A 144,179-nucleotide genomic window follows, 5' to 3' on the forward strand; every position below is an offset into this window, starting at 1 on the left:
AGCTAGTTACGAAAACAAAATCACCACTGATTCTAAAGACAACCACAAAGCATTCTATAGCTATGTCAAGAATCTCAACAGCAACACTCAGATATGCTCTGAGTTACAGCACAATGGCACTAAATATACAGACCCAACTGGTATTGCCAACATCCTGGCAGATAGGATCAGTGCTAACTTTACCCCCCTCTCACACATGAAAGAGCCCATATCTATACCGGAAGAATGCAAAGTTGCTGTCATCACTGCTGCACAGGTACACAGCATCCATGGAACCAGATAACATCCCAGGCTGCATTCTACATGAACTACAGAATGAACTGCCACTACACCTACGTCCCATGTTCAATCATAGCCTCACCTCAGGATTTGTGCCTGCTAAATGGCGCACAATGATGGTTATCCCACCACACAAGGGGGAAAGCCACCATGGACCTCAGGAACTAGCGTCCCATTAGCCTGATGAGCCTGGTCTGCAAGGCCATGGAATGTATCATCATGGAATTTATAAACAAAATTACATTGGTAATCTCCAAACTCTGGACCACAACCATTTGGGGTTTGTAAAAGGCAGATCATGTCTCTTAAACCTGATAGACTTCTTTGAAGCAGTCACCAAAGCTGTAGACAAGGGTAAGGTGGTTCACACAGCCTATCTAGATCTTGCCAAGGCTTTCAACACCATCCCCCACTCTGGAATAATAGATAAACTCACTAAACTAGGTATAAATCCCTATGTCACAAGATGGGTTGCCAATTGGCTCCCTGTCAGAACCCACACTGTGAAAGTAGTAGACTCCAAGTCCGACTTCAGACCAGTGACAAGTGGAGTACCACAGGGTTCAGTCCTGTGTCCTGTCCTGTTTGGTATCTACTTCCCTGAAGTACAGACTAACACAGAAGGTCTTTGGCTAATGAAGTTCCCAGATGACTGCAAACTGGGAGCCATAATCGAAACTACTAACGATGTGGACATCCTACAAAAGGGCCTCACTGAGACAGATGCCTGGTGTCAAACCCATGGCTTCAAGCTCAATGCCAAGAAGTGCATTGTCATCCCCTTTGGTAAAAACTCTGTACCCATTAACTACAACATAGGTGGTAGTATACTTAACACTGAAAGTGTGATAAGAGACCTTGGGACACAGGTGGACAGTAGACTCTCCTTTGATAATCACATTGCCAAAGTGTTTAGAAATCCCTTCTATGTAGTCCACTTAATCATGAAAGGAATCACCTCTAGATCAAGAGAGGTCATTGTGCCCCTCTACTCATCACGCATTAGGCCCATAATAGAGTACAATGCCCCATTTGGTATGTACCTTAATCGGCACATGCAAAAGCTGGTAAGACCACAGAAGTACCTCACCAAGAGGATCATGGGCCTCAAAGAGATGCCCTATGCAGCTCGACTAAAGAAACTACAGCTCTACTCGGTTGCTTACTGCCTGCTCAGAGGTGATCTATGCCTGATGTATAAGGCCATGTCCAACCTGGAATTAATGGACATGCTCCACCTCAAGAAAAACAAATCTCTTAGAGTCACATGCTCCAGTGAATTAAATCTCAGCACAGCAATAAACAGGATGTACTGGAGGGATAGATTCCTGTCCCAGAGACTTCCCTCACTCTGGAATAGAATCCCAGTTGATGTTAGGCAGAGCCCCTCGCTGACTCTCTTCAAGAGGAATCTTGATGAGTGGATGGGAAATTGTAAATTTACCCCTGGGATCACTTCAGTGGCCCTGCTAGACAGAGGCCCAGGAAACTAATTTAAGGGAAACAAAAGCCAACACATTATGGCTAGGCTTATAAATGCCCTTGGGCAGATAGCCTAGTACCTACCTATGAACCTTTGAGCCTTGCCTAAAAAAGGTAATATGGGGACAGCAAGAGCCTTGGCCAGTATTCAGAAGCATAAGGGTGACAGGTGCAAACCATCTGTAGCGAAGCAACAAGGCTTGTCTATCATGTCATCACAGGCAGACAGAGACTAGATCCCCTTTGAATGACACCAGAAGCTCAGCCAATTGTTGAAGTTTATCGTCTATCTGTTATATTGTAGTATCATGTAGGTGAAGGTAAGATGCTACTCAAGGTCAGGGTCATACCAGCCTGGGCTACATGATCATAGAGCTAATATATATCTCTTGTCATGTTGTCCTGGAAGGTATGTCTCATATCATTCACACTGACATGTAAAAAGAACAAGTCATATATGTACCTGTTCTGGAGTGATGTCAGTGCTTGTGTTTTGTGGCAGATCATAGCACCTGACAGACAACTGACAGTAACCTTCCCCTTGTCCAGCTGAGTGAGTGGAACATCTGTGTGCCTGACTATGAAGTCACCTATTACTAGTGTGTTGGGTATGTTGTTTTGCCTTGGGGCCTGTTGTGAAGCACACTGCTTTGGTGTATTATGTGTTTTCTGGCGTGTGCTTGGAGATGAATGTTGCTTGCTTGTCTGCTTAGGAGAACACTCTCTCTTTTTCAGATTAATATTTGTATTCCCCGAGTATGGTAATGTGTATTTATGTGTGTGATTTGCTGGTGTTTATATTGTAGGTCTATGTGAGACAGTTGGTGTTGTGGTTGTATGATCCTACTCCTCCTGACGGTATTGATCAGTATTGAGTTGACAGAGCTTAGCCACCGGTTTTACCCTGTGTGTGCCAGCATGTGGTGCATCAACCCATATATGATGTGGTCATGGCCTATGCATACAATGCACTCACAATACACCTAGCATAATAAACCTGCTGAGGTTAGCAAATGTGAAAAAAATCTTTGGGCAAACTGTCAGCAAGCAATGTCTGTATTACACCATGTAACTCCATATTGCTTGCTGAAGTGTAAAGACGTACTTAGTTTGGATTAAGAACACCGCACTTGCCAACTGTGTGTGTGTGCCTGTCTCTCCCTGGGGAGAGAGAGCAACATTTTTGGAGATTACTCACATCCCTTAAAAGTGGTATACTCATCTTTGTCGTCTCATGATGTCACCATCCTACAAATATACCTGTGGAAAAGAAAAATCCCAATAATGTGTATAGCGCGTTGTGTAAATGCGTACTGCTGTAGTATCATAATGTAGTAATGTAGGAGTTTGAATCCTGCATGTGACAGTGTGTGTGTCTCCCTGGGGTGGAGCAATCTTTCTGGGGACTACTCACACCCCTTAAAAGTGGTATACTCACCTTTATCAAGTCTCATGATGTCACCATCCTACAAATATTCCTGTGGAAAGGAGAAATCCCAATAATGTGTACAGTGCGTTGTATAAATGCATAGTGCTATAGTATCATAGTGTTGTTAGGTAGGGGTTTGAATCCTGCACTTGTCAACTGTGTGTGTGTCTCCCTCCCTGGGGAGGAGCAACCTTTCTGGAGACTATTTACACCCCTTAAAAGTGGTATACTCATCTTTATCAAGTCTCATGATATCACCATCCTACAAATATACCTGTGGAAAGGAGAAATCCCAGTAATGTGTATCACGCGTTGTGTAAATGCGTGCTGCTTTAGTATCATAATGTAGTTAGGAAGGGGTTTAAATCCTGCATGTGCCAGCTGTGTGTGTGTCTCCCTGGAAAGAAGCAACCTTTTTGGAGACTACTCACACCCCTTAAAAGTGGTATACTCATCTTTGTCAAGTCTCATGATGTCACCATCCTACAAATATACCTGTGGAAAGGTGAAATCCCAGTCATGTGTATAGCATGTCGTGTAAATGCATACTGCTGTAGTATCATAATGTAATTAGGTAGGGGTTTGAATCCTGCATTTGCCAGCTGTGTGTGTGTGTCTCCCTGGAAGAAACAACCGTTTTGGAGACTACTAACACCCATTAAAAGTGGCATACTCATCTTTGTCAAGTCTCATGATGTCACCATCCTACAAATATACTTGTGGAAAAGTGAAATCTTTGTAATGTATATAGCGTGTCATGTAAATGCATACTGCTGTAGTATCATAATGTAGTTAGGAAAGAGTTTGAATCTTGCACTTGCTGACTGAGTGTGTGCTCTAGGTATGTGAATCTGTTGGCCAATGTGGAGTGGGTTTTGATTTTTCTAGTGTATGCCATATCACAATGACAACTGTATGTGCATTACACATGTAAGGTAGCTGTGGGGCAAATCCATATACATACATGTGACCTCAAGTATTTCATAGGTGGGTACTCTGCTTTCTCCATTAACGCATGTGTTATCTTTGCCAGAGCATGCTGGCACTTTCCAGATCTTAGCTCACTTCTGTATGCTTGTGACAAGCTTAGCCACTGCAGTGATCCCTGCACTATGTCTTCCGTTTCACATCCACTCATCATGGTTTCTATTGAAGAGTGTGAGTGAGGGTTTATGCTTAAGGTATATTTGAAACCTGTTCCAAAGCCAGCAAAGTCTGGAAAAGATGGCTAATCATTATAGGTGTGCAGCAACCTCTGTGGATCTGCATGCAAACCCTTTATTGCTTATGTGCTCCACAGATGGATTTACAAAACCATTTGGTAATGTGATTATCAAAGGAGAGATGACTTAACACATGGCTCTATGTATACATTAGTACCTGTTATACATTTTGGGGGCTACTAACTATGTGGTACTCTGGGGATACTTTGTTTTCTAAAAGTGGATAACTATGCTTTCTTTGGCTTATAGCTTTATAGCATGTTTGACACCAGGTATCTATATGATACCCTTTTGGAGGATGTGTGTGTCATCTGGAGAATAAAGTATAGCCCACAATATGCATTGTCATCAAACATGGGCAGACATATCCCTACCGTGTTCGTACCCAAGAAAGCTATATGCCGAACAGGAGTGGCCCTAGGACTAAGTGCAGGTGAATACCATTTGTTACTGGCATGGAATAGTACATGGAGGCTGCAAATGTTACTGTGTGTCCTACATCTGTGCGTCAGTTGTCAAGCCATCATCTAACAATCGTTTATGGTCAGTCTGTTGAGGTTATGTATAATACCAGTATGTGGGATGGGTATGGATTGCTGGTGAGGTATAGCTTGGCTGTGTTGACCTCCCCTCCCTCACCTATAGCCTTGTTGACTGGCTTGAAGTCTACTAGGTGTAGGAGCCATGATCTGGCCTTTACAGAATCTAAGTGGGTATGGTGCAGTGTTTGCAGGTTCATAATGTCTCTGTTAATGAGTTCCATAATGCTGTGCTCCATAGCCTTCCAGATAACATTTGTCTGACTTATACGGTGAGAGTTTCCAGGACCTGTTGTAGTTCTACCCTTAATTTATGTTAACATTTGCACTGGGTGTGATGAGGGTGGACAGGTTTAAGAATAAGTATATTAGAGGGTCAGGCCAGGGTTGAAGGTTAGTAGACCAAGTCAGATAGGCAGGATTAAATTGGTTTGTACATGTGCTGAGGAGGGATGCAGAGTATATTGTGAAATAGATGCTAAGGATGAAGCCACCAGGTAACAGGAAAAGAGGAATGCCTAAGATGAGGTTAATGGCTGTGGTGAGAGAGGACATGCAGGTGGATGGTGTGACAGTGCAAGATGCAGAGGGCAGGAAGAAATGATGTACTGCTGTGACCCCTAATGGGAGCATCTGAAAGGAGAAGAAGAAGAAGATGTAGCTCAACCCTTGTGGACTGTGAACACCATTGCCGTGTGTCATTCCACAAGTATGTAACCTGTATAGAGGCTGCATCTGGACAGAGCATTTAGGTGAGTGGTGTGCATGACACAGCCAGGGACACTGTCCAGTACCATTGCCACTGTGGTGTGTACTTTGTTAAAGAGATATTTTAACTAGAGTGTCTGTGAATCATCAGGTTTTACATTCTTCAGGTCTGGAAATGTGGCCCTTGTGTAATGACAGGGTGATGAAATCCACATTCAAACTGTCTGACAAGGAATTGGTAATGTCAGTCAGATAAGTGTACTCTGTGACCATTTACATTAACTGTGACCCAATCTGAGATTTCCCCTCTAGATTATAAACAATACTGAAGAAAGCTTTAGTGTTGTCTTTGGAATCCTTGCCATTTTGTATTTTGAAGCTTGCCTTGTATGTTTATTGAGGGATTGTATTTTCCCAATGATACTGACCAGAGAGATTATCCCTTCTTGGTATGTAACTCTTTTTGGAACAACTTCACATCTTCTATTATATATTTAGTTTATGGCAGGGGTCCATGAGACTAATGCACTTTTACTGTATAAGTGAGAATTTCTTGTGTTTGTGATAGCACGGTCCATGCAACCCTGTAGGTGAACAGTGTGCATTAATAAAGGATTATGCAGCTGGGACAGTGTTAATCTTAGTAATGCAAACCAATGACAGATAGCAATAACAGCATCACCCACAGCACAGTGTCAACCCATGTCATATACACATGCGTACTCAAGTTCCAAAATGTGTGTAGTACAATGCATACTGGCCACCAATAGAGAGTATGGAGTGTTAACACTGGACAATATAAGGCATGTCACCCTGCCCATGTGTCCAATATGCACGTACATGCAGACAGTGCACCTCCACCATGTTCACAAATGTACACCTGCAAACCTGTGCTGGACACACCCCACACTTACTGTCCACTGTATAACACATGCTGACACAACTACACACACATCAGCCAAGTGGCACATGGGCAAACATAACATACTTTGAATAAACACTGGTGGAAACAATACAGCATTGCTAATTACAGCTTTAATGCATCATGCCTGATCAGCTACACCTTCAGGGATATCATTACACTTTACTGCTGACAACGTGCTATGCATTCAACCATTGCTATACTTTATTAAAGTCACCCTGTGCATCAGCACCATGCTAGCCTGTTCCTGCATCAATGTTACAGATGACAGGAGGTGACACAGGTTTCATCATATGAACAGGGTGCACTGTTGGTTTGCCAGAGGCCTACACTGAGCCATACAATCGACATATGTGTGTGAGTGTGTGAGGGCCATGAGTACTGTTATAGGCCAATGGTGATGCAATGGGTGCGGGTATGTGTTTGCCCTAGGTTTCTGGTTTATGTGTCTGTGTCTGCATGCACACAGTTCCACCATGTGGTTGCCATATACGAGGATTTGTGAGACAGCTACAGACTGTACTGGCACTACGGGAGCAGCTGTGACTTGCTGGACATCCACGGCAACCTCCAGCTGCTGATGTTGCTAGCATACATCCACATCGACGTCTCAACCATCCCGCACTGTCCTGGACACATGGACATGACATTGTGGAGGACATCCAACGTCTCACCCCAATGTCTATCAATGACCTCAGTGTAATTACGTATGGCACCTGCTAGGTCATGGATACTGTCATTTACAGAGGTGTTATGAGCCCTCTGTGCCCTTAGTCCCTGTCTGGTGTACCGCTCCATTCATGTCTGTGCCTTCATGACAGCCTGGAAGATGCGTGTGGTAGAAAGAGGTGTGGCACATCTGCCAGGGGCATGATGACCAGCAGTGCTCTGATGTGAACCCCTGGGCATCTGCCTATTTGGTACCATTCCAGACATCTGGCTATGGCTGCTGTGTCCTGATACATGTGCCATAGATACCACACTGTCTTGGCCAGTGCCTACCGTACACTGTCCCTTAGCTAAGGGCAATGGTGATGGTGGATGTACAGGCAGTATGACTGTGTGCATGGATGGGGTGGAGACGTGTGTGCTGTCAATTGGTGGCCCAACAACAGACCCTGACAAACCTGCCTGTGCCTCAACACACCTATCCTTATGATCACTGTCTGTCTCAGTGACATCAGGTTCCCTGCTGTGCTGAACCAGCCCTACCTCGGCACCTGTGAGAGGAAAACAGCAAACACACTTTAAGACCTGAACATGTCAGACCACATGAGAACATGCACACATGCGCACATGCACACATGCACACATGCATGCATGCATGCATGCACGCATGCACACACACAAAAATACACTCCTCCCTAAAGCAGACACACACAACACCAACAATCTCAGAGCATACACAACAGCAGGTGATGGTGGGGTGCAGTATCACAAGCAAAACAGTCATATCACACATGTCAGCATGCAGGACATGTGTTGCTCAACAGCATGCAGTGCAAGTGTAGACAGTCCTTATTACTAACAGTATACATGGCTTTGATGCATGTGTTTTGTTATTAGGTGATGGGCCTCCCCCTGGAACACAATGCAAACATGGACACAACATTGCTGTGCAGGTATTCAAAACTCTGTAATGTACTGTGCACCATAACTCACAGGTGTATATCCCATGTCTGGATGTGTATCTGTGTGTCAGATAGGTATCCAGTGCTGATTACAGCCTCTGTGTCTGTAGCAAATAATTGTAGACACATTTTTAGCACATGCATGATGATTATTCACACAACATCATCAGTGGTGCATGGATAATTGATGGAATACCATTCAGCCACATACCCAATGTATGGTACTTATGGTGAGTGTAGATCATATTGTGGACATGCCAGTGTCATCCATGACATGGCATGCTAAAACACAACTGCATATTTAAACACTATACATACCCAATGCGTGTCATATGACCTAGCCACTCAATAGCATCACAAGACATATATGTGTCAGTTGTGCAAATGGTGATTGGTATGCATATTGTTGAGAGGTGCATATGTGTGCACACATGCAACATTAAGGTGTATAGCAATGGAAGCTATGTGTAGTACTATGGTTACAATAACTGGATGGGGTATAGTGCCATAGGCCATCATCATGAAGCATCATGTGGTCACTCAAGGCTACAAATGTTTCTTAAACCAGCACTACTCATGTTGTACCGGAACTGTTCTACCTTGGCTACATTCACCATTTCACAACCAGTTGTTACATGAGTTTGTAAGGAGGCCAATAAGCAGCATTCCCTGACATTAATGTGTAATGTGTTGCAGAGTGTTTAAATGCCACATGATAGGCCTCTACTCCTCAAGTATATTATGTGTAATGTGTGAATGAGATTTTGGATACTAGAGTGTGTCTTTACAGAGGGTTTAGGAATCCTTTATGTGTAGCATGTTAAAATGCTCTGTGTATGACAGATGTATATGTTATGTGCATGCTGAGTATCAACTGTGCCTGTCCAATGGTCACTACAGTCTAGTCACATTTGTTTTAGATGGTCTGGGTATTGCATGTGTTTGAGGCAGCTAGTCACATTAGTGAGATGTGCATGGTCTTACACCAAACATGCACATCATGCATTATGAATAGGTGTGTTACATGTGTACATGGCCTACACCTTAACTATGACATGCACTTTTTATTTACAATAATAAATGTAGAACATACTCACCAGCATCTGTCCACTGCCTTGATGTCACCTCAGAGGGACCTACATAGAGATGAGACAGTTTGTCAGTGGCCACAACTGTGGCATTGCTACTGTGTGTTTGCAATCTTACAGTACAACAGTTTACATTCACAGGGCTACAGATTATGTTCCAAATGATCAGTGTTGCACAACATCAGGCTCCACATCTTTTAACAATATACTCCACATCTCACATATGCATGATCTACCAATACAGATAACAGTAGTGTACAGATATGCCATGTTATCTTCATGCTCCATGTGTGCTTGCTGGGTGCCTCCAACCTCCATCATGGTGTATGTCTGCTGCTGTTGTTGTTGTTGTTGGGCATGTGCCACCAGGCTCAGGAGCAGCTCCTCCACTCTGGTGAGGGGGGGGTGGATATTAACACCACTTCCTGTTGCAAGCTGTTGTCTCCACACATCAGCAGCACGCTGATGGACATATCTGAGAAGATCACTGCAGTTGTGGTGTACCTGCTCATATGTCCGGTTATGCAGACCTACCTCATTTACCCTGTGGACAGCATCTTGCCACATTGCAGTTCGCTCCTGCTGGTCCTGGCTGGTCCATGAGAACATGAGACTGTAGTGCTATATCATACTGGTAGTAATTATATCATCTTCAAAACTACTGCAACTGGGGTTCCTGCAATGCACCATGATCCCTGGAAGGCATAAATACGAAAATATGTCTGAGCAAATCATATGGCACATTTAACATTATACAGTACAGATATCACTGAACTGCCATATATACCAACCTATTAGCTATCTGAGAGTGCAACACTTTAACTGCCACTTATCACTGCTCACCCTACAACTGCTTGGAAGTGCCTGGCTCACTCTCTGTCTAATGAACCATGTTCTGCACAGCAACAAAATAAAATCACTATATAAGACTATACAAGAGTACCTGGCACACTGTATGCAACACGATGCACCACCTAGCCATAGCAGATATACATCAAGCTGATGTGTAAAGAAATATATCATCCATCACAATGAGAGTAAGGTTCAGTAAATGTATTACTATTATATCACACAACTTGTTAATGGCAAACCCGTGACCAAAATATGTGCACAATTGGGGATATAGGTTGCATACTGCTGTAGTACACTATGAATGTTGCTAGATACAGTTATATGTTTTACCACACATATGTCAAAGGACATGTTACAGACATACCCACACACACATCAGACATAATTATAGGACACAAATGTATGACAACCCAGATAAGCTTTCAGTGTGTACTATACAGTACTGTGTGTCAATACTTACACAACCTTAATCTTGAGAAATGTAATCTGTGATGAATACAGGGACCACATAAAACAGTGGATGCAAGCAATGTGGACATACACCATACTTTGCTGTACAGGCACAGAGCTTCAAGTAGTACTACAGTATACAAAGGGTTTGGATTCAACATCAGTACCAATCAATAAACATAGATGTACTGCTTTAGCCTCCAATGTCACACCCTAGTTAAAACCAAGGGACTTAATCATACTGTATGCAATAGCACTTTTTCTGCTTAGCAACAGAATACACAGATTTTGCTAGGATCAAAGCAAGGGCCCATAATACCATGACATAAACAATTTCCCACTAAGCTATCCCACATATACATATCTTTGATGTATTCACAAACACATTGCCCATCACAGTCAGTCAACAGTACAGAGAATCTATTGCAACAAGTAGATGTAGGTGTGTATGAGTATATATATCTATATATATATATATATATATATATATATATATATATATATATATATATATATATATATATATAACTATATATATAACTATAGATAAACACATCCATTGGTGTATATATACATATATATGTAGGCACATATACATTTCACCTTTCATAGTGAGAATTTCAATTATACAAAGGATGTGAGGTGTATAGTAATGTAATAAAATTGCACAGTCTTGGGATAAATGCATTGAAGGTGTTCACAGCCAAGGTAGCTTTAGCAGGCCTCACTGGCTTCAACATTGCAAACTGAACAAACCACCCACAGTGTTTAACCACCACATGTCATATACCAGCACTGTATGCTGTCTTGTTTGTCACACACTAAAACCTACATACAAATATGCACATATTGACCTTCACCAACATATATATCTCCACCCTTCACAAACAGTTGCAATATGTCCCCTGCACTATGCACATATACAGATGTGAATATATATGACACATATATATTTCTCCGTATGTGTGTGGCATACACACACAAGGTCCACACTGTTGTAAGTCCCTGGACCTCACAGCTGAACTGTTGGGCCTTGCTGCAACATAAACAGGTGTCACATATGAACACACACTAACATTAGGGGGGTATATATGACTACAAATGCTAGATAAGCATACTAGACTGCTACAGCAGTTGCCAATGCTAAGCTGCACTTTAATATGACTATCATGCATGTGTTGTTCTGTCACACCCATGTTTATATAATGTCAGCGCTAATCCCCCCAACAGCCATTGGCCACACTACTGTACAGAGCACAGATAACATGGATCAGACCATTGACATTTAATGCTGAGCTACACATTTCACAGGTATGTCCCACTGCCCACAGTGCACACTGTATTGTCCATTGCAGCAGTTAAACAGAACATCTATGCATAAATAAGTACTGCTGCTACATATGAATGGTTCACATTATGTAGACTATTCTTCATTAACATCTACTACATGCCAGTAAATACATATGTGTCACGTACCTTTCCTTTGTATGATTTGGTAATATTTCTTTTTCTTTTTCCTTTTCTCTGTCTCTCTCTCTCTGTCTCGCTCTCTCTATGTCAGTCTCTGCAATAGAGTGATTGAGTTTGTTGGCAGAGATTGCAGCCTGCCTTTGTAGGCATTTGCACATGAGCATGTGATGGCCTCTGCACCAATTAGTGGCCACCATTTGCTAATTGCATGCAGCCTGCTGTGTAGTAATTGCAGTAATCACTGTCATAGCAACCCAGTATATAAATTGCTAACTCAGGTAGGTGTGGCCCTTTCAGCTTTCCAAGATGGAGATCATCCTTGTTTGCTGTGGACATCATTGTTTAAGACAGAAGGATGACATAGTTCTTATATCAGAAGCCAGGGGTGTAGCCAGAGATTTACATTGTGTACTCAGACCTAATGTTGCTGCTTCCAGTACCCAATTGTCAGTGCAAAAATGTACTCATCCCTCAAAATGCTACCCCAAGATACATGGAAATATGTACTTTCTTTTAAACTTTTACAATTAACTGCCATACAAAGCTAGTTATTGAGATGTATTCTTTTGGCACAAGAATTGTTTGTGAACTGCTATACTGTGAATATTCATTTACTCAGTTCTAAACAGTTTGTGCTTTTTTAGTATTGACATTAGCACAAGCTGCTCAGAAAAAACTGGACACATTTCAGTACTGTGAGTATGCTTACCTACATCCTTGGTAGACCCTGCACACACAGGTATATCCTACATTTGGTTAGGGGTGCAGAAGTACATAGAGTGTAAGTATTATTGTGTGGATTTTATCTTGCTGGACTTACAGGGTTGCTGTGTACATGTTAGTTTATCAAGGCAAGTAGTCTGTCTGCGTAACTCCCAACTGTGGACATATCCACATGGTAGCCAGAGAATAGCCTGTTATTTTTTGTCTGTGCACCACACAGGTCTTTTCAGCAATAGAGCAATGGCATTGTTACAGTTGGTTGCTACCAGTACATGGCTAAATCCATTTATATTTCAGTGTTGTATATTTACATAAGGGTATGCTTCTGAAACTCCTTCCAAGCTATTTGCACAGTGTGTAACAGCAGAAAGGCTGATATGCCTCTGTGTTTCTGCCACTGCCAGACCTCTCAAACACTCAGGTACATATTTGAACAGACTCAGGGAAAAGTAAAGAAAAAGTCAGGGACACCTTTAAAATATTACTGCAATTAAGTTGAAATATTGAGAGAATCAGAGCATATGAATTAATACACATTTTCTGAAGTAAAAGAAGTGTCTAACTCTTAATTATTGTCATTGTTCATTAAGTGTAATTAACCTCTTTTCTGCCCAAAGTCAGTAGTTTTAAGAGGGATTCAGAGGGACAGAGCTAAAATTTGTGTCAAAATAAGGGACATCCCTGAAAATTAGGGACAGTTGGGAGGTATGGCCTCTGTCCTAAACAGATATGCCAGTTTTTGTACTGCTGTGATACTGTGGGGGGTTGTAAAGTGATGGTGTAACATTATTTCCTGCTAGAATGGCTGCTTCTCTTATCACAGTCATGTAATGTAATCCCACAACAACTGTTGGTAAAGATCCACAGAACAAGTTGTGTAGTATTGCATTCCTATTTTTCCTTTACATTCACTCATTCTGATGCATGATATATTTATTTCAGCACCAACTTGTTGTATATCTACCGTGGCTTAGTGGTACTTCATGTTGTGTAGTGTGTACAAGGTCCGGGTTCTAGGCTGAGAGGGGTGTTTTATTTTGCTCCTGAGCAGAACAAGGGCCCTCACATACAGAGTGACTAAGGCACTTTTAAGCAGTTGTAAGTGGGTTTGCATGGGTTTGTGCGATGCTTTGCAATGCTTAGCTCAGCACAAACAAGCGCACACTCGCGCAAACCCACTAACTACTGTTTAATAGTGCTTACTCCCGCTAACCCCCGCGCTTATTTCTTTGAAAGAAAAGAAAAATGGGGAGATAGGAAAGTGTTGAATAGGGGGCACAAAGAGGGAAAGACAGTATGGAAAGTAGCTTGGGATGTGCAGGACCGATGTAGGGAAGGTCCATAGCTGCCCATTTCTTTAACAGCAACAGGTGTGCATATGGAATAAATTTGGAGGTAGATATGAAACCTTCAACCCCAGAGAGAGGGGTGAAGACAACAAAGTATGTTGTAATGCCAATTAAATTACATTTTATGTGCCCAGTGGACATGTGTGCAAAATGGGCAGCTAAGTATGGAGCGCAATTTTTTTTTGGGGAGCAGATTGCCCTTTTTTTTTCAGGTGAGAGTGGAATGTGGGGTAGGGGAAGTAAGTATATTTGGGGAGGTATGTTGGGGGGGTAAACAGACAAGACAAACAAGATGCATACAGGGGTTGTATATGACACATGTGGTGGATGAACACCTTTGACAGAGAGGGATGTTTGGAAATTGAAAGCCCATGAGCCCACAGATGGAAACAGTGGTACTGAGGTCCCCACCCATGGGCAGTCACCACTGCACCTTCACAGCCCAGAGGGTGGCTGTGCTGGGGGCTGTATAGGAGGGGCAGGCTGACTTGGGAGTGCTTCAAGCTGGCATAGAGGTTCTGCAACAGAACTTTCAATCTCTCTAAGCACCACAGCCCGGACCGTTAGAAGGGTGATAGGTGGCCCTCTTCCACCCATGCTTGCATGGGGGGGAAGCCCCATCCCCTGCAGTGCTTCTACCTGAAGGTGGCACAGGGCCAATGGAGGAGGACGTCTCAGGCTGGGCACCGGACCTGCTGGTGCCAGGTGCCATGGCCAGCTGAGGTGGGTCCGCTGGGACCGGCCTTCCCATATGAACTATGTTTTGGAGGGTTTAATAAAGATATGGGTTAGTAACAGTCAACAGCATTCCCAATTAGTTATAACAGCATGCAGTAGTATACCCATTAACCCAACACACCAGATTTTCAACAGTTGAAAAGCAAGCATAACACATGCATATATAGAACAATAGTGGACATTACAACAGCATGCAGGTTGAATTGATGGCAACAGGCCACCAATATTGTGGTATTTTAACATGGCACATGCATAGAAATAAATGCAAACATTTATAAACCAATTTTGCATATGTCCCAACAAATGTTTTGAGATTAAACACACCGATTGAGGTGTGGAATTGCATTTTTTATGCACATACAGTAGGGTGGAAAAGGATAGCTCAATTAACAACTTATATATCCGTCTAATTTTTACTACATTCCTATTAACTGCAGTTATATGTCCCTTACATGTATTATTACACTACCCAATGTCCTTATATTGTGCAATTGGATTTTGCTAGATCATTATATACATGAGTTGTATCTAACATACAAACTGTCCAAGATGCAGATGTTACTGCTACATATTTTGAGAGTTGCTCACACACAGTACTGCTGAGATGGTACACTGACAGCTCTATTTCATATAATTATCTAGATATGTTCAGGTGAAAGTATCAGTTATAAGTTAACAGCTCCCTACATTTCTGGCAGCACACTGACATTTCTGGGGAACACAATACCAAGTTACTCATGTGTCAGATTAACCTGTACATGCTGGGCATGAGCCAACAGTTGAGGGCTGTAAATATGCATAAAAGCTGCTGGCACTCCCTTCATCCATGTTATATGGGCCCACGAAGTGTGGGTTGACACTGCTTAATACAACAGTACTATTTGTAAAATGTGACAATACAACATATCAAAGAAAATGACACAGACGCACTCTATGAATTATACATTTATTAAAGGATTATTACACCTTTATTTATTGGGTTAAAACACTTTTTGAAGGCTCTCTCATTTATTTTATATAACAGTACATGCAGAATAATTACTAACCTGCCTGATGACGCAGCCTTTGCAACCTATCTTCATAGGCTTCATGATTCATAGCCAGGACACCTGCAGCTGTGAAGTAAATGCAGTGATATTGAGACATACCTATCCATAGTATAGACAAGCATAGCAATTCTTAACTACTTAATACAATGGCTACTCACTCAGTACTGGGGCATTAGGCATCGCACAGGATTCCTGGATCCACTGGTCCAGTTGATCCTCCTTACCTCTCTTCAGTTCAGAATAATGGTTCACAACGAAAGAAAGCAGGAACCACAAGGTGTACGTAAACACTTTAATAGACCACACGAAAGATGTCACAATATATCCAGTATATCAAGCGCTTTCACTCAGTCAATACCAAGCTTTGTCAAGATAAAAACCTACTAGCCTTGTTCTCATTAAATAGAAATGATATTAAGTCAAGTGACTTGTTAATTAAATTGTGTTAAAATAAAAAAAAAAACTTCCTGTATTTACAGATCTAATGTATTTTTGTATGTATTTATTTAGTTGTTCTTATTATAGGATTAAAATTGTCAAGTAAGTTATTGGTAATATATACTAAAGCCTTATATTAAGCATTCACAACAATTGTTTAAATATTTAAATATTTAAACATTATCACTATGCAATGTTAAACCATTAAATTATGAAGCAGCAAAGAAATGATAAGTTTCTTGGTTAAAGTTGTAGCCTTTAGTCTTTTAACATTATTTTAAAAATATTTTAAAAATATATTATACATACTATAATGTATTGAATAACTAGCATTGAAGCTAGACATACTGTAGTGCGATTGTTCATTGTTTTAGTTTTAGTTTTGGTTACAAACAGGTTACAGCTTAATTAATCGATTTTAACACAATTTAATTAAAGTCACACGACTTAATATCATTTCTATTTAATGAGAACAAGGCTAGTAGGTTTTTTATCTTGGCAAAGCTCTGTATTGACCGAGTGAAAGCGCTTGATATACTGGATATATTGTGACATCTGTCGTGTGGTCTATTAAAGTGTTTACGTATACCTTGTGGTTCCTGCTTTCTTTCGTTGTGAACACTTTGAAGTTATAGTTTTTGTTGCTCCTTTTTTGTGTTCAGAATAATGGTGCCAGACCTGCTCACCAGTCTGAGGAATGTCAGTGGCACTGGTGAGATCACGAGCAAGACTGTTCCAAGCCTCCATTTTATATTGGGTGCCCTGGTACTGGCCCCACAGGAGTCTTTCCTCATGATTGTGGACAAGGAGCCAAACCATTACTTTGGACTCCTTAATGCCCCAGAGTTGCGCTCAAAATTTAGTGCATTCTCCAACACCAGCCATGCTGACTGCAGAAGGGAGCTACAACCAGTTATGGCAAGTATTCCCACCTGTGGAGCTTAAATATGCCTCATTTCCCACACTTATTTGTGATTGGCCAGTTTTGAAAAAACTCAGCTGTAGGCACACCTGCTTAGCTGATGTTGGCAATGTTTAATATTCCTTTGATAGATATGTGTCTGTTGAAAGTGCATGGTTATGAAATGCTGTCATGGCTTAGTGGTTATGTACTGTGACTATAGTGCACAGTATCCTGAGTTTGAGCCCTGTCACTGCTTTTTATTTTCCTACAGGCCAGGCCTGAATGGTTAAGGTACAGTAAAGGAGGTGTGGCCGTGTTTAGCCGACTTTGCTCAGCTTTGCCCGACTTTGTTCAATGTTGCTCGACATTGCCCGACTTTGCCCAATGTTGCTCGACATTGCCCGGCGTTGCCCAATGTTGCGCTGGTTAGCACGGTGTGCAGCTAAGCACAAATACATTGTAGTTGTACTAGTTGGTGCGGTGCGCAGCTGCGTGCAAAGACATTGCGCTTGTTAACGCGCTGCTCAGCTACGAGTAATTGGATTTAAATATGTTCAATACTGGTAAAATGTGCTTAGCAGTTCTTTATATTGCTTAAAATAAATTACTCATGCCTCAGAATGCACAACCATTTCACCTTCATATATATATATATATATAATTCGTTCACTACTTCATATAACATTTGAATGCTTTTTACAAAACGTATACATGATAAATGTCAGGAAATATATTTTTATACAGATTTCCAACAGAAAATGGAGCGTGCAGTAGTGGGACTCGAACCGGGAATGTCTCTTCTTTGTGCGAAGGCTCTAACCACTACACTATCACTATTTTGCTTAATTTGCATATATATTTCGTATTATCCTCTTCGGTGTCTAAGATGCTAACTGTAGCTAAGCAATGGGCAATCCCGTGCAAGCACGCGCAAATACAGGCAGCTATATCAGAAATAAAACAAAAAAAGAAATTTTCTTTTAATTTTTAAATTTGTACGAGGTTTAACATATGGGGGAGTGTAGTGTTACAATGTACACATGTGAGCGTACTCGCTCATGTAACTCGACATTTCTCGAGTTTCGTCATTGCAGGGGCATAGATTTTTGGACTGCTCAGCAGTCCGACATGCCCCCTACACTCGTCCATGCTCCGTACAAGCTTTAGAGTTGAGGCAGCACGCCCTCATTAATATGCATGGCACGCTGCCATCATACTCTTAGACTGGCGTTTCTGTGTAAAACTAATCTAGTCTTACACGGAAGATTAGTAAATCCTGGGGACTATTTAAGGGATATGCTATATCTTTGTTGTATGCTTCCATGTCCCTTGCAAGCTTTTTTTCCTTTTTGTTAATAATTGTTGCCACGTGTCTCTCAACTTTGGCAAAATACCATCATATAACTGTTGGCTTACTGTAAAACAAGTGTCATTTCTGTATTTTAAGTTCTGTATATCTATTGGCATTAAATTTAAAAAGTTCTTGCATAATCAACAAGCCAGTGTCATTTAAAAGTTTTGTCAAAGTTTCTATAGAGTATCAGCAGTGTTTATTCCATTTGGATATTTAAACACTCTGTGGCCCATTAGTATTTGTTTAATTGTAATGCAATACTAAAGGTAAAATGTTCATACTCAATGGATTTGTGTTTCAATACTTTTTTTCCAGTTCATTAATATTTGCTTGCAAAAGATTTGAAAATAGTACCATTAGTTTTTTCTCTTTCATTCACCTTCATTGTCTGATTTCTTTAAAGGTTTAATGGTAGAAATTTTTGAATCCAATACATTTGTTGTGTTCAGTACCATGAATAGAAGTTGTTCACTTGTTTTGGAAGAATTACTATGATGTTTATCACAGGAATTGGTGAAATCAGCGGTTTCAAAACTATCTGAGCACATGTTATCAAGGTAGTAAAAGACTGCATGAGTTCAGGAAGGTCATCTGGAATAGAATAAGTCAAAACATTTAAATTACAATCTTCACTAGAAGAGTTATGAGTATTTCCTTTATTCAGTGTTACTGATTCCAGTAGTTTGATGTCAACTGATGACTGGAAAAAGACTAAAAATACAGAAGACGGAAATGCAGGATAAGTGTGAAGCCAAACTTAAAGTCAATATATGCACACGATACTGAAACCAAGAAACCAGAATGCAAAATAATGTAAAATAATTCCAGTTTAAAAGTTAAGCACTTTTGTTCTTTTAATTCAGAAGTTAGGAAATGTAGTTTTCCAGAATTACAAGCAGTGCACACTTTTCTTATGGAAGATCAAAGCAACAAAAAGGGAAAACTGGTTGTATAGGAACAGTTGCTCTTGATATTGGCATATGAATTCCTAAAATAGACCATTGTCAAAACCTCTTATGGAAGATCCATGTCAAAAATCACCTTGCATTCTTAATAAAAATAAGAAAATAGGATTCAAGCTGGTAATGCTTGTTTCAACCACAGTTTATTGAGTTAAAACAAGAGATGAGCACTTTCACCATTGTCAAAACTTCATCCATATATCAAAAGGGCAAAATATCAAATGATGACTGATTGAACATAATTGGTCAATTAACAGCCAACCAAAAGCATAAAAAAATTGAGATAGCCTCTCTTTACCCTCTATACCCCCCTGCTAATTATATATACCAACTCCAATACTGCACTACAGTACGGAAAAGCAATTTTCCTTGATTCTCGCTATATCACAGTCCCACGCAGAAAAACAACTAGTATGTGCAATAAGCTGATTTTCAATCAGTTCTACTAGCTTTTTTGTGATGTGACAAGTTATTCAACTTGTATGTCTTCCATATATGCAAGCATAGATATATCCATTTGTGTGTGTGTTTGTGTATATATCTATATCTATGTATATATATATATATATATATATATATATATATATATATATATATATACATACATACACATATCAAGGGGTAGGGTGATAGAAATACCAAGAGCTATATCAATACATATAAAAAAATTGATCATCGAGTGAGCCAGTTAAATGCTAATGATAAGGAAGTGTAGTGGTAAAGCAGAGTGGTGTAAATAAGCCATTTTATGTATATGCAAAATAATGTATATGATCTTAAAGAAGAAATCATACTATATCAGCATTTATTTCATCAGTAAAGAATTGCTGCATTTAACATTTTATAGATCAGATTTTTCATGTGTTTCCATTAAGTCGCAGTTTATGGAAATTAGAGACTAAGTGACATACCACAGAAATAAGACCTTATTTTGCAAGGTAATACATGCATGTTTTCATATCAATGTGATTACAGAAACACCTGGATAATTCTATTGCTTTCTTGATATCAAGATACTGTAATCAGAATGGAGTATTTTCTGAGCAGACCCATAGTATGATGGTTCATTAACTAAATTAAGAAAGAGACAACAGTCATGAATACTGAATAGCATAGAATTTGCCTTTAAAATTTTGAAACAGAAAACGTAAAATATGAAAAATTACAGTACATATGCATTTCTCACTCATAAGCTGCATTTTCAGCATTTGATTTTTTTTCAATGCTTATGGACTGAGGAAAGAAAGTGGCACATGGAAATATCACCTCATCAGTTTAGAGTTGTGTTTTTGTTTAGAATAATCTGAGCTGCAAAATATATCTCAGTTCCCATTTAATGCTGTGCAAAACAATACCGTAGACTTGACAGAGTTCAGATTTCAACCTCAAAGTTGTATTAAAATGTTTTATAATAATGACAACACCTGGAATTCTACCACAGTGGAACATTACTGGATTTTAAATGGTGTCTCCTTCCGAACACTACAGGCTGGTCTGATTCTTTTAAGATGAAATTTGGTTCTTGTTTTAGTAATCATAAAAAAAACCATACTGCAGACTTTTGTTCACTGTAATCCCTAGCAAATATATATACACACATGCGCACAACCATGTCTGCATCCTAAAAAAACTGGTATCCCTATCTGCAAATTACAAAACTAGCCAAAGTACTCCTTTTGTTTTTATAAGCTTATTACTTACCAATTGTCACACCAATAAAATAAAATTCCTCCATTTTTAAACACACATTACAGGCAAAAAACATTTTTCTTAGTTTGTTTAGTTTATAAAAAGAACCAGTATGCCTGTGATGAGTATTGCAAACTACTCTTCCAGCAACTTGCTTAGCACTCGACTTCCTGTCAATACAATATTTGTTTCAATGTGATTTGGCATCTAAGGATTACAGTGCACATTATTTTTTTAAAAAAAATAGTATCCTGTTCAGCTCTGAAAGGCAACGTGCATGTTTGCAAATCAAATACTTACATTGACATAAAGTAAAATTATTTTTGAAACATGAAGGAATGAATAACGCTTCAGTTGTCACACAGTGCATATGCTGTTTATAAATTATGACAATTTTATAACAAACATAATAAATGGTATTACTGATGTTTAATGAAAGAAAAAAAAAATACTTTCATAAAAAAATTGCCCAGTGTATTATATTATAGCTCACTGCAGAATACGGAGATGCTCTGTCAGATTCTGACTTTAATGCCATTTTAGGAAGATAATGTCAGATACCGTTTGTGTTTCATATAGATGGTGCATTGCACTATCTATTGCCCACGGCTGCTTATTGCAGCTCTGTGTCTTAAGATATGCTATTGATTAGTAGGAGCATTTCTGCAGAGCTGAAAATGTCCAGAAACTAACAGCTTCAGGCAGCTGGAATTTATCAAATAAATGTTCCTTGTGTTATTACTTTATGTGGTTTGATCACTTGAGAGCAGGATTCCAATGTAATCAACAGTTCTTTCCCCTGCAGTCAATATTAAAAACCCATTCCTTAATCTAGCTTAAATGTGTTGATAGAAAACAGCAGGCTAAAAATGCATCTCTTTTTTCAACAAACTTCACAAGGAAAGATAAATTAGAAATATATATTTTATTCTGATGGTATCTAGCATATTTCAAACAGTTTTAAACAATGTCATGCCAAGCATGACGTTCATATGCAGTGATAAAGTCAAAAGTCAAAGCTATAGAATTAAAAGAAACTATATTAGAGAAGATTTCATAAAAATATAAATAAAAAAGCTTAATGATGTGTTTTAAAAATGTACAGCAGATGTTTTAACAGGAGTAATATTCATTTTGCCTGTTAATGACTATACCAAAATCCCTAAGCTCATCTAGCTTAGCATAAAATTGCAAACAAATGAAAATGAATAATTAATCCTAGAAATTGGTTATAATATACTTTTAAGGATGTGTACATTTCTCTAAGATCAGCTGTTAATATGTTTTCCTCATTTTCATTAAGTTTAAAATATTGCTTCAAAGGCAAGTTTTAACTAGAAGACAAACAGATCATTTTAAATGGTGGTTCCACACCAAAATATATTCTATGATCAATATTTCATGGTCAAATGTTACCTGCTATTTTCATTTTCCCATGCAAATTCACCTGAATTGAAAATATTTTGAGAAGACTGCTTCTTAAAAGCCAAATAAGCCCTCTAACAGTTTAATAAGAATCTGTAGTTCTCTCTTTTCTCTCTCTCATTCTGTATACCTACTACCTACTACACATCTGAATGACATCACATTTAAAAATAAACAGCAAATTTTACAGAGTACTATATATTCTGGGTGATAATGCATGTTTTTTTATTATTGAAAGTGTATAATTTCTTCCTTTGAAATCTCTGATTCGTACTTGTCTAAGTTATTGAACAATAATGAAGTATGTTGGATTATTCAGATTGGGGTTTTCTACACACTAGGATTAAACTAGCAGCTATAAATGTATGTTCATAGGTTCATAAGCTATTAACTACAAGGAATTTTATCAGACTAGCCATGCATCCCAAATCCCTGACAAGTTCTTGTAGCCTCGATAAGTGTAAATAGAGGCTTGGGAGATTAAACATTTACATGCAGAGGCCTGGGAGATAAACCACTTACAGGCTGCCTGCGTCCATTAGTGACATAGATGCCAAACCAGGGATACATTTCTTGTTCTTCATCCAATAGACAAGTTAAACTTGAATTGGGTTAGGGAGGAACTCTGCTACACATGGACGGGAAGCCTCTTCCAGAGAAGGAGTAGTCTCTGGGATACATACCTGTCTGTCTCCAGCAGGTCCTAGCTGGTAATTCTGGTACTGTTTGATTTGCAGATATGCAGGAGGTCCATCAGGGTGGGGTCTGACAATGTCTTGTATTTTAGGCATATATCTCTTCTAAACAGCCTGTAGGAGAAAGAATGCAGGGATAGCGCTTTGAGACAGTCTGCATAAGAAATGTTACTTGCACCCTGTATTTTTTGAGGAAACTCTGTGGATATTCCAATTGCTGGATATGCCTGGTTAGGTACATACCGAAGTGGACTTTTTTCTCAATGATAGGCTTGATGAATGCTGAATATAGTGGAACAATGAAATCATTGTACCTAAATTACATACTTTTCTTTATAAGTTGCACAACATAGAAAGATTCCCTCACTACTGCAAGCACACAATGGTAAAAATCTAGGTTACTGACTATGTGTGTTTCAAATCCCTGACTACTGAGCCATTGTGTGTTGTTAATATGATAGCTAGCAGGGGTGGATGACTTACTAAAGGATACTATTATACATTTATTCCATGGTTCTGACACAAGTTATTTGTCTGTGTCAGCACTTTCTGGAGAACATTACTGTCAGTGTTGGATTCTGTCACTGCTCCTAATTTGCAATCATTTGCAAATGTGGTCAGCCAGAGGCCCTTGACATTGGCCTTGACTTCAGACAAGTAAATGCACAAAAGTAGCAGTCCCAGGACCAATCCTTGAGGGACTCCACTTGTGACTGGTCTCTTTGTAGAGGTGGACTCCCCATTTCTGTCTTCCTGGGTCCTGTCTGTGAGCCTGCTGGCTATCCACTGGGTGACAACAGGAATTATACCTAACCTCTTCAGTTTGTCAGCAATGCCTGAGTGGGGTAGTATGTCAAATGCTGCGGCCAGCTCAAGGTAGGCTGTGTGAACCTTTTGCCTTCATACTTTACTTTGGTGATCTTCTCAAAGAAGTTCAATGGGCATGACCTGCCCTTGACAAAACCACACTGGGTTGGGTCCAGTGTCTGTAGGTTTCCTATGTCATTGTTGATCATTTCCATGGTAATTCTTTCCATGTGTTTGCACATCAGACTAGAGAGACTTATGGGTCTGTAGCTTCCAGGGTCTGTAGTTGGCCCACATTTGAGCAGAGGGATTAATACTGCTGTTCCCCATTAATTAGGTACTAAGCCTGTTTGGAGGTTATGGTTAAATAGTGATCCCAGAGGACCTAATAGGTCATGTTTCATGCTATTTAGCAAGCATCTTGGGGTATTATCTTGCCCCACTGATGCAGTGTACTTGGCCTTAGAGGCAGAAATGAGGCCTGTTTCCTTGTGATAGTAGGGGGTGTTATATTTGATGGCATTGCCTGAGGGGAGGTTGAGGGGGGTGAGAGGGGTAAAGTTAGAGCTGAATTTGTTTACCAGTATGTTTGCTATATCTTCTGACTCAGTACAGGTGGCTTCATTAACAATGAGCTCTGCATGCAATAGTGTATTGCCTTTGAGGTTGTGAACATAGTGTAAAAATTCCTTGTGGTTGTCCTTGGCCTGGGAGATCAACTTTACCTCAGACTTGTCTTGGTAGACTTTAATTTTCCTCTGAGCTGTTTGTTTAGTTTAATGATAGTGCTTTTATCCTGCTGGGTACTAATTATCTTAATGTTTGCCATGACTTTTTTCCTTCTGTTATATAACTTACTGATGTGATTCCACCAGGGTGACTTTTTTATTGAGTTAGTTCTGTACGTATTCCTAGTAGTTACAGCTGCCTCTATGCAGTTACTGACATACTTATATATGGTTTAGGCGAATGGTTTCGCATAGTCAGCAGTATTTTTAGAGTTTGTGAGGGCTTGAAATTTTAGCAGATAATCACTTAACAGTAGGAAGTTAGCATTAGAGTAATTTCTGAAAATTCCAGGATTAGTGGGAGTTCTGGATTAAATTTTTATTTCAAAGGAGACCATTTTGTGTTCTGACCTTACCACAGAGGACATTACACTAGGTGGTGTGCAGCACTCTGTCATGCTAGTGAGGACCAGATGCAGTATGTTTGTACCCATGGTCAGTGTATTGACAATATGGTCCAGGAAGCTTGTGTTTACAAAATCCAGGAATGTCTGTGCTTACATGCTGGGTGTCATATATGATTCCCAGTTAATAGTGGGGTAATTAAAGTTCCCTGTGAATATGGCATTGGGTTGGATGGTGAGTGTATCCAGCAAGCATAAATAAATGTTATGGGTTTCCTGGGTCATAGGAGAGGCCTATAATCTGCAATGAAGTTGTATTCAATTTTGCCTATGGTGATTTTTAATGTGGAGAATCTCAGGTGCATCATCTTTTTTGACCAGCCTCGGTATACTTATTTTTAATGTAAATCAGGACACCTCTACCTTTAATTCCTGCCTGTGTAATAGCTGGTCTGCATGTGTGGAAGGCATTATATCCTTTCTCTGATGGTGCTTCCCTGTGGTTTTAAACTATGTCAAAGTGATTGCACAGATGTTAGCATTCTCTTAGATAAGGACAGCTTGTATGGAATAGAGTTTTTTGTTTAAATTCCTAGCATTGAGTAGTAACACCTTCGGATTTTTTTGGTTTTGACTTGCTATGTAGAAGTGTTTAAGTTTGGCATTGCCTGAAAAAGGCACCATGAGGGAGGATAATCTTTAGCTAATATTAAAAATCCTAGAGGCTAGAGGTGCAGACCATCCAATGCCAAAGCAGCACAATCTGTTGAACATCTCCTTCCATGCTGAAAAATATTGCATTCCCTTTAGAATGACACCAGAAACTAAACCAATTACTAAAGTCAGTCATCTTCTGTTTGTATTGTGGCACCATCCTTGTAGAAAGTAAAATGCTGCTCAGTGCTAGGCTCATACCCTAGGGCATATAGTCCATGAGCTCAATAGTGTCTCTTTATACAGTCAATGGAGGTACATCTCAGGTCATTTACACCTACTTGGACTATGACTGAGTCATACCGGTACTTGTGGTCCAATGATCTGAGTGTATGTGCATAATATGGTAGATCTTCACCACTGATAAGCCAATATCCATGAGAAGGACATCAGTGTGTCTCATAAGGGAATCTCCAATGACCAGAATGTTGGATTGTATGGTGGCTTGCCTTATGGGTGTAGAAGCAGAGGCTCCATGAGATGCAACTGTATGTGCTGATGCAAGTGTTGTTTTGAAAGAGTGCATTCAGGGCTGCTGAGGATATTTGTTATGTGCACTTCATGTAGAAGATCTTTGGGGTTAAAGAAGGTTACATTTAAATACCTCAGCATATATGGGTCTATATGTCTGCTTTGTACTATGTGTGATGGTTGCAGTGTGTGTACTACTGACAACCCGATTGACATTAGGAATGCTTTTATGTATGAGCTTTGCTTTCAGTGACATTGTGTAAATACATCTCTCATGTACTTTATCAGTTTGTTTAAGAATTAGCTGGTTGTCAATAAACGTGAGGCAATTTCTGCATTACCTCAGGATGCCCATATCCACCAAGTTCATAACAGAGATAGTGGGAAAGTTCATATCCATGGCAACAGGCCAATTTTTATTAATTAGATGATAGCAGTGGGAGTATAAAGTAATGTCAAGAGTATCTGGTTTTCAAATCTGGGGGCAGTGCTTGTCAGTGTAAAGTAATTACCATGCGTGCAACAAGGTATTTGTGAAATTTCAAGGCTGCTTTTACAGGAAAAATGTCAAGTCAAGATGCTTGCATTTATACAGGACACTGCCAAACACATGAGGGGAATGTACTAAAGTAAACCTTTAGGCCTGTAGGCTTGTTGTAGCCTTTTCCTGGTAGATGCCTTGAATAGCAACCAGACCAATTAGTAACATACCACATAGACACTCAAAGATCAATCAGAGTCAGCCAGGAATCAATGTCCTCTGATCTTTCTCTAACCAGAAGCAACATATAAGCACAAATTCCAAGGTGGCATGTAAGATGCAGTTATTATACTTTCTTTTTTAGGCTTACTTTAGAAATGATACATGTATTACACTTAAATGTAAGTGCCATATTGTCTAATAAGCTATGCATATATTTTACTAGTAAGTATTGGCTGGCTGCAGTTGTGGGCCATTTTAAGCCTAGCCAATTTCCCTCAAAGGTTAGAATTAAACCGTGTAACTTGTGTTTGTGAAGTGATCACCTTAGCCATTATGCCAACCCTATTGTAAATTAATGCTTATTTCTTATACCATTAAAGTAATCTCTTCATTATAAACCCAGTCAAACCCATTACTTTTCAGGTCAGATTAAGTTAATTTTTAAATAATTTTGTCGTTGCACCTTAGGCTTATGTAACTGCATGGTGCTTTCTTCTAGCCTTTCAATATTTCCTTCATTAGTGTACAGACAATGCAGTCACTGTTGTTTTGCACTGTGGAAAATTTCATGCTGAAAAGTTCATCTTCATCTCTTTTGTTACTCCTCTTCAGCATCACGTACTACTTCAGTCCTCAGTCCTTATCCTCTACTTATTACACGCCCAAAATATATATATTAATCATTAGTGTGCGTGTGTGTGTGTGTGTGTGTGTGTGTGTGTGTGTGTGTGTGTGTGTGTGTGTGTGTGTGTGTGTGTGTGAGAGAGAGTGGGTGTGTGATTCCTCTTGCATTTCATATAGCATTCAGTATTAACCACATAGCAAGGCAGATTCCCTTCAGTTCAGTATATAATGGCAGCCATCACCACAGATATAGCCTTGAACATGCTATACTCCTTGCACATCACATTTTGTTTGTGCTGCTTACATCTATTAAAATCAACATAACATCATATACCTAACCATCCCATGTCAAGCCTTTGCTTTCTTCTAAGAGAGAAAATATTTTTTGCGTAGAAAGGCCACAAAAAAAAAAAAAAAAAAAAACCAGCACAAAACTAAACATGTGTGGCACCTGGAGGATTAATTACCTCCATTTCCATTTGGAAAAATCATGTGACCTTCCATAAGTTTTTTTTAACCATAAAACAATATAGTGCGACTTGTAATCAGATTTCATTTTTCACATATTTTCTTCTCTATCATTTCTTCAACTATGCATATTACATCTGCATAACCTGATATCATTCATACAAATAATACACACCTTTTCCAGGAAGGCTAATGGACAACTGTGGTGTGAAAAAAGCACAAAAAGTTTTTTTTTCTGCTTGGCCCTGTCTTAAGTATTTGTCACTAACCTTCAACATTATCCAGTTCTCACAAGTGTTATAAACATAAGCAGACCATATCATTTTAATCATCAAACTATTCTCTAAGGTGAAATGATTTAGTTGTACCCTCGGTCTTACATATTTCATGTTTTTAACATATATAAAACCTTTCCTCTTAGGTTATAAACTTTGTGTTCTTCATAATCTACTCATTATAAAATCCATTAATAAGTAGAGAAAACTCCGCAGTTAGCAGTACAAGTCTTGCTAGGAGAATATTTTGTTTCTCACCAATCTACCTTTAAGCCTTAGTCACTACTTTGATCAACTCATTTGACTCTTTACATGAAGTTTGAGATAACTGCTGGCAGTTAGCATGTTCAAACCCAATAAAAAACTGAAACATTACCTACAAACAATAATTATATATCCTTGCTCATTCAGATCCCAAGACTGAGACAAAAACTTACTGGTACTCTAATCATAACTGCAAACGTTACAGCAATACTAGTTTATAAAAACAAAATATATCATAATAGTGTAATAATATTATTTAACATATACATTCTCATGGGTCTACTTCAAATCATCAAAGATGCAGAACATCGAACCCAGCATGATTGAAGAACAGCTCATTAAACTTCTGCAACATCAAACAATCTGAATGGAGATCGCCGTACAGTGTGGAACAAAAGCTCAAGCTCTTAGCCTGCTGCTAACAGCCCCTCATACATCACATCTCTTCACTCTGTCCCTGCATGATCTCTACCACTGTTCCCTCAATTAGATTACACCTACTTGTAGCTGCTTTATTAGAAATCTGTGGTTAGATTCCCCACCAGCAAGTTTCGATAACCTGTACATTATACATATATATCATTTTAGTTTCCTCCTCACCTAACCACCACTCATTCCATAAGTAGCATCTCACTAACCAGTGAAACCTACCTGCTGATTGTTTTTGTAACTCTGCCATAAACGCGACCAGGGTAAAGCCTCTCCATTCACCCTCACATTGCTCAGACTTCACTTCACTCCCCTGCCTTAACCCCATTCCCACCCACCCCTGGATTCATTACATTTATAGTTCTATAGCTATACCCTCTCATTACAACCTCCTATCATATCCACATACCCATATACACTCACCTATACTTTTTCTCCTCTAAACCCCACCCACTTACCCTCATCCTCCACTCAGTTTACTCTCATCTCCCCACTGAATCCCTCCCTCATCGGCCTCCCACTACAGTTGTATAACCTCTAGCTTCACTGTCATACCTAACATGGCTGCCAATATCAAACCTCTTAATACAAACAGAGCCGAGCCAAGTCTTACCTGCTTTCTACTATAGTAACTTACCAGCTAATTCTACTCAGATCCAGTCTTATCCTATTAACAATTGCTCTTGAATACCCTCCTATCATTCTGTCCTCAACAACCCTTCCCCTTTCCACACATCCTGAAACTCCTATCAACCTTCATCAAGATTCCTGTCCCAGAGACTTCCCATACTCTGAAACAGGCTACCCATCTAGGTCAAGCAAAGTTCTTCATTAGCACTCTTCAAGAAAAATCTTGATGAGTGGATGGGAAATAGGAAATACACCCTGGGGATCACTTCTGTGTCTCTGCTTGACAGTGGCACAGGAAAATAACTTTCTTGGGTGGCGTAAGCCACGGAACCTTGTTAGCTAAGCTTACGTAGGCTCTCAGGCCAATAGCCTAGTACCTACCTATGAACCTATGAAGCACCACCCAAACTTGTAAATATCCCCATATGCAGTTCCATTTTTAATAACTCCACATTAAGCCAGGCAAAGGTTTCATGATGTTCTCATCCTAACTTACAAAGCTTATTCTAGAGATATGATAAGAACATAAATAAGATCCTAAAAATTGTGATATATATATATATATATATATATATATATATATATATATATATATATATATATAACATTAAAGCTAACCCTTAGTGGAAACATACATCCAAACCCTGGCCCAGCAAGTAAACCTGCCAACTCAGTCTGTCAAAATAGTACACTATCTAAAAATGGACAGGATCCAATCATTTCTATAGAGACAAAACAGATATTCTAATAATGAATATTAATAGTAGGAGTGTGAACAAGAAAATCCATGACCTACATGCCAAACTCTCCCTTTACTCCCCTGACATTGTACTTCTCATGGAAACCTTGTTAAACCAAGCTACCTCCAGCAATTAAATGATTCCTCCAGATTATAACATCATACATACAGACAGATTAAATAAAAGAAAAGGAGGCTTAGCCTTATTCTTCAAAAATCACCTCTCAATAGAAACAGCAGATGAAAAATTTATAAACCTAACAAATGCTGAAGCAATATTTGCCAAACTGAATGTCAATTACAAAAAACATATATACATAATAGGCACCTAGATCCCATCAGGGGACAATATCCAAATACTAGGAAACCTATTAGAATGGTGTAACAAAACGCTACCCCAAGAAACACTCATTATGGGCGACTTCAACATAGACTGGTTAGACTGCAACTCTCCTAATCCCAAAAATTGTATTAATCTGCATGGATTCTCTCAATTAATTCAAGGACCCACTAGAATTAACAAGCCATCTAACAAACACTCTACTCTAGAATGGAAACTAAGAAATAGGCCAGCCCTCTATCCCCATGCCGACTGTCTCCCAGATGCTCTCAGTGATCATTTTCCTACATACTTAGGCATGAATCATACAAACCCAACAAAACTATCCACACTCTTTCAAATATGAAACAAGAAACACCTAAACCCCAATACATTTATAGATACACTTAGAGCAATTGGGCATCTTTGAAACAGCTACCATTACAGGAAGCTGTTGACTATTTCAACTCCACCTTCCTCTCCATACTAAATTCTCATCCCCCAGTAGATTGATACATGTCAAATCTAACTATGCCCCATGGCTAAAAAAGGAAACATTAACACTCCTTAAAGCCAGAGACAAGGCTTGGGTAAATTGGACTAAAACAAGGTTCCAACTTGCTCTCCAATCCTACCGTGAACTTAGAAATAAAGAAAAGAGACAGATTAAACAAGACATGACAAATTATTGCCCAGAAATCCAAACCAAGTATCATAAAAACCCACAAAAATTCTGGTCTACAATAAATAATATCTTTCAGCCAGGCAAAATCAATACACACCCTCCCACCTCCACAACTCAGAAAACATTGCTACTCAATTTAATAAATACTTTACTGAAATCATCTTAGCACTGTCTAACAACCAAACTCCCTCTCCTTTAAAACTATGACTACCACTCCCATCATAATAAACTTCACCCCAGAACCTGTAGCAACAAAGACTATCAAAAATTACTGAAGAGGCTAAAACCTACAACAATAGCAGCAGACAACTTACCTGATGAATACCTAAAGCTAGCAGCAGATGGTATAGCTTATCCTATATCAATATTAATCAATCGGTCCAAAACAGAACAGAAAGTTCCTCCCATTTGGAAAACCTCCTACATAATACCCTTACTTAAAGGTGGCTCATCAAATGATTTTGGTAACTATCGACCAATAGCAATATTGTCACAACTGTCTAAAGTTCTAGAGAGGGTCAATCATATGCAAGTTATTAACTATCTGACTACCAGTTACCGCCTAACTAACACCCGGCATGGCTTTTGATCATTCCACAGTAGAACAACTGCATTAATGTCATTTACTAACACTGTTAACTGCCATAGGAATAATAATAACTGTATATCTTCTATCTTTCTTGACCTATCAAAAGCCTTTGATATGGTTTCACATACAAAACTCCTACATGTCCTCTCTGAACTAAACTTCTGTAAAGCTACTCTTGCCTGGTTCCAAGATTACCTCACTGGATGCCAGCAAGCAGTATCTTGGCAACAGTCCTTATACCCCCATTTTTTCCTGTAACCCTTGGAGTCTCCCAAGGCTCTGTCTTAGGACCACTATTGACAATATTTACCAATAACCTCCAATTGTCAACCCTCCAGGCCTCCCTCATACAATATGCAAATGACCCAACAGTCATATGTGCTGTACCCTTGGGTTCCTATCAGCAGACCGAAGACGCATGTTTTCAAATGCATCTTGGTCGAACTGACAAAACCAAAACTGCAAAATATTGAAGCGGCATGTAAGCAAATTCTTTCCCTGGGAAAGAATTTGCTTGTCCACTTTGGTACTTTGACTGTAGTGTGGTCTTGAAGTTGGTATATTAAAGTAGGAGGGGTGGGGGGGCAAAGCCCCCCCCCCACTTAAACTCATGTTTTAATGTGCTTTCTTTTTTTTTTTTTTTTTTGTTGGAACAGCGATTTATTTCCCTTGGAAAAAAATCACTGCTCTGCCAGTTCGGTTTTATAAGCTTTTACTTATATGGGGTCGATTAATCACCGTTCGCTTACCTAAGCATTGGATGATCTAATATAGACCCTGTACCCTCACTACCTGAACTTCAGACACTAACACAAAAAGCCTTTCACTCAGTAGAATCCTGGCTCACTAACAATCAACTAACCATAAATCCCAATAAAAGCAAACATATGGTATTCAAACATAATAACTCTGTCTCCCCCAGCTGCACATTTCAGATCTCCTCACTAAATAACACTAGCATATCTCCATCTACTCACACCAAACATCTAGAAGTAGAAACTGACTGTAAACTCAAATTTGCTATACGCATTTCTCAGACTATAAAATATAGCCAACAACTTCTGTCCACCTAGTAACCAAACTAACTCCTCCTTTAAATTTTCACTACAACCTATCCCTACATCATACATTCACAAACTTCTTCTAAAACTAAAACCGTGTACCCTCTCTGCCGATAAGCTCCCATCTCTTTTTCTTCAAAAGGCTGCCAAGGTTATTGCTTATCCTATCTCTATTCTCATAAATAGGACAATCAAAGAAGGAATCATCCCTGAAATCTGGAAGGTCTCTCATATTATCCCACTACACAAAGGTGGACACTCAACTGACTATGCTAACTATAGGCCCATTGCTCTCCTCTCACCTTTGGCTAAGATCATGGAAAAATGTATCCACCTTCAACTTGTACAATATCTCTCTCATCACAACATAATAGCAAACTGTCAACATGGCTTTAGACCACATCACAGTACCACCACTGCCCTGCTTTCTTTTGTAGATACTATTAATCAGAACCGCAAAAACAACTTACTCTCTTCTGCCCTCTTCATTGACCTGTCCAAAGCATTCGATATGGTTAACTACCCCTTGTTACTTAATACTCTTGAATCCCTCTCATTCGATATCCCAGCCATTAAATGGTTTAAGTCTTACCTCACAAATAGAAAACAAGCGGTTCTCTGGGAAAACCACACCTCCTCTCTCTTGCTTGTTACCATTGGTGTTCCACAAGGCTCTATCCTTGGTCTACTTCTCTTCTCCCTCTTCATTAATGATCTTCAAACAATAATCCCTCAAGCAACCTGCATTCAATACGCTGACGACTCTACGCTTATCTGCTCAGCATCTTCTACCCCAGAACTTATCTCACTTACCCAAACTGTGTTCAATACCGTAGAAACATGGTTCTCTAGTCGTTTCCTCTTACTAAATGCGAAAAAAACCAAACTTCTTCTTTTTACCCCCACATGCAGGACCTCCCCCTTACATTTCTTTATCTCTTCCAACAGCGCCACTATCATCTCCCCTGACACATCAACTAAATTGTTAGGTATTACAATTGACAATAATCTCTCATTTGACCTACACATTAACAACTCCATAAAACTAGTTAACAGAAAGATAGGATCCCTATATCGAATTAGACCTTTTCTTACACCCGACTAGAACAAGGATCGCTCACTCCCATCTTATTTCCACTCTTCTTTATGCTTCACCTATCTTTACCAATCTCAAAAAAACAAGCCTTCACAAACTGGCAACCTGCTATAATAACATTGCCCGCTTTGCTACCGGTAACCCATATAAAACACATCATTGCCTAAACTTAAAACTTTTAGGCTGGCCTGAGTTTCAGAACTATCTAATAATCCATCAACTCTGCATTGCCCATAAAATCTGGTACCAACCTAATAATACCCCAATACTCTCACAACTCATAATCCCCTATAAAAATCTCAACTCTCTCCGCTCCTCCAGTAAACTTCTAATAAGTTCTATAAAATCAAATAATTATGCTGGTGACTCTCTATTTACCAATGCTGTAGGGACAAAATGGAATTTGTTACCTTCTAACATAACAAAGATTACATCATTGCCTCTCTTCAAACAAAGTATTAAACTGCATTTCCAAAATCACTGGCTTTGTTCATGTAGTAAACCTGATTAGCTTTTCACTATGACTAACTAAATAAAACTATCTCTCTTACTCCTTGATACACTTCTCACTATTTGTCTTCTCTTCTCTCCCACTACTTCTCTACCTGTTATCTGTATTGTTTGCTATTTTCTACATTTAATCCCTAACTTTTCCCATACTCTCTTTTCACTCTACTTTTTTTACATACTTTCCTTTATTTACAATCTATTGAGCTTTTTCTTTTTTCTTCCTTCTCTTTCTCAATTTGTACAATGTCATGTAGATAGTATTGTGTGTCATAGGAATTAACTCCTGTAGTAGTACTTTACATTGAAGGGTTTACTAGTTTTTGTTTTTTATTGCAAACCCTACTACTAACTCTAATATTATTATTATTACTGTTATTATTATCATTAGTCTATTTTGTTTTGAGAGTTTTGCTGTATGTATCTCACTCTGTGGAGCTTTTCTCCCCGGGCCGCTACTGAAAATGGAAATTTCTCCAGCTAGACTAGCCCGGTCAACAAATGTAAAATAAATAAAATAAAATAAAATAAATAAAAGTACATAAAAAACTTGGCACACTATATAGGAACAAGCACTACTTAATAAAGAATGCCAGGACTGCCATTGCCCAAACCCATCTAATATCCACCCTGCTCTATGCAGCTTCCATACTAACAAACCTAAAGAAATCAGAGATACAAAAACTCCAATCCTTTTATAATAAAATTGTCAGATATGCAACAAACTATCCAGCGAGATCCCAGCATTGCATAGCTCTCGAACAACATAAATGGTTAGAGTTCCCTCACATCCTACATTACGTTCAGTTTACAATGGCCCACAAAATTTTCTTGAAACCTGAAGAAATACCTGCCCTACAATCTTTACTACAGCCTTATGCCACTAACACATCATTACCCTCCACCAACAAGCACCATATCCAGATGAAAATCTCCAAGAATCAGGCAGGTGATTCCCTCTTCTCAGACTACATATGGAAAATCTGGAATTCACTTCCAAAAAATATTACTACTTCTATGTCCCTATCTCAATTCAAAACTACTCTAAAAACCCACCTCCTATCCAGATGGCTGTGTCCCTGTTCTACCCCTGATTAACTCTGCCCTCACTATCTCTAGCCATGACACTATCTCAACATAACGTAAATGTCTCTGTTCTCACTCTGTCTTCAGCTACTATTCCTGCTAGCTATATGATCCATACATTCACCAATATCATTATTCCTATAATCAAACACTGACTTCTCCATGATTTTTACTCATATTGTATTATATGTAACCGTTGATGTCTATTGTACTATCATATAATATCCATTGAATTATTATTTGTTTGAATAATATTTGTGAGAGAATACCTTAAGTTGTGTTTAAACAGAACTGCCTACATTTGTTTAATGTTTCCCTAACATTCTATTGTTTTTTTATTATTACTTGTGTATTGTACCACTGTTTATTTCTTCTGTATTTTTTCTATGTAGAGCTTTTTTTCCCGGGCCTCCGCTGAAAAAGGACATGTGTCCAGTTGGACTATCCTGGTAAACAAATGTCAAATAAAATAAATAAATAAATGCATTTTTCTCATTCTAGTGTGATCACAAAGTTGATATATTTAAGGAGCAGAGGGTGTGGGGTTGCAGGTGGGCTTGCACCTGCAAAAACGTAAAAAAAGACTTGTTTGTTAGTTAAATTTTTTTTATTTTATTTTTGATGTTGCAGAACTTCAAAGATCTGGTTTTCAAACAATGTTAGGTTCGATGTACTGTAACTTCAATGATTTGAAGTAGACCCATTCTCATATATTATGTACCATAAACTCTCTCTTGTTTTGAATCAGTACTAATCAGTCTTGATGAAAGAAACACATCTGAATAAATAAATCTCTGAATGTGAACAGTATCTATGGCAAATACTATGTCTAACAGTGTAAGATGCAGCATATTATTGTATAAATGCAATACCATATATTCTGCATTGCCTCTTTTTACATCAAACACTACTATTCAGAAGTAGTTAGTACTCAAACTATAGCCTTTAATGTTAAAAAGGTAGTGACACATTTAAGGTAGAATTCACATTAAAGAAAGGCAGCAATCATTTCTTAAGAAATGTAAAATTACCACTTATGGGCATGAGCAGAGGGTCTTTACTGTTAATAAAATATAGAATAATATATTTCAGCATTAATTTTTACAATTAACATCAACATTTTTTACACAGTTTTTACAAATTTACAAACTAACCTCACAAATATATATGTTAAAAATCAACAGCTTATAATATTCACAGACGTAAAGGCCTTAAATGTCAGAATTACTTAGTATATCATCAACCACATACTAGCCACTGATACAACATTTTAGCAGATTGGCACATTAACAAAGGTTTATTTTGTTCATTTGTTTCTATTGCATTATATATACTCGGCATAAGCCTAAACATATTCATAGACCACAAATGACACATTTCTAATAAAAATTAAATTAATGATAAATAAGTTAATGTTTAAAGCATTTTATGTAGTCTTTCCATATCCTCATGCATTTGTGAAGATACAAATAATACATATTGAACACTATTAACTGAAAATTTTTATTAGGCTAGAGCCCTGCCTGCCATGCAAATAACAGTATGTCTTAAATTGAATCCCATTCAGAAGATCGACTCATCAGAAAGTCGAAATTCACATGATGAAGACCATATAATCGACTTTCTGAAATGTCAAAGCTTTTGAATGGAGATCACAGTAGAGTGTGGATCAGAGAATGTACTCTTTGCCCCACTGTAGTGCCCTCTTTGAGTTGGTATATATAATATGCAGGGGGTATGTGGGGTGTAGGGAGAGGCTTGCCCCCCTGAAAAAATGTAGATTTTGTTGGTTACTGTAATTTGACATTTTGGAAAGTAGATCATATGGTCCTGACCATATAAAATTTGACTTTTCATTGAGTGAATCTTCTGAATGAGGTCCCTTAAATCATGTCACCTATGGGGAAAAATGCTTTGCAGACAAATAAATAAGTGGTAGAACAGAGCAAAATTTTCTTTTCTGTATACATGCAATGTCATTGCATCACACTTATTCTGGAAAATCTGAAACTTAAAAACATGCAATAATTCAATCAAGTGGTTAGATAAATCCCAGGATTCATGAAGCTCAGTGCAAGGCCGGCGGTAGGCTTGTGCCGACAGTGTGGCGTGAAGATGGTGCAGTAGCGCCAAATGCATATTAATGAAGGCGTGCCGCCACCACAGCCACGTGCATAGGAAAGGAGCGCAAGTGCATAGGGCGTGTCGAAGTGCCGCATGGAGGAGTGGAAATGCCAGCTGTCAAAATACAAGCTAAAATGCTTGCATATAACAACTTGCAAGATAGTAATCACATCTGTCAGTGTCCGTGGATACTGAAACGTATGCAAAGCATGCAAGATAGTTCCTGCGAGCACAAAATGAAGAAACAAACACAAATGCATGGTAGGGAATAACGGGTCCCTATCCTGCGAACAAATGACATGGAAAACCGTGTGCCCGTAGTCCAACACAGTGTAGATAGCTATACCAAGTGGAAGTGAAACGCATCATATGTTAGCGTGCCGCCAATAGGTACGTCCATTCCAATGGTTAGGGTCACCAGCTGACCCATAGTGTGAGGGAGGGTGCACAGCTGGGCAGATATGTCCATAACAAAATACACGATAAAAGTACATATCTAGCGACTGTATGACCGAATCATATCCCACAAGGCATGTAATAGTCACATACAAAAGGTATGTCCGTATTTCACATACCAAATGTTACAGGAAATAGAATAAGCATGTAAACGAAACAGAAGGAGCATATAAACTGCTACAACAATAAGGCAACATGTCGGCTGAAAGGAACAGTATTATCCGTACCATTGACTGTGGGTACGTGTTGTCCAGTACATTTGGATATGTGTCTGGAATATATCCCATCCTGGACATAGGAAAAGGTGGAATCCTACCAATGATTAGAACAGTCTGCCAAAATCTGCACATCAGCGGTACAAGCCAAACTTGTCAGGATGTGTCACAGTTGAACGGGTATTACCTGGGTAAACCAACCATGTAATGAAAGTTAAGTATGGGTGTGTACCTATGTGCGTGAGGTATAGAAGGTGGAAAGCAAACATGGCAGGGTAGTCCACACAACCATACAGGTACCTGACATATGTAGGGTATGCAATGTGTTACTCTGGCAGTGTCATGGGCCAACAACCAAAGCACTGATGTATGGAGTGCCAGGAATATGTGTGTGTGTGTGGGGGGGGGGTAATGGTACAATCCTCCAAGGCGATACTGTGTCGTATGCAGAATAGGTGAATCGGAGGTGTATGCGGGAGCAGCAGGTGAAGCAGAAAGAAACACAAAAACATGTATAAACATCTGCAATACAACCAGACAGGCCATACTGTAGAACACAATCCTACAAACATATGAATATTAAAATGTGCGATACAAATGTATAGACTTGTCACCGGCACATACCCACAGATTGGTCCTGATGGAACTGGCCATATCAAATGCAACACACCTGGATGCATAATGGACTACCCAGCATCCACTCCACAGCACACAACCCGCTCCCATACCTGAACGTCCACCAAATCCAGCCATACTTGGCCTACTGGTTTGGTGCAGCCACATCTACACATAGTGACCACTACGCATATGTAGTAGGTAGTGTCACCCTAGGCAGTTTCAGGATTGCAAACTATGTATCCCTTCCATGTAAAACCCCCAGCACATTTTCATCACGCCAGAAGAATGTTTGATATTTGTCTTGTTTCGGTCTTATTCAATTTTTGGGATATCCCTCATGGGATAAGTAACCTGTGTAAACATTAGAATAGAAGACACGAAGTCCAGTCCTGTAGATATCTGGATACAAGTCTGAATGTGCAGTAGTGGTGCACGAGACTGTCCAGCCCTAAATGGTCATGCATAACGTACTACCCAGGATCAAACACCTGCCAGTGACGCATGTGTCCCGACACGAATAAGCGAGAGAATATATTGCATGCATTTGCATAGTGGCACATGGTATAAGGGTGATGAAGGCACTGACGTAAACAGGATACCCCCTGATCCACTGTGTGAGGGACAATTAATGTGTGTGTAGGTGTGACCTGACCAACAATGATACAATGCCAAATGTCCTGTGATCATAGGAAATAACTATGTACCATACTGCATGTAACAGTTGCCTAAAGCGGTCACGTCAGGATAGAATAAACGTAATTTGTACTAGAAGCAGGCAAACAACAGAAGTGCCAAAGGTATAAGGCTCACAGCTAGGAAACAAATGAATGTTCTAAACCTGCACTGATCGTGGCTATGTGTTGGCCCAAGCAATCTGGTGTCCGCAGTAGGGTTACCATCTGTCCTGCTTTGTGAGGGACAGTCCCTCTTTGGACAGTTGTGTCCTGACAAAATACATTACAAATGGCAAATGTCCTGTGATTGTAGGACATAATTATGTCCCATATATTATGTAATAGTTGCAGAAAATAATTATTGCAGTATCTACAATACCTAAATGTTACAAGAAACAGAATAAGCAACTAAACCGCTACAACAATAGGCTTTTATGTAGGCAAATAAGTAAAGTTCTATCCGTTGTACTGACTATGGGTATGTGTCGGCTTGTAAAATCTGATGTGTGTTCCGAAAATGTCCCATCTTGGCCATTTGAAAAGGTGGCAACCATAGTCCTCAGAATACATCCCAACCTGTACATATGACAATGTCAACAATACCAATGTTCAGAGCATTCGCACAATAACTGGCCAGCCCCTTAACCACTCACAAAGCAGTGACCTTTGGGGCAAAGGTGCTGAATGAGAATGACTACTTACAACAATGAAGAGTAATAGACGCATTTAACTGTAGAAAATTAGTAGTATTACGAATCTGTCAACACGTTCCAAGTTAATAGTACTAATATGATAGAAGTGTCCGTGATTGTCCCTGAGTTGTCATAGCCTAGTCCCTGTCACTGTAGAAATGAGTCCCCGAGTATCAGACAGGTCTGTACACAGAAGTATACCAACCAACTGTCACATCTGTTGACAGGACTATTGCATACCTGTAGTGAATTTATAACAGATGTCCAGAATAATATTTATTGTATCTATAAATTAATGAAATAGTCAAATGGGAAGGGAAACACGTGGAAACCACCCCCTAACCTGCATTATGTAGTGGAACCAGTCCCCACCCTAAATTATGTAGCGCCAACCCAATAATGTGGTCAGAGGTGCCCAAACACCTACGTCTGTAAACACAGGTAGAATGTTAAACTCTGGACTAACTCTGTCCATGTGCAACATCTGATCTTTGAACAGCACCAGGGCAGTTCTAGTCACCAGTCGACTGAGCCTAAACCCAGACCAGCACATGAAAACCCTGACAATCAAACACACTTATGTGTGAGGACTATAAGCGTAGGAGTTATGAATATCCTTGGAGTGAGTAGACTTGCAGCATGGGTCCAGAGCAGTAGGAAACAGGGAATGTCCTAATTGTAGTACTGCAGGTTTCCCAGCAGGAGAATGGATGCCTGCTGTGTAAGGGAAGCGGTGAGGCATATGTCAGAGTAGCTATGAACCACGGGTATGCATATAAATGAGCCAGAACACCAATAGTGTAGTGGTTACAGCATCCGCCCAACGTAAACGCATTCCCGGTTCAAGTACAACTATAGCACATATTAATTGTGTAATGAATGCCTCTGTGCTGTAAAGCCAACATTTATACATGTAAAGGTGACCGCGTTCGCATGGGTCCGTTAACCAGATTCCATCAAAGTGGTACTGTCATAAGGAATAAGGCACATGTAATCCCAAAGAAGTGCCTGTAAACATATTTAACTCAGAATAAGTAGATGCAAGTGGGCCTGCGCGGGTGTATGCAGCTATTAGCATAGCAAATGTATGTTGTCTTGTACAGCTGTAACTTATATATATATATAGATAGATAGATGTGTGTATAGATAAATATCCACAGACATAACAGAAATATGCAATTATATATCTATATATTTATATATATATATATATATATATATATATATATATATATATATATATATATATATATATATATATATATATATATATATATATATATATATATATATATATATATATATATATATATAAAATGGACATTATATATATATATATATATATATATATATATATATATATATATATATATATATATATATATATATATATATATATATACACATATATATATACGTATATATATATATATATATATATATATATATATATATATATATATATATATATATACATACACACATATATATATATATATATATATATAAATATTTATAGATATATATAGATATGTAAGGAACACCAAAAGACGAATGCAAACATAAGGGTTGTGAAGGGAATCCAGAGCAAGTAAGGAATTATGAGGTGCTTGCAGCGTCTGTCACATAAAGCTGCACAAGTGTGAGTAGAGCACCGCTCTTCACACCAGAGGCAGGGCTATACCAGTGACCATGACATCATTGAAGTGCTACTTCAACATTGTAAACAGACGGGATATAGTACATGTTGCGACCACCTACACTTGTAACCCTCAAATCGTTCGTAATCCATAACTCCAGGAAAGGCACATATGTGCAAATATGAATGGATGGTGAGCCTGTGAATACACGAGGCTGTACAAAATGTGTGTAGGGCCCCAATGCTCATGAGAGGGCAATGTGTAAAGGTATGTCATGGCTGCGATATCAGGTGTATAATGGCTGTTATGCATGGAAACTCAACACGGGTGTGCAGGAGAAATTATGGATATGCGATCATGGACACAGGAGTGCTAGGGTATGTTGCGCCGGTTGCAATGGAGTGGCCCGTGGAGGTCAGCTAGTATGTAGGTGCAATTCCCAGATAGAGAGTCGTTTGCGTGGAGACATGCGTGAATGGGCGTATCGTTGTCAGACATTTTGCATCAAGTCTGGCAGCCCGGCACATAAAACCTATACGCCACCCATGAGAGGAACGGAGTTCTGCTGTGACAACCCCAAACCGGGAAAAGCAGAAAGAAACAATTACATGAAGACAACAATATGCTGACGTACAGTCACAGTAACACAAACACACATCCTATCAACAGTAATAATATGAATGTGCACAGAAACAAACACTGTAGCGGGAATAATAGGTTGCAGATACGAGAAATAGGTCGAATGACACTGTATCACATCCCAGTTAGCAGCGGCACCCCAGACATGTAAAACGTGCGGCATCTGTCCGCTGCATAGCGTGCAATATACTGAGCATAAGTTCACTGGAGTGAAGTGTCGATGTCAGAATGACTAAGGCAATAGTATGCAGTTGAAGCAGAGATAAAACCAATACGCATGTGTAAGTGTCCATGTCTGGGAAATGTATAGGTTAACGGACACACAGATGTATATATAGATAAAAACGTATATATACATATATCTATATTAATTTACATACACATATATATTCATACGTATATATTATATATATATATATATATATATATATATATATATATATAGATACACACACACACACACACACACACACACACACACACACACACACACACACAAGGATATACTACGGATATATATAGATAGATATATATACACAAACAACAGGTAGTGATATATACACATACACACAAAACAAAATATATATGTCAGTGTAGATATACACATGTACATAAATAGGTTACTTCACAGCAATTTGGGTTAACATATTTACAGCCTGGGCATATGTGACTGGTAGGTCCAATAAATAAACGTTGTACCCCCCACATCACCCAGCTAAGCCGGACAGACATACAGACAGGCAATACAGATCAATACACTGCCGCTGTGGAAAACACCGGTAGGAAAGGACCAGTGGGAGAGTTCTGCAAGGTTTACACTTTAAACATGGATAACGGTGTCCCTTCCGGGACCCCAAAAATTCAGGGTACGTGTGAATCTGCTGACATTATTATGAGCAGGATGTAGGTGTACATGGAACAGTAGGTTGTGCAAGTGTGATAATACATGAGTTGACAAAACGTGCGACATGTTTGCCGAGACGGGGAGAGTGGGCAATGTGTAGGGCTGTGCTCATAGCAGTATGTATTTGTCACGACTGCTGTAGAGGGGTGCCAGGTAGGTGGACCATGGGTATGCATTAATGGGCTTAAGTGTGCAGGTACTGGTTGGCAGAGATGTATTAGGCCTACCCATTGGAAGTCATTAATATTCCTGTGTGGGCATAGCATACACCTACACCTCCCAAACCTGAAGAGCACATCTACTGGATAGTCTGTAAAACATTGGGGGAATACATAGAGACCTAAACAGTGCTGTGTACCCAATTAGCATGGACGTCCATAGTTATGTATCAGAATGTAACAAAGTCCAACTAAACACTGCCAGAACTAGTGAAATTAGGTGAACAGGTGGCGGAATACAGGTAATGACAGATGACAGCATGTATGAGTCATAAGCAGTATGTACCTCCACAAACATGAATGAATACATATGCTCTGTGACTGTGAATGTGTCTGGTTAATAGAACCAATCATCTAAATGTGTCCCACAGGGTGTTATGCATTGTTCCTGATACAGTGTCCATTAACACCCATTGGTATGTGAGTTCTGCTACTGACGGAAAGTGCATAATTTGCTGACCACCTCAAGTAGATGATAGCATAATAGAAGAGGTTCAACACCCATACGCCTGCGAGGGACACTCCCGTCTGGGCAGTTGTGTCCTGCAAAATGACAGTTATGGCACATGGCCTGTGAGTTCGGGAATGGAGGCTATATAGTGTGTGTAGTGGTGTCAGACATCAATTTGTTGTATCAGTAACAGCTAGATGTAATAGGAAACAGTATTATCAATTATAATGCTACATGAATAACCTTAACGTATGCAAACTGTGGAAATCGTCCGTTTACTACTGGCTGTGGGTATGTGTTGCCTTGACACATGTGATAGCTCTACATATAGGGTCTATAAGGCCTCCAGCAGTCTGAATGGACAAAGTGGAACCTGCTCTATAGAACTGTCAGATGTACCAGGGCAGAACATACCTACAGCCATGCATAGTACAGAAATATATATATCGGAACAAATCAAAGCGTAGTCTAGCAGCAGTATAGTTGCTTATGCTATTACATATGACATATCGACGTGTCAGGTATACAAGACCTATAACAAGCAACCAGTACAGACATCTACAACATGAGAAGGTCCCCTAATCAGGACAGTTGCAATGGCTAGAGTATTGTCCATACCACTCAACTGTCCCTGAATTTCAGGTACGTCCCTGAGTTTGACTGAAAGTCTAACTCTGTCCTTCTTAATCCCTCCTAAAATTAGTGGCTGTTGAAGGAAAGGTGGTGAATTACACTTACTGACTAATGACAATAATTAAGAGTTATAAACAACTGTTACTTCAGAATATTTGTATTAAGTCATATGCTCTGATTCCGTCAATGTGTCAAGTTAATAGCACTACTTTTGTAAAAGTGTCCCTGATTTTTCTTGACCTGTTCCTGATTCTGCAGAATTGTGTCCCTGATTGGTGGAGAGTTCTGGTATTGTCACATGAGATGTGTGATGAGGGACTGTCCCATGCAAAGTGGGAAAGGTGTCACTCCTACAGTCTCCCATCGTGCAATCTGAAAGGTGGCCAACGTGCAGTAGGTATGCAGTAACATGACTCGGCAGACAGCTGCATTAACAAACTCAAGTCACATGTCAGCATTGCAGAGCATAGGTTCCCATGTATCAGACAGATGGGAGCAGATCATATGAGGAACACGCATATAATATGATTACGTCACTGGACAGGTGGCCGAGTCCGTACAGTTGAACGCCTGCCGTCGCAAAATGGTTACACATACCCGATACTGTAGTCATGTAGTCTGATGTAATACGCATCACAAGGGATCGCACACACCCTGTGTGAGTGACAAATGTAAGCGGAAATGTCAGAGAGCAAGTGGCTGCAAGCATGTTTGTCTACCAGTATGCCAGTAGTGCACTGTCAAAGAAATGTGGAGTCTAAACGTGTATAACTACAATAGTCATATGCTCTGATTCTGTCAATGTGTCAACTATAAGTGCTGTGACCAGAGGTCAGCAGTGCTTAACACTGTGCAAACCCATGCACAACAGCTACCACCTGCTGGACTGTGCCTTACCCAGTTTGTATCCAAAGGCGTCGGCCTGTCCGCAAACAAAGAACCACCCTATACACGCGATGGTAGACGTACACTGCGCACATAGCTCATGTGAATTAACAATAGACCATGGCATATGTACAGACAATAGACCACACACACACCATACAGCACAGACATCCAACAGTATAGCAATGTACTGGCAGATATGTCTGGACCACTGAGGTATGCATGCCTGGCCGTCCTGTGTTTCAGTGTGTGAGCATGCCCAGTATGACTGTTACGCATGTTGTCAACCGACAATACCATCATACCGTCATGTGTGTGAGCATGCAAAGTATGGTCAACTGTATTGCATGTGTCACATGTCCAGATAGTTAGTACTGTGTTGCTGACCCCTGCATTCTACAAAGACAGGTGTCATGCTGTGTCTTCAGGGTAGCTAATGGTCATGTGGCATTGACAGTTGCTACATGTCTGCATAGTGTGGGGGGACATGCAACCACAACCACAGTCCTACACAACACCATGGGTGGTGCACATGACTCTCACATGTGTAGGTGTGACAGGGGGCACAGCCAACTGTTGTACTCATCTGCCACTGCTGTACTGGTATGCCGGGTACTCCATGTCACTGTGTGGACCTACCTAAATTGCTGGTTGGAGGGATACCAGGGTACGTCAGTTCCCAGCTTGAATTACCAGCACAGTGGTGTTGGACGTCCTAGCTTACATAACCTACATCAAACTGCCTGGCCTGCTGTCATCTGTGTGTGTCTTAGGGGGTTGGGGTCATTCATTGGGCATATCCATACCATCGTATATCATTCGTCTGTATTGGTCCACATATGTCCAGCTACATGGAACGTGTGTGGGCTGTACAGACACACATGATGGTCAGCCCATAACCTGCAGTGGGTTAGGACACCCTGTGTACTACAGGCTACCATTGTGACCCCTGTATGTGCTACAGAGGTCATGGTGCCACTATGGATGTGTACTGTCTGCTGCCCTAACATTTGGCCACCACAATCACTTGTATGCTCACATACATACCATAGCAATGGGTTACTATACATTCTAATACAACTGCAACTTGTTAGGTCAATAGACATACCCTGGGTGTGTTCCAGACTTGAGGACGGTGCTGGAATGCTGCCTATGTCAGATGCACACAGTGCACCTCCTATACATGGCCAAGCACAGGTACTGTCATGTTTGGCATCCATTGTACTGTGTGCAGGTCAGAGAGGGGAAATCCGTGGGTACCTACTGTGTCAGTGCATATGCCTTGTGTTGCCTCTTTGCCAAGGGCAGGTCATACTGTGCACAGGCTTTCACCGACTGTGCCTTACTCAGGTAGATCCTTCACCAAGTCACACTTTGCCTGTACAGGCCTTGGCTGTTTTGTTGGGCTGTGTGGCCCTGCCCCATGCTGTTCCTGCTGCAACTGTTATTGCAGGATAACATTGTGTAGCAAAGCAAATACCATAACAACTTGTATGCATGTAGCTTGTGAATACTGCAGAGCTCCAACGGATGTGTCTGGATACCAGAATTGTGAACCGAGCATCCCAAACACATGCACAAGTATATGTCTTGCCTGTGCTTCCACCTCAGTATGGTGTGAGTGTTCAGGTGTGTGTGCATTGCTGATGGGTGTCATCAGCCACTACACCAGTGTTTATCCAGCATCCCCCACTAAGAGACTGTACTGGATGTCCATATAGGCACTGGTGTGCTACAGCTGTGTCAGAAGCCATATATTGGACACATCATAGCTTCCAGGGCAGACAGTACACACATTCAATCTCATGCCCTGGCCATCGCATATGGCCTAGCTGTTGGAGGGTATGCCCCTGCAGTGACTGTAGGCCCTACCCCAGTCCCCAGGTGGTGCTACGTGTGCAGGCTATAGCACCCAGTACCCCAGGGTAGTCATCCATGTGGATGAACAGATGCATTTTGCTGGTCCACTAATCACATGTGTTGATGACATGTACGTGCTCACTGGCATGTGTTGACATGGCATCTGTGAACTGGCGCAATACTCTGGATGCAGATGCCTGTGAGATACCCATGATATCCCCAGTTGTGCTGTGTGAGGTACCTGTGGCTAGTACACCTAGGCCACCACATCCCATGGTATCCACTGTGATGCATTTCCCTCGGCCTGTTTGATGTGTCAGGTGTGGCAGGCACAGGTCAACAAGCTGCTGTAGGAGGTCTCTGTCCACCCCATGGTGCTCCAACATCCCCAGCCCATGTAGCCCCTGGTAAGTCACCCTCGGTCTATAAAGTCTTATGTCACCCCAGTAAGGGTTGTTCGGCTGCATACACATCCTCACTGCCCCAGCCTCCTGCATATGTTTGTATATGTTGCCTGCTGCAGCCCGTGTCATTTGGTTGGACTGTGTCATGAAATGTCCCTGCAGGTATACACCAGCGGTGTACAGTGTGGACAAAACCTGTGTATATGCTGCTTGCTCGCATTAACGTACTGTTCATGTGTGGGCTGGCCATGTCATCTGCTGATTGTGCTGATCAACACCTGTTTGTGCAGCCTGTACACCCTGACTACCCCACCACTGCTGTCATCCCTCCCAATGTCACCAGGCAGGTATAGACACACCCCTAGCTTAGGTGTGCTAAGGCAGGAGCACTCCTGAGGCACAGTTCTGCAATGTACGTACAGTATGCCTGACCCCCCCTCCCATGCTGTCAACTATATTCGAGACCTGCACCCGGCTGACAACACACATACACTCCAGGGACCAGCAGCACACACTGGTGATAAATGTGATACACCATAGTCAACCTCATCTGCATAGTATAGTCTTCTAATGAATAGTTATATGACCCATGCTGAACCTCCAAATTATTAACCACAGTGTCGCTCAGATCCATACACAACTGGCAACAGGTGCCTTACCATCACAATATTCAATGTCCCATGGTTTTCCCAGCAACAAAATAACCGGTGTCTACACGACTACAACCCGTGGCCCTGCACACTACAGATGATGTGCATTACCACCACTCCATGGCAGATATACATAGATCCCAGGTTATCACATACAGATCATCCGGCACAAACATTCAATAGTGCTGATGTCCCCAGACATATGTTCACATCTATGTCCACCTCTACATCTACATATATCACATATATTATTTGTATACATATATACATGGACATATATATATATATATATATATATATATATATATATATATACATACATACACACATATACATGTACACACATATGTAGATATGGCATTTATATCACAACAGCGGACCACATGACAGCAAAGCATTAAACAGGAATGAAAAGGAAACTACATGTACCACCTGCATCATGTAGTGTTGTTACTATCAAGGCACATGTTGTATGTTGCGCCACACAGGTCAGACCATATCAAGCGTAAGAGTAGGGCTGCTGACAGTTACTCACCAGACCTATTGGCAAATGTATGTGTTGACAACCCAGTGTCTTTGCAGAATATGCAGGCTGTGGACACTATATAGGTTAGCAACAAAACAAACTGAACACATCTCGCAGCTAACCACGCACAGATACCAACACATACGGTATAACTGTCAAACACACACACCTGCCATACCTTGGAATCGAGCACCTACCTGTCTATTCTACCACACTACAGCATTATGCAGTAACAGAATGCGCTATCGAGATTACTGGTACACAGCACTCCCAGAGGCATACTTCTAGGTGGATGACATCATCCACAAAGGCAAAGACGCTGATAGGGAATGTATGTGGAGTGAGCCATCTAAAAGCATTACTCTGTCCCCAGGCAGCTAGAAACACACACACACACACACACACACACACACACACACACACACACACACACACACACACACACACACACTTGGCAGGGCTGGGAGTCGAACATACACCTAACTATTTTATCACACTACAGCATTACGCAGTTACAGAATGCAGTATTGGGATTACTGGAACACAGCACTCCCAGAGTCATACTTCTAGGTGGATGACATCATCCACAAAGGCAAAGATGCCGATAGGGAATGTATGTGAAGCGAGCAATCTAAAAGCATTACTCTGTCGCCAGGCAGCTGGAAACTCACACACACACACACACACACACACACACACACACACACACACACACACACACACACACACACTTGGCAGGGCTGGGAGTCGAACAAACACCTAACTACCTTATCACACTACAGCATTACGCAGTTATAGAATGCGCTATCGAGATTACTGGAACACAGCACTCCCAGAGGCATACTTGTAGGTGGATGACATCATCCACAAAGGCAAAGATGCCGATAGGGAATGTATGTGGAGTGAGCCGTCTGAAAGCATTACTCTGTCCCCAGGCAGCTGGAAAAAAAAACCACACACACACACACACACACACACACACACACACACACACACACACACACACACACACACACACACACACTCGGCAGGTCTGGGAGTCGAACATACACCTAACTACCTTATCACACTACAGCATTGTGCAGTTATAGAACGCGCTATCGAGATTACTGGAACACAGCGCTCCCAGAGGCATACTTCTAGGTGGATGACATCATCCGCAAAGGCAAAGACGCTGATAGGGAATGTATAGAGAGTGAGCAGTCTAAAAGAATATTACTGTCCCAAGGTAGACGTAGACAAACAAACGGCAGTGGTGTGAGCGGGACAACTGCCCATCTACGGAGAACTATTACAACACTACATAGATATGAGACGCGCCACAAACAGTACACCCTTCAAGACAGTCAACCAGTGTGTTCAATCTAGGCATTCATCCTGACGTGGAAAATGGACATCTGTTGCCTGGATGACCACCATTGCTATACAGGATGGCAATGGCCATGCTCATACACAAAGGCACATCACCGACACAAGGTGTCACTGGGAATGCTCACACACTTAGTCTCACACGTCCATTTGGAATGTACTGTGTGTCCATCTACACAACGGCGTACTGGGCATGCTCACACACTTAGCAGTTGCAAAGGGCCGTCTTGCATGCACACGTATTCTAAACACGGAAGGGCACAGTTGAAAAGTCCATCTACTAATGTGTCCACAATGGCATACTGGGCATGCTAACCACAGAAAGCTGTAAAGGGCTGCTTTTGTGCTATGCGCTGATTCTAAACACGGAAGGGCACAGTATGGTGTTACTGTCCCCACTTACATGAAGGCCACTCACATGTACTGACCAGTACACACTCAAGAGCCATCACAGATTTCTCAGGTGCAGATCACAGAGGTAAACACCGCAGTCTACTATGTAGCCCTCAGACATCACCATGTCATTGGACCAGCTACACACAGCCATACCTTACCACAACAACGTGTGACTCATGACCAGTGGACTGTAAATAAGTCTACAGCAACTGTGCAGACTACATATGTACTGACAGGGTTCCATCATGTGTTATGCAATGCAATGATACCACTATTCATAACCAGGTCGGCTTTACACATAACAGGGGCCCTGGGTCTTACACAGCTGTGACAGATGACTGTCGCTGTACACCAAAGAACACACATGTTTGGATATGACATACATGTAATTGCAGTGGATATGTGCATGGACCACACACACACACACACACACACACACACACACACACACACACACACACACACACACACACACACACACACACACACACACACACACACACACACACACACACAAAACACATATGTACATAGCATAGCTTTTGCTGTCCTCCATGCAGACAAGTGGCTACAGCAATCACACGCATGCAGATGGAAGGTAGGTCCATGGCTGTTGAATGCTAACAGTACATGAGGTAGCAATGTTGACTGAGGACACATTCCCTCTGTACTAGTTACCCATAACACCCATCATATCATACAACAGTCCATGTGTTATGTATGTCATCACACATATCCACCAATTGCAATGCATACAAACATGGCTACATGACAGGCATGTAGGACCAATACACATGTACATGTAGTGGTGTGCATGCAGCTACCATGCATGTGCAGTAGCTGATGTATGTAATTCATCTGTGCCTAACTACAACATGCAGTTGCAATGCAGCCCCATCATTGACACCGGTATATGGTGAAATACTGACAGTATGGTAGGATCTACATCAGGTATGGATGGATGTGTGTACATAAAGTGGTGATCCACCTTTACAGATGGATGTTTGCCAGGGACGGCTCACAGGTGTGTCACACGCCATCCTACCATTACATGTGCAAACAGTATGCTATGTTACTGTTACTTGACGGTGAAGACATAAAACCTACACAGCAGTCAGGTGTTACTGACTGTAAGTCACTTGACACCTGTAACACTTACATCCTCCCATGTGCATATAGCAGCACAATTGCCGGAGGTAGCGTTGGTACACATAATGCGGCCAATACTGCTGCATGTCTGTCAGACGTATCATCATATAGCAGGTGTATCATTCACAGTACTGCCATGTGTGTTTGCTTGTGTGACCATATATGCCACATATAGTGGGGAATGCATCCCAGTTGTTACACACCCCTGTACACTGTTGTAGAGATCTGTACATACTGCATTGTGGAAAGCATGACGTAGGCAGGGGTGGTGTGTGTATCACACATGTCAGCTATCCGTATGTGAATGACATTTGTGGACTCCACAGTGTGTGTGTGTGTGTGTGTGTGTGTGTGTGTGTGTGTGTGTGTGTGTGTGTGTGTGTATGTATGGTTGTCTGGTGCATGGAGTGAGGGTGTATGCTACCATACAGAACAGACAGGATCCCTAACCCCTCATGGTGATGCAGTCTACTACCCTGTTGATGCCATCGGTCTCAGCCTTACTGGCTACCTGTACATGTTCATTCTCTGTGTCACGTTGTGTGGATGCACAGTGCTCTGATGGTGATTACCACATAGGCAGGGGTCCTCACCTCAACACTATGGAGTGTGTGTTATAGTGTTGTTGACCCCGTGAGTGTGGGCATGTTCCTGCAATGTGACAGGGTATTACTGCTACACAGTGAGGCCTCATGCTATCAAGTGGCCTCTAACATTATCATCGGCCGGACCGCTGTGTACACCCCCCGCACCATGTCAACATACATGTGATGTGACCTGGTATGGATGTCACGTGTATAGCCACTGTAGCCTATTAAACAGCCCACATGCTTCTGGATCAGTAGATGTGTGGACATCTGTGGTATGTTGGCCTTTCCAACAGTCAGGCTGAGGCTACGTATAGCATGCTGATATTGCCATACGTGCCTGTGAGTACTCCACATTTACACATGGGAAACTGCAAACACTGCTACTTGTTGGCACATGCAAGTAGACCATAAAGAGAGAATCAGGGCATCATTACCAACATGCTGTTACTGTTGTTACCAAGACACATACTGTGAACATATAACAATGCATGATAAACCTGTACTACATGGTATGTCTGGTGCATGTCAACAGTACACAACTAATGTAATATACACTTCTCTCACTATTCCGTTCACCCTGTGCATCAGACCATTTGAGAATGTCCCTGCACTGATGGTGTTGATGACAGGGATGCGGCACAGGCTTCATCATATGCTCAGGGTGATAATGTTTTCAAGGGGCATAGGCTGTACCAATGGTTGACATCATGTGTGTGGGTAAGGGCCGGTGATCTGACTGGACATGTGTGGTTTTTATGCATGTGGGTGTTGCGGTGCCCTACAGATGTTTTTGCTGTGTGCGTGTATGTGTGCACACAGTTCTGCCTTTTGTGAGGCCTACACAGGGGTATTATTGACAGCTCCAGATTGTACAGACCAGGATGTATAGCTCACTGTGTCTGGCCATGGCCACGTGACCTGTGCCTGCCAGGGGTTACACGGGCACTAGCAGGCAGAGGTACAGATTGGCTACTGTCCGACAACACATGTCAACTGCAACTGTGTCCCCACTGGGAATGTCCGGGGCCACGTCCACGTGGCCTGCTGTGTCCTGGTGTGGACAGCGCAGCACCAGCTGCACTGCTACTGCTATCGGCAATATGGGAGCGGGCATGTGAGGTGGCACGCTCAAGTTGACCTGCACTAGGTGGTGTAGCTGGCTTATGTCCACGTGGCCTATGCCTCATTCCTAACAGATGTTCCAGCACAGTCAGCTCACGCTCGTGGATTGCCATGCCATGGTCAAGGATTCCGACCTTGTCACCCAATCGCCTGTCCAGAACATCAGCAATCTGCTTTTGAGCATTTGCCAGTGCCTGGATGTTGTCGTTTAGAGTACGGATAGCAGCCCTCTGCAGCCTCTCCCCTTCTCTGTTCTGCCGTTCAGCACATGCCGGTGCCACCATTACAGTCTGGAACATACATCTGGTGACACCAGTTGCTGCACTCTGTCCTGCAGGTGCATGTCTGCCAGAGGTCCTCCTACGAGCAGCACTGGCCACATGCCTGTGTGGCACATCTGCAGTCATTACACTGACACCATGGTGTGGAGACACACCTTCTGTAGCCACCACATGTTCCTGTTCCATGCTAACAGATGCTGACTGTCCTAGACACACACAGACACACATACACACACACACACACAGACACACACACACACACACAGACATACACGTGCACACAGACACACACACACACAGACACACCATGCATGTGATTTGACAGATGGCATGCAGCATGCATGTGATACAGCAGACGGCATGCAGCTCAGACATTAATAGTGGGGGTTGCACACAACAGCAAGCAGGTGTCATATCAGTAGCCATGCAGTTCACACAATCATGGTAGTAAGCATGCATCCCCATGATACACCATGTGGACCAGAACAGGTTAACAGTACACATGGCTGAAGTGACCTTGACATGTAATCTGCTGACGTGTGCATTAACATGCATACATGTCTGACACAATGGTGTCCTGACACATGTAGAGCATTTTAATGGGCATCACATTGCTGTGTTGTCTGTATGCCTTACATATAGAATGCATGTTTAGCAAATGTGCATGAGCATGGAAGGGTAGTGCAAGCTGTCTACATTGCTATACAGCGTGAAGTACAGACACTGTGCCATTGCATGGCATCATGAGGTGCCTATATTGCTATACAGTGCGTAATATGCACACATTGCATAGCCATAACTGCATGCAAACCCATGACATAACTGTGGATTGTGACCCACGATGCTGAGGTGTATACACACCAAACCATGCTGTGTCATGTGGCAGGTCACTGGAAGACCTACAGATGACACCCCTGCACAACTTCTACAGAGTCTTAGCTGCCTGGCAACCATGTCCACACATGGCAGACTTGTCAATTCACCTTGTCCCACATGACATTGATGTACCACACACATGAGGTACACAGCTAATGCTGATGTCCTACAGCAGCAAGGGAAATTTACAGTATCTGTGGCCTGATGTGGTGTCAATGTCTTTGGAAGCTGTAAAGGTGACTACTGTCATGCTATGACACTCGTGATGTTCAACACATCTTATATGCTAGACTTAAGTGACACCTCCACTAGTTGTGCACAGGCTTTTAGGATGTCCAGTGTACCACATCAACTGTATAATCAGTCAACTAAGGCTATAATTGGACCATGTGTGGGCAGTGTGCAACAGGGTGTATACAAATCACATCTACTGTGTGGCTACATGTCTCTGGCCATCCCCCATGGCCATGTGTGAACATGTGTTGGCCAAATGTTTGTGATGGCCATCTATCTCACATGTCTGTATTGTTCCATATGACATACACCCATAGATGTCAGATATGTCACCATCCACAGGGCTATGCTGACAACGGGTTGTATGTTTGGTATGTGGGGTATGTGTTATGGGATAGTGTGACAATATTGCTGCTAGAACACTACATGTCTGGGACATGTCAGATGGCACATCACAATGTGTGCACCCATTGCAGGGGCATATAACACAATGGTGACTTCTGTGGGCTGCCCATATCCCAGCTCAATGTGTGGTACTGTCTGCGTACCACACATGTGTTGTTCCAATGTATAGTACATATGCCTACATTGTACAACACCTCCACCGTTGTATGCACAGCTGCCCACACATGTAGCAATGACAGATACTATGGTTTCATGTCGGTGTATCATTTTGTTTGTATATATTGCACATGGGTAGCCAGTGTGAATGATGTGAGATGCGACCTGTATATCGTGACTGGACCAAACATCAAGTGTACAAGTGTTAACTGGCCATATGGTGAATAGATCTATGCTTTAACATGCCTGATACTAATGACAGCCTCACCTGCAATGGACTGATGTCTGTGCGGCATGCCAGCGGTACCTGTATAGGGGTGACACAGCAGTTTGAACATTATTCATGACTGTATGACAGTCACAGGGTGCACTGTGCATGTTAACACATTTGCCTGTACAATAGCATATAGTATGCACACGTTTGCATACACAGGGTAGCATACTGTAGAATGCAGCATGTGTGTAAACATACCTTGCATATGATGTTACATTACATAATGTACAATGTCACATGCAACTAAATGGGATATAATAGTCATATGTGCAGTACTGACTTACCAGGCAACTCCAGGCTCATTGGTTGGGAGAAACTCACCTCCACGATGGCAGCTAGTGTTTGTGGATGCTGTTCTGAGAGTGTCCCCAGACTGGCCAGTAGCTCCTCGGTGGGTGTGAGTGGGGGCTGGGTTGGTGGCCCACCACCTGTTCCACCTTGTTCCCTGGTGATTGCAGTGGCACGCTGTTTCGCATGTCGTATCAAGTCCATGCAGTGTCTGCACACCTGCTGGTAGGTGAGGTTATGGCCACCCACATCATTAACCCTCCTGTGAAGGTCATGCCACAGGTCATCACACTGCTGGGCATGCTGTGGCACATGGCTGAACAACACCTCGTAGCTCTCATGGAGGTACGGGATGAGGACATCATCCTCCTGGTGGCTGCACCCTGGCAGGCGTGAACAAGGCATTATCTGTGAGACATAATGATGGTGACAGGTCACAGTATCACAGAGATGTACAGAGATACTGCTGCACATACATTTGTATTAAATCTAGTAAATCTGCACAGTTATCTTTGCAAATCATCATGACACTGACACGACTGGCATGTCTGTGTCACACACATGTAACACCCGTTATGCATTGGATATCATCACCATATATGTGTGTCAACTCATTACATTGTTCATACTCCATGTGAATGCTGTCTTGATGTGGACATGTCTGTTTGCCTGCACTGGTGTTCTTACCTATCAGCACATGCCTGGATGTGTCCACAGTAATGCTGTTGACCTTGATGCTGTGTATATGTCACATGTCAACACATACACTGCCTTAATGTACTTGAGCAGTGACAATGCACTCATATGCATGGAAACCTTTAAATGCATGTGTTTTGTCATATACATCTACACGGCACTGTACAGCAGTTCAACATCCTACCACGGATCGCCTGTGTTGCACATGTGGTAGACATGGGACAATGACTACCCGGATGTCATTCGCAGGGATGGTTATCAACTATAGCAGGTACGGGCAAGGTTTCCTAGCTGTATCCGACAGCCATTTTGCCACTGCGAGGTGCATCAGTGCCACATTACTGATCCAGACAGTTGATAATACATCTACCATGCGGTCATCACACCATGTCTGACAGAGATGACATGTTCAGCTTTGATGGACAGGGTTGCATGGTATGGCGGGAGTATGTCACATGTATGGCACAGGGATCTGTCCAGCATGTGGTGATCCTAGTAGTAGGATGGTGGCTGTCCATGACATATGTCTTTCAGATCAGGATATGTACGTGTAGCATGTCCATCATCATAGTGTAGCACATGTATTTATGCAAGGTAGCCAGCATGCTGCATAGTGGAGGTGAGGATTGTGAAGGCTGGTATCACCCATCCACGCATGGCCAATACCACTTAAAGGTGATATGTGATCCAATATTGATCACCCGAGTGCTGAGTATGCCTGTCCAATGATCTCCATGCTCATGGATGGCATTCTGTCATGACATGGGTGCCTCGTATGACTACCTAATAGGCCTGGAGACATCACCAACTCAGGGAGGTGAACTGCACAGTACCATCCCTTACACAGTGTTCATAATGTTGACCACAGCCTAGGTGGTAGTTAATGGGTACAGGGATATTCACCTAGTGGTGACTATGCTAATATCATCTGTCAGATTGTGAACATATGTCACACACCTCACCCACAAAGCCCATTCTGTATGTTGTCCACAACACTGTGACAGCTATTGCTCATAGGTCATGGCCATTCACATCCTTACATACACAGATGCCTCACATTTGTCTGTGTGGTATGGGCTACAATGAGGGAGGAGTACAACACATTAATGCTGTTTTACTGTAGCTGCCACTGGTGTGATATGCACATGTCACTCTGATACCTTTTGTAGTGTTGATTCTGTCAACAGGCCACTGGTAGAACACTCCTGTGACATACGAAGGTACATGTAGTCAAACATCCGTACTGTCATCTACGTCTGTACTGCTAACATCTACATTGATAAAGGTTTATGGACTTGCAGACCATACTCAGCAGGGTAATAGTGCAGTGTCTCCAATTATGACTGTTGTCGCCACTTGTGGGTTGATATTATCCAACACCCTATCTGTATCGCATTTTCATGCTCAGCACTTGTTCAGAACTTGTGAGCACTTCATGAGCTACTAATTAATATAGCACCCATTCCAAACCATTTCTCATAAGTACACTGTCTGTCCTTACATTTCCAGCTTGCTTACAGTACAACAGCTGTTGTACACATGTAACTCACATATCTTGTGAGACATGGTTGAATATACAGGCATGTCCAACTGTCACATACCAGTGCTATTGCCTGTCAATATGATGAATATGGTGTACATGTGGCAATAGAGCAATTGTCTCATGTACACAGTCAATGCTCACCTCCCAACATACGACACTACAGCCTGTGGGAGATGCACATATGTAGTCATGCTGGGGGTAATGCTCTCACCAACCCAGACCGAACCTGGCAGTCATGTGGGGATGTGTAACATTTGCAACACACCTCACTCATCACATAGTCTCACAAGATCTCCACCACCACAGGCCACACATAGTATGAGTACAACTTTTGCAGAAACTCTCCATACTCTGTGTAGGCAACAAAGGCAGCCCCCATCACCAAACACAACAACAATAACTTATAGCCCACAGACTCAAGTGTGCCCATCACATACAGCCAATAAGGTGTTATAACATACACAACACACCAGACATAGGTGACTCTGTAGGCAGTCACACTGATGTCCCACTCAGCAGGCTTCACAAGGTGATAGTCGCTTACATCTAGCTGTCAGGTAACTGGTTCTGCAACATAACCTATATACCCATGCCACACCTCACCAGGTACAATTTGACTATCATTCTCCATGTTAGTGTGACTGCCCTGAGATGCAACTTCACAGACTACATATGCAGGGGCAATCAATAGCTCACTGGTCTTGTAACCCTGAAGGTATCGGCCAAGCCCTGGGGAGCATTATGCATTCATCTGGACTTGATACCACTGTACAACGACTGACTGTTTCACTTCAACAGTTGCCTATGCTTCTGCTGTCATTCCACAGGCATCCAGTATCTGTCCGCTTTGACTGACATGGTCAACAAAACATGATGCTTTGGCACAGATGACCTGCACCTGTCAGCCCTGGGAGTACAGATAACATGTAAGGCTCTTGCTGCTCCTATACTGCTTGTCTTGCACAATTTGCAATAACATTCACCACCAGAACGGGAACAAGCAAGCAAAACATGGGGTCATGTGACTCAATGCTTGACGTCATCTCTGACACACGCAGGCAAGGCACTCCTTATAACAGACCACTTCAATATCTCTGCAGTGACTGGGACCTAACTCTAGGCTTCACAGAACACACCTGCACTGACAGGTTATACACAGACCACACCATTCAGTCATGTATACACAGACCACAACTTTCAGTCATGTAACCTGGACCGGAACACCCACAGCTGAGGTGTTCCCATATTCCACTATGTTGTACACACCTCCTGGCTAGTTACACCATGCTTTGGAACATGATTCCTATGTACATCACGCAGGGACACTCAGTAGCACTGTTCATGTGATACCTCACTTGGTGGATGGGTGACACACATGTATGCCAGGGATCACTGCAGTGGCTGTACTGTGCAGAGGTGCAGGTAACACATGGCTCTGCTGTTCACAGAGAGGACTCTACCCTAGAGACGTGCCGCAGGTGTAAACACTGTAGTTGGGCTTACACATAGACTTGCCAGACAGCATAGTACCCCACTATGAACCTGTGAAGCTATTACATGTCCTTTGTGCATGGTTAATTGAGTAGCTTACCATTTCGATTAGCTATCACGCTGTTACAGTGTCCCGTGACTACAAGCCATATGTATCCTGTTATTGTGTATTGTACATGCCAATAGACGATACCTTTTGTTTGCATGATATACCAGTTATGCTGTGTAGAATATCTGACGTATCTACCTACAATATTGAACATTACACATATTTTACATATTATCCAGTAATGCAAAGCATACTTGCACAGCAGGACCACCTTTGGCATGTCATTGTCGTTATATGCCCATACACATTTCTACTGTGACAGTATATCAACATATACTATCCCCTACTATGGCATGTACTTGTTGGACATACCCTACCACTGACGGCAGGTGGTATGGAATTGTTATGTTTAAAGCCCTCATGTTGCATACCTTGTGGTGTCTGTGATGTTTACCTTGTGGCCCACTGCAGGACACACAACTTCTACAAGCATTACTATGCTCAGCAAGACATCACTACATAACACTTTTCCCCACTTTATGCATTGTGAACACTTTTAAATAAATACAAAACAGGCTATACATACACTAACATACTGAGTGTTCTACATACCTTGTTAGCGTTCCGAACTTTCATAACTATCTCTCTTACACTGTTTAAACAGTTCTATAGTATGAGCATACGGTTTGAATGTCTGGCAAGTCATCCTTATAAACGTCGATACCTGTAACATGTGGTTTCCTGCTGCCTGTTGGTGTTCCTGAGTAAATTATTACATGCACATCAGCTGTTCAGCTACTCCATTCACCAATTACGTGGCAACAGTGGGGTATAATTGAATTCTCCACTTGGGTGTTGCCCATTTGCCCTACCTTCGGGGCGTATGTGTTTTGTTGTGTGTAATTGCAACTGCTATGTGTAGAGACACGGATATTTTGGATTCATGTCCCCAGTGGATTGTGTGTGATGGCTAGAGTATGTGGTTCTACATGTGAGTGTACCTGTCATCTCAACCGTCTGATAAGGGACTATTGCAAACAAAACCTGTAACATCACCGTCTGTTCCATTATACAACGGCTACGATTTCACATGGCGCCTTTAAAAATGTGTCTCTCATAAAGTATGTTATCGCTTCTGCAGATGTAATTGAGTGAGTGGATGTTTGTGCTGTTATTACAGTCTGTATTGCTATAGTTTTGTGTGTGGGGGATGTAGGTGGGTGTACGTAGCATATACAGGTTTGTGGGGCTTGCATTTCTACATATTCCATATATGTGTGTGAGCTCCTTCCCTAATTAAAGATCTATCAGTTAGTAGACTTTTGTTACGGGCATATACATTGGGCCATTGTTAATTGGTTTCTATATAGTATGCAGGTGAGGTTGATACTTCCATATCTCCGGAAATACAGCGATTTGTAAAGGAATGTTACTAAATGACAGCTATCCCGTGTATTTCTGTCCCAGATATTTGCACTCATTGCAGTTGTGCTGGTAACTGAACCTCATTGGCATGGGTTGCCACCTTTTCAAATGGCCATAGTGGGACATTTGCGGGACACACATCAGTGTTTACAGGCCGACACATACCACGGTCAGTACACAGGATAGCACATACTTTTATCCTGAATACATACTTATTCTTGTAGGACTTTGGCTACTTATCATATTTCATGTATCATTTACATTTCTTACATACAGGCATAACTATTTAATGCAACTATTATATAATATATGGGACATAATTATGTCCTACAATCTCGGACATTTGCCCTTTTTAATGTTTTATGTCAGGACACAACTGCCCAGGGAGGGGCTGTCCCTCCTAATGTGGGACAGGTGGTAACCGTATGCCTACGGCTAGCTATAACCACACCTACCGTAATGATCTACCTCTGAGTTAGCACTAACAGACACACGATGCAGACACACACACACACACACACACATTACAGTCACACAGAAATGCACACGGCACCCTCAACACACACATACACAGACTACGGCAATCACAAACACAGTTGAACACAGTACTTACGTGGACCGCAACACCGGCAGCGGTAACTAAATGTCCCTTCATATCGTGATAATATTACTCGCGGTTCTAGTGTTCCGGTACTGTGTTCTTTCGGTCTTTCAGCCTCATGGTTACGCGTGTCAGTATGTGACACATTCCATAGTTGGCAGTATCCTATTTATTTGTACCTCCATGGTTGTGTACATGTCGTTGACCTATCTATGTATTTGCAGATATCGGTGAAGCCATATATATCAACATATATCTCTCTATCACCCTTTCTATCTGTATTATATATATGTATATATATATATATATATATATATATATATATATATATATATATACCTCTGACAGAAAGAGTGACAGGCAGAATGCACCTTTCATTGTGTACTTGTCGGTGTATACTGTTTCCTGGACTCCGCACGTTTGTGTTTGAACCTGTCACATTACACACCTGCCGTAGGTACATCTTGGCTACCATAGTGTTAGGTGATTGTGTACATGATTGCGTGTTCTACTCCTGGCAATGGTCGTTTTACCCTTCAGAGCAGGCACTATTAGTACAGGGGTGAATAATGCTGGTTTCACCTGTTCTGGACATCATTGACCGTGATCTGCGTGATATTCAGAGAAGCTTAGCCCTGTTTCGTGCATATCCATATAGTCATATTTAAATGACGCTTACCAGCACTGGGCAACGCATATTCCCACTAACGTGTGCTAAACCTGATCTGCTGACCTGCATCCGACATGCATTATTCGTGCCTTCGGGATTACATTGCATCCCTTGCAGGACGTGGGACCGGGAATATGCACAACGGTCACTGCATTTACCACTTGGGCATCTGGGATTTGTACACGTGTTATGGCATTTTGTATGTGAACTATACTATGGCTGTTACTCCATACTGCACTCACATGGTTAACTCAGTTAGTTTACATATGGATGAGTCCTATTAATGGTATGTCCATGTGATGTGTAATGTATGTGCTCCAGCATTGGGTATGTATATCACAGTGAGCCACACATTATAATGTGCTACACCTTCAAACGACCATAGGTGGAGCATGCTGTGGTGACAGATATCTGTCATGAGCACACCCCATGCCTTGACATGACATCCATGATTACAATATGTGGAGCCCCTAATTAATGCACCAGGGAATCCATGCAGAGTGTGTGGGTAACAGTGATTACACACATGGGATCCCGCAATTGCCTCTGCTCCACTGAGCGACAGTTGATTACTCGATGGTGTGGTGACAGCAGACACTGTTTGCCTCAATTGATGTATGGCCTCTGACAATTGGGCGTGTACCTACCGATGTACCTGGGAACCTATACACACAGTACCAACATATGCTGATAGGTGCGTGTACTGTTCAGGTGTTGACATTCCTTGTTCCAATAGCTGTTGTGTGTACAATGGTTGAGGGCTGCCTATGTAGGATTCACACAGTAGCCCACCTATACATTACAATTTACAGGTGGTTGTGTGTGTGTGCCATCGATTTTACTGTGTATGCAGGTGGAGAGGTGTGTCAGTCCTTAGGGGCCTACATCATCAGAGTATGTGCTATACGTTCCCTCTTTGCCAAGGCATAGGCATATTGGGCATGCCTCCATCTGCCTACTGGGACTGGCACAGGGTGTTCATGGTCTGAATCCCTCTGTGCCTGTGATGGCCTTGGCAATTGTGGTGGGCTATGAGGGCCTTCCCCATTTTGTCCCTGCTGCAGCTGTTTCCACAGGATCATATTATGTAGCATGACACATACTATGACGATATGGACACACGTGCCTGGAGAGTACAGCAAGGCTCCACCAGATATGCCCAGGCAATGGAACCATGATTTCAGCATCCCAAACACACACTCTATGATGATTCTGGTTTGTGCGTGTGCCTCATTATGGCGTTCTTGCATGGGTGTGTGTGCATTTCTGATGGGAGTCATCATCCATGGCTCCAGTGCATAGCCAGCATCCCCCACAAGGTGGCCATGTGGGATGTCCCCCCTGACAAATACCTGATGCAGCTGTGAGGCATGCCAGATATGGAAGTCATGGTAGCTTCCAGAGCTGCCAGCACACACATCCATGATAATGCCCTGGGCATTGCACATGACCTGGCAGTTGATGGAGTGGAATCCCTTGCGGTATATGTAGCGCCTACCATGCTCATCGGGTGGTGACTTGATATGTATGTACGTGCAGTCTATCACACCCAGTACCTCTGGGTAGTGTGCCACATGGTGGAAGTGACGCATATTGCTGGCCAACTCCTCCTGAGTTCGGGGGAAGTATATATGCTCATTGGCATGTGGTAACATGGCATCCAGGAACTGGTGTAGTACCGTGGATGCTGATGCCTGTGAGATCCCCATTATATCTCCAGTTGGCCTTTGAAAGGTACCTGTGGCTAGTATTCACAAGCTTACACATACCTTTGTGTCCACTGGGATGGGTTCACGTCTGTTGTTTCTGGATCTCAGGCGTGGCCGACACAGCTCAACTATTTGCTGTAAGATGTCCCTGTCCACCCTGTAACGCTCTACTATCTCCAGATCATGTAGCCCCTGGTAGGTTACCCTTGGTCTGAACACTCTTCTCCTCCTCTGGGGCCTGTGGTGGTTGTCAGCATCATCCTCCACAACACTGTCAGTCTCTAACACATGGTGATGAATCACAGCTATGGCAGCTCCCAACATGTACATTTTAAAAGTTCCCCGTATGTTTACACCTATGGTGCAGTGTTTGGGAATACACAGGTGTGTGTGGGGTGCTTTCACACTTTATACTATTGTGCTGTGAACACCGATGATGTCATAGGGTGTGTATGTATGATCGTAGCTACAGGGTATCTTATGTGTTTTACGACAGGAACTACTATTGTGGTTTCTTTGGTGTTGAATTACATTTGGCTGCCATGGATTATCTCTTGCCCTTTCCTTTACATTTCTTCACGTTTCACCTACCATTTTCCTGGCATGCATCCAGCAGCCTGCTTTCATTTGTACTTTCCTAGATCTGGATTATCGTGTTCTATTGCCAGTCTACTGCAGGTTTGCTTTGCTCTGCTATGACAGTTCTCCTTTCTTTGCAATCCGACACCTCCCCTTTCCTCTTTTGCAGGTTTCTGCGAGCAGACTTGTCAGCTGCCGTCGACTGCCCGCTGTGAGTTAATAGGTGTTAATTGCTCAGTTGTACTCCAATTACCCTGCTGCAGCATTTCCTTATTTTCTTACCCCGACCTTCCTGTTTGTGCTATGGTGCACGGCGCGTACATCTGCTTAGCAGGTTTTGGGTATGTTTTCATCCCCATACACATGCGCTTTCAGGCACCATATGTGCTCTCAGAAAAACGATGCTATACCTACCTCCCCACCCCTGTCCTGCAGCTTTGCTTAGCAATGGCCAGGCCAGATTTGCATTGCTCCAATGTGCTTACAGCTACAGTGGCACACCCCACTGATGATGTCATGTATACCTCTGAGCCAATCCTCGGTGTTGTAGCGCTGCGCCATATGGTACATCCTTAATCCGGCGATTCAGTATTACCTGCCTCATTTGCATGGCATTGACTACTAATTCATAGTTACTGCACCGAACACTGTCACAGACCCTTAGCAACACTTGCAGCTTGGTTGTGGTGTACCATGCATACCACTGAGTATTATGGTGAAATCTTGATTTGTATTACATTGCGATTTCATGACATTTGTATATATTTTCTTTGTGTTCCCATTTGCGCACACATGCCCTGCGGTTGTACTTTGCGTTACTGTGAACATGACATTAAATATTGTTTTTTAGGGGTTCTGCATCTTTTCTTATGCCATTGGCTGTATATTTAGCCATTGGCATATGTTAACTTTGTAATACATGAGTCTGGTCCGCTTTCATAGCTCCGATGTTCTGTTTGGAAAAATGTAAACCATGTTTTTTGGTTTACATTTCTGTGGGCTTACGATACGCCTGCACCACTTCATGTATCGCTATGTACCTTCATTTGCATGGTGCGACACTGCGCCTGGGGTGATTAGCATACCTAAGCTGAGGGCTGCGCAGATCTGGTGTACGCCAGTAGTGCACGTGGAATTGGATCATACCTGAATCGCTCGGTGGCCATATTTGGCGTTATACCACCTATGCTACACCTGCGCCTGGTGCAAGCTTCATGAATCCCGGGGAAAGTCTTTTCAGACCATTTAATACAGTTATCATCTGCCAAACCAAAATAAGCACCACTTTTTCATCATAATCAATCTGTATCTCCCATCCTCCACTTCTATTTAATTTAAATGACTTTGCACCTCAAAATGACAAGGATTTTCTGTTTCTATCACAGTACCCGTCATTTGGGTTTCATCCATCATATGGCTGGCATTTAGTGTAGTGGTAAGGTGATGAGCTGTTAACAACTGATTCCAATGGTACAGGGTTTGATTTCCTCAATCTTAATTTACCTACTACGTGATCTTGAGCAAGTCACCTAACCAGCTAGTGATGTGGACAATCAGGCAACTGGGCTAGGTGTCTCAGTGGTTTCCATTTTCGTGGACTTTATCCTTAGTAAGTGCACATGAATTGTATATCATGGCCGTTAGTGATTTTGCATTGATAAACAAGTGCATGCCCAGTGTGGGGAGACTTTTTATTACTTTGAAGACTATTAGCCTATATTTAACTTTCCATTTTCTACAGTTAATGACTTCCTCATCAAGTTGCAGTCTCTGTTGTAATACAGAGTCTGGGAAATCTTGATGAATAAGGATTGGTCATCCTTCTACATTGCATTACTTTCCTGGCTGTGAAAATTGCCACAAAACCTATTCTTTTTATACCATGTCACAAACTGAATTAATATTTTTTTCTTGCTTACTGTTCATTCTCTTAGTTAAGGAATGATATAAATTATATTATATCTATATACCTAATGGCTTCTTTGTAAAACCATTCCAGAGTGCCGTTTTTTTAATAAAAAAACATTGTCAGCGCCTTACTCATATCCCAGCACTCCACTCAACCTCAGCTTCTTCTATCATTAATCTTCTAAAGAAAAATACAAGCTGTCAACCAACAAATGCTAAATGCTCGTACATAGATCTTGACTTGACTTATCTTTTACTACATGTTTTTTGCTTAACTGACAGCATAACCGCTTAAGGATCATGCATCATATCACAGGTTCAACTTCACATACATTCAGGCATCTGGTATACTCAATTGCAAGTCACAATAAGTGTTTAGATCATGCAAAATCCAACCAGTGTGGTTCCATATTCCTCTGCATTAAATCATAGCAGAATTTCTGGTTCACCACCATCAGTAATAGGTTGGACCCCTGATTCTTGATTTGTCCTACTCTCTAGTTTTTCCTTCAAAGCCACCTATTATCTAATTCTCATCACCTCTTCTGCATTCATGACATGCACAGCATCTTAATAAAAAATTATCATCAACTTTTTTTTTTATTATCAAACAAACAAATTGAACTAACAAAAACACGGTTATTTAATCAAGAAAGATGGATACACTAAAGAAGACCACATAAAGTGCATATTTCCTTTCATTTTACCAGCTTCTTGACATGCTGTTTTACCTCTGTTGACATTGTCAACACATATTCATATTTTCTCTTTTCCCTCTCTGTTTCAGTATTATCCTACATATGACTTTCACATCAGCTTTTCTGTTTCATTCTTCAAAGTTTCACATATTTATAACTTCCTTTCTTCCACCCCAGACATACATCAACCTTTTCACTAGACAAACCCTCTTTATTTTAATTTCTCTTTTCATGTTTTTTCTATATTCATGAAGGTTCCAGGCTATTAGCATATATATCTATCTCTCTCTCTCTCTCTCTATATATATATATATATATATATATATATATATATATATATATATATATATATCTGATCTATCAGTTTTTGTTTCTACTACATTGAACAAGCGTGGTCACTCAAGTTGCTATTTCTATGTCTGTCAGCATGCAACTCCTCATTTAGTGAACTTGCATTCCAGCACCAACCCTTACATATCATATCATGCTACTTCATCTCTACCGACAGATAATCAAGTCCCTTTGGTTTCACTCTAACTCCTTAACATATCTGTGCAGCCTTCACAGATCATCTTTCCAGTCAAACACCTCTTCTTTCAATGTATGACAGTCACACTTTTTTCTTCTTCTTCTCATCCAGCTGATAAACCTTTCTCTGTGCTTGGACATGCTGGACTTCTTCCATCACTTCATTTTCAAGTAATGGACAGGCTGTTGGCATATGAATTGCATCTCCCCTTCTTTTATAACAATTTATGTTACCTTTCTGCCCTACTTGGCATAGTTATTATAATGTCTTTGGTAATGAACAGCTAGGAGTGTTAATGGAAGTTCAACAGGGGCTGTTGTCTTTGAGAAGTAATTGGGTGTATAACTCTAAGTTGGACATTAAATTGTGTGTGGTAAAAAGAAGAAAAAAACAGGATATAAATAATTGAAGATCATTGACCACATTTAATGCAGATTCCAGTATTTTGACTTAAATTATTTAAACTATCAGAGGAAAAGTAATAAGAATAATACAGTACTGCTGAAGCATACATACCTCTCAACTTCTCAACTCAAGAAGTCAGGACAAAGCCTTAAATAATGTGGGGACAAAGATGCAAAAATAGGGAAAGATTTTAACTATTGCTTGTATAGACTTAGAATGCTCTTAGAAAAACAGGTATTGTGTTAGCTTGCATTTCCTGAAGGACATGAAGGCTGAAACTCAAATGGATATCATTATTTAGTTACTTCAATCTTCTGTAGTTTGCCAGAAAAACACACATTTTAAGAGTAGCAGACCAAAAATATGAGGTGAAAATCAGGACATTCTGCAGAAATCTGGACAGTTAACAGGTATGGACTGAAGAAAAGACTATGCTAGAACTGCTGGTGAATTTTATATATATGTATATATGGTTCCCTTCGGAATCTCGAAATTCTAAAACATCAAAATTCATATGGTCGAGACCATATGACTGAAGTTTTAGAACTTCAAAATTCTGAATGGAGATCTGCATATAGGGCAGAATGGGAGATTTCCCTTTTCCTTGCTGTAGTGCAATCTCGGAGTTGACATATTTAAGTAGTGGGGGTGTGGACCTGCAGAAATGGTGAAAAAGTGTTTTTTTTTTTTTTTTTGTTATGTTGGATTTATTTCGGAATCTCGATATTCTGAAACATCGATCATATAGTCTCGATCATATGAAATTAGAAGTTATGTACCTACCATAACGTTCCATGTTAGTTGTCTTCTCTCGCCTTCTTTCTTGCTGGATGGGTTCGGAGCCGATCCTGCTCTCCACACTTTCTGCTTAGCTTGGCCGAGATCCTCTGGCTTCGCTTAAGCAGCTTGAGAACTCCTTTTACCAGCTCGAGGCAACCCTATATCCCATGATGCAAGGCGAGACTACCTCAGATCTCGTTTGGTAGCTATAATACCCTGCTAAATAAAACTACTCCCAAAGGAAGACCAAAGACAAACCTAGTAGAACCAGGCAAAGAGTTCTTAAGATAGACTCTTCTACTGAAGACTCAGGAGAGAAAAGCTGAAAGAGGAACCCTTCAAGATCTGTCCAGGTCAGGGAAGGAGGAGGAGAGAAAAAGAAAGCTGAGAGAAGACAACTAACATGGAGCGTTATGGTAGGTACATAACTTCTAAATGTTAAGTTGTCAATCTCATCTTCATTCTTAACTGGATGGGACAGCGTCCCTAGCACCTGTATCGGGTGGCTCAATGGAACAGACTCTTGAGTACTGTGGAACCAAAACTGGCTCTGTCCCTGGAGGCCAAATCTAATTTGTAATGAGAGACAAAGGTATGAGGAGTGGCCCAAGTAGCTGCTGCACAAATGGTATCAATGGGTAGCCTATCCTGAAAAGCTGTAGAAGTGGATAGGCTCCTGGTTGAGTCTTGCCGGTTTAGAGGGTAGTTGCTTGCCTCTGGCCGAATACATGTAAGAAATGGTGGAAGATAACGATCTGGACAAGGTCACTTTAGATACTGGGAGACCTTTTTCTGTTTTCTGCATAGGAGACAAATAATTGGTCTGATTTCCTGAATTGTTTAGTTCTATGCAAATAATACCTGAGCTGACGATGGACATCCAAAAATGAAGCTTTTGTTCAGCTCTGTGTCAGAATAATTTGGAAAAAACTGGTAGATCGATGGATTGATTAATATTAGTTTGAGAAACAACTTTGGGGAGAAATGATGGATTTGTTCTCAAGGATACCCTGTCCTTGTGAAAAACCAAGTAAGGGAACGGATGCAGAGCTTGAATCTCGGATACCCTTCTTGCTGAAGTGACAGCCAGTAAGAATATAGTTTTCCAGGTCAATAACTTCAAGGAGCATGAAGCAGATGGTTCGAAGGGTGGTAAAATCAAGGATGCTAACATTAAATTCAGATCCCATTGTGGAGGAGGATGTTTTATTGGAGAAAAACTCCTCTCAGAAAAGCTTTGCATAGTCTATGTGACATAATGTTATGATCTTGCAAGCCAACATGATATTTGGAAATAGCCGCCAGTTGAACTTTGACTGTTGATGAAGAAGATCCTGACTGAAAAACTTCAGCTAGAAAATCTAAAACAGAATGCACAGGTGCAGTAAAGGGATCAATGCATGTTGTTTGGAGTTTTAAAAAAAAAGCGCCACTTGCTTGCATAAACCGTTCTGGTGGACGACTTCAAAAGCTATTAAGATATCTCTGACAGGATCAGAGATCATAGGAAACCTGGCTAGGGAAGGAAGTGGAGCAACCAAGCAGTGAAGTTGAGAGAAAGAATGATGGCCCGGTGCTGTTGACGATTTGGTGATCAAAAGATCCAGAACTGGGTCCAGATGCCAGGGCTGCACCAGGAGGTGATGATGCAGAACCAAAAATGTCCTTGGCGAGGCCAGGTAGGGTAGAAGGAATCAACGGCCCCCTCCCTCAAGATTCTACTTGAATGACTTGGAATTAAGGGGGGAAAGGGAAAAGCACAGAAGAAGCCCTGGGGCCCCCGGGCCAATCCTGGGTTAGAGAGTCTCTCTCTTCAGGGTTGGCCTGGTAGGAAAAAAGGTGAAAAGGGGCATTTGTTGTTTTTTTGGGTGTAGCAAAAGATGACAACAAGGGTGCCCCACTTCAGAACCTGGCCTGGTAGGGAAAGAGGGAAAGAAAATCCGGGAGATTTCGTTGTTTTTGGTGTAGCAAAAAAGATCGCAACGAGGGTGCCCCACTTGAAATATCTTGTCCACTATTGATTGATTGAGAGACCACTCATGAGGCATGAGAATGGCTCTGCTCAGTCTGTCCGCTAAGAGGTTGGACCTGCGGATGTGCGTTGCTATCAGAAACCGATGAGAGGAGATTGCCCATTGCCAAAGTCTGAGAGCTTCGACACAAAGGATAGGACCTGGTCCCGCCTGCTTGTTGATGTACCAGACCACAGACATGTTGTCCGTTTGAACTGCAATAGTCCCGTGGGAAATCCGAAAAGTCGTTGAGGATTGCAACATTAAAAGCACCGCTCTCATCTCCAGGACATTTATGTGCAGATGGTATTGATGGGTTGCCAAGTCCGTGGACCATCCTGTCCTGATAATGCCCCCACCCGATCAGAGAGGCATCCGTAGTGACTGTGGCAACTGGAGGAGGGGAACAAATGGTCGGCCCTGATGAAGTAGAGGGAAGATATCCACCAGGTTAGATGAGTCCTGCGATTGTGTAACTAAGATTTACGTGCCTCATAGGAAGGTTCTGGAATGACCACTGAGTGAATAACATCCACTGCAGAAGGCATGTAGGCGAGCTAATGGTAGAAGTACAATGGCCGCAGCCATAAGACCTAGAACTTTCAGAACCAATCTGGCTTTGACTTTGCTGCTCTGCAATAAAATCCGAACGTATTTTTGGATGTCCAGAATTCTCTGATCTGTTAGTCTGGCTAACAAATTGACGGTGTTTAATTCTGCGCCTATAAATGTGATAGATTGGCAAGGCAGCAGAGAAGATTTTTCGAAATTCACCGATATCCCCAAACTTTTGCAAAGCTGCAGAGTGTAGTCTCTGCTCTGAAGAAGCTGATGCTTGGTGGTGGTGGAGAAGAGCCAGTCGTCTAAATAAGGAAACACCTGGAATCCTTGACTTCTCAGATGAGCTGTGACCACTGCCATGCATTTGGTAAACACTCTGGGGGCTGAAGTGAGGCCAAAGGGCAGGGCTCTGAATTGATAATGACTGGTCCCTAGTCGAAAGCGGAGAAACCTCCGGAAGCACCTGTGTATCTTTATGTGATAGTACGCATCCTGAAGGTCTATCGAGAACATCCAGTTGTCCTTGCCCAGAAAGGGCAGAATGGACTGAAGCGTGACCATCCGGAATCTTGCCTTCTTGACAAATCTGTTTAGATTGCTCAGGTCTAATATAGGTCTCCAATCTCCCGTCCTTTTGGGGACCAAAAAGAATCTCAAGTAGGCGGATCCGACTTGGTCTGCTGGAACAGTCTGAGCTCTTTCTAGGAGCTTTGAAACCTCCTGTTTTGCCAAATCCCTTTGACCGGGTGAGATGTCTGGAAGGGATTGGTGAGTCTGGGATACCTTCGGGATTTTGTAACCCTCGGATATGATCGACTGTACCCACATATCTTGTGAAAGGGAATGCCACCGCGGTCGGTGCTGCTGGGTACGGCTGCCTCCAAGGGTTGACAGTCCGGGCAACACCCTCAGGGATGCTGAAAGGGGCTGAAGGGAAGGGAACTCCCTGTTGCCCTGATTCTGAGGACCCCCCCTCTGGGGTGCGTGGGGTATTATTACCCCTCTGCCTCTGGGGGTAAACTGACCACCCAGCGTGTCGGTTAGCATGCTTGTTTTGCGGAACCTTGGAGCTGCGGAACCACATCTTCTGAACCACATCTTCCTCCCTTCTGACCCTTGGGATAGGGTCTAGAAGGGGTGGAAAAATGGACTCCAACGCAGAAAGAGTTTTGCCATCTTGCTCACACCTGGTCAAGGTTTCCTTCACCTGAGGTCGAACAAAGCTGAACCGTCAAAGGGGTATTGGTGAAGGACACCTTAAAGGGGTTCCTTGAAATCCGAAATTACAAAGCCGCATCCAGGCTTGGCGTCTAAAACCACTCCTGTGCCTGCGGCTCCTGCGGCTCCATCGGCTGCATAGGATATGAGCCGCATGGAGGAGTTGGTTAAAGAATTTAGGATTGCTAGCTGTGAGGCAATCTTGTCTTGAGCCCCAGCAGCTGAAGGATCCTGAACCACTTCACCTAGTTCCTTGAGAATATCTCTTTGAAGTCTGGTGAAATGACAAAGGTAGTTCAGCATATATAGCGCATGAAGATAAGGTCGGTCGGAAGAGAAAAAAAAAAGCTTGCCATACCTGTCCATGGTCCTAGAATCTTTGTTAGGAGGATGGACAGGCACTGAAGGATCGCAAGTTCCTTCTTGGTGGCGCCGCCACCACCATAGCATCCACAGAGACGCCCTTAGAGAGAAACTGCTTATCTGAAGGGGCCGTAATAAATTTGGATGGCCTCCTGGGGACCGGTTCCATGGAATCTGGAGCTGCCCACGCCTTCAAGCCACTACTTGCATAAGTGGGTCAAAGGCGAGACACCCAGGAGGTGGAGGTCGGGATCAAAGCCTCCAGGTATACGGACTCATCCTCGGAGGGGTCAATGGAGGGCCAGTTCCCCCTCTGTTTGAGGAGTTCAAGGATGTCTGAAAAGGAGACATCCTCAGAGGGGGACCGTGGGGAACCCTGGGACTCATGCAAGTGGGTATGAGATGTTGTAGACTCATGGGAGTCTGTGTGTTTCCTCTTACATGTCCTCTTCCGAGGGGGTTCCCCTGTGGGATCAGGAGAAACCTCGGAAGAGGAAGTTATTCCCAATGGGGAAACCTGGGGTGATGGATCCCTGGGCCTGAGAGCAAGAGGCTGGCAAGAGACATCCGAGCAGGCGCCGAACAGGCACCGAAGATGGAGGAGCTAAAGGGATGGACGGTGACCTGGCTCAGGTGCCAGGACACTCCTCATCACCTCAAAGCTCCTCTCCCGGGAGGCCAGAATATTCCGTTCTGAAGAAATAGGAACTCCCGGCTCCACTGAGAGAGAAGGCTCGAGGCCGATGTCGGTGGCTACCCGAGCTACCAAGGCGAAGCCCTGAGAGGGAGAGCCGCGGGGGACAAGGGTCCCGATGCCACTAGCCTCCTCGAGCCGACCAGGAAACCCGGGCGACGGATCCCTCCAAGGAAGGTCTCATGGAGATCGGGCCGAAGGCGATGGAGCGAAGGGGATGTGGTTCGGCGCCGACACGGTCGCTGTCAGCTCCGAGAGCTCGCCCAACTCTGGGGAGTCGGAGGAGGAAGTTCAAGGGTAAGAGCAATAGTCAAGTCTGCTGGGGCGGGCTATGGAGCATTTGGGATAGTGCCTGTGACTTCAACAGCCTGCTTACCACCCTCTCTCAATCGTGGTCAGACAGCCTGGAAGATCTCGAAGATCGGCTCCGATGACTCGTTCCGACAAAAGAGGAGACCTCGGAGCCGAGTGGATCAATTCAAAGAAGGGGACGAGATCTCTTCTTGGGCGAAGCCATGAACCCAGCGTCCTCTGGGTTCCAGATGGAGCCAAAGGCTTCTTGGCTCCGATACTGGATAACCGGGCGTCGGCGGGAGCCGACACAAGGCAACTGTAGATTGAGTGTCGGGCGGCAGGAACCGACACTATCACATCAGAGGTAGAATGATCGGCTCCAGCGAGCGATCTTGACTCGCGAGTCGGGGAGCCACCGGAGAAGGCTTAACAACTGTAGCCTGAACCTTAGGTGGCTTTGAAGGTTACTCGACCCAGTCTTAGTGGGCGAACCTTCTGGCTTTAATAAGCCACGGAGGATCAATTTGTTCCTCCTCTCCTGCAGGACTCTCTGGCTAAAAGAGTGACATATGGCACAGGAGTCCTGCAGGTCTCAAAACTGAGCAGTAAACACAAGTGTGACCATCTGTCAGAGACATTTTCTGACAGCACGACGCAGTCACACTTCTTGAGCTCCTGAACCTCCTCCTTCCTTAGACATAGTCCAAGTAAAAACACTACTCACACACTACACACACACTCTAAACAGTCACACTATTAATCCCAAAAAAACACACACACAGATAGGGATTAATAAAGAGGCCCTGAGCCTAGGCCTAAATGAAAATTAAACTTAACTAATTAACTAGAAGTTTTAAACAAGGGAAATAGGGTGGGCTGTAGAAACACTACACACTATTTGGCTATGAAAAGAGAAAGGAGAAAAAAAACCCTGACTAAACTGTTTGAAACTCAGAAACTGAGCTCAAAAAAGAAACCTGACCAAAAAACTGAACAAGCTAGAGATCTGAGGTGTGTAGTCTTGAATCATCGGATATATAGTTTGGCCTCGAGCTGTAAAAAGAAAAGGTCAAAGCAAGCAAAGTGCGAAGCCCAGAGAGACCTATTGGCTCCTAACAACCCCAGCAAGAATGAAGGCGAGATTGACAACTTAACATTTCTATGTTACAGAAATTCGAGATTTCAAAGTGAATCTACACACACACACATATATATATATATATATATATATATATATATATATATATATACACACACACACACACATATACATATATATATATATATATATATATATATATATATATATATATATATATATACACATACATATATATATGTAGTGTGACCCTGAAGTTAGTATATATAGTAAGGGTGGGTGTGGGGGGCACAGACCCCCCCACATTGGGGTGTGTGGTGGCATATCCTCCCCACATAGTTTGAATATATATTATCTTCTGGAAAGAGTTATTAATTTGAATTGTAAGTATGCATGTTTATGATTTACAATGTTTCAAATAGGTGGAGGGCTATGTCTCCCACATCTCCCAATGTGGGGGGCTGTGCTCCCCACAACCCCCTTACTATATAAGAAACTAAGAGTAATGCTACTCAACGCCAGAAGTCTAAACCTCAAGATGCATGCACTCGAAACTCTCCTTAGCATGGAGAACATCGATATCTGTGCAGTAACAGAAACCTGGTTCAGGGCTCGAGAGGCACCCAGCACTACCAGGTTATACCTCATACCATGCTTTTGGCCCCACCCAAACTTGGACGAACCACAAAGGAGGGGAGTATCGATATTCATCAAAGATACCCACACCTCCAGGTTGGTGGTAAAAGCGAAGCATCAGAGACTATCCATGTGCAACTAACAGTGGGTAAAACTGCCTTCCAGTTTATAGCCTGCTACAGACCACCCTCCCAAACCAGGAACCCCACTCGGCCTTCCTGAGTACACTGGAAAATATGAAGGTCTCGCCAAACACCATTATATTGGGTGACTTCAACTACCCAAACATAGACTGGGAGCATTACTCTAGCTCCAACACCCTAGCCCAAGGTTCCTAGAATTTATAAACTCAAATGCTATGGAACAACTTGTTACCACTCCCACAAGAGGGGAAAACATACTGGACCTGATCATCACCAACATGGGGACTCTATGCTCCAGACCAGAAGTGTATCCCTCACTGGTAAGATCAGACCATAAACTAATCTCACTGGATATTCACATCCGACCCCACCCCCTGCCCAGAAAACCACAGTGAAAAACTTCTCTAAAGCAAATTTCACACTCCTCAAAACTGAGGTGGAATCCTTCAAAGCCCCTGGGTCTGTGGACAATCCAGACCCGCACGGCCCCAGACCATGGAATCCTTTATAAATGCATTCTATCAACACCTTCAGGAATGCATGGATCTTGCGATCCCAAATAAAACCAAGACCCAATCCTCCAAAGGCAGACGTCCTGTCTGGTGGACCCCAGCCATAAACAAACTATACAATAGAAGGAGGAAGCTACTAAATGATACAGCAAAATCCCAAAAAGGAGGCATCACTGATCAGTATTAGCAAAAAACCACGGGCACACATAAAATTGTCTAAGGCCAGCTTGAGAAAAAATTGCATAGGACACTAAGGATAATCACAAGGCTTTCTTTAGTTATGTTAGGAACCTGGGTGGTAATTCCCAGATATGCTCAGAATTAGTCCAAAATGACAAAAATACAAACGAACCCACAGACATTGCCAACATCCTAGCTGACAGGTTCAGCAAACTTCTCCCCTCCCCACCAAAGGGCAAATATCTATCCCAGAAGAGTGCTGCCCCCCTGACATCTCAGATGCTCAGGTAAGAGCTGCCCTCTCCAAAGCAAAAAACACAGCATCAGTGGGACCAGATGGTGTCCCGGACTCGCCCTACATGAACTCAAGAAGAGCTAAACCCAAACATAAAACTACTGTTCAATCTCAGCCTTACTACAGGATATGTGCCCAAAGAGTGGCGTACAGCAACAGTGGTCCCTCTCCATAAAGGTGGTGCCTCAACGGATCCTGGAAACTATCGCCCCATAAGCCTGACTAGCTTGGTCTGCAAATCTATGGAAAGGATCATCATGGACTTCATAAATAAAGATATTGGGGACCTACAAACACTGGATCCTACCCAGTTCGGCTTTGTTAAGGGCAGATCCTGCCTCTTAAACCTGGTTGATTTCTTTGAAACAGTCACCAAGGCCATTGTGAGGAAAGTTGGTCCACACAGCCTACCTGGATACAATACCCCACTCGGGCATTACAGATAAGCTCAAGCCTCTCATACCTACCCCACTCGGGCATTATAGATAAGCTCACCAGCTTAAATATAAACACCTATGTCACTAGCTGGATTGCAAACTGGCTCAAGGACAGAACCCACATGGTTAGAATTGCTGGAGCCATGTCAGACTCCAAACCAGTTACAAGTGGTGTCCCACAAGGCTCAGTCCTGGGACGTCTCTTGTTCGGTATATATTTCTCGGAGGTACAGGCCAATACGGAAGGACTGTGGCAGATGACTGCAAACTGGGCGCCATAATCGACTCTCCAGCCGACACAAGCATCCTCCAAAAGGGCCTCATAGAAACAGACAACTGGTGCCAGAGCCATGGCATCAAGCTAAATGCCAAAAATTGTATAGTCATCCCCTTTGGCAAAAACAAAGTGCCCACAAATTACCACATAGGTGGTAATCCATTAAATACAGAAGAAGTAATTAGGGACCTGGGGACCCAAGTTGATAGCAATCTCTCATTTGACAACCACGTGGCCAAAGTGGTTAGAAAAACATTTTATATAGCCCACCTAATCAGGAAGGGATTCACACCTAGATCAGGGGAGGTCATCGTGCCTCTTTATCGTGCTCATCCCTCATCAGGCCCATAATTGAGTACAATGCCCCTTTTGGGATGTACCTTACCAGACACCTGCAGCAACTGGAAAGACCCCAAAAGTACCTCACACCACGAGGATCAAAGGGGCTCAAACAGATGCCATATGCTGCCTGGTTAAAGAAACTCCAGCTCTACTCAGTGGCATACCGCCTGTTCAGAGGCGATCTGTGCCTGATGTATATAGCCATGTCCAACCCGGAATTAATGGACATGCTGCACCTCAGAAAATCCAAATCCCATCAAGCTACGCAGCGAGAGGCGTGAACCTCAGCACTGAAATAAATAGGGCATGCTGGAGGGACAGATTCATAACAGAGGCTAACCCTTCACTCTGGAATAAAATCCCAGTCCAGGTTAGGCAGAGTCCCTCATTGACTCTCTTCAAGAGGAATCTTGATGAGTGGATGGGAGATCATAGCAGTTTACCCCAGGTATCACTTCTGTGTCACTGTTAGACAGAGGCACAGTATACTAACTCGAAAAGGGCATAGCAAAATAAATTTAAAATGGTGGCGAAAGCCAAACACATTCTGGCTAGGCTTATAAATGCCCTAGGGCATTTTAAACTGTATGAACCTAGATAGACCCATATATATATATATATATATATATATATATATATATATATATATATATATATATACATGTACACACACACACACACACACACACACACACACACACACACACACACACACACACACACACACACACACACACACACACACACACACACACACAGGGTAGTACAAGTGGTACTAAAACAAAAGGAATGGAAATGATTGATGAGAAACATCAAAAGCCTTTGATAATATAAATCATAAAGTACTCCACAATTCCTAAGCTAAATGATTTTAGATACTTTTTATTTGTCTTTCTGAGAGAGATATGTGGTAATAGTTTCAGTATTTTATGTGCAAGTACTTTTCTGGAATAGGAAGTTGAGAGGCATGATGGGGTAAAGCAGGAATGTTTCCTAACCTGATATTATTTGTTATTATAGCAATAACCCATGCCTGGGTGTGGGTAATGCTGGATTTACGGTTGCATGGTTTGGTCATGAGGGCGAAGCTCGAGTGGCCAAACAAAGCCAACCGTGGGTAAATCCAGCATTACCCGCACCCAGAAGTGGGTTATTGCTATTATACAATGACATATTTAAGAAAAAAAATAATTACTTTTCTTAAATAACGGCATTGTATAATGCCTCCTTGCTGCCCTTCCACAGCTGTCTGGTATTCTGCGGCAGTTCTGATGTACTGCACATGCGTATGCCTATGCAGTACATCAGAGCTGTGTACAAAAGCAATGGAGAAAGCAAGATCTCCATTGCTTTTTACAAACTGTTTTCGTTATGTTAAATGGATTTAACATAGCGAGACAGCATTAAAAAAAGCAACAGAGAATCTCTGTTGCTTTTTTTAAAGCTGTCTCGGTATGTTAAATCCATTTAACATAGCGAGACAGTTTTGAAAAAAAAAAGCAACAGAGAAAGCAAGACCTTTTTCCATTACTATAACTCTGATTTACAACGTGCACACTGACCAATCAGCATGCACATTTTTGAATATTAATGGGGGGGAGTTGTATAATAGGTAATAACATGACAGTAGAAAAATTCCAGTATAATTAACAAGGTGATAATGGGGACTGGAAAAACTTAGTGTTACCTTGTTGCTTTTCTTATACGGATAACTAAGGATGCAATATAATGGAAGAAGGAAGAATATAGTATAACTAGTGACCAAACTGTAAACAGTTGTAAATACTGCAGAGCTTTATCTGAATGTTAAAAAAGTACAAAAAATTGGGGGGGGGGGGCAAAAATAATAGGCTTTCGTACCCATGCTTGAGGTGAAATTCCTCAAGTGTCAGTAACACAAAGAAAAAATTAATGCTGAAAGAAATGCTATACTATAGTGTGGTAAAGGGAAGATTTCCCTTACTACACTGTTGTGCTGTCTTGGTATTGGTATATTTAAAGAGCATGGGGTGTGGGGCAGGGGGGCTTACGCCCCTGCCTACAACCATTAGTTTTGGGTTTGTTTTTTTTTTGCATATGTTCGAAGTTTTGTAACTTCAAACATTTAAATTCGATATTTTAATGTTCGAAGTTATAAAACTTAGAACATATGATATAGACCAGTATTATACAATAGCACCATTTTAAAAAAAAGAAACGTCTTACCTTTCTGAAATAATAACATTGCATTTGGGATCTTGTTTTCTGTATTGTATCTTCTCACAGTCTTGAAAGGGCTTCGAACAACTTATAAATTTACTATGTTTACATAGGACACACATGTATTACACATGATTAGTGCATTACAATAGGTCTGTTTTTGCCACTGCAAAACTAAAATAGTGAGTCTGCAGGTGGCCGTTGTAGTGCAGTGGTTAGCACTGTGGCTCACATCAAGAGGTTTTCCGTTCAATTTTCAGTTAGGGTGCCTTCTGTGCAGAGTCTGCATGTCCTCCCTATAGTTGTGTGGGTTTCCTCTGGGTGTTCTGGTTTACTCCCGCACTCCATAAAAATGCAGTAGGTGGATTGGGCACTCTAAATTGGCTGCAGGTGAGTGGTATGGATGAACTGCAGCAACAGGGCTAGCCACCTGGCAATGCAAAACCTGGCTCAAGATGATTGTCACTGTTGAAGTGACATCCTGACCCAATGTGCAAAATGGGAAAAAGGGGCTGAGGATGGATGAATCTGCATTAAAAAGTATTAGATATTGAGTTGTTTTAACTGCATTGAGTTAATAGTTTTTTTTTTAATTTAGATTTATTTTTTTATAGTGAAATTACTGACATGGTACATCTTAGAGCAGAAGGCTCAATGAAAAAACTGAGTATTGTGATGGTAAATCATACAGTAAAGGGCTCAGTAAAATAAGTGATTTTTGTTGGGATGAGAGGCACTTACTGAACTATCCCTGTACAGCTGCCAAGTTTTTCTATGTGAGTAATGCTTGGTTTCAAGCAGGCATATTGATTGCCCTGTTTAGTCAGTGTTTCATTTTTGAATAGTAATGATTTTCTATTGTATCATTTTGATATTTGCAAAAGAAATACAGTATTAATATGGTGCAATATCACAGAAAAAATAATCTGAGAAGATTAGAATTTACGTTATGGGTAATTTACATATTGTACAGTTGAGTAATTTTTAGATTAAATTTAAAAGGAAAGATGTGGAAGTTAGGCTAGGATGAGTGAGCATTTAAAAGTTTTTAGGGTGGGGCAGTTAAGAGCTGGAGAAAAACTGGCAAATGTAGAAGTCAGTGCTGATATTTAATCAGATTATTTCATTTTCAGAAAGTTTAAAGGAAGTAGCTCTAGGGTAAAATTAGATAATTAAGCAGTTTGGACTGAATTATTGTAAAACAGATAAAATATACATGTAAAGATGTGGAATGACATTTTTGGTGATTTGTTTTGAAGAAAGTATAATATAATGAGTATATGGAAGTGTTTTAGTAGCAACATTATGAGCTGTGAGTGTGTTATGATCCTTCGTAATAATGTTGGTTTAAGGCTAAAGCCATGATTCAAAGACATAATGGCAACTCTCTGGCTCTAGGGATTCTAAGCAGCTGCACAAGGGGTAACACATTGTTGAATTGAACACATCCTAATGAGTGTGCAATGAAATGATAATAAGGAACTCCTCAGAAATTATCTATAATTTGAATGCAAATAATTGCACCCAAGGTTTACCTGTTCAGAAAGATAAAAAAGAATGCTGTGCTACAGAAGATTCTCAGGTTGATGAATTGTGTTGTACACAACATGAGTAATGTTTATACTAACAGCTGCACTACCTCAACACCTTAGCACCACATTCTGACAGTCACCACTGGAGCTAATGCCTGCAGTAATCCATTATAATGAAGTAATTCGGCAGCAGCTGATATTTCACAAACTCACTGAACACCAGACTGAGGACTATTCCTGTGTGGGCCGGACATCTCAAAGGGATATTGTTAAACTCTGTCCTTCACAAAAGGCATCTTTATTTATTTATTTAAATTTTAAAAATTGGTATTACTTACATCTTTAATTAATGTCATTATCCTTTGTACACATAATTGGCAAGTTCTCATATTGAATAGTGTGTGCGTATCTTTTAAAGGTATAATTTTAGGAGGACATAGAAAAGGTAGAAGCTCTTGAAAGGTGCCCAACAAAAGTGAATGATAATCTTCTACAGAAAAATAAAAAATAAATAAAGAGTAAAAAGTACTTCATATGTATGTACTGAAGGAAGTAGGCAAATGTGGGATCAGAAATACAAATTTAAAGTTCAACAAAAGAATCCGTACAGGTCAAATGTGAATATTGTACCAAAAACAAGGCATATAGAGATACTAGGACTCACTTTGAAGAAACAAGCTAAAGGCTCAAGGAATGCATGAGAAAATATGTTTTCATGAAAATAGTAGTAACAGTAGAAGGGCATAAAAACAGTGAGTGAATTCAAGAATGCAAGGGCCAGATGTAATGCAGTTACTATGCATGGGCAAGAACAATTGTGCACAGCAACAGTTATCCTACTCCACAAAGGTGGAGCCACCACTGATCCTGGGAACTATCGCCCTATTAGCCTGACGAGCCTGGTCTGCAAGGCCATGGAAACGTATCATCATGGAACTCATAAACAAAGACATTGGTAACCTCCAAACTCCGGACACCACCCAGTTCGGGTTTGTGAAAGGCAGATCATGCCTTCTGAACCTGATCGACTTCTTTGAGGCAGTCACCAAAGCTGTAGACTACAGTAAGGTGGTTCACACAGCCTATCTTGACCTCGCCAAGGCCTTCAATACCATCCCCCATTCTGGAATTATAGCTAAACTCACTAAACTAGGTATAAATCCCTATGTCACAAGATGGGTTGCCAACTGGTTCACTGACAGAACCCACACTGTAAAAGTTGCAGACTCCATATCTGACTTCAAACCAGTGACAAGTGGAGTACCACAGGGATCAGTCCTGGGAACTCTCCTGTTTGGTATCTACTTCTCTGAAGTACAGGCTTACACAGAAGGCCTCTGGCTAATGAAGTTCATAGATGACTGCAAACTTGGAGCCATAGTCAAGTCCCCAAATGATGTGGACATCCTACAGAAGGGCCTCTCTGAGACAGATGCCTGGTGTCAGAGGCATGACCTCAAGCTTAATGCCTAAAAGTGCATTGTCATCCCCTTTGGTAAAAACTCTGTACCCATGAACTACCACATAAATGGCAGTCTACTTAATGCCAAATGTGTGATAAGACACCTTGGGTCCCAGGTGGACAGTAGTCTCTACTTTGATAATTACATCACCACAGTAGTCAGAAAATCCTTCTATGTGGCACACCTCATCACAAAAGGGTCTCATCCAGGAAAAAAGAGGTAATTGTTCTCCTCTACTCAGTATTCATTAGACCCATTATAGAGTACAATGTCCCTTTTGGAATGTACCTCACAAGGCATCTGCAGCAGCTGGAAAGGCCATAGAAGTACCTCGCAAAGAGGATTACTGGCCTCATAAAGCTGTCCTGCACTGACCATCTCAAAAAACTCAATCTTTACTCTGTAGCATATTGCCTACTCCAAGGAGATCTCTGCCTAACATATAAAGCTATGTTAAACCCAGAGCTGTTGGACATGCTACACCTTAATAAATCCCAGTCCCTCAGAACTACATGCTCAAGGCACATAAACCTTGTCACCACGATAAATAGGACATGCTGGAGTGATAGATTCCTGTCCCAGAGACTCTTTATACTCTGGAACAAGCTACCCATCTATGTCAAGAAAAGTTTCTCATTAGCACTCTTCAAGAAAATTCTTGATGAGTGGATGGGAAATAGGAAATACATCCCAGGGATCACTTCTGTGGCTCTGCTCAACAGAGGCACAGGAAATGAACTTTCTTAGGTAGCGTAAGCCAAGGAATCTTGCTGGATAGGCGTACTTAGGCCCTTGGGCCAATAGCCTATTACCTACCTATGAACCTGTAAGCTCTTTCAAAAAAATTTGTAGTTTATTTGAACAGTTGAGAAGGAGGCAGATTATCTTAGCTAAAAGAACTTTTACCATCAAGAATCATGCTTTCTCTGTATACCTGGACAAGGTAGAGTTACAACTGATGTTTATTTTCTGAAACCACAGCAGTTTTGGTGTCAGTTACTCTTTAAACAGTGGATGTAATAAGTGCATGGCTGCCAGTATTTAATTTACTAAATATGCATTTCATGAACCGTTTACTTTATCACTGTTTCTCTGCACGATCTTTAGATAAGCACTCTCATGATCCAGGAAAAAAGTGACTGAAGCTGAACATGAAAGATTTATCAGAATGACTCTGACTATTAGGTTCATAGGTTCATAGGTTCATACTAGGCTATATGCCCTAGTGCATTTATAAGCCTAGCCAGAGTGTGTTTGGCTTTCGCCACCCATTTTAAATGAATTTTGCTATGCCCTTTTTCGAAGTTAGTATACTGTGCCTCTGTCTAACAGTGACACAGAAGTGATACCCGGGGTAAACCTACGATCTCCTATCCACTCATCAAGATTCCTCTTGAAAGGAATCAATGAGGGACTCTGCATAAACTGGACTGGGATTTTATTCCAGAGTGAAGGGACCCTCTGGGTTATGAATCTGTCCCTCCAGCATGTCCTATTTATTTCAGTGCTGAGGTTCAAGTCTCTGGAGCACGTAGCTCGATGGGATTTGGATTTTCTGAGGTGCAGCATGTCCATTAATTCCAGGTTGGACATGGCCCTATATGTCAGGCACAGATCTCCTCTGAGCAGGCGGTATGCCACTGAGTAGAGCTGGAGTTTCTTTAACCGGGCGGCATATGGCATCTGTTTGAGCCCTTTGATCCTCTTGGTGAGGTACTTTTGGGGTCCTTCCAGTTGCTGCAGGTGTCTGGTATGGTACATCCCAAAAGGGGCATTGTACTCAGTTATGGGCCTGATAAGGGATGAGTAAAGAGGCACGATGACATCCCCTGATCTAGATGTGAATCCCTTCATGATTAGGTGGGCTATATAAAATGTTTTTCTAACCACTTTGACCACGTGGTTTTCAAATGAGAGATTGCTATCAACTTGGGTCCCCAGGTCCCTAATTACTTCTTCCGTACTTAATGGATTACCACCTATGTGGTAATTTGTGGGCACTATGTTTTTTCCAAAGGGGATGACTATACACTTTTTGGCATTTAGCTTGAGGTCATGGCTCTGGCACCAGTTGTCTGTTTCTATGAGGCCCTTTTGGAGGATGCTTGTGTCAGCCAGGGAGTTGATTATGGAGCCTAGTTTGCAGTCATCTGCAAACTTGGTCAGCCACTGTCCTTCCGTGTTGGCCTGTACCTCCAAGAAATATATACCGAACAAGAGAGGTCCCAGGACTGAGCCTTGTGGGATGCCACTTGTAACTGGTTTGGAGTCTGACATGGCTCCAGCAATTCTAACCATGTGGGTTCTGTCCTTGAGCTAGTTTGCATCCCATCTAGTGACATAGGGGTTTATATTTAAGCTGGTGAGCTTATCTATAATGCCCGAGTGGGGTATTGTATCGAAGGCTTTTGCGAGGTCCAGGTAGGCTGTGTGGACCACCTTCCCCTTGTCAATGGCCTTGGTGACTACTTCAAAGAAATTGACCAGGTTTAAGAGGCAGGATCTGCCCTTAACAAAGCCGAACTGGGTAGGATCCAGTGTCTGTAGGTCCCCAATATCTTTATTTATGAGGTCCATGATGATCCTTTCCATAGCTTTGCAGACCAAGCTAGTCAGGCTTATGGGGCGATAGTTTCCAGGATCCGTTGAGGTACCATGTTTGTGGAGAGGGACCACTGTTGCTGTATGCCACTCTGTGGGTACATATCCTGTAGTAAGGCTGAGATTGAACAGTAGTTTTATGTTTGGGTTTAGCTCTTCTTGGAGTTCATGTAGGATGCAGCCCAGGACACAGTCTGGTCCCATTGATGCTGTGTTTTTTGCGTTGGAGAGGGCGGCTCTTACCTGAGCATCTGAGATGTCGGGGGGGGCAGCACTCTGCTGGGATAGATATTTTCCCTTTTGGTGGGGGGGGGAGAAGTTTGCACTGAACCTGTCAGCTAGGATTTTGGCAATGTCTGTGGGTTCGGTGTATTTTTTATCATTTTGGACTAATTCTGAGTATATCTGGGAATTCCCACCCAGGTTCCTAACATAACTAAAGAAAGCCTTGTGATTATCCTTAGTGTCCTGTGCAATTTTTCTCTCAAAGCTGGCCTTAGATGATTTTATGAGTGCCCTTAGTTTTTTGCTAATACTGATCAGAGATGCCTTCCCTTTTTGGGATTTTGCTGTATCATGTAGTAGCTTCCTCCTTCTATTGTATAGTTTGTTTATGGCTGGGGTCCACCAGACAGGACGCCTGCCTTTGGAGGATTAGGTCTTGGTTTTATTTGGGATTGCATGATCCATGCATTCCTGAAGGTGTTCATAGAATGCATTTATAAAGGATTCTGTGGTCTGGGGCGTATTTTCCACAGGCCCAGGGGCTTTGAAGGATTCCACCTCAGTTTTGAGGAGTGTGAAATTTGCTTTAGAGAAGTTTTTCACTGTGGTTTTCTGAGCAGGGGGTGGGGTTGGATTGTGAATATCCAGTGAGATTAGTTTATGGTCTGATCTTACCAGTGAGGGATACACTTCTGGTCTGGAGCACAGAGCCCCCATGTTGGTGATGATCAGGTCCAGTATGTTTTCCCCTTTTGTGGGAGTGGTAACAAGTTGTTCCATAGCATTTGAGTTTATAAATTCTAGGAACCTTTGGGCTAGGGTGTTGGAGCTAGAGTAATGCTCCCAGTCTATGTTTGGGTAGTTGAACTTGCCCAGTATAATGGTGTTTGGAGAGACCTTCATATTTTCCAGTGTTCTCAGGAAGACCAAGTGGGGTTCCTGGGTTTGGGAGGGTGGTCTGTAGCAGGCTATAAACTGGAAGGCAGTTTTACCCACTGTTAGTTGCACATGGATAGTGTCTGATGCTTCGTGCTGTGCCACCAACCTGGAGGTGTGGGTATCTTTGACGAATATTGATACTCCCCCTCCTTTTGTGGTTCGGTCCAAGTTTTGGGGCTGAAAAGCATGGTATGAGGTATAACATGGTAGTGCTGGGGTGCTCTCGGGAGCCTTGAAGCAGGTTTCTGTTATTGCACAAATATCGATGTTCTCCATGCTAAGGAGAGTTTCGAGTGCGTGCATCTTGAGGTTTAGACTTCTGGCATTGAGTAGCATTACTCTTAGTTTCTTATCCCTTGTGATACCTATGGAGGTGGGTTTATCTTTTGAGCCTTGCCTAAAAAAGGCAGTATGGGGGTGGCAAGAGCCTTTGCCAATATCCGAAAGCCCAGGGGTGACAGGTGCAAGCCATCCCTAGGGAATCATTGTGGCTCCCTTTTTTAAAAACATATTTGATAAAACACAATTATATACAAGCCTTTGTTACAGAACATTTGCCACTCTGATCATGTCTTTTAACTTTGTCTTCCCATGTGCATTGCTGTTCATAACATCCCATTCCATTTTTTTCCCATAGTTTCCTTGTAGAAATGGGAACTGAATGAAACCTTGGTTGTTTCTTTGCATTCAAGGCATTGACAAGGCCACAAAGATCAACAGTACTAAATGTCAGTGTCTTCTCATATCTGCTTGTTGGGTATTCATATGTCTGCCTAACTTTATGACAACACTGAATAACTTGGTTCAGTTTCTTTTAATAACTTATATAAAGCAGCAATCTGAAAGTCTTTATTTAATGCACAAGTCACTTTTAGAAAATAGATTATTAATTTATAATCCACATTTCCTGACTTCTTAAGCTTTTGACTTCATCCATAAATGGTAGTTTAATACAGATTTTTCTCTTCAAAACTGGAGTTCGGATGTACCTGTTCAGTAAGGCAATTGTTAGATTTGATTTACTCCTAAGTTTTTAAAAAAAATAATACTTCAATTAGTAAATGCCATAATTATGTCTGCATATTCATATTAATTTGCTATGCTTTTTCAAGGATGTAATAGGTCACTTCGAAAGTCTCAGATGAGTTGTGTCCAGGAAAAAGACGAAGCATCTGGTGCTATTTGTAATACAGCCAAATGCTTGTCTTTAATAGTATCTTCTCCACTGAAATGATAATTAACTTCTTATTGTTTTACTGCCTCATCAAAAAAGAGAGAACAACAGTGCACATTTCTTGTTGGCAACATAATGGAAAAGGAAAAATTGTCGTATCACAACTAAGTGAGAAAATGAGAACTTTGTTAAGTTCACACACATACACACACACACACACACACACACACACACACACACACACACACACACACACACACACACACACACACACACACACACACACACACGTGCACACACATATTGACTAGCCAAACCACTTTTTGGTCTTTCCCATCACATTTTGAATAAATGTTTGAAAGTTAATTTTAAAAGTGCAACTTTGATTCTGTTTATCATTAGACAGAGTTTTGAACTGGTACTTTTATCAGTTGTTCTACCATTTGCATGTCTAATGCTTCATATCCCACTAGATGCCTTAGCTATGAAAAGTAAAGCTGAGACATTTTGCTTCACACTACAAGGCATGTATGGGGAATAATATGTCTTAACTGTAGCCTTGCAACACTCATTTTGTATATCATGACCTCTGGCTTCAACACAGTTAGACTACACAATAATGACATAAAGTTGCTATGCTGAATGGATAAACACTGCCTGGCATGATAAGGTATGTCAGTTATGCTTTAAAGCACCATGCACTAGCCAGTGAGATGGGAGTTACCTTTTAGTAAACATTGTCTCACTAATTCATACTAGAGTGTGGCATTATGGATGTACACCTCACTAAACTAAGTGATACAATGTGGCATAATTTAATAAGCACCCTACCATGTCTGAATGTGAGTAGCAACAATGATTCACATTAATAACTTTGGCTAGTGAACTATTTTCTGTAGCTACTGATGAATTTTCAAAAGGAGCACTGATTACATTGTCCGGGCAGCATTCATATTTTGGAACACTAAATAGCCTCAGTTAGATAATGTTACTGTTATTTCATTATCATTGTCATCATCTACCTCCCTTTTTCCAATATTTCTACATGGAGTCTTAGTGTCCTGTCAACTGTCACCATCACTCTCCATGCAATGCCACTCGCCTACCATTCTCAGCACCCAAGCCTGACTGTCTCAGGTCTTTTCTTATACAATCCATCCACCTCTTTGCTGGATGCTCTCATTTCCTCTTGATTTCTACCTGTCTGTCACAAATCTTTTTCACCAGATTGTCTTCTGCTTTTCAACACATGTGCCCAAACCAGTGTAATCCATTTTCTTTGACTTTGTGTACAAATGCAGCTACTTTGGCTTCTTCTCTGATGTCCTCATTTCTTTGTCTATCCCACAGTGTATATCCTACCTCTCATCTCGGGCACTTTATCTTCATGATCTCTAGCTTCCTTAACTGCTCTGCCTTTACTGCTAAGGTTCCTGCACCATACAGTTACTGGTCACACCACTGTTTTGTACACCTTACTTTTCACATTCTTTGGCATGCTTCTGTCATACATAACCCCTGACACTCTGTGCCTGTTGGCTGCAGCCTCTCAGATTCTAGCTTTGACCTCCTCATACAGACTTCCTTCTCAACCACCCCTCCCAGATACCTGAAGCTGTTAACCTGTTCCACTCTTTTCCATTCTATCTTAATTCTCAGCTTCTTCTGATTTCCCCCATTTGCTGCCATTACAGCTTTCTTATCTGTACTCAGTTTCATCCTATGTGCCTTCAGTTTGGAATTCCATTCCTCCATCCTTTGCTGAAATTCTTGCTCTGAATCTGCCTGTAATGCCACATTGTCTGCATACAGCAACTTTGTTGACCTGTATTTACAGACCAGTTTGTTAATGTGGTCCATCATCGGTATGAACAGCAGTGGGCTCATTTCTGAACCCTGATGCACATCCACTATCACTGGAAACTCATCTGTGAGTCAAAACAGTGTTTGTACTTAAGTCATTGGTTCTTTGTACATAGCATTCACCAAGTCTGTCAATGTTTGTGGGAATTCAAACCATCACAAGACTACCCAAATCAGCTTTCTTGGGACCTTAACATATACTTTCTCCAAGTCAAGGAATGTCCAGTTGGAGTCTCCCTACAGCGGTTGGTATATAAAACTCTTCGCCCTTATAGGTACCATTTAGAGTCTGTGCTGCTGTCCACAACTTCATAATTGGGTGAGTTTGAGGTAGAAGCACTTGGCAAAGACCTTAACAATTATGTCAACCAGTCCTAACATTCTGTTATGTTATGATATTCCCTGTCTCCATTGCATACAGAAAAGCATAGCACATCATTCGGACAATCTGCATGTAATAATTATGAGGTCTACAGCAGTCTTGTGTAGTTACACTTGCCATACTGTTCCAACACTGGCCATGTTGTTTTAGGGGTGGACATGGGAAGGGGGTTTAAAGGCATTGCAGGTTGGGGCAAGAACTATCCTAAGCATAAGTGCATTGTTATTTATTTATTTATTTATTAGTATTATTATTATTTATTTTACATTTAGATTTTACAATAACATTCTACCCCCCACTACGTAACTTACCAAACCATAACAACTTAAAATCCATGCTCCTCTCCCATGTGTCCTCCAAATGGGAATGTCCTTCACATGCTCCCACCTAAAACACCCCCACCACTAACTCCTCACCTGTATCAACTTTATTTTGCCAAAACTAACAATATGTGATAGTTTTTTTTTCTGTACATCTTTCTTAAAAATGTTATGCATTGAAAGCCTCTGGCTTATTTTACACATAGTCTCAAACTGACATTCTCTTAAATGTAACGCAACATCTATTTTATTGTAAAACTGTGATTCCTGTACAGTTGTACTATGTAACTTATCTTGTCTATTGTAATCTGGTGACTTCCTGTATTTTGTAATGTTGTGAATTTCTGTATTTTATACTATGTACTGGAGCTTTTCTCCTCGGGTCTCCACTGAAAAAGGGCCACAAGCCCAGTTGGACTAACCCGGTTAACAAACAAACAAACAAACAAACAAACAATAAATAAATAAATACATTTGTTGATTGGGTTTGTCCAGCTGAGCTGATAGCCCTTTTTCAGTGGAGGTCCTTATTTATTTGTTTTTTGTTAACCGGGTTAGTCCACTGGGTTAGGATCCCATTTTCAGTGGAGACCCGAAGAGAAAAGCTCCAAAATAAATGATAAAATAACAATAACAATAACAAAGTTGCATTACAAGTAAAATGAGCATGAAAATACATAGGAATAAAACATTTATGCCTTAGTGGATATTAATACAGTATAACATTCAGCAAAGGTACAGCACTGAACTAATAGAGGTAGAGCTTGGAAACAAAAATGAGGATTTACAAATGGTGCATAAGGAATGAAAGGGATTAATAGATAGAGATAAGACCTAAAAACAACATGAATGCCTAGTCCAAGTAGGTAGAGAGGAAGCAAAAGTATTAATAGATGAGTTAAAATAGAGGGGAGGGAAGGAGTGTGGAGGAGTGTAAAGACAGTAACAAGAAAATAAGCTGTAAAAAGAGATGGGAGATGGGAAAAATAAAAAAAAAAATAAAAAAAACTAGGGGAGGCTTTAATAATTGGCTTAAACTCTGTTGTCATTCAAAGGGGATCCAATGTCTGTCTGCCTGGGATGACATGCTGGACAAGTCACGCTGCTTCGCAAGGGACGGCTTGCACCTGTCACCCCTAGGCTTCCGGATATTGGCAAGGCTCTTGCCACCCCATAGTGCCTTTTTAGGCAAGGCTCAAATTCTAAACCTACCACCCTAGAACACAAAAAGGAAAAACTAAGGGTAATGCTGCTCAATGCCAGAAGTCTCAACCTCAAGATGCACGCACTCGAGGCCCTTCTCAGTATGGAGAACATCGATGTCTGTGCTGTGACTGAAACCTGGTTCAAGGCTCCCAAGAGCACCCCAGCACTATCAGGTTTTACCTCATATCATGCATTCTGGCCCCAAAATCTGGACAACACCAAGAAAGGAGGGGGGGTGTCTATATTCATCAAGGACACCCACACCTCAAGGTTGGTGGCAACGCACGATGCATCGGAGACCATCCAGGTGCAATTAACCATAGGCAAGACTGCTCTGCAATTTGTAGCATGTTACAGACCACCCTCTCAATCTCAGGAACCACACACAGCCTTCCTGAAGACACTGGAGGATAAATGTATCTCAAACACCATCATACTAGGTGACTTTAACTACCCGAATATAGACTGGGATCACTACTCAAGCCCCAACACTCTAGCCCAAAGGTTCCTAGAGTTCATAAACTCAAATGCCATGGAACAACTAGTCACCATCCCCACAAGAGGAGATAACATACTAGATCTCATCATCACGAACATGGGATCACAATATTCAACGCCGGAAGTATACCCCTCACTGGTGAGATCAGACCATAAACTAATCTCACTGGAAGTCCACATCCCGCCCCCACCTGAGATAAAAAAAGACTACAGTGAAGAACTTCTCAAAAGCCAACTTCACACTTCTAAAGACTAGTGTGGTTTCTTTTAACGCCCCTGAGCCTGCGGAAACCATTACTCAAGCCGCTGAATCACTTACAAATGCCTTCTACCAGCACCTACAGGACTGCATGGATCAGGCAATCCCAAACAAAACAAAGACTCTTTGTACCAAAGGCAAGCATCCAGTCTGGTGGACCCCAGCCATAAACAAGCTCTACAACAAACGGAGGAAGCTACTACAAGATAGAGCAAAATCCTTAAAAGGGAAGACACCTTTGATCATTATAAGCAAAAATCTAAGATCTCTCATAAAATCATCCAAGGCAAATTTTGAGAGAAAAGTCGCTAAGGACTCAAAGGACAATCATAAGGCCTTCTTTAGCTATGTTAGAAACCTGGGAGGAAACTCCCAGATATGCTCAGAATTAGTTCAAAATGATGTAAAATGACTGAACCTACAGACATTGCCAACATACTGGCTGACAGGTTCAGTGCAAACTTCTCCCAAAGGTGAGATATCTATACCAGAGGATTGTAGCCCCCCAAACATCTCTAATGCTCAGGTGAGAACTGCTCTCTCCAAGGCAAAAAACAGCATCCATGGGACCAGATGGTGTCCCCGGTTGTGTGCTCCACGAACTCAATGAGGAATTAAACCCGCAGTTAGGGCAGCTGTTTAATCTTAGCCTCACCTCAGGATACGTACCCAAGGAGTGGCATACTGCAACTGTGGTCCCACTTCACAAAGGTGGTGACTCCACCGACCCTGGAAATTACTGTCCCATCAGCTTGACAAGCCTGATCGGGGGGGGGGGGGGGGGGGGGGGGTGGGGGGGGGGGGGGGGGGGGGGGGGGGGGGGGGGGGGGGGGGGGAGGTGGGGGGGGGGGGGGGGGGGGGGGGGGGGGGGGGGGGCCCCCCCCGCCCCCCCCCCCCCCCCCCCCCCCCCCCCCCCCCCCCCCCCCACACCCCCCACCCCCCCCCCCCCCCCCCCCCCCCCCCCCCCCCCCCCCCCCCCCCCCCCCCCCTGACATGACACCTGCAGCAACTGGAAACCCAAAAGTTCCTCACCAAGTGGTCTCAAAAATTCCTTATGCTCTAAAACACTATCTCCCGTTCTATTGTGCCTAATACAAGGATGTCACCATTGTACATCTTACTAAAATTAGACCTGACTATTCGAAGCTAAACTGACAGTTTTAAAGGTGAAATTATCCGAACTTCCTTCTGTGGAACAAAATCCGTCATGTAGCGGACTTGTTTTGTAAGTGGAATTTCTATTTATGGAGTCGGATTTCCCGGGTTCCATGAGTACAGGCCCAGTGACTAACGGTAAAAACAAACAAACAAACAATAAATAAATAAATACATTTGTTGATTGGGTTTGTCCAGCTGAGCTGATAGCCCTTTTTTAGTGGAGGTCCTTATTTATTTGTTTTTTGTTAACCGGGTTAGTCCACTAGGTTGGGATCCCATTTTCAGTGGAGACCCGAAGAGAAAAGATCCAAAATAAATGATAAAATAACAATAACAATAACAAAGTTGCATTACAAGTAAAATGAGCATGAAAATACATAGGAATAAAACATTTATGCCTTAGTGGATATTAATACAGTATAACATTTAGCAAAGGTACAGCACTGAACTAATAGAGGTAGAGCTTGGAAACAAAAATGAGGATTTACAAATGGTGCATAAGGAACGAAGGGGATTAATAGATAGAGATAAGACCTAAAAACAACATGAATGCCTAGTCCAAGTAGGTAGAGAGGAAGCAAAAGTATTAATAGATGAGTTAAAATAGAGGGGAGGGAAGGAGTGTGGAGGAGTGTAAAGACAGTAACAAGAAATTAAGCTGTAAAAAGAGATGGGAGATGGGAAAAATAAAAAAAAACTAGGGGAGGTAAAAGAACCCACGGTGGTGGTGCTGCTGTAGCGTTGTCATCTCACAGTAAGATGCTGTCCGGTTCGATTCTCAGCTAGAGCGTCTTCTGCATGGAGATATGTGTGAATGGGTGTACCTTCGTTGAAGATTGTGTGTTAGGGCTGGTAACTCGACACGTAAAAATCAACTACCAATCATTAGCGGACCAGATTTCCACTGTGGCGACCCCTAACCGGGAAAAGCCGAAAGACACAAACAAGGGGAGGTAAAAGAAGAAATTAGGTATAAAAATGCTCAGTGGTGTTGCTCAGGGTCTATAGGACTAGTGATTATAAATGTATATAATAGAATGGGGGGAATTGTTGTAGTCCAATAATTGGGGGGTAGGTAGGGTGGTGACAGGTGCAGGTGGGGGAGTTGACAAGGTAGTTTTTCAATTCTTTTTTGAAAATGAACAAAGATTGGATAGATCATATGTTAGTTGGGGGGGTTTCCAAGTTTGAGATATGGAGCATTTATAAAGTAGTTTTCCTATAGTTTTGTTAGGTCTGCAGGTGTTAAGTAGCAATTGGTCAGTGCTACGGAGAGATCGTGTGGGTCTGTAAAGGGATAGGAGAGTGTGCAGGGAAGGACAGTCTGCAGGTTTGTAAAGTAGAGAATGTGCCATCTGTAGCTGTGAAAGTTGGAATAGTTGAGGGAATTCGAGTCACTATTGTTGTTTAAGGGCAAGGCAGTGATGGGAACTGTAAGGGAGATTACAGGCAAATCTGGCTATCTGGTTGTAAGCTTGTTCAAGTTTGGTTAAAAGGTTTGCTTGGATATGGGTAAAAATAGGGGGAGAGTAGAGTAGGCAGGGGAGGAGATAGGCTTGGGCAATGAGGTCCTTGAGGTGGTGGATAATAATTTTTTTGTGTCTGTACAGTACACCTAGTTTTTGATTGGTCATTTTGATGGATTGTAGGATATGATGTTCAAATTTAAGTTGATAGTCAATTGTGATTCCTAGAAGTTCGGTATGGGAGTCAGCATAAATGATGGTGTTGTCTAGGAAAGAGAGACTGAAAAAGGTTTAAGGTTGTATATAGATTTTTGAAGGAAAATAAGAAGTTTAGTTTTCTTTGGGTTAAGGATGAGTTAGTTATTGATTAACCAGTATTCAATGGTGTTAAAGGAAGTCTGTGTGAGGGAGTGAAGATCAGTAGGGTTGTCAGACAGGGTAATAAGAGTAGAATTGTCAGCATATTGGATTAGTGATGAGGAACTGCAGGTGGAGCGAAGATTGTTAGTAAAAATATTAAGTGTAATTTATTTCAGGACTGTGACATCTCAAGGTGAAGGTATGCTGCAACTGAGCAATTTGATTTTTACTTGCTCAGGAAATAATATATGGGAAGTCAAACTCTTTTGACTCAAGTACAGGGATGATAAACAGGGAATGTGGCCTAAGGTGATGCCTGTATAAAAATTATATCTCACTGCCTTGAGGATAGAGAAGCAGCATCCCTAAACATAAACATTACTAATGCAAGGGTGGGGATTGGGAGGGAGATGTTATTAAACAGTTCTTTTATTCTTACAAAGGGCATACAAGAAAGAATGGCAATTGACATATTTTTGTTTACTTTATCGTGTTTTATTAAACTGGGATAATCCTAGGCACCAGGGATATTTTTTGTAAAAGAATAAATAGAACTGAATGGTGAAAGAATTGAGATTTCATCCACTGTTGTGTTTTGTATGATAAATAGTGATAACCTTACCTCAACACTTGGATTTCATGTATTACTTGATCTCTTTATGATGAGCATTAGTAACATTTTCCCCCCAAGAACAACTTTCCCAATCATGCTTCCACCATCTTTAGACCCATTTCATTGCTATGCAACAATATGATGTGAGCTAGCAAGGTTGCTCACCAGCAGCTGCCTCATGTACAAAGAATAATTGCTCTAGCAAAGACAAGAAATACAGAAAATATAACAAAACGGCTCTGACTCCTGAAAGCTTTTTTTTCTGAAATACCATGGTGTGCAAATGCAAAGTGTTTCTTTGCTGATTGATATATCTAAGGCTTTTGATATCCTGCCTTTATTCATGTGGGAATCATAGAAAAAACAGATAATAGTAGCTTTCATGTGGAAGTTGAATCAAAGACCTTTGGCATACCTTACAGGTGTCACTGTTACTGTTTTCCCTTAAGAGCCTTGCCCATTTAGCTAGGAAACCCACGGCATGGTGATTAAGGTCATGTTACAAAGACATGCCCTTTCATTCTATTCTTCTGTCAATGCCTGTGTATAGGGCTTTCTCTGTATTTGTGTGTGTGCATTTATCTATGCATATGTGTGTGTGCGTGTGTGTGTGTGTGTGTGTGTGTGTGTGTGTGTGTGTGTGTGTGTGTGTGTGTGTGTGTGTGTGTGTGTGTGTGTGTGTGTGTGTGTGTGTGTCACTACAACCCTAATCACAATTATTGCATCCCTAGGTAGCTTTTGTTACAATCAGGATTTCTGCATTCAAGCATTTGTAGCATTCACTTTGCATTCAGGGTTAACTGACATCACTTGTCAGAGACTCGTATACATGCTCACACACATAAATACATACACACAGACACACACATATGTATTTCTTTTTTTTAAATAAGTTAACTCTTTTCTTCTGGTAATGATAAAGTGAAACTCAGTATGTAATGTAGTAAAGCACTGCATAAAACGTCTGTCATATAGTTTTTGTATTATTTATATTTATGTTTAATATTGTGTAGTTTTTTTCAATGTGCATAGGAAACAGATTCAGTCTAAATATAATAATGATTATATTCTAATAGTGAAGTATCTCTTACTTTAGGGTCAGGGAAGGTAGTATGTCTGAGCGTGTGTGTGTGTGTGTGTGTGTGTGTGTGTGTGTGTGTGTGTGTGTGTGTGTGTGTGTGCGTGTGGGGGGGTGGTGATTTACTCATGTGGGATATTTCTAACCCCAGCCTTAACCCTGATTTCAATGTTAACTATGATAACTGTATCCCTAGGTGTTATTTGTTACCACCAGGAATTCTGCATTCAGGTACTTGTAGCATTCATTTGCATTTTCCATTATTTTGCATTCAGGATTAGATGACCTGACATCAGTGTCAGACAATCATATACATGCCCACATATACACATGCACACACACACACACACACACACACACACACACACACACACACACACACACACACACACACACACACACATCCCTGTATAAATGTATCCCTTTTTTTTTAAATAAGTTGATTTCTGTTGTCTGGTAATGATAAAGGAAAACTCATTACACAACATAGAAAGACACTGCATAAAATATCTCTCATATCTTGGTTATATTATTTATATTTATGATTAATATTATGTTGTTTTTGTTTCAATGTGCATAGCAAACAGCTGCATTCCAAATATATGGATTATATTCTAATAATGAAGTATCTCATATTGTAGGATATGAGTATGAAACACAAGCCCAAAAGCAATTTCCTTAATGTTATAGTGCAAGCAGTTCAAATTATTCAGTTTACTATTTAACTTGTTAAGCAACTAGAAAAGAAAAGCACAGACAAACAGAGCTGGGACTATTCAAGGAAATTCAAATATAAGAATGTGTGAGTGCAAGTGTGTGTATGTGTGTGTGTGTGTGTGTGTCTGTGTGTGTGTGTGTGTTATCTACACAAACGAACTGTAGAAGATTGATCTGAAAACATCAATACTCTCAAAATCAAAAAAAAAAAAAATTTTAAAGTAAAAGCTTGTTCTTGAAGGGGGCAGTCCCCCCCCTGAATTTATGCATTCCATCTCAGGGATCACAAAATACTTTGAAAGGATCAAATTCTTAAATGTCAATATTGCATCAATCTTGCCCAACATTTCCTTTCCCTGTGGACTGTGCGATCTTAGTGTTAGTATGTATAATTAACATTTGGTGTGGAGGTAGCAGGTTCCTACATAAGAGGTGAAGGGGGTGGCTTACCACTCACCCCCCCCCCATGCAAAAATGTTATGTTTTTATTTTATTTTTTTTTTTAAAGAATTGTATGGACCAAAATTCTTTTTCAGAGCATTCATGGTAACAAGCCTATCTCTGGTTTGTCAATCATTTCTTTTGATATTTCCGAGTAAGACATCTGTGTTACTCGACTAAAGTAAGTAGACCCATAAATATACATATGTAAACTCAGAGATTACAAAACATTGAGGAGTATAATTTTCCACTACCCACAGCATTTTGACTTCCCAAAAGCTAATGATGACATTCTGTATTCATATGACTATTCCAACGCTCATGTCAGCCTAAAAACGATATGATATTCTGAATGTTCAACAAAATCAATTATTTCTGCTTGTCAGCATTTCATTTGCCAATATTCCAAATCGATACCACAATACTTAGAATACAGGAATGTCAACACGCTACTTCTCATGTACTGAGAAACAATCTCTGTGAATACAAATCGTAAAACAAAATAAAAACCCTGCACTGTCCCACTTCCATTGATAATCTTAACTACAAAATCACACGAAGAATCTGCAATTTTGCAATCTAAAGATAGATAGATAGATAGGTTTACTATAATTTCACTGACTTACATGCATACACATACATACATACAAATATTTTAAGCTTGGACATTAATGCCCTTCAAGCTTGCCAATATGCCAAAACACTTGTTCCAATAATAAGTGTCCAGGCTGTTCTTAAAAAATCTAAACTAGTACTTGTTTTAATGTAATTTGGTAGTTTGTTCCATGCATCAGCTACTCTGTCGGACAACCAATTAATACACTTCTCATTCCTATAGAATCTTCTACATAGGTTGTCTGATGATTCTCTAGTACCTTTTGATAACCCCAAACATTCTCAGATGTAGTTGTCTCTAAATGCCTTATTTACTTGAATAAGATCTCCTCTTAGATCTCTGTAAGAGACACTGTACAAGTTCAGATATTTTAGTCTTTCATAATAACTTAAATTTTCATATCCATTGATGCCCTTGGTATATTTCCACTGTACTCTTTCCAGTTTACTCATGCTTGTTTTCTTATAGGGTTTCTATATTATCATTCCATACTCAAGTTTGGGTCTAATGTAATTAACAAACAATGACATTATAATTTTTGATTTCCTAGACTTTGTAAATCGTTTTGTATAACCTATAGTTTTATAACTATCATTAACCAATTGGTTGATATGATTAGAAAAGGTCATAGATGAGTCTACCCATATACCCAGGTCCCTAACTGAGTCTACACTTTCAATCACTGCGTGCTGTATTAAATATTCACTTTTCAGTTTATGTCTCCCAAATCTCATATGCTTAGTTTTTGATGTATTTATCAGCATAATATTCTCCTCTGCACACATGGACAATTCAGTCAAGTTATTTTGCAGACATGCGTTATCTGTAACACATGTAATCAGTTTACCCAATTTCAGGTCATCTGCATATAGACTGCAGAACATCTCAGATGAAAAACCTAGGTCTGAAAGATGCAATCTAAACAAGTAAGGGCCTAGGGCAGAGCCCTGTGGAGCACCCTGACTGTAACCAAGGATTTAAGCTGTTCAGTTGCTGTATGATACTTGCCATCTCCTATTTGTAAGCCATGCAGCTATCCATCTTATCAGGAGTGCATCAATACCTAGTTGCACTAATTTATTGATCAGTGTTTTGTGTATGACCCTGTCAAATGCTGAAGTTAAGTCTATATAAATTACATCACAGCACAATTTTTCATTCATAGCTGCTATTATATTGTTATAGAACATCATGTTACAGGTGCTAATATGTATGCTGATATATGGTTTCTAGTCCCAATCTATCCAGTTCTGACAACAACTTATTCAATATTACCTTCTCTATTATTTTTCCACAACATGAAAGTAGACGTAAGGGTCTGTATGACTCGGGGATTGTCCTACTCACATTTCCCTTGAAGACAGGTTAAACACGGCATGCCTCCAATATTGAGGAATCTCCCCATATGTATATGACCTGGTGAATAATAGATATAATGGTAATGTAAATTCTTGCTGAAGTGGTTTTAGGTCTTCTTCTTCTTCTTTCGGCTTTTCCTGGTTAGGGGTCGCCACAGCAGATCATCTGTCTGCTCATGATTGGCAGTGGAGTTTTACAGTGTTGAGTTGCCAGCCCGGCACCCAACCTTCCACAGAAAGCACGGTGAAGTGTTTTCAGGTCATTGTTACTAATTCTGTCTCCTCCCTGTGCTTTGTTTGGATCCAGTTTGTGCAGTTCTTTTTCAATATAATCTAATTTGATTCCAGTATGTGGGGTTACCTACATGTCACTAGGACAACTTATCAACCCTTTTGTGGAGCCAATCTGTTTTGCATAATATTTTATAAATATATCTATTATCTGTTGTGTCTGAGAATACATTTTAGAATCTGCACACAGTTTATCAATCTGTGTGCCTTTATGCCTTCCAAATCTTATGTAGCTATAAAAGGGTTTCCTATTATACTCAATATCTTTATATAACTTTTCTTCAATTTTTTCTTGATCACATCTCACACTATGCTTAATCTGTTTGTTCAGCTTGTTTATTTCAGTTTTCAAAGTTGTAGTTCAACCTTTCTTCCATTTCTTATATTTTTGTCCCTCACCTTAATCAGATATGTTGTTCTATATCTCCCTGATGTTGTATGCCTAGATTCTGATGTCAAACTTTTTTTGTTGATTTCTTGCACTCTAACAATTTCTCATTCAAAATGTTCCACTTTCCTTCTGCAGTTTTTCCATGGAACACCTCACTCAAGTTAGTCTTACATAGTGACTGTTTTGCTTCCATATAATCTGTAATTAACCTTCTGTGCATTTGGTTTAGATTTCTATTTGGCAGAATTATCTAGCAAAAAATTAACCTTTATAACCCCATGATACCTGCAGATCAATGGTGGGAAAACTTGACTTGAAGTAGCAGTAAATACTTTAGGTTCTGTCCCCTGGTAGGGTTTTTTTCAGTCTGAAAGAATTGTTGCCCTGAATATAACTTGTGAATAATTTTCTTACAAACATTGTTGAATCAATATTATTCCAGTCTGTTTATGGTAAATTTAAGTCCCCACTTAATATTATTCTTCCCTCCTGTGTTTCATGCAAGAAATATATAAAATCCTCTAGGTCATCAGCACTTGACTTTGGTCGTCTATACACTCCAACAACTGCTATATGTTGCAGGGTTGTCCTTATTGTCACAGTCACACAGTATATAGTATTGGTGTTATCACTGAACATGTAATAATCACAGGTGTCATAACTACCTTTAATCCCTATCATAACACCTCCACCTGTTTTTTTATTAGAATGTCTGTTACAGTAAAAACATTTATACTCCGACAGAACTGGTTTCCAGTCATTGTTCTTTAACCATGTTTTACAAACAATAACAACATCAATCTTGTGGGAAAGTAGAAAATTTTCCAATAAAAAACTTTATTATTAATGCTCCTAGCATTAATAACCATCAGAGATGCATCAAATTTTGCTATCCGTGAACTGTTAAATATTTGACTTGGCAAAAATTCTGCCTAGTGTTTGTCAAATATTGCAAAATATCTGCTGCAAACATTATGTTCCCTGATCTTGACAAATGCATGACATCCTATCTGAATCCATGTGCCCAAAACGAGGCTTGGATGTTCTACACATTTCCATTTTTTTAAAACAGGACACTTTTTCCATGTAGGTATTTACCCCCAAAATCTTTTCATTCACAGTGACCTGACTACAATTTCTATAGGTGATTTGTGAAAAATACATCCTAACACCAGTACAAGCTATACTATCTAAGAGAGCTGTCAGTTCCCTACTAACAGTCAAAAAAACTTTCTGGATGACATAATTTGTACCAACATGAATAAAAACAGATCCTTACTTCCTTAGAGTAAGGCATTTCAAGGCTTGTCTCACATCTTCTGGTTTTGCTCCTGACAAGCATAACACTATTCGATGTTCATTTAACTTCTCTGCAAATAAAAGTATCAGTTCCTCTAATACCTGAATCTCCAGTTACAAGAATATTGCACTTGATCAACTCCAACTTGCAAGAAGTCCAAAACCCAAACTTTGAAAATGTTGAACACCAATATTTCTGACTGATAAAATCTTAACCCTTTCTCGGCCCTTGTTCCTAGGTCCAGAGCAGTAGGGAATTTTAAATTCAGCAAGCATTTCTCGATATTATGAAATTCAGTATTTTGTGTTTTCAGTATTTTGAGGTTTCAAGATTTTGGACTCAGTATTTTAAATTTTGAGATTATGAGTATTCAGGATTTAGAAGTGGGCCTATATATATATATATATATATATATATATATATATATATATATATATATATATATGTATTTATATATATGTGCGTGCATGTTTTTATGTGTGTGTAGCTACATATATACACATTTTTGCATAGTGAAAAACACTTTAGTGGCTGTGATACTGCTAGGGTTGCACTTTAACAGACAGTATGTGGGATACTAGAAAGCTAGGAAGTTAATGGAAATATGATGCCTTTGTAATTGTATCAGGACTATTGGCCATTTTTTTCAGATTCCTATTTCCTTGCTTGAGAGAAGAATCAGGGTAGTCTCCTGAAGCAATGTAGGTAGTCAAAATGTACCTCTGAAAAGAGAATTCTAGAATGCATCAGTGAAACCAGAAGGCATGTGTGACAGATTTATGGCCATCAATGCCACTTAACTGTGATGGAAATGCTGTTATCCAGTCTGTTTCAATGAATAATCCACAAATGGCAACCTTGGCACTAAAAGCACATAGAGAATATGAGCTAGTGTCCAGGTTATGGATCTGCAACTCTCCAACCTCCACACCCAAATTAGACTGTACACTGTTCCCTTGGAGACCCACACCTCTCTCTCTCTCTCTCTCTCTCTCTCTCTATGGACCAATTTCATCCAGCAACCCTCTCCCCATGGTAACTGACTTTTACACAGGATATTATTTTTCACACATACAAACATGCACAGAGTTTTCAGGGAAGGCTGTTGAATTGAACAATTCCACACAGTTTTCTTCCTGGGCTGGACAATACTGGCACCACTCTTAAGAAAATCATAGATATCCAGCTACCTGTATGCTCTGATTTTGACAGTTGTTATCTCTTTCACAGGTAGTTGGCTGAAGCAGTCTCAAAGACATGGTTGTTACAGTTTGTTATTCGTCAGTGTACATTGGTATCCTCTTGTCAGCTAAGCAACAGTGTACAAATACACTTGAAATAAGTAAATACTAGCCACAATAGCTTAAAATAATAAAAATGGGGCTTTGTGTTAGAAATATACCTTTCAGGATGCACAGTAGCAAGTCCTGCTCAAACCCCACCCATTGTCCAACAATTGGTGAAGGTAAAGTAATATTCATATCGATGGCAGCATGAATATTCATTGTCTATTTGTAGTTTGCCCTTTTCCTCAAGGTGGTGTGCTCTTGGAGTTGGTCTATTTAATTTGTGGGGGGGTGGCAGAGCCCCCCACATGGAGGAGTGCAAGGGGGCTTGCCTCCATGCAAAAACAAAGAAATAAAAAATACTTCCAGTCTTTTCTATATCACAACATCCCTGTTTCACCTCTCAATCAGTGAAGCCACACCCATTTCTGCACAGACTGACCTATGAGGTACTTTTCTAATACAATACCTAAAATGGATGTTACTTAAGTAATAAAGAGAGTAGCACAAATACAGAATAAAATATACATAGGTTGGCACACAGAACAAATTCATGTAAAGTGCAGGAAACATAGAATGCATACAGAAAAAATAACTCCAGCAATCAGTTTTCCTAGTTAGCTGCTACAAATACCAAACCTTAAACAATGACTAACTAATTTTCATATTGGATGTTCTCACAGCAAGTCCACACTTACTACTTATCAACCTTTCATTAAATTGCAATTATACAGCCAAAGTCCTTTTGCAACTTCCTTGTTACTGTAGACTGGTCATACACCAGCTAGCCTGGTAGCCCAACACCCATCACAACGGTCAGAGTTAGCTCAATACCTTCACATCTGTTTCTTCTTTAACTGCATCCCAAATGGGTCTTAAAGAGTTTCACTGACCCTTGCTTTACAATGCTGTTTCATCTTTGCCTGTTATCTTTGAAGAAGGAGGCATCCTATTTGAGAACTAGCCCCTTCCTTTGTCCTTTAACATTTAGTCAAACAAGTGTTTACTTGGTGATATATATATATATGTATATATATATATATATATATATATATATATATATATTTATATTGTAAATCAACATGACAGAACAGAAGATAGAAAAAACATGCAAAAATAAATACATTTTGTTTCATTCAGCTAGGCATAAGCACATTTCACAAACATTCACTTCTATACTGACATTACATCTGGCTTCACAGGTAGAAAGGTGTTATATGCATGTTGTACCACGTCTTGAATAGCTGGATATGCTTGCATGTGAAGGATACAGAGAAAATATTAAAAGTTTTAGATCATTCAAGAGTAAAACAGTATTGTAGTTTGTGGAACGATCTAATCAGTCTGGAATCACAGGAGAAAATCACATTTGTTAAGCACATTTCTGACATTTTGTTAACCACTCCAAGTGCTGTAAAGATCGGTTCTCTTACTAAGGATTAACAGCAGGCAGTGCTGGCCAGCAAAGAACATGGTCTGAAGATGATATTAGTATATCAATCTAATACATTTATAAAATGTAGCAGAACAAAGTGTCTTAACAGCTTTTAAAACTTTTTCAGAGGGAGCTTCATTTCAACCTAGTGTGTTTTTGGCAATGATAAGTGTTTATCAACTTTCACACACTTTTAAAGCTGGTAAAACACTTTGCCTTCTTATGGATTTTTCAGTAACAAATTGTACATGGAATAGATAAAGCTTCATGTTTCAAAAACTTATAAGATTTGGTCTCTCCAATTATAATACTTACTATATGTTCTCAGCATGGATTCAAAGATTCTCCTCTCAAGCTTTGCCCTTAAGGTGAATTTCTTGGCACCCATGTTTTGAACACATAATAAGCTGGTTGTGGTCAGAGACCCAATTATTATATAATTTGTCTTCATTATGAAAAATGGAAGAATGTAGACTGGAATGTTGACAATTTTCTTTTTTATTCCCAATATTTTAATATAATGCTGAGGTTTAATTTATCCCTCTGTAAATAAATTCATTTCTACCCGGAGAACTGGATAAGAACATCAAACTACATTGCTAAAGAGTGCAGGCAGAAGTACTTTATTTCCTGCAATCTATGACTTTCCCTCAAAGCTACCAGAAAGTGCTCTGCCTGAAATTTTCCCTGTCCTAAAAAGGAATGTAACTTTCTTAAGTCAGCTGCTACATGTTTTGTTGTTTCTTATTTGGTATGTTATACCACATGAATAAATTGTTGAGTGTCAGGTTAATAAACAGAAACTGTAAAATCCATGTGTCTGTATCAAGCTTTGTTCTCTTTGAAGGAATGCTCACATTAGTAAAAGAACAACTATCAAAAACATCTTTCAAAGAATATGTGGAATTGTTATGAAAAAGGAGTCTCTTGGCCATGTGACGAGATGACTTGATGAAAGTATGCTCAGATTTTCTATTTTTGAACTTTGCAAGGCCAAATCATGTATATACTAAATCCTTGGTGTTTCAATGAACTACAATGAAAGCTTTTAAGAGCTGACCAATAGTTTTTCGAAATGATGTTCAGTCACTGACTACAACGTGCTTAGCCTGCATCAGTAAATATCTTCAGTAGTGAACCTGATATTCATATCACTGAGAATCCAAAAACCCAGTGCAATCAGAGAAAATCTTTGAAAATGACAACATGCAAATGTCTGCACTTGCTTTTGAACGTACTTGACTAGACAGAACTTGCTACAACCAATTGGGCCAGATTCTGCCTTCTTATCTGATTGAGGGGTATATATAGATGTGAGTGTGTGTGTGTGTGTGTGTGTGATACCTGTTGCTCCACTATCACACCACACACACACACACACACACACACACACACACACACACACACACACACACACACACACACACACACACACACACACTCTCTCACACACACACACACACACACACACACACACACACACACACACACACACACACACACACACACACACACACACACACACACATGCATAAACACACAACCACAAACATATATAGGTCAGTAAAGGGATGAAATATGTATGACCACAGCTGGTGGAGTTTATCTTTACTGGCTTGAATGGCTCCATAAAGACTTAAAAAGTAAAATGTTATAGACATTTAGAAGCCAGTCAGCTGAAACACTTGATGTACTTCAGGGGTCAGTTGCATGTATCCCTTAGACCTTCATTACAGTGTCTATATGTTGAAGGTATTACACAGTGAAAATTCTAGCTCGGTTTGTTTTTTCTTGCAGTTTTTACTAAAGGGTTTGCCTGTGTGATCTTTTTACCATTTGGTTTGGATGTTAACTGGGATATTTTGCAGGCACCTCAATGTTGATGGGAATCAACTGTATTTAAAAAAACTTTGGTTTCTAAAGTATAGCTAAATAATACATTTATGTTGTGCTAACGAGGTCAATAAAAAGCCAAAACATGCATATCCACAGCTGGTTGGGTTTGGATTTTGTGGATTGAATGTATACATAAGACATAAAATGTCATGGGCATTCAGAAGCCTTGTAGCTAAAACACTTGATATCCTTAAGTGTTCATTTATATACATCTCAAGAACCTCCATTACAGGGGTTTTAAGGTATCACAATAACTCTAGCTTGGATGCTTTTTTGTTCCAGATTTACACACATACATGCACACGCAAACAATATATATATATATATATATATATATATATATATATATATATATATATTGTTAGATATTATGAATATAAGGGTGAAATTAATTATGTTGTAAATATGCTGAAAGAAAAAGCTTGTTTAAATGCAGAAACAGAGTTCAGTAATATGTGATCAGCAACCATACCAAATGACTGTGGCTTAAAAAATTAAGGAACTTGCTTATGAGTTTATTACACACACATCAAGAAAGCTGATTTCTTACAGACATGACAAGAATGTAATCTGCTTTCACTGGACAACAGGACATGTTTTTCTAGACATGTGTTTATCCACAAGGCGTTTCCTTAAAAATATACTTTTCTCCACTTATCAGCATTTGCTCAAGAACAGATGTATCAGCATTTGCGTCATCAAGGCAGTATCTTTCCAAAATCAAGAGGGTGTGTGTTTAACTAAAATATGTATAAAAAGTCTGTATTAAATCTAGTTATGTTAGAGGTATGGTAGGGACACAAGTCCTGAGGTAAATGTTATATCTCTCATATCATCTGTACTATATGAGAAGTAAAGTTGGAACAGTACTTTAATCTGCAATGTTTGTCCAGTTTGGTTTATTATAAAGGGTTATTACTGGGTTTAAAGTCAGATGCTGTATCAGTGTATATTCTGCAAGTTTCTTTGGTAAACAGACTGTGATAATTAGACTTTGATTTCAGCAGCCAGAAAGACTGAGTGTCTTAAGAAGACTTCAAATCCCACAGCAAGAAGCAGCAGTAAGCGGAACCAAATATTTTTCAATGGCAATCTAGCCTGCATCTGGACCTACACTCTGCATTCAAACACAGGGGGAGTGATGGTAAGCCCTGCAGAGGGTTACTTCAGTTAAATTGCAGTAACTAACATTTGTACGTGTCAATTCTGAACAGAAGTATTCCAGTTTATGCAGCTTACAATAGTAAAGTTTTTTAGACGTCTACATCTGGAGTGAGACAGAAGTTCCAGTCGCAGTGCCATAATTTCGCTAAGAAAAGGTGGATATCCACTAGCCCAACAGTCCACTGCCTGTTGTGCTTTCCCAGCTTCTCGAGTGACTTTGAAAAATTTCCAGCCATCTGCAACAACAGCCTGATCACCTGTTTTCTTGCTCACTGGTAAGACTTTTTATACATCACATTTTTTAGTATGGATGCTATTCAACAGTTTGGATATTAGACAGTTTGGATATTAGACAGTTTGAATATTAGACAGTATGGCTATTTTCAGACATAATTCAAGCAAATGTAAACCAAGCTTTAGTAAATTGCAATGTTGGTATACACAGCACATTAGTGAATGTAAAACCTTAGTAGGGCAGGTTGATAGTAAGGCATTATGCAAATGTATTACAACATTTGACTGGTATCTCAAAGAAAACCATGTGGAGTACGACAAATGTTTATTATGTCAATCAACAAAAATTGCATTTTGTGTATTATGCCATAAAAAAGTATTGCATCATTATGCTAAAAAAATAGACTGTAAAGACAGATCTGTTCATGATAAAGAATTAATTAAGGGTAAAGTGTTTCTATTATATTCAGATGTTGAACAGTTATGTCCTGTCACCACATGCGAGTCAAATCAGTTACTGATAGAACACCTAGTACATTTTGTTACAAAGGAATGTAGTAAACTTCTAAAAGACAGACACAATGAGTTCAGGAAGTTTAGACAAGTTATACATACATCTTTTCAAAAGTGCATAGGAGTTTCAAATTCAGCAGAACAGCTTACTAAAAATGTCAGAAAGACCATGCAATATTACAGGAGACTCTTAAATAACAGTTACAAGATGAAGAAAATAGATTAGCTGAACTGACAGAGACTGACTTCCTACATACATTGGGAAAGAGTAGGAAACTACAGCTGATCTGTACAAAAGAGATATATTTTATAATATGTTTATGTTTTGAAAATGGTTAAGCTTACATGGTAGGATAGTAGGATCTGACAAATCATTCTCAAATGTTTAAAACTTCCATTCAGTTATGTATTTATCAGTACTACAGTAAAGTAGAGCATATGACTGCCTTTCTTAGCATAGTCAAAAGGTAAACAAAACTGTTCTAGTGTATAAAATTAAATGAAAATAGATAATAAGAGTAACAAGTTAAAGTCACAAGACTGGCATGATTGTGTAAAGATATAAAGATACAAGACAGACATGCATGTATGTTATTTTCATCTAGAGTACATTTGTTTACAATGCACAAAAGCAAAAGGCAGACAACAGCAAATATAAATAATGTAAGTATACAATTTTTTTATAATTATATAGTAACACCAAACAGTTAAAGTTCTGAATTTTAAAAAGAAATAAAATCACAGATGGTATTAGTTAAACAGTTTTTGTAAAATTAATGGCAGGACAGTTAAATAGTTAAATAAATAAAACACTGAAATTCATTTAAGCTAATTGTAAAATAATGTCTGTTTATGTAGTATAAATGCATAGTTATGCAAATCACAATCACATTAAAGGAAAAATGCCAAAAAAATTAACTATAGTTTACATAGTATGAAATGTGAGCTCAAACCTTCCTAGACTGAATGAATACTTACAGGAAATGTTGGAAAGATAAGATAAACAACAAGACATATGCATTCGGTGTCAATTCCACCAAATACTTCCAAAGAGACATAAGAATTTTCCAAGATTTTGCTTAATATTAATGTTATTAAATTTGTAAGATTAGACTAAATGTACTTTATAGTCTTTGTATGTACAAATGTAGAAAATTTCAATACAAATGATAGTCTTTGTATGTACAAATGTAGAAAACTTCAGTACAAATGAGTCTTTGTATGTACAAATGCAGAAGAATTCAGTACAAATGAGATTAATGTCTAGTAATGAATATGTGTGAAAAAACATATTTAAAGAAAAAAATGGGTCCAATGTACCTACTAGATTGAAATGCATGAACAGCAAACAGTCTGTGTAAATACATGCTGTACAGGACACATTGTAATAAGTTCAAAAGTAATTTGTCAAGTTGTAATATCACTGGTTTTACCACAGTTAGAGAAAAAAATATATTAAAATATTGTACTTATACAGCTAATGGACTAATATGTACACAGCAGTCTTTAGTGTATAAATCATGTTTTTTTTTTAAATCCTCAAGTATTAAATATACTGAAATAATTGCATTAAATCTAAGCCCAGTTCAGTATTTGATGTTCACTTCACTGTCAACCAAGAAGTTAATGAGCAGTTCAAAAACATGATCACAATGTTATGGTTAAAATGACATTGAAACTGTATATTTTCAGTAGTGTATAAATGCTTGCAGTAGCACATGGTGCTTATCTCTTATAGTTAATTCAACAGTTGCAAAGAGTTAATGAAACAGTTCTAAGTCATAAATTAAATTCTGTAATTGCAAAGGAATAAATTAATCAAGTTAAACTAAAGCAGACACAGCTCATAACTGATAAAATAATTTCACAGAATTGTCTGCAAAAGAAAAATTGTTAAATACATTCAGTTTGGTAGTAATACTTTAATAAAATTGCATTTTGATTTGTTGTATCAAAAGACTAAAGGTTTGTTTCTTGTGTTTTCTATATAATGTGATCAAAAAATACATATCAGTATAAAATGTTTTGAGTATGTTTAAAAACAGAGGGAATTGTTAGATATTATGAATATAAGGCTGAAATTAATTCTGTTGTAAATATGCTGAAAGAAAAAGCTTGCTTAAATGCAGAAACAGAATTTAGTAATATGTGATCAGCAACCATACTAAATGACTGTGGCTTAAAAAAATAAGGAACTTGCTTATGAGTGTATTACACACACATCAAGAAAGCTGACTTCTTACAGACATTACGAGAATGTAATCTGCTTTCACTGGACAACAGGACATGTTTTTCTAGACATGTGTTTATCCACAAGGCGTTTCTTAAAAATATGCTTTTCTCCACTTATCAACATTTGCACAAGAACAGATGTGTCAGCATTTGCATCATCAAGGAAGTATCTTTCCAAAACCAAGAGGGTGTGTGTTTAACTAAAATATGTATAAAAAGTCTGTATTAAATCTAGTTATGTTAGGGGTATGGTAGGGACACATTTTGTCCTGAGGTAAATGTTATATCTCTCACATCATTTGTACTATATGAGAAGTAAAGTGGAACATTTTCTGAAGCTGTAACAGAAGTACATGTGGTTTATTATAAAAGTTATTGGTTACTGCTCTTAAAGACAGGTGCTGCAAAGTATATTCTCTCATCAGTGTATATTCTGCAAGTTTCTGTATGCAACAGACTGTGAATGCAACTATAACCAGACTTTGATTCCAGCCAGCAAGACTGAGTGTCTTAACAAGACTTCAAATCCCATGGCAAGCAGCAAGTAAGAAGCACCATATAATTTTTCATATATATATATATATATATATATATATATATATATATATATATATACACACACACACACACACACATACAGAGGCACACGCGTATACTTACACACATACATTTACACACGTACATGTGTTAGTAGAGCAACAGTCAAACTGAGTGCTAAACAACCAGGAGTTTGTGGCTTCTATTCCCGCTTCAGCTGATTAAATTATAAGAGGGATGCTGAAATCCTGAGTGTGTCATCTTTTGGATGAGAAGTTAAATAAAGGTCCCTTCTGTATGAGTTGGTAGTAGCTCAGGTGGATGCAAAACATTCCCAGGCATGTACTGACAAGAGTAGAGTTTCTTTTATTTATATGCAAAAATAACTCTTCTTTACAAAATATTTGCATATTAAAAAATATTTACAAATGTACAAATATATAGATATACAAATCTGTTTGCACAATCATACTAAGATTTAATCCCTATTAGACCCCCACTCCTTTCTCCACAACCACTATCTGATTTTACATAATATCATTACTAAATTCCATTTACCGTTAAACATAATTTAATTTATTCTTTATTGCATATAACCAACTTTTTATATATTATTTAACAGATTCTTTACTTCTGTTTTTATAATATCCATATTTAATCATATTCATGTTTACTTTATCCACTTCTTTTATATTTTCAAAAAAAAACTTCTTTGCATAGATTTCCCCATAAGTTTTTACTCTTTTAAATTTAAAAAACACATGTTCCAATGTTTTTTCTTCTTGACAATGTAAACATATTATATCACTTTTCCTCTTATATGTCATATTTGCTTTTACTGGCAATTTATCTATTACAAATCTCCCCCAAAAATCTTGACATTCAACTTTATGATTACACAATCTGCTTCTTATTTTTATAACTTTATTTTTTTTTCATCTGTTATATTTTTTCCATGGTTTTACATAGTAATGTTTTATCATTGCAGTCTTATACCATACCTTTGTAACTTATTCTATATCATCAATTTTTATTTTCCACAAAAATACTTTTCTTGGAAATATATTATTTCTTCATTTATACACTCTTTTTCTCTTTTACTCTTTTTAATGTACAGCAAAATGTATCATACTTAGATTTATGCAATTTTACTATTAATCCCTCATCTTTTTAATTTATCTACTTTATCACTTTGTACAAGTTTAATAAAACAGCATATAATATAGGCTTAATTAACCCTAAACCTCCTTCTTCTTTATTTGCATACAAAACTCCTCTTTTTACTGCATTTATTCTAGAACACCATATAAATGAAAACTTTATCTGTAATAATTTCTTTTTAAATACTGTGGTCAACATAAATAATCTTGGTAAGTATGCTCTTTTTTCCCATCAGAACTGAATTTATCAAATAAGCCTTTTTTCTGCATAATAATTTATATGTCATGCATAAAGGATGGGCTTGTTTTATTTCTTCTATTTTTTTTTCATTGAATTCTGCTTACATCTTTATTACCAAATTTTATACCTAACACAGAAGTTTCATTCATTGTAAAATATGTACCCTCAGTCTTCACTACATTACCTAAACTTTTACTATTCTCATTATTTAAAGCCATCCCTATGATCTCTAAACATTAATTTGTGCAAATTATTATTTATTTTATCAAAATTATTATTATGGCATCTACATATGTAACACAACTGGAATTGTTAACCCTTCAGGCATTATACACCCTAACTCCTTCATTTTATAATTTATTTCACATAGTATCACATTCAGAACTAATGCAAAAAGCAAACAACTTACTGGACATCCCACGACTCTTCATATGTACCTCTTTGCTTAAACAGTCATTTATTTTATTATTACCCATAATATTTCATGTCCAGTTGTGTCAAATGTCTTATTAAGGTCTTCTATCATGGTTTTTACTTCTTTTATATTCATAATGTCATCCACAATTTCTCTATCATTTATAATTCTTGACAACCCTTTCTCCTTTATACTATCTTCCATAATATTTTCCATTTTAGATTCAGATCTCTTTTGTATTAGTTTCATTATCAACTTGTAATCATTATTATTCAATACTATCAGGCTCCAAATTTTTAATTGTCTTCTATCTTTCTTCTTCCACACAAGCTTGAATATTCACTACATAATTCTTTATTCATAAAATGTTCATTTAACCATTCATTCAAAATGTAATTTTTTTGCCAACCCTTTAAATGTTCATACATTTCATATCCTATTCCATCTGGTCCTGCAGCCAACTAAGTATTTACTTGTCCTAATACTTTATCCAGTTCATTTAAAGTAATCTCCTTTTCCAACTGTTAATTCTCATTTTCTGTTAACTTTTATACTTCCCATGTTTTTCCTTACATTCTTTTTTCTTTAAACATTTCTTGTACATATTGTACAACACTATTCATAATCCTTTTCCTGAGTTTTTTCTGTTTATCCTTTCACTTTTTTTTATTTCTCTCATTACACTATCATCTTCCTTTACTAATATGCCCAATTAACTTGATACTTCTTACAATTTTCCTTGTAAAAATATCTTTGTCTATATAAAAATTATTGTATTTTTTCTTGATTTATTTCATATAATTAATTTATTTTTCAAAGTACCCTCTATAATTATCTTCTTCTGGCTTTTCCTGGTTAGGGGCTGCCACAGCAGATCACCTGTCCGGTTATGATTGGCAGTGGAGTTTGATGGTGCCAAGTTGCCCAACCTTCCATGGAATGTACACACTCATACTTAGGACCAATTTAGAGTGTCCAATCCACCTACAGCATGTCTTTGAGAGGAAACTGAAGCACCCAGAGGAAACCCACACAGCCAAAGGGAGGACATGCAGACTCTGCATAGAAAGCACCCCAACTGAGGATCGAAGTAGAGAGTCTTTTGCTGTGAGGTGACTCTGCTTACCACTGCACCACCATGGCCACCCTTCTATAATTATCTTCTAAATCTTCCAAATGCATTTTTATATGTACTTTAATATCTTTTGTTTTTTTTACATTTCTCACACTATATTGCTACTGCAAAAAACATTTATTTTATATTTTTCCTTAAATATAATCTACCAATCAGACCATTTTTGATAAAATGTTCTCATAGTAATATGATATTTCTATAACTGTATTACTAATCTCTTTCTTTCCTCATTCCAGGCTTTCTCTTTTATCTTTCTTATTTGTCTTCCTATTTTTATATATTCCTTGTTTGCCTTTATTTCTAGCCATATGCAATAAGATCAGAAAATCGTGTTTCCACTACCACTTCTCCTATGACTGTTTTGATACTATAAATTTATCTGCTTCATTTTATATGTACCCCTTTTGTAAGTCCATGAAATTTTGTACCAAAAATAAATAACCAAATTTTACTACAAATGCTGAGTGAATAAACAAAGATCAAAAATGAAAAAAAAAATCACTCAGAATGCACAAAGGAAGACTCAAAGAACACTTAAGTATAATTAAATGATGATGTAAATAATGCTTTATTTAAACATTCTGATGTTTGTAAGAATTAAAAAAAATGTTTTACCATTTTAGAACATGTTAGTGCAGATAAAAGAAGGGGAGATTTTAAAAAACAGGTGGAAATGAAAATCTGATGCTTACACCCCACCTGGTTTAAATTAACATATAAATATTCCCCTGGATTCACTAATCCTCCATGTAAGACTAGATTAGTCTTACACGGAAGAGCCAGTCTAAGAGTAAGATGGCAGCGCGCCATGTATATTAATGAGGGTGTGCTGCCTCAACTCTAAGGCTAACACGGAGTGTGTACGAGTGAAGGGGGTGTGTTGGACTGTCGAGCAGTCTAAAAATCCACGCCCCTGCAAATCTGACACTTGGGAAATGTCTATTTACATGAGCGAGTCTGCTCAAATGTGTACATACCCAACAGTACACTCCCCCACATTCTAAACCCCTGTACAATTATAAAATGTAAACATTTTTTTTCGTTTTTTTTTTTTATTTCCGATATAGGTGCCCGTATTTGCACGTGTTTGTGTGGGTTTGCCCATTGCTTCACTACAGTTAGCAGTTTAGACACCAAAGAGGATAATAAGAAACTTATATGCAAATTAACTGAAATAGTGATAGTGTAGTGGTAGAGCCTTCGCACAAACAGGAGGCATTCCTGGTTCAATTTCCACCATTCACCCCTCTATTTTCTTTTGGAAATCTGTATATAAAAATAATTCCTGACATTTATCATTTAAATTTTTGTAAAAAGCATTGAAATGGCCTATGTAGTAGTGAACAAATTATATATATATATATATATATATATATATATATATATATATATATATATATATATATATATATATATATATATATATATATATATATATATATATATATGAAGGTGAAATGGTTATGCATACTGATGGATGCATGAGTAACGTATCTTAAGCAATGTGAAGCACTGCTAAGCAAAGTTTACCAGTATTAAGCATATTTAAATGTAATTGCTCATAGCTGAGCACTGCATTAACTAGTGCAATGGCTTTGCATGAAGCTGCGCATCACGCAAACTAGTGCAAACAGAACATGTTTGCACGTAGCTGTGAACCGCGCTAACTAGCACAACATCGGGTAATGTCGGGCAACGACTAGCAAAGTCGAGCAACGTAGAGCACCATAGAGCAACGTGGAGCAATGTAGAGCAATGTTGGGCAAAGTTGAGCAAAGTCGGCTAAACACAGCCACACCTCCTAGCCGGTCTTGCCAGTAGTAAAATAAAAAGCAATGAGAGGGCTCGAGCCCGGGATACTGTGCACCATAATCACAGTACTGAACCACTAAGCCATGACAGCATTTCACAGCCATGGATTTTCAACACACACATACATAACAATGGAAGTTTACCCATTGCTAAGCAGGTGTGCCTTTAGCAGAATTTTTTCAAAACTGGCCAGTCACAAATAAGTGAGGTAAATGAGGCATAGGCGGGAATACTTGCCATAACTGGTTGCAGCTCCCATCTACAGGCAGCATGGCCAGTGCTGGAGAGGGCTCTCTATTTCGCGCGCAACATTGGGGCATTGAGGAGTCAAAAGTAATGGTTTGGCTCCTTGTCCATAATCATGAGGATAGACTCCTGTGGGGCCAGTACCAGGGCACCCAATACAAAGCAGAAGCCTAGAACTGTCTAGCTCATGAACTCACCAGTGTCACAGGCATCCCTTGGACTGGTGAGCAGGTCAGACACCACCACCATGCAGACCTGAAGAGACGCAAGGAGAATCAACTGGACCAGTGGATCCAGGAGGCCCGTGGGTTGGAAAATGCCCCACTACTGAGTAAGTAGCCATGGAATTAAGTATGTAAGAATTGCTATTCTAGTCTATGCTATGGATAGGTATGTCTCAATATCACTTCATTTACTTCATAGCTGCAGGTGTTCGCACTGCGAACCAGCAAGCCTATGCAGATAGGCTGCTAAGGCTGCGCCACCAGGCAGGTTAGTAATCATTCTGCATGTACTGTTATATAAAATAAATGAGAACCTGAAAAAAAGTGTTTTAACCCAATAAATAAAGGTATAATAATTCTTTAATAATTATTCTGCATGTACTTTTATATAAAATAAATGAGAGAGCCTCTAGAAAAGTGTTTTAAGTCTTTAATAAAGGTATAATTCCTGTACTGTGTCTGTGTAATTTTCTTTCATATGTTGTATTCTTGCATTATAGAAATAGTACTGTTGTATTAAGCGCTGTTAACCCACACTTGAGTATGCCCATATAAAGTGGATGAAGGGAGTGCCAGTAGCTTTTAAGCATATTTATAGTCCTCAACTGTTGGTTCATGCCCAGCATGTACAGGTTAATCTGGCACATGGGTAGCTTGGTATTGTGTTCCCCAGAAATGTCACTGTGCTGCCTGAAATGTAGGGAGCTGTTAACATGTAACTGATAATTTCACCTGAACATATATAGATAATTATAGGAAAGTAGAGCTGTCAGTGTACCATCTCAGCAGTAGTGTGTCTGAGCAACTCACAAAATATGTAGCAGTAACATCTGTATCCCAGACAGTTTGTATGTCAGATACAGCTCATGTATATAAAGATCTAGCAAAACCCATTTCACAATTTAAGGACAATTGGGTAGTGTAATAATACATGTAGGGGACATATAACTTCAGTTAATAGGAATGTAGTGTAAACTAGAAGGATATATAAGTTGTTAATGGAGCTATCTTTTTCCACCCTACTGTATGTGCATAAAAAATGCAATTCCACACCTCAATGGGTATGTCTAATCTCAAAACATTTGTTGGGACATATGTCCTATTGGTTTATAAATATCTGCATTTAATGCATGTGTTCAAATACCACAATATTGGTGGCTTGTTGCCATCAATTAAACCTGCATGCTGTTCCACAACAACTGCTGGTAAAGATCCACAGAACAAGTTGTGTGTTATGGCATTCCTATTTATCCTTTACATTCACTCACTCTGATGCATGATATATTTATTTCAGCACTGACTTGTTGCATATCTGCCGTGGCTTAGTGGTACTTCATGCAGTGTAGTATATACAAGGTCTCGAGACTGACAGAAGTGTTTTTTATTTTGCTGCTGAGCAGAACAAGGGCCCTCACATACAGAGTGACTAAGGCACTTTTAAGCAGTTGTGAGTGGGTTTGCACAATGCTTAGAAATGCTTAGCTAAGCACAAGCAAGCACACACTCGTGCAAATCCGCTAACTACTGCTTAAAAGTGCTTACTCCCACTAAACCATATATATATATGCATGTGTTATGCTTGCTGTTCAACTGTTGGAACTCTGGTGTGTTGGGTTAATGGGAATACGTCTGCATGCTGTTATAACTAATTGGGAATGCTGTTGACTGTTACTAACCCATATTTTCATTAAATCCTCCAAAACATAGAACGTATGGGAAGGCCGGTCCCAGCGGACCCAACTGTATCACCTCAGCCGGTGATGGCACCTGGCACCAGCAGGTCCGGTGCCCAGCCTGGGATCTCCTCCTCCATAGGCCCTGTGCCACCTTCAGATGGAAGTGTTGCAGGGGATGGGGCTCGTTCTCCCCTGTGCAAGCGTGGGCGGAGGAGGGCCACCTATTACCCTCTGAATGGTCCGGGCTGTGGTGCATAGGGAGATCGAGCGTTCTGTCGCTGATCCTCTACACCAGCTTGAAGCACAAGTGGCGTGACTCATGGGTGAGCCTGCCCCTCCTATGCAGCCCCCAGCACAACCACCCTCTGAGCTGTGAAGGTGCAGTGGTGATTGCCCATGGGTAGGGATCTCAGTTCCACTGTTGCCATCTGTGGGCTCATGGGCTTGCAATTTCCAAACATCCTTCCCCTTCAATGGTGTTCACCCACCACATGTGTCATATTCCGCCCCTGTATGCATCTTGTTTGTCTTGTCTGTTTACCTCCCCAACCTACCTCTCCAAATATACCTAATTCCCCTACCCCACATTCCACTCTCACCTGAAAAAAAAAAAAGGGCAATCTGCTCCCCAAAAAAAAAAAATGCACCATACATAGCTGCCCATTTTGCACAAATGTCCACTGAAGACATAAAATGTAATTTAATTGGCAGTACAACATACTTTGTTGTCCTCACCCATCTCTCAGGGGTGGAAGGTTTCATATTTCCCTCCAAATTTATTGCATATGCACAGCTGTTGCTGTTAAAGAAATGGGCAGCTATGGACCTTCTTTACACACGTCCTGCACATCCCGAGCTGTTTTCCCTACTGTCATTCCCTCTTTGTGCCCCTTTTTCACCACTTTCCTATCTCCCCATTTTCTTTTCTTTCAAAGAAATGAGCGCGGGGGTTTAGCGGGAGTAAGCACTTTTAAGCAGTAGTTAGCGGATTTGCACGAGTGTGTGCTTGCTTGTGCTTAGCTAAGCATTTCTAAGCATTGTGCAAACCCACTCACAACTGCTTAAAAGTGCCTTAGTCACTCTGTATGTGAGGGCCCTTGTTCTGCTCAGCAGCAAAATAAAAAACACTTCTGTCAGTCTCGAGACCTTGTACATACTACACTGCATGAAGTACCACTAAGCCACGGCAGATATGCAACAAGTCAGTGCTGAAATAAATATATCATGCATCAGAGTGAGTGAATGTAAAGGAAAAATAGGAATGCCATAACACACAACTTGTTCTGTGGATCTTTACCAGCAGTTGTTGTGGAATTGCATTACATGACTGTGATAAGAGAAGTAGCCATTCTAGCAGGAAATACAAGCCGCACACAGTATCATAGCAGGACAAACACTGGCATATCTGATTAGGCAGAGGCCATACCTCCGAACTGTGTCTAATTTTCAGGGATGTTCCTGATTTTGAAACAAATTTTAGCTGTGTCCCTCTGAATCCCTCTGAAAAGTACTGACGTTGGCCAGAAAGGTGGTGAATTACACAATGAATAATGACAATAAGTAAGAGTTAGACACTGCTTGTACTTCAGAAAAGGTGTATTAATCCATATGCTCTGGTTTCCTCAAAGTCTCACCTTAGTGGCACTAATATTTTAAAGGTGTACCTCACTTTTACCTACTTTTCTCTGAGTCTGTTCAAATATGTACATGAGTGTTTGAGAGGCCTGGCACAGGCAGAAACACACAGGCATATCAGCTCTTCTGCTGTTACACACTGTGCAAATAGCTTTGGAAGGAGTTCCGGAAGCATACCCTTATGTAGGAGTACAACACTGAAATACAAAAGGATGTAGCCATGTACTGGTATCAACCACTGTAACAATGCCATTGTTCCAGTGCTGAAAAGGCCGGTGTGGTGTACAGACAAAGAATAACAGGCTAACCTCTGGCTACCATGTGGATAGGTCCACAGTTGGGAGCTATGCAGACAGACCACTTGCCTTGATAAACTAACAGGTACACAGCAACCCTTTATGTCCAGCAAGATAAACTTCACACAATAATACATAATGTTCTTTGTACTTCTACACCACTACCCAAATGTAGAATATACCTGTGTGTTCAGGGTCTATCAAGGATGTAGGTAGGCATACTCAGTACTGAATTTTGTCCAGTTTTCTTGAGCAGCCTGTGCTAATGTCAACACTAAAAAAGCACAAACTGTTCAGAAGTGAGTAAATTAATATTCACAGTATAGCAGTTCACAGACAATTCAAGTGCCAAAGGTATACATCTCAATAACTAGTTTTGTATGGCAGTTAATTGTACAATTAGAAAAGAAAGTACATACTCCCATGTATCTTGGGTTTGCATTTTGAGGGGTGAGTACAATTCTACACTGACAAGTGTGTACTTGAAGCAGCAACATTCAGGTCTGAGTACAACATATAAATCACTGGCTACACCCCTGGTTTCAGATATAAGAACTATACCAACCTTCTGCCTTAAACAACGACGTCCACAGCAAACAAGCATGATCCTCATCTTGGAAAGTTGAAAGGGCCAAGCCTACCTGAGTTAGCAATTTATAGCATTGGGTTGCTATGACAGTGATTACTGCAATTACCACACAGCAGGCTGCATGCAATTAGCAAATGGTGGCCACCAATTGGTGCCGAGGCCATCACATGCACATGTGCAAATACCTGTAAAAGCAGGCTGTAATTGCTGCCAACAAACTCAATCACTCTATTGCAGAGACTGACAGAGAGAGAGACAGAGAGAGAGAGAGAGAGAGAGACAGTGAAAAGCAAAAGGAAAAAGAAAAAGAAATAATACCAACTCATACAAAGGAAAGGTAAGTAACAGATATGTATTTACTGGCATGTAGTAGATGTTTTTGAAGAGTACTCTACATAATGTGAACCATTCATATGTGGCAGCAGTACATATCTATGCACAGATGTCCTGGTTAACTACTGCCATGGATAATTCAGTGTGTAGCTGTGTGCAGTGGGACATAACTGTGAAATGTGTAGCTCAGCATTAAATGTCAAACATCTGATCCATGTTATCTATGTTCTGTACAGTAGTGTGGCCAATGGCTGTTTGGGGGATTAGCGCAAACATTTATATAAACATGGGTGTGACAGAGTAACACATGCATGATAGTTATATTAAAGTGTAGCTTAGCATTGACGACTGCTGTACCAGGCTAGTATGCTAATCTAACATTTGGAGATATATATACCCCCTCTAATGTTACTGTGTTTTCACATGTGACACCTGTTCATGTTGCAGCAAGGCCCAACAGTTCAGCTGTGAGGTCCAGGGACTTACAACAGTGTGGACCTTGTCTGTGTATGGCACACACATACAGATATATATATATATATATATATATATATATATATATATATATATATATATATATATATATATATATATATATATATATTAACATCTGTATATGTGCATAGAGCAAGGGACATATTGCAACTGTTTGTGAAGGGTGGACATGTATATGTTGGTGAAGGTTGTTATGTCATATTTGCATGTAGGTTTTAGTGTTTGACAAACAAGACAGCATACAGTGCTGGTATATGACATGTGGTGGTTAAACACTGTGGGTGTTTTGTTCAGTTTGCAATGTTGCAGCCAGTGATGCCTGCTAAAGCTACCTGGGCTGTGAACACTTTTAATGTATTTCTCACAAGACTGTGCGATATTATTACATTACTGTATACCTCACATCCTTTGTATTATTGATATTCCCACCATGAAAGGTGGACTGTATATGTGCCTATATGTATATGTATATGTATATGTACACCAATGCACCAATGGATGTGTATATGTGTGTATATATATATATATATAGACACACACACACACACACACACACACACACACACACACACACACACACACACACACACACAGTCATATATACTCATACACACCCACATCTACTTGTTGCAATAGATTCTATGTAAAGTTGACTGAGTGTGATGGTCAATGTTTTGGTGAATATGTCAAAGATGTGTATTTGTGGGATAGCTTAGTGGGAAACTGTTTCTGTCATGGTATTATGGGTCCTTGCTTTGATCCCAGCAAAAGCTGTGTATGCTGTTGCTAGGCAGATAAAGCACTATGGCATACAGTCTGATGTAGTCCCTTGGTGTTAACTGGAGTGTGTCATTGGAGGCTAAAGCACTGCATGTATGCTTATAGATTTGTACTGATGTTGAATCCAAATCCTGTATGTACTGTAGTACTACTTGAAGCTCTGGGCCTAAACAGCAAAGTATGATGTATGTCCACATTGCTTGGAACCACTGTTTTGTGTGGTCCCTGTAGTCATCACAGATTACATTCCTCAAGCTTAAGGTTTTGTAAGTACTGACACACAGTACTGTATGGTACACACGTAAAGTTTATCTATGTTGCCATACCTTTGTGTCTTGTAATTATGTCTGATGTGTGTGTGGGTATGCCTGTAACATGTCCTCTGTCATATGTGTGTTACAACATATAACTGCATATCTAGCAACATTTATAGTTTACTACAGCAGTATGACACCTATATTCACAATTGTGCACATATGTTGGCCACGGGTTTGCCATCAATAAATTGTGTGGTATAATGGTAATACTGTAACTGGACCTTACAAACATTGCGATGGATGACATATTTCTTTATGCATTGGCTTGATCTATATCTGCTGTGGCTAGGTGGTGCATTGTGTTGCATACAGTGTGCCAGGTACTCTTGTATAGTCTTATATAGTGGTTTTATTTTGTTGCTCTGCAGAACATGGTTTATTATATAGAGCATGCCAGGCACTTTCAAGCAGTTGTGGGGTGAGCACTGATAAGTGGTAGTGAAAGTGTTTAATCTCAGTCAGCTAATAGGTTGCTATATATGACAGTTCAGTGATATCTGTACTGTATAATGTTAAATGTGCCATATGACTTGCTCATACATATCTTTTCTTTATGTCTTCCAGGGATCATGGCACACTGTAGAAATCCTAGCTACAGTAGTGCTGAAGATGAGATTCTTACCAGCTGTATGATTCAGCACTACAGCCTACTATTTTCCAGAACGAGCCAAGGCCAGCAGGCGCGTACTGCAATGTGGCAAGATGTTGGATGTTGTCCGGAGGCTGAACGAGGTAGGCCTGCATAACCGGACATATGAGCAGGTACGGCACCACTGCAGTGATCTACTTAGACATGTCCGTCAGCATGCCTCTGATGTACGGAGACAACAGCTTGCAACAGGTGGTGGGGTTAACATCCACCCCCCCTCACCAGAGTGGAGGAGCTGCTCCTCAGCCTGATGGCATCTGCCCAACAACAGCAGCAGACATTTACCATGATGGAGGTTGGAGCCACCCAGCAAGAACACATAGAGCATGCAGGTAACATGGCATATCTGTAGACTACTGTTACCTCTATTGGAAGATCATGCATATGTGAGATGTGTACTGTGTATTTAGAAGATATAGAACCTGTTGTTGTGCAATACTGATCATTTGGAACATAATCTGTAGGCCTGTGAATGTAAACTGTTGTTCTACTGTAAGATTGCAAACCCACAGTAGCAATGCCACAGATGTCACCACTGACAAACTGTCTCATATCTATATAGTTCTCTCTGGTGTGACAGCAAGGCAGCAGACAGATGCTGGTGAGTGTGTTCTACATTTATTATTGAAAATAAAAAGTGCATGTCATAGTTAAGGTGTAGGCCATGTACACATGTAACACACCTACCCATAATGCATGCTGTGCATGTTTGCTGTGAGACCATGCACATCTCACTAATGTGATTAGCTGCCTCAAACACATGCAATACACAGACCATCTCAAACAAATGTGGCTACACTGTAGTAACCATTGGATACACAACTATGTATTACACAGAACATTTTAACATGCTACACATGAAGGATTCACAAACCCTCAGTAAAGTCACACTCCAGTATCCCAAATGTCACCCACACAGCACACATAATATACCTGAGGGGTAAAGGCCTATCATGGGGCAGTGAAACACTCTGCAACACACAACACATTCATGTTAGGGAATGCTCCTTATTAGCCTCCTTACAAACCCATGTAACAACTGGTTGTGAAAGCGTGAATGTAGCCATGGTAGTGCAGTTCTGGTACAGCATGATAAGTTCTGGTTTGGGACACATTTGTAGCCTTGAGTGACCACATGATGCTTCATGATGATGGCTTATGGTACTACACCCCATCCAGTTATTGTAACCACAGTACTACACACAGCTTTCATTGCTATATACCTCAATGTTGAGTGTGTGCAAACATGTGCACCACTAAACAATATGCATATCAATCACCATTTCCACAACTGACACATATATGTCTTTTGATGATATCGAGTGGCTAGGTCATATGACACACATTGGGTATGTGTGATGTTTAAATTTGTAGTTGTGTTTTAGCATGCCATGTCATGGATGACACTGGCATGTCCACAATATGATCTACACTCACCATAACTACTGTACATTGGGTATGTGGACCAATGATATTCCATCAGTTATACATGCACCACTTGAGCTTGTGTGTATACACATCATGCATGAGCTACAACTGTGTCCACAATTATTTGCTAAAGACACAGAGGCTCTAATCAGAATTGGATATCTATGTGACACACAGATACACATCCAGCCATGGTATGTAGAATTGTGAGTGATAGTGCACAGTACATTACAGAGTTTTGAATACTTGCACAGCAATGTTCTATCCATATATGCATTGCGTTCCAGGGGAAGGCCAATCACCGAACAAAAAAGCACATGCATCAAAGCCATGTATACTGTTAGTAACAAGGACTGTCTACACTTGCACTGCATGCTGTTGAGCAACACATGTCCTGCATACTGACATGTGTGATATGATTGTTTTGCTTGTGATACTCTACCCCACCATCAACTGCTATTGAGTATGTTCTGAGATTGCTGGTGGTGTGTGTGTGTGTGTGTGTGTGTGTGTGTGTGTGTGTGTGTGTGTGTGTCTGCTTTAGTGAAGAGTGTATTTGTGTGTGTGCATGTGTGCATGTGCATGTGTGAATGTGCATGTGCGCATACATGTGTGCATGTGCACGTGCGTGTGTGCATGTGTGCATGCACATGTGTGCATGTGAACATGTGCATGTGAGCATGTGTGTGTGCATGTGTGCATGTGCATGTGCACATGTGCATGTGTGCATGTGGTCTGACATCATGTGCAGGTCTTAAACTCTGTTTCCTGTTTTCCTCTCACAGGTGCTGAGGTGGGGCTGGTTCAGTGCAGCAGGGAACCTGATGTCACTGACACAGAGTGATAATGAGGATAGGTGTGCTGAGGCACAGGCAGGTTTGTCAGGGTCTGTTGTTGGGCCACCAATCGACAGTACACAAGTCTCCACCCCATCCATGCACACAGTCATACTGCCTGTACATCCATCATCACCAATGCTCTTAGCAGAGGGACAGTGTACAGTCAGCACTGGCCAGGACAGTGTGGTATCTATGGCACATACATCAGGACACAGCAGCCATAGCCAGATGTCTGGAACGGTACCACATAGGCAGATGCCCAGGGGTTCTTGTCAGAGCACTGCTGGTCATCATGCCCCTGGCAGACGTGCCACAACTCTTACAACCACAAGCTGTCATGGAGGCACAGGCACAGATGGAGCAGTACACCAGACAGGGACTAAGGGCACAGAGGGCTCATAACACCTCTGTAAATGACAGTATCCAAGACCTAGCAGGTGCCATACGTAATTACACTGAGGTCATTGATAGACGTTGGGGTGAGACATTAGATGTCTTCCACAATGCCATGCCCATGTATCAGGACAGTGCGGGATGGTTGAGATGTCAACATGGATGTATGCCAACAACATCATCAGCTGGCAGTCGCCATGGATGTCCATCAAGTCATAACCACTCTTGTAGTGCCAGTACCAGCCCCAGCAATGTTGGGGGGGCTGTCCATAGACCATCCTAGAAGACCACGTGCACGTGGCTCTGGCCAGTCCCAGCAGGGACCTGGATCCAGTGGACATATGTCAACCTCTGAGGATAGTACCAAGTCTGGATTAGTACCTGATACTGTCTGTAGCACCCCTGTCAGGCACAGATCCCGTATCCATGGCCAGAGATGGTGATCTGTAAAGCCTGACAGGTACAGTCTGTAGCTGTCCCACAAATCCCCGTATATGACAGCCACATGGTGGAACTGTGTGCATGCATACACACACACGTAAACCAGACACCTAGGGCAAACACATACCTGCATACATTACATCCACATTGGCCCATAACAGTACTCTTGGCCCTCACACACACACACTCACATACACATGCAATTGTATGACTCAATGTAGGCCTCTGGCAAACCAACAACACACCCTGTGCATATGATGAAAACTGTGCCACCTCCTGTCATCTGTAACATTGATGCATGAACAGGCTAACATGGTGCTGATGCACAGGGTGACTTTATTACAGTATAACAATGTTTTAATGTGTAGCCTGTTGTCAGCAGTACAGTGTAATGATATCCTTGAAGGTGTAGCTTAGCAGGCATGATGCATTAAAGCTATAATTATCAATGTAGTATTGTTTACACCAGTGTTTATTCCTATTGTGTATTGTCTACCCATGTGCCACTTGGCTGATGTGTGTAGTTTTGACAGAATTTGTTATAGAGTGGACAGTAAGTGTGGGATGTGTGCAGCACAGATTTGCAGGTGTACATTTGTGAACATGGTTAAGGTGCACTGTCAGCATGTACGAGCATATTGGACACATGGGCAGGGTGACATGCCCTGTATTAGACAGTGTTAACACTCAATAGTTTCTATTTGTGGCTAGTATGCATTGTACTACACACATTTTGGAATGTGAGTACATGTGTGTGCATGACACGGTTTGACACTGTGCTGTGGGTGATACTGTTGTTACTATCTGTCATTGGTTTGCATTCTGGTAGTATACATAACCTCAACAGCCTGCCCATAAACAATTGTTAGATGATGGCTTGACAACTGACACACAGATGTAGGACACACAATAACATTTGTAGCCTTCAAGTACTATTCTATGCCAGTAACAAGTGGTATTCACCTGCACTCAGTCCTGGGACCACTCCTGTTTGGCATATAGCTTTCTTAGGTGCAAGCAAACACAGTAGGGATATGTCTGGCCACGTTTGGCAATGCATACTGTGGGCTATAATGCATTCTCCAGATGACACACGCATTCTCCAAAAGGGTATCATATAGAAAGATACCTGGTGTCAAACCCATGCTGTAAAGCTATAATCCAAATAAGGCATAGTCATCCACTTTTACAAAACATAGTATCCCCAGAGTACCACATAGGTAGTAGCCCCCAAAATGTGGAACAGGTACTGATGCATACATAGAGCCATGTGTTAAGTCATCTCTTCTTTGATAATCACATTTCCAAAGGGTTTTGGAAATCCCTCTGTGGATCCCATAAGCAATAAGGGGTCTGCATGCATATCCACAAAGGTTGTTGCACACCTATAATAAATAGCCATTTTTGACAGACTTTGCTGGTTTTGAACAAGTTTCAAATATACCTTAGGCATAAATCCTCACTCACACTATTCAATAGAAACTGTAATGAGTGTATGTGAAACGGATGACGTAGACCAGGGATCACTGCAGTGGCTAGGCTTGTCACAAGCATACAGATGTGACCTAAGGTCTGGAAAGTGGCAGCACACTCTGGCAAAGATAACAGATGTGTTCATGGAGAAAGCAGGGTACCCACCTATGAAATAATTGAGGGCACATGTATGTATATATATTTGCCACACAGCTACCTGACATGTGTAATGCACATAGTGTTGTCATTGTGATATGTCATACAGTAGTAAAAGCAAAACCCATGACACATTGACCAACAGTGTCACACATGTGGAGCACACACACACAGTCACCAAGTGCAGGATTCAAACCCCTATCTAACTACTTCATGATACTAGAGCAGTACGCATTTACATGACGCGCTATACAAATTACTGGGAAGGCTCCTTTGAGATGAACTCATCAACCTGGCCATGAATTCATACATCACAAGATGGATTGCAAACTGGCTCACAGATAGATCCCACACATTAAGAGTTGCTGGCTACATGTCAGACTCTACACCGGTAATGACTGGTGTCCCCCAGGGTTCAGTCCTGGGGTCCCTTCTGTTTGGTATAGACTTTTCAAATGTACATCCAACACAGGAGGGTTGTGGTTGACTAAGTTTGCTGGGAACTGTAAAGTGTTTGCCATAGTAGATTCCCTGGAAGGCAGACATATTCTCCAGAAGGGACTCTATGAGACAGATGTGTGGTGTCAGAATCATGGCCTCAAGCTCACTGTGGAGGACTGCATAGTGATCCTCCTTGCTGAAAACAAAATACCCACAAACTACCACATATGTGTTACCCCCTTAAAAATGACAAGGTGATAAGGGATCTGGAGACACAAATAGATAGTCATCTTTCCTTTGACAACCATGTTGCCAAAGTGATTGGGAGATCCTATGTGGCCCACCTAATCAACAAAGGATTTGCATCAGGATCCAAAGAGGTAGCGTTGGCACTCTACTCTTATGTCATCAGACCCATCATTGAGTACAGTGCACCATTTTGGATGTACTCGACTTAGCATATCCAGCAGCTGTAGAGACCACATACGTACCTCACCAAGAGGATTACTGGCCTCAAACAGTTGTCTTATGCAACACAACTGGTAAAACTAATTCTGTTCTTCGTTGCATACCGCCTACTCAGAGGCACACTCTGCCTAACATACAGAGCCATGTCCAACACATAACTGTTAAACATGCTCCATCTACAGATAACAACATTGCATCACCCTACACATTCCAGGAATATGAACCTCATCACAATGATGAATACAACATGCTGGTGGGATAGAGTACCATCCCAGACACTTGCCTTACTGTGGAACAGAGTCCCAATGTACATCAGACAGAACCCCTCGCTGACACTCTTCAATTGGAACCTTGATGAGTGGATGGGAAACAGACAATTCATGCCAGGCATCACATCAACAGCCAAACTAGAAAGGGGCTTAGGGTACTAACTATTAGAACTAGGCCTTGGGAGACTACCCAATGGTGTGGTGAAAGCTGCACAACTTGCGTAGGCTGATATATGCCTTCGTGGAGATAGTCTACTACATACTTATGAACCTATGTGACAGGTACATGTCTACAGATAGTAGATGTGTACTTCATTGTACAGTCATATTGTACAGCAGGCACATGGACCACATACACTGTAATGCTTACAGATACTGGTGGCTGTTATGTACAGTGGGAGAGATGTGCACCTCATGTCTTTCGTGCTATTGGGATGTGTGCTGGGTGGGACAGTCCTGGATGGCTCCCTGTCATGGTCACCCTCTTACACACATCTCTGCCCATCCATCTTTGGCTTATTATACTGTGTTCCCCCTACATATATATATATATATATATATATATATATATATATATATATATATATATATATATATATATATATATACACATAGGTAGGTAATAGGCTATCTGCCTGAAGGCATATATTAGTATGGCCAGAGTGTGCAGCTATCACCATGCATGGAGTTAGTTCCCTAGGCCTCTGTGTAGTAGAGCTGATGAAGTGATCCATGGTGTGACAGTTCAGTTACACATACACTCATCAAGGCTCCTCTGGAAGAGTGTCAGTGAGGGACTCGGCTTAATGTGGCTTGAGAGCCTGTTCCAAAGCAAGGGAAGTATGTGAGTTAGTAATGTATCCCTCCAACATGTTCTATTTAATGTTGTGATGATGATATCCCTAGAGCATGTGGTACAGTGAGCTTGGGTTTACTTCAGATAGCGCATGTACATCAGTTCTGCATTGGACATGGACTTGTCTGTTGGGCAAAGATCTCCTGAGTAGACAGTATGCAACAGAATACAGATTGAGTTAAATTCAGTCTTGTTGCATGGGGCAACTGTTTGAGGCCAGTAAACCTCTTGTTGAGGTACTTCAGTGGTCTTTCCAGCTGCTGAAGGTGCCTAGTCAGATTCATCACAAGTGTGTTGTGGTACTCTCTGATGGGTCTGATGACTGATGAGTAGAGGGAACCTCCTTTGACCTACATGCAAAAACCTTGGCAGTTTGTGGGAACACATAGCATGATTTTCTTACCACTTTGTGAATGTGTTTCTGGAAGTAGAGATGACGATCCACATGTGTCCATAGATCCCTTATTATCACCTCCATATTTAGGGTGTTGGCACCTATGTGGTATTTGTATGACTGTAGCTCGATGCCATCATTTTGACACCACATCTGTCTGACTATGACCCTTTTTAAGGATATCTCTGTTGTCCCAAACATTGATTATAACAACTTTTTTTGCAGTCATCCACAAACTTTGCTAAACATAGCCCTCGTGTGTTTGACTGTATTTCTGAAAAGTATACACCAGACAGGAGGGGTCCCAGGACAGCTTGAACAGGAGACCACAATTTTTACCTTGTGGGATCTATCTGTGTCCCAGTTGGCAATCCATCTGATGACATACATATTTATGCACAGGTTGTTGATTTTGTGGATATGACATGTGTCTGGGATGTTGGAAAAGGGCTTTTCGAGGTCTATGTGGGATGTGTGTATCTCATTTCATTGATGTTTGTCCTGGGTGACTGCCTTGAAAACAGACTAGCAGGTTTGGGAACCATGATCTGCACCTGACCAAACCAAAATGGGTAGGGTTGGGTGTTTGTAGGCTCCCAATAGCTCTGTTTATGAGTTCCATCATGATGGACTCCATGGCCTTGCAGATCAGGCCTAATAGGCTTATAAGACAATAGTTCCCATGGTCTGTTGTGCACCAACCCTTGTGGAGTGTGCCAAACATTGCTGTAACCCATTCAACAGTTTCATATCCTGTACAGAGGGTGAGTCTCAACAGACTGTTCAGGTGCAGGGTCTATTTGTTTTGGAGTTCACATATGACACAGCTAGGGAAACCATGTCATCCCACAGATGCTGTGTTTTTAGGTTTGGAAAGAGGTGTTTAACCATTGTATATGTGATTTCTGGGTTTTCACAATATCCAGGTATGATAATGGGCCCTTTTGTCAGTGAGAGGGGGGTAAATATGTATGAACCTGTCTGACAAGATGTTGGCAATGTCAGTCATGTACATGTATTCATTTACAGTTTGCACTGACTCAGAACATATATGAGTTTACATTGATATTTATGACATAGCGAAAGAAAGCTTCATGGTTCTCTATGGACTCTTTGACAATATTTTTGCCAGAACATGGATTGGATAATGTTAGGAGTGCTCATTGTTTATTGATGATACTGATCGGAGATTTATTGATCTTCTTTGAATTTTCACTTTCTTTGAACAACTTAAGTACTTGTAGTGCATAGTTTGATTATGACAAGAGTCCAATATATTATATGGGTCTGTTTTCATATCACTGTGTGCGTAAGGCAGGATTGGTGAATAGTGACAAGTTTCTGGGTAAGAACTGCAACTGCCAGATATGTGTGGCCCACTGCTGTACTCAGACATGGCCTAAGTGTGTGAGCACGCCCAGTATGGACATATATATATATATACCAACGGAGTACATTTCTGCAAATAACACTACTCTCACATGGACAGGTTAGTGTTTCAAGGATTGCAAATTTACCCCATTTGCATAGCTTTCATCAGCAAATGAGGTAATTTGCATACCATTACACTGTCCGTCCAAGAGTAGCTTTAGAAGCTCTCATGCACGCCTCTGCAGGCTGTTGCTGGATCGCTCTGCAGACATATTGGCTGTCTGCCGTCTTACACTAATCTTAGACTCCGTGCAAGCCTTTGTAAATCCGGCCCATTAAGTGTTTTTTTAAGAGGAAGGAAACTAAATGGTTAATTTTGTAATAGGATTGTGTGACTTATTTTTAATTTGTGAATTAACTTTAATTTGTTAATTTTTACAGATTATTTAAATGTATTTTTTTGCTTTTCAGTGTTGTTATGAAGAAGTGTTTAACAAAAGTGGTTATTAAAACATACTATGCTATCTCAAACGTGGCCTTCCTTTCTGCATTTTGAGTGATGTTTTGAAATTTGTACCAAAGTTTTAATTTACATCATCTTGTAACTTCTAACATTTTTCTTACATCATTTCCTTATTTACTTTTGCCCCTTAAATCACAATTAAAGTTTCCTGTTATTATAGTATTCAAATTTATAACTATATAGTCCAAAATCTGATTAAACAAGCTTTCCCTTTCTTTGAAAGTAGTATACACATATAATGTCATAATTCTATATACTTGTTCTTTGCATTTAAATCTACAATGGCTAATCTTCCAGTGTTTGCTAAAGTTACATCTGGTAAATTTACTGTATTTCTACAAAATATGCCTATTCCTGAACATCTCTCATTTTCCAAACACCAGAATATATTTCCTCTCCATAGTTTCTCTGTTTACAGTCTTTCTTCATTTTTTAAAAATCTTCTGTCTTCTCATATAATTACATCTACATCACATATATTACATCACTTCAAAATTCTTATTCTTCTTACTATATTCTTAATACTATTTACATTTATAGAATTCTCTCTAAAATTTACCATACTTGTTATATGTTTAATGTTTTCCTCGTTCTATTTTTAAACCAATATTGTAATCCCGGCCACAAGTCCATAAACCCCTTTTGTCGTAAAACTTTGCAATGTCCACTACTTCTTTACATAAAGTTTTCAAATGTCATGTAAATGTCTATCTTTCTACCTCTCTTTGAATTTGTACCTGATTTTTTTGTTTTCCTTTTCAGTTTTTATTACATAAAGATTCTATAGGATTCTGTCTTTTTATTTCATATTGTCCAAAAAAGTTTCCATGGAAGAACAGTTTCAAATATAATATCACAAAGTTTTTTGTTAATAAGAATAGATGTTCTTACCTCATGTGCTTTTATACCCAAAGGAGCTATTAAATTGTCTTGCACATCATAATTGTCTATTTCTTGTCCTCTTAAGTTTGAATCCTTAAAATATACGTCTGTTTTTTTTCTTTTTCTTCTGACTTCTTTTCTACTATGTCACTTTTGTCTTCTTTTACTTTCTCTACATATGTTTTGTTTTCCTTCTCACCACTATTATTCAGAATTTTCTCTGCATCCTCCTTTTATATTTTCTCCAAAATGTCCCCCCAGGAAATGTCTCTTTCATTTTCTGGCTCACTCTGCACCAACATTTTTTTAAGTAAATCATCCCACAACCCTCCTGATTGGAGAATTGTAATTATGCATCCATCATTTGCTGACTCATCTACCTTCAAACAGTTTTCTTTGAAACATTTCCTCAGAACCCTGCACATGCCCTCTGCTCTTAATATGTGCTTTCTCCTCCATCTCTTTCACCACTCCATCTTTTCCTACTCTTTCCATCTGCCTTTGTGTTTCTTCGGGCTGTCTCTGTGCGTGGAATGGAAACAGGAAGTGCTCCACCAAATTGAATCATACTTGTAACAGTGATGAGCAGGGGTATTTCCCCAATGCCCTGGTCAAATTTCTTCCAGTAGTAAAAATATAATTTGTAATGTTTTAAAACTGCAATCTTCATACCCTATTAATGTTGGTATATGCAGTCTTTGCCTTCGAATAATATGCTAACATTACTTCAATTAAAATTTAACTAACTAAATAAATAAAAATATATATAAACAATAAAATAAGCATATAAATAACACAGATGGGGTGTAGCACTAGTAGCTAACTTAAAATGCAATGTGATAATTAGTCAAGGCTTTCCCCAGTTAAAAGAGATATGAAAAATATTGGAGGAAAAAATGCAACACCATGTATTGTCAGAAAGAAATCTAAGAGGGTGAAAGCATTCCCTTTAAATTGTTTTGGAACATTTTTCATAGCAGCAGGATGGGATATGAAATATAATGGTTACATTTAGAGGATAACATTAAACATCTGCCTTAAACTGACAGACTAAAATTTGTAATTTCTTTATAGTATACCACGTAGATTGGTTAGAGATACATTTTGAATAACAATAAAAGTTTTATCCAAAAATATTTGAGAACATAAATAGGATTAACTCTGGTTAAATCATATTTACAAGTAAGAAACAGGAGTCCTAATTAATAATTACATATTGAACAAAAATAGGACTATAACAAGGGATAGATACATAAAACAATGCCTAAATCAGAATAAAACAAACAGTATCAGCTCAGTGGTAAATTACTTGAAGAAGAAGCAAAGAAAACAAATAAAATAAAGTGACCAGAACCATGAATAACCTTAAAATACGCTTTTTTTAACATTTTAAAACACAGAACTTTAAAAACATTGACCTTCCTTGTTTAAGATGAGCACTCAGTATACTCATTTTATCTGCCTGAAGAAAGCAAAAGGTGAAAGTTTTTTAAACTTGCATATTTACAAGTATTAATGAAGTCTATGTCAATGTTATGTGTGGTTCTGGTCACTTTATTTTATTTGTTTTCTAAAATAATACCTAAGCTGTGAAATAAGATAGCAGTAACTGTCAGACAATCAAATTTATTTGGTATTCTCAAGACTAGACTTGATGAATCTTTGGGTGACTGTACACAAATTTGAAGCTCATGATACTCCAGTTTTGAAGGATTAAGAAGGGTGAATGCAGCAAGGGAAAACTGTGAAAACTATAAACAGCACATGAGTTACAATAGATGTCATAAAGCAAAAATGCTTGCCCCGTGAATTCAAACTAGAAGAAAAAAGTACTTTTGTTAGTACCCACTGATAAAAACAAGTTATTTTAGTACCCACTGCTAAAAACAAGTTATTTTCAAAGTGGCAAAAACTTTCTGAAATTGTAAGATGGCAAGAAAAAGGAACCAGAGCAGTTATACCATTTAAATGTGTTGAAATCTTATAGAGAAACTAATGTTTCTGTAGCAAATATGTTTCCAAAGGAAGTTATAGTTAGGAATGAAGATATATTTCAGATTTGCCTGAAAGAATCATTTTAATCCAGCACAACATAAAAACTGTGTCTAGCTGAAAAGCACATTTGAAACCATAGTGGATACCAAAGTCTCAATACCAAATAGCTTTGGAAAAGGTACAAGCATGTTTTAAAATTTTGGGGTCATGGAAGAATCGCTCAGTATATGGAATAGTCTCATTCAACTGTTCTTTAAGCCTGATGAGTCTGTACAATTTTATAATTATTTAAGAAAGATAAATACCATGTCTAAATTTGATGTGTATTTCATCTACCTGGTGGATGAACTGACAGAAAACTGTGTAATGCTAGATTTCTGTTTAGTATGGACCTAATCAAAGGTAACTGGTAAATTTAAGCATGCATGGAAGCAAAGAATAACATGGCATTTTCCACTCAGGATGGACCATCTCCTTGGTTTCAACAGAACATGTGATATTTTAGTGACTGATGGACACAATTCTCAAACACCCCCATACCAGACTTGCAGCAGTCTACCTGCATGACATGCAAATAGTTTCTGAAGATTAGAAAGCCATCTCCCTAAAGTTCAAGTAATTTTAAATTCCATGTCTGAAACTGCATTGACTGATACAATTCAATGCAGGTTCTACATGAGAAAAGCCCAATATTTTGTCTATGTAATAGACTATGGATATTAACACCATAGGATGAAAAAGAGTACATGGCACAAAACTGGCTGAAACCACCCTCTAAGAAATGGCACAGGCTTTTCTATGCTTTGGTAGCTATTAGCATGCATTCATTTTGAATTTTGTTACCACTGATTGCTCCCTAACTGATCTAATGAAGAATAAGGCACCCTTGAAAGTTAAGTGATATTTAATAAGGAATAGACCCTCAGACCACTATATCTATGTCACTTTCAGAACTAATATTAACAGTACTAGGCTTTTCAAAGCACTTCTTTTTTCCACAGATACCTGTGGAGTAGGTATAGATACATTTTTCTCTCAGACTATAGATCGAGATAAGCATCACATCTGTTACGTCAGTAGAAAACCCAAAAATGCTGGGTCATGCAACACACTGACTGGCGACCCTGAGGAAACAACTTTGCTGCTGTAGTGCAGGTAAGTTTAACCTTTAACAAGGGGTATGTGATGAAGGCAAAAGCAGGTGGTTAATTGGACCCAGATGTCTTTGGACGTATATCAGAACCAGTATCCCTGAAAAGCATCAGATTACTGATTTTGGGGTCAACAGAGGAAGCTAGAAGGAGTATCCTGAGACTAATGAGAATTGTCAAAAGGTATCTCTGCAAGGAGAGTTTTGTTGTAATTTCTGAAACTAGAAATAGTAGAAGCTACTATGCCACATTTTATAGAAAATCTTCTGATGTTCTGGAAGTGCTGGCATATGCTAAATACATAACAGCATTGTAGGTACTATCGTCTTGCTCTGGATAATTGAAAGGTAGAATACTATTGTCTTACTAAGACCTATGGAAAAGACAAGTCTGGAAAGGTAAACATTTTTTTTTTGTTATTTTCCATATACTTGTATTACCCAAATGTTTTGATCTATCCTTCTATAAATAAACCAGTTGATATCCAAGAAAAGTGATTAGGACAATTTTTTTAAAAATTGTATCACACACACATTTATCGCTATATCTGTCTCTATCTATATCTGTATCTATGTCTGTCTGCCTCTCTCACTCTCTCTCTCTCTCTGTATATATATATATATATATATATATATATATATATATATATATATATATATATACATATATGTGTGAATGTCTCTGTTTCTCTATATGTATATATATTTGGTTTTAGTCTGTTTAGGGACACAATACTGACATCTGGTGAACACAATTTGGTTGACACAAATGGATGGTTGATATGTGTGTGATATTGACAATCCATGGGTAGGGGAACATGCCCTTTCCCAGGGGCTGTACAACTTCAGAGTTGGTATTTATAATACACGGGAGCATGGTGGGTGAAGCCCTTCACATGGGGGATACAAAGAGGGGAATGCCCCTGCAAAAATTCTTGCATTTGGTTTCAGCTGCTATGGGGTTATCATTATCCTATTTTCAATATTTTGATGCTGATCAAAAACAGATGCAATGCTCGACCAACACAGCTGAAGTCAACTATTTATTACAAAACTGCACAACTAGAAACAAAATGTAAGCGCTTTCACGATTCACAGATGGCTTCATCAGACTAAGGTAGAATCCATCAACCCACTCTGTTTTAACTACTGTAACTTAATGAATCAACCAATCATAAGTCTAGCAACCTTAACCTCATATATATAAAACTTCAAATACAAAAAAAAAATATATAAATAAAATTCCTAACAACAGACATAAAAGCATGTTATGAAAGTTAAACATATAAAGTACGCAAAATGATTAACATCAAGCAGTAAACATATCAATGGGGGAGTGTGCAGCTCTCAAAGCTGGTTTTAAAGATACAGACTCATTAATAGCAGGTGGTTTATCTGCGCAAAGAATCAGAATACAATCTTGTTCTTTTACTGCAGTCTTGTTCCTAACATCACCAACTCTTACCATTTCTTCTATAACCTCAAGCACAAAAAAACATAAATTCTTGGTGGGTTCCTTCTGCACCTATATGCCAAGCCAAAGCATTGGTTTTCTTACCATGCCTTACATCCACCATATGTTCAAGTAATTGTTTCCTGAGGGTACGATTCATCTTCCATACATAGAAAGCACCACAAACTAAACAATAAGAAAAATAAACCAGATTCCTAGTCATGCAATCTGCATAAAATATGCACTCTATAGAAACCCCCAAAACAGGGTGTACATAAGTCACCCGAGTAAATATGCTTACATGCAGCACAACTCCTACACTGATATGTGCCCTGACACTGTGAAAAAGGAATGAGTTCCTTAGTATGCTTTCTATAACATAACTGTCTTTTAAGAGAGAGATTATTCCTAAATACAAAATGTGGTCTCTCTGTAATCACCCCTTTCAACTCATCTGAAGCTCGTAATATATTCCAATTTTTCTTAATTACGTCACAGAAAATATTACTATTACTTGAGAACATCAAGGGTACTCTCACTTATCTACCTACTGACCATCCACCTATAGCATCAACAACCACCCTCCACTCTGCAAAATAGGGTCTCCCTCTATTATATCTCTCTCAGAACATTCTTGGGCTATGCATTCATCTATTTCTGTCTCCTTGTACCCTCTACTAAGAAAATCCATTTTCAAAGAGGCAAAAGCTTCTTCTAAGGACGTATCCTTGCTATGCAAATGCATCAGCTAATGAAATGACTTCTAAGTACATTCCTCAGTATATGTAGAGGATGCATGCTCATTTTGTGTAAAAGGGAATTCTTTTTGCAACCTTTCTTATATAAACCTGTCTTCATAACTCCCAACTTTGTTTTGCTGACAACCACATCTATGAAATGAGAATATATATATATATATATATATATATATATATATATATATATATATATATATATATATATATATATATAAATTTCAAAAAAGAAGTAGTGAAGTGCAAGAATGCTATAAATTTCTCTAAAAGCTCAGGGGGGGGGGCACTCCATAACAAAAAGCATAATCAACTAAATGCTTATAATAAATAATATACTGACTGAAGCCATTATTATCTAAGACAATAAGTACATTTCCATTGTGCTAACACAAGGTTGGTATAGCTATTGGCACATGCTGTGCCCATCACCAGGCCAACCTTCTGTAAATAATATTTGTCTCTAAAAACAAAAACATTGTTCTCTAATATAATCTCAAGGGGAGTACATAGCATGTCAGTCTTATAATGTGAAAAACAATTCTTACTTTTCAACAGTGTGTGTGTGTGTGTGTGTGTGTGTGTGTGTGTGTGTGTGTGTGTGTGTGTGTGTGTGTGTGTGTGTGTGTGTGTGGATACAGTAACACACACATTCTCACACACACAATACCTCACATACATACACACACACACATACACACACACACACACACACACACACACACACACACACACACACACACACACACACACACACACACATCTGAAGACATCTATCTATCTATCTATCTATCTATCTATCTATCTATCTATCTATCTATCTATCTATCTATCTTTTATAAGTGTATGCATACAGCCAGGAGATCATATCAGAAGACAACACCTGTAGTGTCTAAGTTTCTTAGGTTGACTTCCAAGCAATGAACATTAAAAACAAAGTCAAAGTCCTTCAAACAAGGCAAACCATTCATCTTTTAAACAGCACTGTTTGTGTTGCTGCATTATGTTTGATTGTTGAATGGCCATGGAAATAATATATTTAAGGAAGGGATTTGGGGGGGTGTAAACTCATACATAGGGGTTCAGGGATGTACTACTGCCAGGACAAATGCTGATTGCATGGTTTTCTCCAAAAGTACAATATCTCCTTAAAATGCATTATTTTGTTCTTCATATTTTATTGTTTAATTTAAATTTCTTTTAACCACATTCTTATCATCAGCATCCCCGTCTTTCTTTTTCCAAATACAAATTTCAGCAGATTAAGTTATATATAACCTTTCCATGAATAAATAAATATACAAAATGCATGAAATAATCTAAGTAGAAAATGTGAATATACACCAGATTATCTCAGCACTTTGCAATAAAAACTTCACTTATTTTCATCATTAATTTTATTAAATTCTTCCAGCAACATATTTCTGTAAACCTCTCCTTCACTCTAACTACTTACTTCATCATCACAATCCTCTACTGATTCCCCATATTTGTTCCCAGTCTCTTTTTCAGATGTTGTATTACCCAGTTTTTCATCTCATATCATCTTCTTTGCTAATGATGATCTCCTAGTTGCAAGGTATCAGCATTTCTAGTCTGTCTTGGTCCTTCTTGATCACTCTTTAGCATTCCCTTTGGTAGACCATGCCTTTCTTAAACATTAATGTGGTCTCTCTGGTATGGTTTTAGCTGTTCTTCTATATATTTAAACAGGTCATACACAGAAAGTGTTCTGTGGGATTAAGTCCTCATCTTTCTACCCACTCGCTTGTGGGGTACTGCAGGGTTCCATTATTGGTCCATTATTGTTCACCATCTTCTTACTGCCACTGGAAGACATTATCTGTTTGAGAGGTCTACAGTATCACTGTTATGCTGGTGGCTTCCATCGTTACATCTGATTTCTTGATGATTCTATGCAAGCCCTAACCTCTCTTTCAGGTGATCTGGAACCAATCCCTGACTGGGTAGTCAGTAACAAGCTAATGCTCAATGCTTCAAAAACTGAGGCCTTGATGGTACAAGACACCCTGGATGAATCTTTCCTTCTGGTTTTGTCACCTGATATATAGTATCAGGGAAATGACTTGCTTTTGTGTCTAAGCTGCATGATGTCTGAGCGATCCTTGATGACAGATGATCTCTTAAGGACCATATTTCAGCTGTCATCAAGATCTCCTGTTTCCATTTTCAGAACAACAACCACATCAAGAACCTTATTGCTCTCGCTGATCTTCCAACTGTAGTCCATGCACATGGACATTATAGTTGTGCTTTTGCAAATCATTGTATATTGGCCTGCCTGAAACTGAGTTGTCTTGTATTTAACTTGTTCAAAACTAAAACTCTGCTGCCCACCTTCTCATTATCCACCTGCTTACCATTGTACTTCCCCAGTCCTACTTGAACTCCACTGGTAATTTGTCAGATAACATATTATTTTTAAGACCTTAGTTCTAGTTTATCTTGCCCTTCATAATATGGGGCCTGCTTATTTGAAAGATGTCCTTTACCCTTTATGTCTCATGTTGGACGTCACATTCCAGTGCTTTGGGATTGCTTGAGAGTCCTTCCTGCCACCTTGATATCTCTGGCCTTTGTTCTGTTAACTATCAGGGCCCTTTTTATGGAACCTGCTTCTCAAATGGCTAAAAAAATCACCTACTCTTGCTGCAAAAACATTACGAATGGTCTCAAAAACAACTTTTTGAATTTGTTCTTTGTTAGTTTATTGTTTTATTGCTTGCTTGTATTTTTTTAAGGTTTGTTACTTAACTTGTTGTACAAGGCCTGGGATTGGATACTTCAATAAACTTGGTCAGCAAAACAATGTAGACTATGTCTGTGAAAATCCATTATTGTGCTCATCACATTCTTTATCATCTGAAAAGGACTTTATACGTACCAGAAAGAAGCTGAAGGGGATGTTGACACCACTGTCTGGTTACCCTTTCTACGGTTACTTTCCCTGGCTGGACCTGTTTTATCAATACTCTAATCTAGGGTTTCTTATTCAATGTCTTCACTCGCTAAGTAACTCCCTTCTCCTGCCATTTAATCTTATATCCTATCATATCATGACTGAAAAGGGTCAGTAGAGCAATTCATGTACCAGTTATCAAATAAAAATAAACAAATAAAATAGTTTTTCTCCAGCAAAACCTCCACATTCTCCCTTCTTCTATCCCCATTTCACAAATTCAGTAACAATCTTCAATGACCCACAGAAGACTTCTTTTTAACAAAGCATAGCTGGGTATTTTCAATTTCCCCAGGCAGCCATTTCACTAGGTTGTTCAGTCATATCTTCACAGATACTTTGGTGGGTACATTACATAATGATATCAGCCTATACATCATGTGCTGGTGTGTTTCCTTAGATGTAATTTACCTCCCACTTCAGAATGCATTCTCAAATAGCCCATCCCTAAGAAGACCTGATCCCAGCATGCCACAGGCTGCTAGCAGCATCATGCCATTTGTTTGATGAACGTTGAACATATGGAATTGGGCCCCAAGGCAGCAAAAGTGAGATGGATATCGGTACACCATATTTCCAACAACCAGGTAGAGATTCAGCACTGATCTCTTCCCTTTTGCACTCATCATTACTTAGGGATTACTGATTAGTTTATTTTTCTCTGCTTAAGAATATGTTTAAATTCAGTGGGTCTTTACTTTTGACCTGAGGTCAGTAAGACCCCTAATCATTCATTTTGCAGACAAAATTGTGTCTGCTGAGCACTATCTGGGGGAAACTTCAGACTGAACGAGCTACACGATGGTTTGATCTGCACATCAGGACTACAGCCAACTTACATGTCCAGACATAGTTTACCCTTTTTTGGATTCCACCAGGTACACTCATGTTCTACCTTCCCAAACAGACAGGTTAAATAGGTCAATGGTGAGCCTCCAGTGTAGAGAAGGGGAATGTCATCTTAGATAGCATGTGCTGGTACTGGCCCTCACTTTTCCTGTGATGGGAGGTCATCTTCTCATCCTCAGACTTGCACAGCTTTTAAACTCCTTGATCAATGTTTAAAGGATGGATGCATGGCTAGTATTCCAAAGGTTTATGTTCTCAACAGCCTAGTATACACCTATGAACCTACAAAGATGGGTTGTGTAGGTCAATGTCATTTCTGTGGAATCTAGGCATCCGTGCACCCTTGGTAAACCTTCTGAAAAGGCAGAAAGATGCAATCAGTCTGCACTGAGGACAGTCAAACCTAATCAACAATACAGCTGGAAAATTAGTACCCTAGTAAAC

This window comes from Protopterus annectens, chromosome 1.part1 (assembly GCF_019279795.1).
Source record: "Protopterus annectens isolate FY-2018-M chromosome 1.part1, PAN1.0, whole genome shotgun sequence".
Lineage (NCBI taxonomy): Eukaryota > Metazoa > Chordata > Ceratodontiformes > Protopteridae > Protopterus > Protopterus annectens.